The sequence below is a fragment of the Lemur catta genome, chromosome 1, assembly GCF_020740605.2.
Source record: "Lemur catta isolate mLemCat1 chromosome 1, mLemCat1.pri, whole genome shotgun sequence".
In the NCBI taxonomy this organism is placed as follows: domain Eukaryota; kingdom Metazoa; phylum Chordata; class Mammalia; order Primates; family Lemuridae; genus Lemur; species Lemur catta.
In genome coordinates this window covers 247,937,912-248,082,090 of record NC_059128.1, presented here as the reverse complement: position 1 = coordinate 248,082,090, position 144,179 = coordinate 247,937,912, and positions in this window count along the sequence as shown.

Genomic DNA, 144,179 nt, shown 5'->3' with positions numbered 1-144,179 from the left:
TGTACATATTTTTAGAAATCTAATCCTAATATGCATTCTTTCTCCTTTTCTTCCATGTGTTCCAGTCTTCATAATTGATACTCAGCCCACCTGAAAAACAGACTGCTTCTCAGCCTTGTCCTATTTTAGACATTCTTTTGTCTGTGATCAGGAACTTTCAGAAGGCATGGCTGTCAGGCTTGCTGTTCAGAATAATTTTGCAGCATTGTCACTGGACCAATTCAATAGACAAGTTTAGATGTCCCTCTCAGGCCCACAAACAGTAGACTCAGTAAGCAACAAACTAGGCTTAAGGGGAAAGCGCCAGCACACGTTATGGAGAGAATTAGGTTACTGAAAGTATTATGCCTGCATTCTAGGCCAGTGCTATCCAATCAATAGACGATGGAAATATTATCTGTTCTGTTCAATATGATAGCCATGCCTATTAAGCATTTGGCTATAACATATGGCTATTAAGTGCTTGAAATAAGCTAGCATAACTAGAAACTAAATTCTAAATTTAATTTAATTTATTAATGTTTAAATTTAGATAGCCGTATGTGGGTAGTTCTACCATATTGGACATTATAGTTTCAAACAATATATTTTTACAATAGCAATATGTATTTTTAAAGCTTTAAAAGACTTCTGTTAATTAAGATATTGAGCTGTATTCCAGAGATAAGGATTGAAACAAAATTCAATATTAGATCTAATATAAATATTATTTTATATTTTTATAATTCATCTTTTTTTCTGAACTTTTCTTTGTCTGAAACTAAAATCATCTATTCTCTCTTGTTTTTTTTTTTTTCTTCTTTCCTTCCTGTCTAGGATGCTATTCTCTACAGTAGTAAAGGAATTGAGAACCTCTAATTTAGGCATTTCAAGTGGCATCTGTCAGAATAAAAGTACTATACATAATAACCAGGGCCACATGAATTATGTGCCAAATTAAACTGGAAAATTGTCTAAGAGTAAAGGGTCAGCTCTAATAAACTCAACATAATCTCCTGTATTCTATCCCCAAAGAAAATTAAATTTTAATGATCCTGAGAGCTCACTATTCAGGAATGTCACTCTAAGTAATCATGTAAATGACAGTTAAACTCCGGAATTGAGTTAAAAGTTGAACATTCTCTACAATTGCTGTTTAAGTCCAGACAGTGATACTTGCTTCAGGCAAGCCCTTAGGAATATCAGAATATTGACAGGTTAAACCAAGATGCAAGAAGAAGCCTCAAGATCTGCAAAATTAGTCACTGTTAAATGCCTTATCAAGTCATATCCTTGCAGAATATTACACTAAGAAGTATTTTTAGACACCTCAGAATTCATATTGTCTCTAGTTGTATAAGTTTCAGGCAACACCCTTCCTATGGGAAAAATTTGTATCAAAGGCTTAAAACACTTGTTCAGAGATAAACTTATGAAGCTTTTATTTTCTCTCTGTGGGTACCTGGGAGAACGTCTGAGAGAAGAACAAGAGCCAGTAAGAGAGGGAGGGCAAAAATGAGGGAAAGAGAGCATGCACCAGCAAAGTGATGAGATGATTATCTCTGGGACTGAACTCTCAAAACTAGAGCTGCCAAGCTTCCCTAGCCTGGACACTGTGGTGGGCTTAATATGCTCTCTATACATTAGCACGTACTAGAAACTTGGACTTTTCAGATTGCGGGTGGGTGAAGGTGAGTAAAAAACATGCTCTGAAATTGATTATTGCAATTTTTCACCAACTCTTTTGACTAACTTGGAAAGTTTTTTTTCTGGCACTACGGTTTTATGTGTTTAAAAGAAGGAGAACAGATATGAGATGATATTTTATCACTGAGCTTTATAATAAGGGGAATTAATTGAAAAGTAATTGGTAGATCAAAAATAAAGGAAAGGTGTTTGTGGCAAGAATACATAAGAGAGAGACTGATAAGGAATGATGAAAATTAAATGAATTTAGAATGATTTAGTGACCTAAATGGAAAGTTTCATAAAGTTATAAATTAAAAATAAGTAATGATTGAAAATGAGAGAAAACATCTGAAAATGTAATTAGTGAAATAAATATTGGTTTGCCTTGGTATTGGTGACTATGTTTCAAAGGTGAATACAAATGATGGAGAATATTTGATAACATAAAAAATAAAAGGCACTGTACATATGTACTGCATTGCTATCAGCAGAGCATTGGAGACACGAACCTGGGAGAAGACAAACTCTGCAGAGGGAAACAAGTGAAGGGCTCTATCGGTAGCCCTCTGATCAGCTGCCCGCAGCAGCAGGAGGTATCTGCTTAGCATGAAGTCCTCGCATTAGATGTAATTTCAGATTGCCAGTTGTCTGACAAAAAACTTCAAGAAAAAAGAACTAAGTAACAAAATAAAAGTTGGACTATCTCAAATAATTAGGACATCTTTAAAAGTGTATGAAATGAAGGAAATAGGAGCATCACATGCTCTTCAGCTAAACGTGTATGTCATTTGACTAAGATTCTATTGTTCTACAATGAAACATACATCTGGTGGAAAAGACTTTTTAAAAGTTAACTATAGTTGTCATAAAGAAAATATTTTGTATGTCTAAATAGTCCATTATTTCTGGGTACTGAATTTTACCTTTCCTTTCAATTGAATTTGTAGGAACCATTTTACTATCTACGTCAAGAACTCTGTAATATTTGATTAAAATACATGTTATAGAAATTATTTTACTATTTATATTCAAGGTATGTGAAAGAAGACTTTTAAAAAGTTTTTTAGCTTCAAATTGAGAAAAGCCACTACAGAGAGGACAGTCGTCAGTGTAATTTTGTATGAATTATTTGGTAAATTAGAATATAACTCTATTCTTTCCAGTAATTTCTACTTCGGGTTGGAAGTTGAAATAGGAATGGGCAAGTAATATTCACATTTTGATTCAAGTGAACAAAACTTGCTTTTCAAAAGCATAGCAGTGAGCAACTGAAACTCTGTGTTGGGGTCAACACAGATGGCATTGGGTCCAAACTCTGGCTCTTCCTATTAGCTTTCAGGGGGTCATAGGCAGAATATTTACCATCCTGTGCCACAGATATCTCATTTTAATTTGGGGATAATAATTGCACTTTTCCCATAGAATTGTTCTGAGCTTTAAATGAGTTGACATTTCTAAAGCTCTGAACTCAGTTTCTTACACACAGTATTTGCTATGTAACTGTGATTTACTTAATCTTTTTGCTTTTTCTCTTCTCTTCTTTCTTTTTTAAACCAGATATTTACCTAGCTACATTATCTGACCAGAAAACCAAACCTGAACTTCACTTTTATAATATGACCTCCCCAACTGCATCCCAAATGTCACAGTTAGGAAAGTAATCTAAATCGATTGACCAAAGTTCAAAATTAGGTATACTACTTAGTTACAAGCTTGATAGCACTTCAAGTCTGAGCCTACTAAAATAGCCCAATCCATACACCACTCTTTAATATATCTAGCTGTTTTCTTCTCTTTAAAGCCACTGACATTTTTATATGTCAAAGCAAGGGCCACCACTGATCAACAGCCTAAGTGTAAACAATTCCTATAATGATACTTTCTGACAATAATGTACTTCTTTATCTGGGTCCCATATTTTGTCATTATTTTGTTTTAATGGCTTGCTGAAATGGATAATATCAATTGGATCAAAAAAATTAGACTGGAATGTTACTTCTGCAGTCAGAATTTGACTTAACATAATGGTTTTGACAAACGTCACTAAATAGTATTTACAATTGAAATTTACTTCCTTACATTGATTTCTAAAATGAGGCCATGTTTTTGCTTAATTGTGGTTTTTCAAAGCCATAATAGATGAAATATTATATTTGCTCATGTCACTTTCTTGTTTCAGATACTTATAACCAATTAAAATAACTAAGCTAAGATCTAAATTTATTTTACTGGCACACTGAAGACCTGGTTCTAAACATCAAGTTCGCATCTTTCTGAGATGCATTAGAGCAACAGTTTTTTTTTCTTTTTTTAAAGTAACACTCAAATACCCAAATAATTTAAGAGTTTTCCTTCAGAACTGAAGTAGCAGCATTGTTTAGTACACAAACAGGGAAATTTTGCCGTTAGGTTCAAATCAATGGCTTATAAATTCATCCAATTTTCAGGAAGTATACTGTCCATCCTTATGCCCCTTATTAAGAGTAACAGATCTAACAAAGCTCATCTGTGACAGACAGGCTTAAATTTTGCAAACTTGCTCTAATTTTTAACCATAATAATTTACTAGTATTTTTCAGAAGATTGCAGAAGAAAAGTTTTCTAAATAGTCCTCTTTTTCAACTTGATTTTTTTTCAGCATCTTCCTCTTGTATAATGAATTATATAGTATGTGCATGTAAGAAAATGAAGAAGACAAGCCCTTGGAAAGAGTGAATAATATAAAAGAATAATGTATTAATTGGTGACAGAAAAACTTATTGAAAAGAAACCACAACTGAAAAAGTAGGTGGGAGATTTTTTAATTGATAATGTGAAAAATCCGGGAGGTAGTAACTCGGGAATGGCTTGATTGATAGGTCCAAATTTTGTGTCTGGCATTCACTTTTTAATCTCTCAGATGTACATTTGTGATGTTTTGATTGCTAGGCAAGCTTAAAAATCTGCTGCATTGGTTTATCCTTTAAGGCTTGATACATTCATTTTCCCTTTGATCATGGTAGTTGAGTCCCTTTTTAGGAATTGTGCTCAAGTGAGGACATCCATCTTCCCAAAGACAATGACTTTCACTGGGGGAAACCTGCTCAAAGGGGAGTAGAAGGGTCCTGCTTCTTTGCCTCCAGTGGAGATCTCTATAGAGTCACCAAGTTCCAGAGCACTGAAGAAGCAACTGAGGGCTCTGTGACTAGAGTGGTACATCTGTACAGTCTATGAACTTGTATTGATATATCATCACCCAGAGTTCATAGTTTACGTTAGGGTTCACTCTTGGTGTTATACATTTTATGGATTTAGACAAATGTATAATCCATATATCCACCATTATATTACTATACAGAGCATTTTCACTATCCTAAAAATCCTCTGTGTTCTACCTATTCATCCCTCTTCCCTAACCCCTGATAATCATTAATTTTTTCCTTTTCCATAGTTTTTACTTTTTCAGAATGTCCTATAGTTGGAATCATATATTAATAGTATGTAGCCTTTTCAGATTGGCTACTTTCACTTAGTAATATGCATTTAAATTTCCTCCATGTCTCTTCGTAACTTGTTAGCTCATTTACTTTTGGCAAGAAACTGCCAAACTGTCATCCAAAATCACTATATCATTTTGCATTTCTACCAGCAATGAATAGGAGTTCCTGTTGCTCCACATCCTAGCCAGCATTTAGTGTTATCAGTGTTCTGAAATATGGTTGTTCTAACATCTGTATAGTGGTATCTCATTGTTTTAATTTGCATTTCCCTAGTGACAGGACATGGAGCATCTGTTTTTTGCCCTTAAATTTTATTTATTTTCTTGTTTAAATAGATTTAGGGGATACATGGCTGAATTGAATAGTGGAGAAGTCAAGGCTTTTAATATACTCATCACCCAAATAGTGTACATTGTACCGAACAGGTAATTTTTCATTATACATCCCTCCCCCATCCTCCCCCTTCTGAGTCTCCAATGTCCATTATGTCACTCTATATGACCATGCATACTCATTGCTTAGCTCCTACTTACAAGTGAGAGCATGTGGTATTTGTTTTTTGTTTTTTTTTTTTGCTCCTGGGTTACTACAGTCAGAATAATGGCCTCCAGTTCTATCAAAGTTGATGCAAAAGACATTATTTCATTCTTTTTGATGGCAAACTAGTATTCCATGGGGTGTGTGTGTGTGTCACATTTTCATTATCCCCTAATCCTTTTCTGGGCACTTATGTTGATTCCATATCTTTGCAATTGTGAATTGTGTTGCAGTAAACATACTAGTGTGGGGGTCTTTTTTTTATAAAATGGCTTCTTTTCCTATGGGTAGATCCCCAGTAGTGAGGTTGCTAGATCCAATGTTAGATCTACTTTTAGTTCTTTTAAAAATCTCCATACTGTTTTTCTTGTTGATTGTTACCCATTTATTCTGTATACTTCCTTATGTTACTGTTTTTAATTGGTTTTACACGGGTGAGTATTGACTGCTCTTTTTAGTGTTTAGGGCACTATTGAGCACTTCTTGTAGGGCAGGTCTGTGGTGACAAATTATCTTAATGTTTGCTTGTTTAGGAAAGATTTCATTTCTCCTTCATTTATGAAACTTAGCTGACTAGGATACAAAATTCTTGGCTCACAGTTATTCCATTTAAGAAGACTACTGATGTGACCCCAATTCCTTCTGGCTTGTAAGGTTTCTATTAAGAAGTCTGCTGTTAGTTTGACGAACTTTCCTTGGTAAGTTACTTGATGTTTTCATTTGCAACTTGTAGGATTTTCTCCTTCCTTTTTACTTTGGCCAGATTGATGACTTGGTGATGTCCCATTTGGAATGAATCTTCCCAGGAGTTCATTGACCTTCCTGTAGCTGGATGTCTAAATCTATAGCAATACCGGGGAAATTTTCCTCCGTTATTTCCCCAAATAGGTTTCTTCCTTTCTTTTTCTTTTTTTTTATCTTTCAGAAAAATTTTATTCCTTTTCTAAAAGTATTCTTCATCAAATTCTCAGTAGAGTCCCAAATTTGAATCTATCAACAAAGAAATGATTATTAGTACTGCATGTACAATAGGGCTATGCTGCAGGGCATGATATTTTATTTATTTATTTTTTTATTTCAACTTATTATGGGGGTACAAAAGTTCAGGTTATGTATATTGCCCATGCCCCCCCATCCCCCCGAGTCAGAGCTTCAAGCGTGTCCATTCCCCAGACAGTGCACATCGCACTCATTATGTAGGTATACACCCATCCCCTCTCCCCAGCCACCACATCTGTCTGACACCCAATTGGTGTTATTCACAAATGTGCACTTAATTCAATCCAATAATCCCATTATTGGGCATCTACCCAAAAGAACAAAAGTCATTCTATAAAAAAGACACCTGGACCCAAATGTTTATAGCGGCACAATTTACAATTGCAAAGATGTGGAAGCAACGCAAATGCCCATCAATACATGAGTGGATTAGTAAATTGTGGTATATGTATACCATGGAGTATTACTCAGCTATAAGAAATAACGGTGATATAGAGTCTCTTTTGTTCTCCTGGAGAGAGTTGGAACCCATTCTATTAAGTGAAGTATCCCAAGAATGGAAAAATAAGCAACACATGTACTCACCAAATAGGTTTCTTATGCTTTTTGTTTTTTCTTCTTCTCCCTTGGGGATACCTATGATTCTTAGATTTAGGCATTTTAAATAATCCCATATTTCTTAGATAGTTTGTTCATTTCTCTTGATTCTTTTTTCTTTCTTTTCTTTTCCTTTTCTTTTTTCTTTTCTTTTCTTTTCTTTTTTTTTTTTTTTTTTTTACTGACTGGATTCATTTAAAAGCTTTATCTTCAAGCTCTGAAATTCTTTCTTCTTCTCAGTATAGTCTGTTGTTAAGACTTTCTGCTATATTTTGAAATTCCCTAAATCACCCTTTCATTTCCAGAAGTTCTGCTTTTTAAATTTTCTATCTCTTTAGTCAATTTTTCATTCATGTCCTGAATTATTGGTTTCTTTGTGTTTGTTTTCAGCTTTCTCATTGATCCTACTGAGCTTACTTGTGATCCATATTTTGAATTCCATATCTGCCATTTCAAAAATTTCCTTTTGGTTGGAGTCCACTGATGGAGAGCCAGTGTGATCCTTTGTGGATGTTGAGAGAGGCTTTTTTTCATATTGTGGGAGTTCTTATCCTGGTTCCTTCTCATCAGGAACCTCTTTCCTCAGCTTGAAACAGACAATTTTGCAGCTCACCTGTTCTATTCTGCTTGGAATTCTGCTGCTCAGTGTAGAGAGCAAACGGTACACTGCCTTTCAGCTCATATAAATAGGTACCCACTATAGTGTTGCTAGCAATTTTAGTCAGTTAGACCTCAGACCTCTGGGAGAGTGTATAGGTTCCAGTGGTGGTAGACTAGGTTAAGTAGCCTCTAGGTCCCAGGCCTTTAGATGGTGTGCTTAAGTCCTGGGGGGAACAGAATGAGACTGGGCTTATGAACTTGCTGTCAAGCCTCACTGGGTTCAGGTGCTGGATTTGATGGTGAGGGGCAGTGTGATCTTCTGCTCCAGAAGGGCAGAGATACTATGAACCTGGGACAAGAGAGGCCTGCCCTTCTTCATGAGATCAGAAGTGGTAGGCAGTTTTGGGACACATAAGCAGCTCACATCTCCCTGTCTTGGTGATGGCAGTGGTCTCTGTCCTTTAGGAGCACAAAAGCACTCAGATTCCCAGCTCCCACCCTGAACCAGCTGTTCCAGAGGTGGTAGGGGCTGCTTGACTCTCCTTGTGCACAGCTACCAGACTGGCTATGGGCTGTGGCTTAAATACTCAGGCAGGGGAGGTGTGGTTGTATCACAGACTTGCCTCCCGGAAGTGAGTATTCCCAAACTTTAGTCTTTGGGAATAAGAAAGCACTTGCTTTGGCTTTTTGGAGGCAAGGGAGTGCTCCATAAGCTCCATAGAATCCTGGATGTGGCTGGTGGCACATTTTTTTGCCATCTGTATATCTTCTTTAGTGAAGTGTTTGTTAAATTCTTTGACCTATTTTTTTTAAAAAATGTTTTTTTTTGTTTGTTTTCTTCTGTTGATTTTTAAGAGTTTTCTGTATATTTTGGATAACAGTCCTTTGTCAGATGTGCCTTTTACAAATATTTTCCCCCACTATGTGACTTGTCTTCTCATTTTGTTGATTTTGTTTTCCACAGAGCAAAAGTTTTTAATTTGAAAGAGGTCCAGCGTAGCACTTATTTCTTTTATGGATTGTGTCTTTGGTGTTATATTTAGTCACTGCCCTTTACAAGGCCATCTAGGTTTTTCCCTATGTTATCTTCTAGAAGTTTTTTAGGTTTGCATTTTACATTTAGGTCTATAATTCATTTTGAGTTAATTTTTGTGAAGGGTGTAAGGTCTGTGTCTAGACCTTACATGTGGATGTCCGGTTGTTACAGCATGTCTTGAAATGAGTGTTTTGCTTCATGCTCCACCAAATCAATTTGGGACATATTCTAGGAACCACACTATTTTTTCTGTTTGAGGACAATGACATAAATGGTGCCAATACAGGTGAGTTCCTGCATGCAAATTTATTAAACACACTGAAGATACATTTCCATGGCCAAATGGAGCCAAAATAAAACAACCATTGAGGATCTACCGCAGCTTTATTAATGACCTAGAAGTAAGGCCTTCTATGTCCCATTGTTTTATATCTGTGGGGAAAAAATATGATGATTGCTTTTTTCCATGCCTTATGACAGCGAATAACTGAGATGGCAGGATCTTATCCAAGGACATTCAATAACACACAATACTTTTTCCTATAATAAACTATGATAGATATAAAAACATGCTCATTAATCAATCCTAATATCAGTGGAACAGGGTGTCATGGGATTTTTCCCTGCCCCTGTTCTTTAGCAAGATATGCTCATAAAGAAAATGTAAAATTATACAACGTGAAAGAATTATGCCATTTCACTTAATGGGAAGCAATGCTTAGAACTTCTCATTAGAAAGCATGAATTTATACATCTCTGTTTTAGAATTTAAGAAGCAGCAAATGGTTTTTCATTTATTCTCATACTTTAGTTGGGGTTAAGTATTAGGACAGAAGCCTATTTATATGTCCTGAAAAGACAATTTAGGAGAAACCATATAAGATGCTCTACTTAAAAAAGGCAAGTAGACAATGTATCCAAGACTTGCTATCAATGAAATGAAATGGCTGAAAGTTATTTTTGCCCTCCCCTCACTTAGGTGAGCAAAAAATTTATTGAGCATATTGATTAAAATGTTTTCCATTTTCTTCTCTGGGTTTCTGAAAGTAACAAAGTGCCTACAGAATCTATATGTTGAAACTTCAAATGTTGAAGTTAATAGTTGAAGGAAGAGTTAGATTTTTCCAATAATGCAAAGCAATTCAGTTTTGAATTCACATTGTCAGAATCTGCTTACTGCCTCCCTATATTTATGCAATTAGTGTAAGCTTTTAAAAAATATTACTACATATAGATTCTAGTCATTTTTAATTTAGATTTGTCAACCATTTGATTTTAAGCAAAGTAAGGGCAGAGAAAACATTTTTTAATTCTTTTTATTACAGTAAAAATCTCTCATATTTTAATGACAAAATGTGAAAATCAAAGTAATGATTAAATCTTTCTTTTAGGTCAGAGATCACGTACACATATGCACACATAAAACATATTTTCTATATAGAAAAAAATATATTTTTAGGAATAGCAAGAATGATCTAATAAATCAAATCCTAAAATAAAAATCTGGTTTTTATTTTTCTCCTGAAAATCTATCTGGAAACTTCATTTAACTATAACCATTAATAATTTATTCCAGGCAAGTAAAGAAAAATGCAGGTATCAATTCAATTCCCATGAAATACATTTCTAGGGAAGAAAAACTATAAGGGAAAGTGTAAATGTAAAAGGAATGACAAAAAATATTCAAGAAAGAGCCCATCCTCTGAAGTGAGGTATCACAAGAATGGAAGAATAAGCACCACATGTACTCACCATCAAATTGGTACTAACTGATCAACACTAAGGTGCTCACTTGGTAATAACATTCACTGAGAGTTGGTGGGTGAGGGTGGGTAAACTCACAACTAATGGATATGGTGTGCATTGTATGGGGGAAGGGCATGCCTCTAATCTTGATTTGGGTGAGGCAGTCCTAATATGTAACCAAAATGTTTGTACCCCCATAATATCCTCAAATAAAAAAACAAAGGAAGATTTTCAAGACAAAGACTTATGCAGAAAGAAAATGTAGTTTATTTTGTCTTCATTTTAGGGAGTTAGCAATTAATATTCCTATTATATTCAATTTAATTCAACAAATACATATTGAATAACTTTCTTGTGTTAGATACTTTCTTAGGTAGATACTGGAAATAGAAGAACAAATACAACACAGGACTGCCTTCTAGTTGCTCACAGTCTACCTCAAAAAGTAATTTGAGTGTTATGGTAATATACCTTTGACATCAAGTTACCAATTTTTAGTCTTTTGTATTTATTTTTATCTCACCGTGCAGTTAAATAAAACCTAGCCTGCTGTGTATAGTAGATTTCAGAAATCTATATTCAAAAATAAAAATTACATGTGGATTATTCATTTTTTTAATCTCAGTGATGTTTGGGGTTTGGAATCTTTTTTGACACAGTATGTCAGGAAACAATGAAGCTGCACCCTCAATTTTGTCCCTTCTGGCGTTCATGATTGGGTAAGGCTATTAATTAAAAGAAGTGAAAAAAGAAAAAAAAACAGTCAATGAACCAGATAAACTGAAGAAACATAGTATGTGCCATGGCCACTCATTTGCCACAGACAGCTGCATTTGGCCATGATGGATTAATTAGCTCAAGTTACTCTTTTTAGTATTATTTCAAAGGCTTTGCTTGAAGGATATGAGGACTATTAAGGCCAACAAAAATAATCTTTTTTATGATCTATAGATTTACAGTCATCATAGTAAGTAATGAGGTCTCTATTCTTTTCTGAGAGGGCATGCTTCAAATAGTATCTTCAAAATAACCAAAAATGAAAAGAAATCTGTCAGATGAATAAATAAAAGTTTTATATCTATCCCATTGACTTGTATTAAAAGTAGAATCAAGAAAGTTTATGATTAAAAAATCCTTAAAATCGCAACAGAGATTTTAACGTAAAGAAACATTAAACTTTCACTACTTTGCCAACATGAGAATTCTTCACTTAATAAACATTACATTTATTTCCCAGGGATTTTACCTACAAATTTTTCAGGAGTCCCCAAATTATCATGTTAATGGAATGCAAAGGGAAACATTTCTTTTTCTCACCATCTTTTATGGATGGAATTCCTAAGTAATTAATTGCAGAAACATGCATTTAATGTATTAAGTTTTAGGGCCAAATAGTCCCTCATGCATGGCAATACACGTGGAGTCAAAACCATGTGTAGAACAGCATATACTAAGTGCGTACGGCTCTATTCAGAGTCAAGCAGTTGAGACATTACTTTCAAGACAAGTCCCATGTTTGACTTTAATAATAACAGTTACAAGTAGCTGTAGAATGTACATTCTGTTCTATCATTAATTCATGTGGTCAAAATGCTGCTGAGTTGGCAGATAAGTGCAGCCCAAAGCCTAACTTTCATAACTCTGGTAATGATCAGTGGGGTACGCAAGCATCTTCAAGTCACATAATTGCGGTGATCTCAGTATGCTCAGTTCTGGTGGACCGTTGCCCATACCACTAAATCAGCATTCACAGCACTATGCACATATGGCACAGTTGGAGTTCAGTGGGGGCCTAGGACTTTGTTAGCTTGGGGGCCAAGTCACTCTTAACCTCCATAAAAGGCATCCCTTTAAAGAACAGGGTAAAGGTCACTGCAGCTCATGCCAAGTGTAGAAATGAGAACTACAGACAGGAAACACTATTCAGATGTTGTAGGTCTGTAGGCCTGTTTTATGTCTGCTCTGAGCCCTCTGCAGCTACAGGAGACCAAAGACACACTCGCCATCCCCATTTATACTAGGTCAGCAGCCAAATGGGCCCAGACATTAAAAGCAGGGGAAATCCAGGGCTAATCAGGAATTGCCTGTCTCAAAGGTATGGCATGAAATACTGCAATAGGACATTGTGTGATTGGGATTGTGAATGTGATGTGTTGTGGTGGGTTGTAGATTGAGTGTTCAACATTATGAATGTGTGACACTGAAGCGGGCTGGAGCATGACTGCATAACCACTTACCCCCAAGTCACTCATAAAACTGAGATGTGTCTCTCCTGAGAATACCAGGGAGCAAAAATTGTAAATAAAATAAATGTTCAGTGTGTCTGAATTAATGAGCATATATTAAGATCACATATAACTTGAGGAAATAAGAAAACAGCACAATTGAGATTTCCCTGAGTAATAATGGAGAAATAGGGGAAGTTATCTTTACTATCTAATTGGTAAAAAGTCCCCAATTTTTCTGTCAAAGTTTATAAAAGAAAAATACACACAGGTTCTAGGGGATGGGGGGAGTTCTGTGGCAAATGTGGAAAATCACTCAGTAGGGAAATACATTTCACACACAAAATGATGCTTATAGCAAATTTGAAATAAAAACCATGTATACATGCCATGATTTTTTCAGATAATTTTTCTTCATTAAACTAAAAATTATAACCTATTTGGTGAGTATGCCAATATCATGTTTTCTGTGGTTCGAAGAACCAGTCTTGTCCTGGAATATTTGTGCCAGTAATATTCATCATCTCTGTACAATACGTTATTTCTAGTACCTGACCTAACTCCCTAGCTTCTTCCTTCCTCCCTTCCTTCCTCGTTGCCCTCCTTCCTTCCTGCCTTCTCTCTTTGTTTCGTTTGCTTTATTTTTTCTCTCTTTCTCTCTAATACTCTATCTGTTATTTTTAAAACTGGCAAACGGATTTAAGAGATTTTGTAAAAAATACAAAAACTATTTTTTCTGCCACTCAAAGATATGAGCTTAGAAATTGGGGGGATGAGGGAGCTCCAGGGCTAAAATTGTAAATTATATATATTTAAAAAAAACCAAAAAACGAAACTTGTGGCCATTGCCAGGAAGATTAACATAAAAAAAGACAATTCAATTTTAGCCATTCATTCAACAGATGCCAAAGCAGAGAAGCACATGTGTGATATATATGCCATTTTAGCAAGCAATGTGCCTGAAAATGCTGCAGCCACACCCTGAATATTTGAGGGACAGATATATATTTATTAAAAATTATCTTCCAGTTCACAGACTTGTGAAACATATATTTTTGTGAAGAAGAGGTAGCTGTGCAGTCTTATAACAAGAGATAGTTATGTCAGGGTAAAAATAAAGGATAATTAATCTAGGTTATATGATAAGCAATCATTTTTGCAAAATTTGTTTATGGTAATATATTTTCCTCCTCAAGCCCATATCTCTAAAAGTCTATCTCAACAGGTCCATTCTAGTGTGTCTGAAGATTTATTTAATTTCTTAATTTAGATTTATGCCATTGACTAATCATATAAATTCTTGATTCTTGATTTCTAGTTAAGTACAATGTATTGAGCTTCTTTTTTGAGTGTGTTCTCTCATTTCTGTTAGGCAAGAAATGCATTTCTGTTTGATAAGAAATATATTTCAGGCCAGGCGCGGTGGCTCACACCTGTAATCCTAGCACTCTGGGAGGCCGAGGCGGGTGGATCGCTCAAGGTCAGGAGTTCAAGACCAGCCTGAGCGAGACCCCGTCTCTACTAAAAAAGAAAATAGAAATAAATTATCTGGACAACTAAAAGTATATACATAGAAAAAAATTAGCCGGGCATGGTGGCTCATGCTTGTAGTCCCAGCTACTCGGGAGGCTGAGGCAGAAGGATTGCTTGAGCCCAGGAGTTTGAGGTTGCTGTGAGCTAGGCTGATGCCACGGCACTCACTCTAGCCCGGGCAACACAGCGAGACTCTATCTAAAAAAATATATATATATATATATTTCATATCAATCACCTAAAATATATATTTCTTTCTTACTATTTATCCTTGTATTTTATTTATAGAGGAGAAAGCAAGATACTGTGCCTTGTAGTATATACCTATAAAACATATATACATTTAAATATTTATAGATGTATGTATATCTCTGTGTGTACGTATATAGATGCATACAATTTAGTGGTCTACTTTCAACCTTTTGCAGTTTAAGATTTTTGTACTAAAAAAAATTTAAAAATTATTTCCTCCTGCCACTTTATTTTATAAATAAGGCAATTAAGATAGAGATAAGTAAAACATTTTGGTGCAAGATCACCTGGCTTATTAATGACAAAAAGAAATAGCAAAATTCAAAGCTTTTGGTTTTTGTGTAGTAGGAGGAACCCACATTTTGTATCAATTAGGGCAGAAGGAAGCGGCAGAGGAGCTACATCGACAGCAAAGTGAGACTGGAACAAATGCGATGGACCGGCCTCTGTGCTTCTCAGGAGGATCTGGGCAGTTTTCACCATTTTATACCCAACCATGTTCAGTAATCATATACTCAGATGGGTTTTAATTTGTACAACTATCATTCTACAATAAAAAATAAAGTAATTTGAATCATCAAAAAAATTCAAGTCGACTGTCTCCTTTATGAAGGCTCTTTTCACTATGCCATATTACTTAAATTTTCATTTAAATCAGAATATATTTAAAACTGTTCCATTCAATGAGGTCCTGCATTTCTCTTAGTGTGTATTTTAGTCTATGACAAAATCATAAAGTTCTATGCAAACTGGAGAAATCAGAAATATTATTTTGGACCAATCAAGATAGATTTCACTTATCTAATTTATCATTTGGGTCTGCCATGTTTCTTTAGTTACCTTAAAGACTATTGAAATGTATTTTCAAGTATAATTGAAAAATGTTGAATTTGTGTAGATAATCATTTTGTCTATTATTAGTTATATTTGGGCAATTATAGAACGAGTGGCTTGAGAAATATTGGTACCTTTGACCTCCTTCTGGAAACAGTTGCAGTGACCTAAGGTATGATCACATTTGTTATGTGATAAATAGATGCACCTGTCTTCACCTAGTAAAGTCAATTAAGTGTCTTCTGAGAGTCACAATGAGGAGCCCCGATTGACAGAAATACTACCTTGCAGAATCGATTCTATAATGCTTCCAGCATCAACAATACAACAAGCTATTTAGCATTTTCATCAGTGACCTCCTATCTGAAACGTCCTCTCCAGCTTCTGTCAACAGCAAATGTAATAAGGTTGCTTCTAAGACATCACTTAGATCACTGATGAAAATGCTAAAGGCAATTACAGTGAGAAGAAACATACATTTAAATGCAGAAGAATATACATAAGAAAACTTAGGGAGCAATGCATATCAAGGAGCTAGATAGAAAAGCACAACAGGCTCTACTAGAACTTAGTAAGATGAGACTATATAGAGGAATGACATGCTGTCATAACTCATGCTATAGGAAATATCAGGATATTTCAGGATATTTCTAATGTATTGTACATTAGAGCTGCAAAATTTGAAAAAGGCATCCATTTTTCTATCTGCTTCTCAAGCTTCTTTTTGGTGTATTTTCAGCTCTTACTTTTACTAAATTTAAGAAAAAGTAAATATTAGTCTGAAGCCATTGTTTGCCTCCAAAAAACTGACTTTCATGAAAAACAAACCAGAAATAGAAGGAAAAAAATTTCTAATTATGGGTAATACATTGAATTTCTTTTATGTTTCTTTTATGGGTATGGTCTCTCATTTCTATTAGCCATATTCTGATTATCTTTAAGTAATAGACATGTATTTATTTTCATGGCTAGGTTAGAAAAGTGATAGTAATTGCATCAGCATTTTGTTCTGTAGCTATACAAAAAAAAAAAAAAAAGAATAGCAGAGCAATATATCATTCACAATCCCACTACTGGGTATTTGTCCAAAAGAAATGAAATCTGTACATAAAAGAGATACCTGCACCCCCATGTTTATTGCAGCATTATTCACAATAAAAAAGATATGAACTCAACCTAAGTGTCCATCACTGTATGAATGGATAAAGAAAATGTGGTATATTTATATAACGGAATACTATTCAGTCATAAAAAGAATGAAGTCATGTCATTTGCAGCAACATAGATAGAACTGGAGGTTACCATGTTAGGTAAAATCAGTCAGGCACAGAAAGATAAATAGCTCATGTTCTCACCTATATGTGGGATTTATAAAAGTGGATCTCAAGAAAATAGAGAGAATGATAGATACCAAAGACTGGGAAAGGTGTATATTTTCTTGGGAGATGAAAAGAGGTTGGTTAACGGGCACAAACATACAGTTAGATAGAAGAAATAAGTTCTAATATTCCATAGAAGAGTAGGATGACTATAGTTAACAAGGAGATAGTGTATATTTCAAAAGAGGAGCTGACTTGAAATGTCACCAAAACATAAAATTGATGAATACTCGAGGTGATAGACACCCTAAATACCCTGACTTAATCATTGCACATTCTATGCATGTAACAAGATATTACATGTACCCCATAAATATGTACAAATATTATTTATCAGTAAATAAAAGAGTCAGTTATCATTTAAACAGTTTTGAGTTATCAGAGTCATTCCATTCTTACCATCACTTTGACTTTTGTTTCATAATAAATTGCACAATGATATGCAGCTACTTTGTCCATTAGTTTTCCAATAGCATGCAGCTGATCTGCCCCTTTAAAAATCCTCATTTTGGGTAGATAACAGGTAGCTTGCCCTGTTTTTAGAACCTTCTACTGTTGACTAGAAAAATTTCCCATGCTCTATGTTCCTAGTGCCTTGGACCCCTTCCGGTAACTTTCTACGTTGCCTACTACCTGTTATACAGTTCATATCTACAAATTCTATAATAAAAGATGATTATACTGATGCATTTAACAATATTTATTGACTATTTATTCTGTACCAGACTCCTCATGTATGAAACTATAGGGTTTAGGAAAACTTATCAGACTTGATGTCAGAATAACCAGATTTACTTTTTTTTTCTTTCCTCGGAGCATCTTGCTAGTGCAAGAATAACCAGATTTAAATCCTGTCCCTGTCTCTGCTGCAGCCCTGGGTATTTTCAATTACATCATCTGAGTTTTATTATTCCTATGTATAAAATGGAAATAGTATCATTTTCCCTGAACATTTGAGAAGGCTAAATAGGATGAAATATATGAAAGTACTTTATACAGTGCTTGGCACATGCTTCATGTTCAATGAAGCTTAGATTTTACTTAATCTGGGGTTAGGTTCCAGAGTTATTGAGATGTGTGAGACATGCTGCCTGTCTTTAAGGAGTTTGCAGTCTAGTAAAGAAGCTCTAATTTCAATTCAATAAATAGTATTTTATCATGGATCTGTATGCACTGTGGTAGTGCAGAAGAGGAATCAGTAAAACGTGCACTAGAGAAAACCTTTGAAGTAATATTCAAATTACATCTTTCTTATACTATTGGTCCATATGGGATTGAATCAAGATCCTCCTCTCCATTACAAAAAAACAAAGTTCTAGGAAGTACTTCCTTCCTTTCAAAAAATTCAACAGACTGCAGCAGTTCATTTTAGAATGCTCAATGTTTAAGAATTAAATAACTTCTATATAACCCATTATTACCCAAACTGAGACTTCTAGACTATATAAAAAGAAAATACAATAAAATTATTATACTACTTGGCTACACAGTAAATAGTATTTAAAATAGTTAAAACAATATAAACACTCTTGAATTTGAGACATAATAGTTAAACAAAATAGTATGGAAGATTTATTTCTAATAAAGCCAAAATATGAATATTTTCATTTTTCAAAGGAAAAAAATAAAATTATGGAAAACAAGTTCCAATGTGGAATAGATGAGGGAGGAAAACTGAAAAAAGGAATGATCAGTGCATGAAAACTGCATCCTATAATAACAAAAATCAAGAGATTGACTGCTTTTTAATGTAACAAAAAATTAAAATGTAAGAAAGGGTACCAAAAATTGAGCTCTAATACCTGTTATATAGTTTATATCTACAAATTCTATAATAAAGATGACTATGCTGATGTTTTGGGAAAGCTTGAGTGAGAGATGAAGAGTGACATGAGTTAGCAATTCTTCATCTAACAAAGGAAGACTCCAATAGGTCATGTCTTAAATTGGCAGATCTACAATGGCCATAAAACAATACTTCCAAGATTTGTTTGCAAAGACTATATGAACAAACTGTTTCTTTTCTGGGAAAGACTGGGAATAATTTTTGTTAATTGTTGGCATATAGTACATATAATATGTATAAAATTAATCACATATTAACTATTATTTAAAATTATAATAAATTTTCCTAAACCTAGTTATGGCACCATCAAGTGAAAAAAGAATCTCATAAAATTTTGGGATAAAAAGTAATTTTTAACATTTAGGATAATAAAATGTTATATTTTTGAATTATAATACTAATTAAAATTAAATTTTGAATAAATAAACATTAAGGGATATCTAATTTTATGGTATTTCAGTTATTTCAATTAGAAAAAAATCTTTCACTTTTTAATTTCAAGAATCTTTCTAAGATGAGTCAGCCAACTTTGTTTCTTAACTAGCCTGCTGTACTAAATATTATTTAAATTTGTTCTGAGTGTATGTGGCTGTGGATATCATTAACAGTGTCTCCCATTTATTGCTCATTCACTTCCTGGGCACTTGATAGATGAGCTTTCTCACTCTTTTGACTTCATGTGTAGTTAGATGACTTGCTTTGGTCACTAATATGTAAGCAGCAGTTATGTGTTAACTTCTATAAATGTTTGAGAATGAGTTAATGAGTTGCCATGTACCTGCCACTGATATCATAATTGTGAAAAAAACCTTCAGATGAAGTATCCATCACTTTGATCCCTGATGATATGTTACACACCCCCTAGGCAACCCACAAGGACATGCAACGTGAACAAGAAATAACCTATGATTGTTTTCAGCCACCAAGATAAGGAGATTGTTTCTTACTACAGCATAGCACAACCTAATATGACTAATAAAATAATCTCAATGTTTTCAGTGTCTTAGGATCATCGTTATTATATTATTCTCATATAAAGACCATTGATGTCATAGCTGTAGACAATTATATGTAAACACCATAATACAATCTGGAAACCACGTTAATAACAATGTACATTTCACTCTGTGCCATGTCTTTTGCATCTTATTCATAAAAGTAATTCACTGGGAAAAATAAAGGAAGATATTTTTCTGGAACTTTAGTTAGTTTATTTTGACCAATATATATTTTTCTATAATTTTATTTAAGTCAATTAAGATCATTAGTTGAGGTAAAACTGATTTTTTTGCAAACTTTTTTTCAAATATTTATTTGAAATATCTACTATTGATAAAAGATATAATGAATTCAAAAATTAGACTTTTAAGAATTGCTTCTGGAGAAACCATTTTATCCACCCCCTTCTTTTATAGATAAATATAAAGCAATGTGATTTTTCTAAAATCACCTAGAAAGTATGTGGCAAAATTGAGGTTAGAAAACAGATCCTTTGATTTTTGGTTCAATTTTTTCCCATTACTGCTTCTAACATATGTTAGACATTTTGCAGTCAAAGATTGTACAGTTCAGTGTAATGTAAATTCACAAATTATTTTTCTAATTTGGGGCATTTGATTAAGTCACTTCTAGTATATCAGTTGCTTTCTTTTACTGCTTTTATAAGAAGGCAAAGGACATAGTTTGCTTTAAAATGAGCTCAGCCACAGTAAAAACAAAATTAAAAAAAAAAATACCAGAAGTGTTTCCAGTTTTGTATGCCATCTAGTGCAGGGAAACTAGACTTCCTTGTACAAAGGGAAATGTCTTGCAAAGAAAAAGGCTTTCTAGAAATCAAATAACTATTGCACAATAAGTTTGATGAGCTAAGTGTACATTAATCAGAAACATCTGAATTAAATTTCCCTTGATATATATAAAATGAAGAGGAACCATGGTTTGCAGATTATGTTTCAGGTTCTACTCAATGCAAACATTTTTCCAGCCTCACATACCTCCAGTTTTTTCATTCCTACTTGGGAGTTTATAAAAATGCTTAGTACACCACAGAATAAAACTGGATCCCTCAGAAATCCAGTATAAATATAAGATAGATAATAACAAAAACTGATCTAATTCTTCGTATTCATGTAAAGTATTAGAGATGAGATTTTTAAAAGAGGGTTATAATGTGAAGTAGGCTAACTCAGAACTATTTGAGGGATAGAAAACAACTATCTTGAGGGTAACTGTTAGCAGTTATTTTCATAATATGATTTGCTAATTTTCATTATGTGGAACTCAGCGTCGGATGTTATGTACCATTTCTCAGATTTAAAATATGTTTAATGATTATAATATTTTTGTGATATAGCTCTGATATCTAGCATAAGTTCTCTTCTGTCACTAGTGATATACAATAAACCCTAATTCCAGTTTTATATAAAAAATCATTTGAAAATAATGTTGTAATTTTTTGAATTAGCAGTAGTTTCCCAGCAGTGAGAATCTGATATTTTTCTATTAAAATAGCATGAGGTTTTAAAGATATAATAAAACAAAATTTTGGTCTTAGTAAAAATACATTTCAATTGAAAAGAGTACCTATCATTCATGATGACTTTCGGTTTATGAGAAATGTTTCTTTGCATATTTCTCTTATTCTGTCATTACTTTAATACACCACCATACACATTCCCTGTGCAATTTTACAGAAATCTGAAATTAAGCCTTAGTTGAAAAAGACTATCAGTATAAAAGAATTTAACATAATCTGATAAGCATATGCCCTAGTTCATTTCTAGTAAGTATAGTGGCAGTTGAATTATATTGCCAAAGGATTTAGACATGTAAATGTACCTGTCCAAAGCTTTACTAAATTTCATAGGAGCATAAGTTTGTCTTCATATAACTAAACATAATTGTTACTGGGCTTTGTGGTCCATTTTTTTTATTATGGTGATTTTTTAAAAATTTCTATTTTATTTTTTTTATCCCATGTTTATTTCTAGTAATGTGGTCCAAAGCTTATATATATATACACATACACACACATACATATGTATATTATATATATGTATAATATATATATATGCCAGAAGATTGCTAAACCAATCTTGGCCTTTAAAATATTCAAATGAAAAAGAAATTAGAGCAGAGAATACATGCCTAATTATTGCTATAAAAGGAAAAAGATCTATAGCTTTCATGAATAAATGAATGAAGGCTTCTTAGCAGAGCATTAGGAAACAAACTAGAGGTGAATTTGACTGGCTTTCCTGGAAAACTCTCATAAGCAAAATCAGACCAGATCAGAGAATCTCCCTAGCTGGTTATTAAAGGCACTAAGAATACAGAGTTCCTTGTTATAAGAAATTAAAATTTATTTGATCCTGTGCCTTTCTTCATTTGGTTGAATTAAATCTGCCAGTTTTCACAATTTTTCTACTTAAAAATATTGTTTGCTCTCAGAATATATACATCACAACTCTAAGTGACATTTGTTAAAGAAGATATTTTTAGCAAGAGAAATAAATGAACCCATTAGCTTAATATGGAGATTTGATCTTTTCGTAACTTCCTTAAAACTCAAAATATGTTCTTGAGAAAGACTCAGTCAAGTCTGTCAAATAATGTTTGTCAATCTCACTCTGTTTCTTTTTTCTATGCTACTTAGTTCCAGATAAATAGGTTCCTATGTGGAGCTAAAAAGGAATGTTCTTGCATAGGCCTTGGTAAGAAGGAAATTCTTTATCCCAGAAGATTCAGCGATTTTCAATTCTTCTGAAACACAGTGCCTGAAATTTCATCTACATTTTATCCACTTAGATTATATGTTTTAACCTTGTTAAAACAGAAATCAACAGAGCCCTAGGAGTGGTTAGGATAACATTATTTTTCTGCCCTAATGAATCTGAAAGCAGAGTCAGAAGAAAACTGAATATAGCTTTTCCTGCTAAATAAGGTATTCTAAACTTGTTAATATTTAGCACCTTTGAAACAAGGTAGGAAAATAAAAAAGAAATATTCCCATAAAGAGAATGAAAAAAATTTGGGAAAAAGTTCTAATATTTTTAACATAGGCATTTTCCTTCTGTAGGAATGGTTTTACTTATAGTTACAGCAGGGTGCCAGCTTAAAATGGAATTGCCGGGCACCTAGAAAGAACCGTGAGATAGTCTCTGTGCATATTCTTCCCTGTATTTTATATGTACTCACTACAGCTTGGTTTCCACAATTTAAATTGTGATTATTGGCAGAACACAAATTCCCCTGGATAAGTTATTTTAAGACTTTATCAATCATATACTTTTTAATTTGATCTCATCTGGTTCTAAACACTTTCTCATTCTCTTAACACCTTTGCAACTCTCTTTCTCATTTCTTCCTTCCACTGTCAAAGTCACCATACTGTCTTACTATCTACAGTCAGTTCTTCTATAATACTCGTTTTGAAAATGGGAATATTTTCCAACAAGATTGACATATTAAGGAATGGTTTGAGCAAAATGCGGATATTGTGTTTGTGCATGATTTTTGTTCATGTGAATCACTAGGTTAATGCAGAAAACTACACTTAGCTGAACCTAGCCAGAGAACGATGCACACGTAACACACATGCATATACATCAAGATCTACAGGTACTGCAGTTCATCCAGTTCATCGTGTTTTATGAGCACACTCATCTTCCTGTGGTGCTACAACTTTCCATCCCATTTCAGATAACCTTCCTTCCACCACTTCCCCATAATTTGCAAACCTTCTGAAGCGCGCGTCCACAAGCAAACCTCAGTTTTTTTTCAAGGTTAAGTGTCATATTTGTTGTAGTATATGTTATATATCATGTATTGCTTATTTGCATATTATATATTTATTTATATATTCATACATTACATTTTGTATATTTCTGAACTATTTAATCGATTTAAAAGTTTTCTATAGTGTTTCTAAATTTTCTATATTTTTTATTTCTTTTGTTTCATTTATGTGTCATTCACTGTTTGTGAGTGTTATGTCCCTAACTCCATTTCTCTATAAGTGGTGTGGAATTTATTGTGATGCTTTGTGTTGTGTAGTAATTTTTAGGGATGTATGGATCAGATTATGGCAGAATGGATTTCACTTTGTCTTAGGCTCTTTTGATCAGGTACAGGTGCTGGCCACTTTATTGAAATTGATATTCTAAGGTTAGCAGTGGCCACGCTGATTAATTCTAATTGTCTATGTTCTTAGTCTCTATATTTTTCAACATTATTTGACACTGCTGAGTGCTTCCTTCAGTTTTTTTTAACCATTATATTACTGGAAATTTTTAAATTTACAGGGGATAGGAAGACAAATAAGCATATCCTTTGCCTGATAGACAAGGATAGGGCAGAGGCTTGAGAAGTTCTGCTGTTGGCATAATCTATGATATAAAGGGATATGAATGCTATGGGCATCACACCTGCATGTGGGTATGTGGAAGATGCCACAGAAGATGCAGTATTTTGATATAATAACAACATTAGCTTGCATAGATTTCATGCATTTGCTTACTTTGTTTCAAATGAGACAAGTTCCTTGAGAACAGAACTCTCTCATCATTGTCCATCTAATATCTTTTAGAACATATATATTAAATTCCAAGGACATTTCATAGCACTTAGCTTTCTGTAACTTATTATGTCCTTGCCCAGTACAGTGGCTGCCACAACAATCAGTGTTTACTTAAAGCTAAAGGATTCTTTGGATTGTAGTATATGTCTGTATACATATGTACATGTGTGTGTGTGTGTCTACATATATATATATATATGTGTAGTATTGAAGGACATAGAAGGGAGAAAGTATTTCAGTGGAAGAAATGAAACTGACAAAGGTTTAGAGTTAGTAATTCTTCTGGTATGTTCATGCAATATCTAGAAGATTCAAAGATAGGAAGCAGTCCTGATTTAAAGTTTTCTCAGTAGCAAGTTAGAGTCTGTACTTACCAAAGCTCTCTTTTCTCTTTCCTCTGACACTATCTTTTTAAACTCTTCACCACCTTTTGTGGCCTCTCCTTCTACTCTTTCAATGGATTGTTTTAGCTCTCTTTTCACATTCCTAAAAATACAAAATGCCCTTTTATGCATACTTATTCGCCCAATTCTCACTTAAATTCCAAAGTTCAGCTCAAATGTTGCATGTTTAGTGAAATTTTTCTGACCATCCCAGCTGGAACTGATCTTTCTCTAAATACTAGATTGCAGCTTGATAAAATATTAAATCTACTTATTTGCCATTAAAATATACTCTCACAAATATTTATTGCCTGACTACTGAAGCGAATATTTGTTCTAAGCAAAAGATAGAACTTTATATACTGGTTACAAATATACTTAATAAACATGGACTCAAAAATATTTTTACATCTGTACTTATCTTACACATTTAATATGTTTAACTATCAGACCAGCTTTTACCTTTCTTATAGAAAAAAACAATGAGCCATAATCTGAAGTTATTGTTCTCAAAAAAAGTTTATTTGAATATCCATTAAAAGTGATAGTCAATGTATATTCTGGGCTTTGTTCTTGCCACAAAATTTTTTTTCAGAAATCCATATTGAAAATTCATAAACTTGAAATACTTGGTTGACCAACTTTAAATCCTAACATGACTGAGTTTACCTGAATTTACATACTCATTAGGCTAAGATGCCAAGTGATAATACTCATAGTAAGAAATAAATTTATTATAGAAAATTTTAAAAGTTACATATTTGAATTTCTAATTCAGAGTACAGAACACTCAGAACCACTTTACATAAGAAATCTAGAGCAAAGTCTACAGACAAGAAAAAAAAAATACTTAAAGGTCAATGATCAGATTTGTGTTTTAAAAATACCATTCTGACCACAATATAGAAATAGAAACCATTGTCAAGGAATTAAATATGAAGTTATTTCTCTACTTCACTCAGTGATAGTGGTAACAGGAATGGAGAAGAGTAATTTTTTTTAAACTTTTCCAATGTAGGATTAAAAGACATTGAACAATTGATGGTATGTGGACAAAGAAGGACACAAAGTAGTAAAGAATAAAATAGCCTCATTACTTGGACAACTGAGTGTTAAGTGGTTCTGTTTTCTGATTTAGATAATAAAAGAAATAGCAGATCTAGAAGGGGAAGGGACACAGGCAGATGATGAAGATTTTTGAGTTTCAAGTGCTTGTAGCATCTAACTGAACAAATTCTAAAGGTTATTAGAAATAAAAACAGGAACTCAAGTTTGAGTTCCTGGAGATAAAGAACTGGAAATCATCTGGTCATTTGCATAGTTGAACAAATGTACCTGAGTGTGATCATGTCATTCATTTTCAGACATAACCAGAAGAAGGGAAGGACTGAGTCTTTGCTTCTAAAAGGCAGACCATGAACTAATTATATAATAATGAAATTGCACACTTACAGATGAAAAGTTATATAATTTTGATTATCCTTAATGTATATGAAGGAAGAAAAAGGAAAAACTTCAGTCAAGCCACAGCACTCCAGCACCCAGGAGATGTCACACAAAGGACAGTGCTTAAGAAGGTAGCAAACATGGGATATGTTGAAATTTGTTATTTGAATAAGATGAAATTAGATTAAAAGGAAATATAGCACAACAGATTAAAAGGAAAAATCGCACAACAACAACAAAAAAGACTGATGATTAAATGGAGGAATGTAGACATTCATTTTGATCTACACTGGTACAGATGAGAAAGGTATGTGCTTGTGTGTGTGTTAGTGTACACGCACACATATACATACATATGTACACATTCATATATATGCATCTGTGTATCTATCTATCTATGATATGCATACGTATTTTCATTCAGTTATACCAACAGTAGGCAGAAAAATCTCTACCTTTCCATTGGCTGCCTGTCTACATCATTGTTCAGCAAAAACTTACATCTCCCAAGGCAATTACTCTGATTTACTTCTCAATGAATATATTCCTGCTAACATTAAATAAGTATGATAGTTACAATAAAGTAGCTTATGTATAATTATTTAGCCCCAAAATAATATTTGAAGACTATAAACATGATTACTATGCTAAACATTTGACTCTTTATGGTTCAATTTAATAAATACTTGGCTGATTTTTAAACTTCATACTTTTGCCACTTTCCAGTGGTTGTATGAGTTCTATGCATATTAGAAATGAGTATCAGCGTGTTCTGTATGTATGAAAAAATTTATTGCCCCAGATATAAACTATTATGGTGTAGCATTTCTAGTTTAAAATGTGTAAAATCAAGTAGATTTTAGTTCTTTCACAAGTGTTTCAAAATGTTCACAATGTCAGATGATCTAGGTGTTGAGGATTTCATTATTTTACTAAATAAACCTCTTATAAACCGAAATCTTTATTTTCCAATTTTGTTAAGTGAAGCAGTTTCCCACTTATCACATTTGCTTACTTGTACTTCTTAAGATCTATGTAGAAATAATTCTAATGAACCTAGAAACCTTCAATTATAGAATGACTGACGGACTTGTATTTCTGAAGCAAACCAATGTGTTATGTGTGATTGTTATTTTTGCATTGACCTACTTAGATTATTTAGTTACAACTCTGGTAGTTTAAAGTTTAACACAACATCTAATGTAAAAAATGAAAGCAGTTATCAAAACATTGATGGTTACAATTTATGAGTCACTGGCAAAACTACAAAACCTCAACAGTCATACTATTTCTGCCAGTGTCTTATTAACTGTAAACATGGATGAAATCAAGAGATTTAACAGAAAAAAATAGTGTGGCGAAACACACCCAGTTATTCTACACAATTCACAGAAAACTATCAGATATATTTTATTGTCTTTATGCTTACCACTACCTATTGAATTTCAAAGTGTTTTTATTCTGATAATAAAATTCAACCTTAACACCAATACAAGAAACTTTACTGAGCATTGTATAGCTTAAAAAAGACATTGTAATATGCAAGTGTGTATACCTTTAATTATTAATATTTATATTCACTTTTTAATAAGTTGACCTTGAAACAAAAGCAAACAGGAGAGAGAAAGAGAGCAAGAAGAAGAAAACCTGCTTCCTTATTTATAAGTATGCTCAATTGAATACTTACATAACCCTTTAGTAATAATAAAACCTGTTTCTCATTATTAAGAATTTCATCCATTGCTCCCATAGGTTTGGACAATATGCTTAGTGTGGTAATAAAAAGCGTTCTCCCTTTCTCCTACCAGTGATCTTCAAGTGATTAACTAATAATAGTCTCATAATGATTTCCAGATGTTGCTCACAATGCAAGGAGTGTCCACTTATCTTCCACACAGGATGGTGTGGGAATTGAGATTCTCTTGTAGCTGTAAAATAGAGATCACAGTGGAAAATATTTCCCATCCAGAATCTGAAATTCTAAATGAGAGGAAAGATTGCTCCTAATACAAACCTGTTGACTGATTCAAGAGATTTTTGAATTAGCTGCTTTAAGCCTAAACTCTTGATATGCTAAAAAAGGAATTGGGTTGCTTAACAAATACATCAGAGGAGTTACAAAGAAATATTTGAAAACTATTTTGATGTACTCTTTAAAGACCAGCCTTTGTAATTCAAAGGTAGTGACAGCAAAAAGAACTACTAGAGAAGCGTAGAAGGCAGAAGTTCAGATTTCTGGAATTGAATCTAATCTCTACAATCCCTTCCAGCTATAAATTATGTCTGCTCCCTTTCTTTAGCTTTATTTGTTTATTTACTCATTTATTTGAATTCATATGAGATCATCCCAAAGGGACTTTAAAAATTATATGGTTTAATTTAATTAGGTTTAATTAGTAATGATACTCAAATCTAATAGTTAAAGCCATTCAGAATTCTTAACCATATTATTTGAGGAATTGTCAAGGCAAATGTCCTCTTCTTTCAGTATCTTGCAACTCCAGCTTTCAAGCACCATTGATGTAGTGTAGTCATTTCATCAAAGACCTGCTGAAAAAAGAGACACAAGCAGATAAGCAGGCATTTTTAATTTCCTCTCCTTAGGAAATTTAGCAGAAAAAAAAAAAAGCTGCTGAAATCAAAGTCACTTGGTCTCTTTTAAAAATGTCTAAAGCTGACTGAAGACTTTGTTCTGGACAACTTGATAGGGAGGAGCAACAACAATGTTGCTTCCCCAGGAAAGGGATGAGAAGGACCAGACTTAAAGCTCTGGTCAGTCAAGGAATCCTAGAAGGGATTTTTCCACTACGGAGTCCCGGAGAAGTTCAAAGAACTGAAAGGAGACAGCAAGACCTAGAGAAGCTAGACCCTAAATCCAGTTTATCTCAATCTCACCCAAGATTCTCATGACCCAAAGGCCCAGAAGATCAGAGCCAGAGACCCACATCATCTCAGCAGTATGTCCTAAGGCTAGAGTCATCTCTCCATTGCTTGTCATTGGGCAAAATCTTAGGACATCTCCACAACACTATAGGATTACTCTGATTATGTTTAAGATTAAATACTTTCCTTCCAACACAACAAAATTCTTATTCAGAATCAGATTTATGCTGATATGAGGAAAATAATAAATTTAATAATTCTTCCGCATCTGAGTGTACAGTTGCAATGATTTACTATTACACAAGTATTTCTACATAGATACTTTAAATACATATTTGTGGTTGATTTTCTGTGCATATTATTTATATGTCTCTAAAGTGGACACCAAGTTTACTAATGAATATTAAAGGTGTGCTAAGAATTGTGTTTGACTGGAAATAGAAACCATGGAATCATCCTCGTGAAGCTTACAGTTAAATAAATTGGTTCAATCTTAAGGACTAACTTTTATCTATTGATGGTTCCTGAACTCTGTGTTGAAGTGTATTCTGGGTGTAAGCCTAGTAATCTTACCAGTACTTAAATTTGTAATAGATTATTGATTCATGATTTCTGTATCAATGAGAAAGGCGACACAGTAGAATATGTTTAACTATAAATTCTTTTCAATATAGCAGGTTCATGTTTTAAGGAGGAGGCTGGACTATATTTTATTCCCAGTGTTCCATCAAAATTCAAGATATGGTATGAAGCTCAGTAAATGAGTTGCTATATTGAAAACAGCATTTAATAACATGTAATTTTGAGCTTGATTTGTGCATATCCCAATTTCTTTTTGTATAATTGGAAGATAATAATAGTGCTAACTGGATAGGATGAGGATTAAAGATGGAAATAAATCACCTGTGGAATGCATGGAACGTAGAAAATGCTCAATACATTATTATGAATCTATGAATCATTTAAAGATCTATTAATTTGACTTAATTTTCACTCTTTTTCTAAATCATATTCAAATGATATTAGAAAACATTACAAATGTCTTTTCAATATGGTGAGATCCTTTATTTAAAAAGCCCAAACTGCAACATATTCAGGCATTCAGAACAATACTTATCATCAACACAGAATAATAAGCTAATAAGTTAACCATATGATTAATTTCTTTTTAAATTTGTATTAATGTTGTAAATATTTCTCTTTCTCCTATATATAGATATGGCTCAATAGTAGTGCATATAGTATAATTTTTTATTTTTAAAACATACAGAAAATTTCTAGTCTTACAGTTCACCTTCACTTTTCCTTTTTTACAGAAGTTCACTCTTCAGCTACCATAATTTGCTTTTTTTGGTGAGTTTGTCAAGTTCTTTTAATGACTGTTTTAACTAGCTTTTGAGTGTGCCTATGTGTGTGTATTTCTCTCTATAAACCTAATTGAATTGCTTACAGGTTAATCCCTGCTTTATAACTTCAATTCTTGACATCTCATTTCTGAATTAGTTACTGTCATTTTTCCTGACCTTTTCAATCTTCGCAATGTCCTTCCTATAAATACAGCAACAAGAATTAAACACAGTAGTCAGAATATGGTCTGACTTTAAAGTTAAGTACTGATAGAAAGACAACAGTCATGTTTGCACCTTGAAATAAGTATACCAAGGACATTTTACTTTATCCTTGACTTATTTGTTGCCATTTGCTTCTAGATGCCTGAAACTAACAGAGCTCTGTTTAAAATAAAAACATTGAAAATTAATTAAAATATTATGAATAGAGATGAGGAATCCTAATATTCTAGTATAAAAATTAATTTTAGTTTAGCATCGATTTAATATTAAAACTTCCTGTTCCATTGAGCTCACAACACGATGCTACATCACTGTCTCTTCTTCTCATATACCAACTTCTTGTTCATCCCACTGCAATCAGTGAAAGCTTTGACTCCTTGATAGGACTCCCTGTCCACACCTACTGCTGATCATTTCAACCACCAACAAGAAAATCCATCCATCATATTCACCTCTTCACTTAGCTTCCTTTATTCCAATGATGGCCCACTTCACTACATCTAATCCACCCACCTCTACAACCATAATTTATTATTACCAGTAATGCTACCATCTCTAAAATAATTTATTAAAACTTTCCACTCTCTTGTGGAAACACTCTAAGGTTTGTTTGCTCTAGCCCTTCAGTAAAATGATACTTTAAACTTATGAAGACTTTATCTATTGACCTTTCACATTCTTTCAATCAATTTGTCACTTTCTCTCAACACTTCTCTCCTTATCCAAGTCAGATTCTATAATTCATCAATGTAATTATTTCCATACAACATTTTAAAGTTGCCTGACCCCTTTCCTTCTCTTCATCCAACCTGGGAAACATCAACCTTTTTGGGATAAAGTTGACTTCTGATGAAAATCATATATCCAGATGAATTGGTACCACCATGAATTCATGATCATATAGTCAAAACAATAATCTTTCTATCATGTCATTTCCCTACTAAATTTACCATCCCACATTCTGCAATGATGAATGTGTATGTTTCCGTTTTCTTTTAACCTCCCCTATTCAGTCTCATTTATGACTTTACCTTTTAATTCATTGAGAAAATAGAACACGTATTCAACCAATCAATTCATAAACTTACCTGCATCTACATAGATCCTGCCTGTCTCTCTGCCTTTGAAACAGAAGAAATGTCCCTTCCCCCTGAAAAGCATAATCTCTCCATATGCCTTCTTGCCGTCTTAGAGCCCTGTCAAAAAACAATTCTCCATGTTCTCTTATGTTTCTGCATGTAGCAAATAAAGACACTGACAAAATTTATCCTGGACTATCTTTTCAAGATTATTTGTCTAGTGAACATCCTTGGAAGATAGAATGGTGCCTGCTTTTGGGGAAGAGGGAAGATATTTTTGCCAGCAAGTGTAATGAAGATAATGCTTTCTACCATGACAAAGACTGAGCAGGTTTTCTTACAGCCTATTATAAAAGATTCAGGTTTCCTAAACTGAGCTTTTATCAGCTGTGAGGTAAACTCATTGTATTATCATCTGTCTGAGCCAGTTTTTTTCACTCTCATAGTATTTCATAGGCGAGAGGAATTTACAAGAGTCTGAAGCTCAATCCTGCTGTACCATGAGTTGTAAAGTCCTGTTTTTCTGATCTAATAGTCTGGTGTCTTCTCCAGCATCCATGAAACTGTGTCAGGCTAGCATGTTGGTAAAGGTAAGGCAATGGCAAGGTTGGTGATGGCAAGGTAAAAACCTCAGCCATTCACTATTCTTGCTATCCTTTTCATTATCCTCTTGTGAATCTTTGTCTTCTTCTCCATGAGATAATTCTCACAGGTATTTGACATAATCTAGAATTATATTTAAAACAGCTAAAAGAAGACTAACATCTTCCTTGACACCAAATTATCTTCCAGCTCTTTCCCTGACTTTCAAGTTTTCTGTCAAAGATAAATTTTCTCTGTATCCATTTCTCAATTTTCATGCATTTTTTTAATTCACAACACTAGTTTCAAAACATGTTGTCTTTCAGGAAGCATCCTGTGAAATTCACCAAAGACATCCATATTGTCTAAATACAATGAGAGGCTCTCATTCCTATATTCCTACATCTCCTTATAGCAATAAACATAGTTTTTAGTAGTTCTTCCTTAAAATATTATATTTTTTGGCTCTCATAATATCATGCTTTTTTATTGGGATTTATTTTCAGACTTCATTACTAAGCTGTCTCCTGAATAAGAACTCTATATGGCACATTTTCTTCAGGTATACCCCTAAGTCCTTTCTTTTCTCACCCAAAAATCTCTACCTAGATTATCTTTTTTTGGTCACATCATATAATGGTTAATTTTAGGTGTCAACTTGACTGGATTAAGGGATACCTATATAGCTGGAAAAGCATACTTTGGGTGTGTCTGTGAGGGTGCTTCTGCAGGAGATTGGCTTGTGAGTCACTGGACTGAGTAGGGAAGATCTGCCCTCAATGTGGGTGAGCACCATCCAGGGAGCTGAGGGCCCAGATAGAACACAAAGGCAGAGAAAGGTGAATTCACTCTTTCTCTCCTGGAGCTTGCTCACCATTCTACTCCTCCCCTTGGACATTAGGACTCAGGTTCTCCCCAGGCTTTGGAGTGCAAGACTTGCACCAGCAGTGCCCCACACCCCTCAGTTTCTCCAGCCCTGGCCTCAGTATGAGAGTTACACCATTAGCTTCTCTGGTTCTGAGGCCTTTGGACTTGGACTGAGCCACACTACTGACTTCCCTCACTCTCCAGATTACAGACAGCATATTCTAGGACTCCATAGTTTTGTGAGTCAATCCCAATAAATCTCCTATCATATATGTATATACATATATATCTTGTTGGTTCTATCTTTCTGGAGAATCCCAACTAATATACCTAGCTTTAATTAATACAGTAATTCTTCACTTAACATAATCAATAGGTTCTTGGAAACTATGACTTTAAGGGGAATGACATACAGCAGGTCCTTGAATAATATCATTTCCTTCAACGTTGTTTCATTATAAAATTGATGAAGAAAAAAAATTTTTTTACGTCATTTCTCTTAAAGTACAGTTTCTAAGAACCTATTAAAGATCATAAGTGAAGATTTACTGTATTTCTATGTTAAGAAATCTCAATGTCTTTCTTGAATTCCAGAGTAATATTTTAAAATTCTCCTCACATAGATGTCTTATATGCATCACAAAGTTGACATGATCTGGGCAACCACTGCTTCATAACTGCCCACCATAGTTTTTTTGCATTTCAGTAAATGACATTGACTGAAGCTCAATTCAGATGCCTGGGAGTTTCCTTTATGCTTCCACGTGCCTACCCTTATGCAATGCATTACTGAGCTTTTACCTGAAAAACACATCACAATCTGTCCACTGTGCATCTCCTTATCCACCTTTGTCTATATCACCATATCTTTATCTCTTGGACTCAATGCTAATTTCTTGCTTCTTAATTGGCCTTTTCCCTTCTGGTCCACCTATCATCCTTTCAATCCTTCAAATGTCACAATGTACACTGTGTGGATGACAGGTATACTAAACACCCTGACTTTGCCACTCTACAGTTCATCCATATAACCAAAAACCATTTGTATCCCCTCAATCTATTGAAATAAATTAATTGAAAAATACTTTTAAAATGTCACAATGGTCTTTAAATATAGAAATAAAATTAAATAACTTGTCTTCTTAAAAGGAAATGAAGAGGCCAGGAACAATGACTTGCACCTGTAATCCCAGCACTTTGGGAAGTCAAGGCCAGCCTGAGCAACATAGTGAGACCCCATCTGTACAAAAAAAATGGAAAAATTAGCTGGATGTGGTGGCATGTGCTTGTAGTCCCATCTACTCAGAGACTGAGTCAGGAGGACCACTTGAGACTGGGAGTTTGAGGTTACAGTGAGCTAAGATGATACCATTGTACTCTAGCCTGAGCAACAGAGTGAGAGGCTGAAAAGAAAAAGAAAGAAACAAAAGAGAAAGAAAGAAAGAAAGAAAGAGAGAGAGAGAGAGAGAGAGAGAGAGAGAGAGAGAAAGGGAGGGAGGAAGGGAGGAAAGGAGGAAGGAGGAAGGAAGGAAAAAAAGGGAAAGAGAGAGAGAGAAAGCAAGGAAGGAAGGAAAAAGAAATGAAGAAAAAAACTTTAATGAACACACGTTTGGGTACCAGCATCATTGCAAATTATTACCATGATCTACACCTGCATATCTTTACACCTTCATTTCACACTGTGTCCTCTTTCTCTTTAGCTGTTGGTGTCAGTTTATTTAAGTTCCTTGAGTTCACCAAATTTTTCTCTGCCATAAAGCATTTTAGCCTTTCTTATTTCCTCTACCTGAAATGAGGTTAACCTGATTCTTCACTGAGATAACTTCTTCTTATCCTTCAGATCTCAGTTAAATTTCAACACGTTCATTTTAATTTTTTTAATAGTTCTTAGCCCAATTTGCAATTATACTGTATTTCTGCTTGTTTATTACCTGTGTCACCTACTTAACTTCAGAATAGAGCCATCATTTTTGTTTACCATTAAAATTCTAATTCCTAGAAGAATGCTTGGAACACAGTACTTAGTAGGTTTTGAAAATAAATGAATAAATCAATAGAAAACTCAAATTGGAAACTAGATTTTTTATTCTTAGTTTACCATATTTTATTAAAATTAAGGTTCCCATTTTATTGATAAGATTTTGATTAAGTTACTAAGAACCTTGTCATCTATGTCAGCATTGACTGTGTACTGAATAGTATCATCAAATGTAGCTTAAATTTGCTGGAGTTATTCAATTTGGTTATCTAAAATGGTAGAATGATACCAGAATTGATTTTATTGTGTAGACATGTCTCAAGTTGATTCCTAAGCTAGTTATGTAATACTGTGAATTCCATCTGTTCAGAGTTCAATCTAATCAAACCACTTTCAACTTTTATTACTTGGTATATGAAGATGAAATAATGTTGTAAACATGGTTGACCAGAGAATCGGAGGGATTATCAATGAAATAAATCATAAGAGATACAGAGTAAATAAGACCAGTTAGGATATAGTTCTAGATTGAGGCTCCACGTTTCTTTCTTTTTAAGCAAAAACTAAAAGTAAACATTTATGTTTGAAATTTAGTAACTGTAACATATTATAAATATGAATCTCAAAACATTTTTTAACTAATTTCCATTAGGACATGGAAGTTCAAATTAAAGTAAAATATAGATGTTATGGACTACATACTTATTAGAGCACCATTATTGTCTAAATAGAGGAATATTGATTTTTATTTTTAAGGGAAGAAGCTGACACTTTTCATCACTTAAATGAATTTGCCTTTGATTACATGTTTTATTTTTAAATTTTGTACAAATTATGTGAAAAACCGCCAGCATTATTTGTTATAAGGATTCAAAATACTATTTCTGAAATATTTTAGAATGTATCTATAAAACAAAGAACCAGATATGAGATAGTCAGTTAACACTAAGAAGCTTTATTGTAGCTGTCATCTACCAATTTGAGTTGTATTAGAAATAAGAACACTATTTTGGCTCATGTTTTGGTATAATTTTAAGATTCTTTTTTCTGAAAATTAGTTGGATGTGAGAACATACTTTTTGGCAGCCAGTAAAAACACTATCAGAGATATTTATAATCTTGCCATTGCAGAAATTTCGGAAAATAAGTAGGTGAATTTAAAGGGTAGGTAGAAATGAGCTATTTAGTGAGTTTTTATTCTGTGTTAAAATTCTGTCTTTTGCGGATTAACATATGATAAAAAGTAGTTTTACCTTAAAAAATTAAACCATCATTCATCAACTACCAATTCGATTTTCTTGATCAAACTAAGGTTGTTGTTGCTTATAACATGTCCTGGCATCATGGTCTATATCAAGACCTGTGACCAGTTTCCATGGCTAGAATCAGACCAACTTTTGGGATCACATTCATGCATAGAACGTTAAATAATGTTAGATGAGGTGCTGTAGGGAGAATACTAGTTAAGGTCTCGTGGTGTGCGTACAAGCCACACATGTAGACATGCACATGAGCACACACATATGTGCACATACGATAGCATACATATAACTCATCATTGCTATTGACCAGTGACTACTGTGTTTCACCCTTCTTCCCTTTCCTGAATGGAAGTTTTTATTGCCCTTATTCCATCAACGTCTATTGGATATGTGTTGGGGGGTGGGAAGAGAGCTTGTCTTTAAGCCCATGAGAAAGCACATTTGGACCCCATTTAGAGGACTCAGCAGAGATCCTATACACAGGGTTGGAAACATTGTCTGGATGGAGCTGTAGGTTATCTCCCATGGGAAGCGGTGAGGATGCATTATTTGTATGGGAAGAATGATACACCACAAATTCAGACTATGGAATAAAATATTAGTTATTTCACATTATTTTTGGTGCCATAGAGAGATCATATAGCTCATTATCCGTTTTAGTTAGATATGTTCACTGATTCTTGCTATGGAATTTGAATGAAGTTAATGTGCACCTTTTCTAGCCTGTGATATAATATAAAGTCTCCCCAAGCATTTTTCCTTTATAGATGGTTAGAACATCCTGACATCCAGAGATATCTAGAAGTCACCTGCTGAAGATAATAGAGTTTCCATCAGCCTTGAGTCCTGTATAAATGCATAGAGAAATATCATCTAACTGAATTTCAAATCCACCCAGTACTTTTATACAAGAAATAAAATTTTACTGTGTTTGAGCCTTTATATATCTTAGATCTATTTGTAATAGCAGCTAGCATGATCCTCACTTTCTAGTTGCAAAAAATGAGAAAGAAAATCCAAATAATTAATTAAATGAGTAGCATATATTAAATACATCTTAAATTCCTAATAATTGTCTCAATATAATTAATACATAACAAGTTCATATTAAGCACTATGAGGAAACATGACCAAATATTACATACACCATCCCTTTACATTAAAGAGTAATATAGATACAAATTCTTACACTCATGCACAACCAGAATTATCTAATAGGATGATGAAAAACAAAAATGCATATAATTGTCAATTATATGATGAATTGCTTTTTAATATCAGTAGTTCTTAACCTTGTCTTTATATTAGAACCATTTAAGGAGCTTTTTAAACACACTGATTCCTAATAACCAATCATCATAATGCTACAAAAGCTCCTGAAGAGTTTCTACTGTACAGCCAGAATTTAGAACTACTGGGCTTCACAGCAATAATTTAGCAAGTTACAAGTTATATGTCTTATATTTATTTCCAACATACGTTAATTATATAGGTATTATTCAGTTCACGCATCACTCACTCAGTGTTTCTTAGTCAGAAGCATGAACTCAGGTCTGTAAGTCTCTATAAAAACATATATGCCTGATTTCATCTGTGACAATTCTGATTCACTAGGTCTATAATAGGGAGATCTATAGCTTGGGGTTTCCCATCTTTTAACTCAGACCAAGCCATGCCAAACCAGTGCCATGCTCTTTGATTCTATTTATACTGATCAAGGTTTGGAATGATATAGAAACAAATAAAAAAAATTGAAATGAGTCTGCACTTAAAGCATTTGTCAACATGTTTTATTTTCTTCTTCAGTTTTCTTATTCACATTCTCATATCATCCTGTGTGGTATGTCTGGAATTCCTGGAATACAGAAACATCAGCAACAGCAACAAAAACAATTAGTCTAAAATTAAAATGTTAATGAAGCTGCACATGAACTGAAAAATCATCAGATCTGCCATTTTACAAATTAAACAACTAATCTGAACAACTGATGCCAGAACCTTCCCTTCCTTGAAGAATGAAGAAGTTAAAAGTATACATGAAAGTAATTATAGGAAAAACTCTTGCCCAAAGAGAGAGAGCTTATCTCAGAGGAAAAGACTTTAAGCAAGCCACTATTTTTAACACGGTTACCCTTATCAATATCAGTTTTTTGGGGACAAAGATCTATTTTACATACAATATTTCTGTTTCTAATTGCTAATTCAAGAAATTCAAAAATTTCTTGATTTTCTTAATACAATTCATCATTCTAAATGATCTATTACTCTGTATTATTGTTACTTACACATAAAGAGTAAAAAGCATGTTTTCAAGACACAAAATATTAACACTCAAGATGAATATTTAAAACCATTTTTAGAATCATAACCAGTCTTAGTCAATTTCTACTCACTGTAGCAAAACATTTCTTTCAACTCCTGTGTAGGTACAGTTTCCATTTGATTTAAACTCACTGAAGATGACTTGATCTTTAAAAGTTATTTCTTTATTTCCAGGTTTCCTTTTCTATAAATGACTCAACTTCACTGAGTTACTAAGCATCTCCATTTATGGACACCCCCAATTGTGATAAAACTATTCTAAATTATCTATTTATCCTGAAACCAGAAATAAAATATTGCACCTAAAAATAAAATCTTTTGGAATTTATAACTGCAAATAAAATCAGATTTTTTAAAAGTAGCAATGATTAAGTTATATAATCGAGTTATAAAGCCTAAATATGTATTATACTAAGTGATATCATATTGGCTCCAGTAATTTGGGAATAGAGCTGTAAATTCCTTCTAGTTAACCTTATGACTGGACTTGAATTACAAAACAGAGCAGAGTCTTTTGTTGGAGCAAAATGACTCCAGAAGTAGCGAGTAAGTTACACTGAAGCTGAGGCTAAGTTAAGGTCTTATGGTATAGGTCTACAATTACGCATGTGTGTATCTTTGTATATTCAATGTCCAGACTGCTAAGGAAGTTCAGAATGGAATCATATAATTTTCAATATACAACCTCTTCTTTCTGTTTAGAAAATCATTGATTAAAACTACAGAAGGTTCTTAAAAATGGGTTTACTCTTAAAGAAAGCTAGTTTAAAGAAAGAATATAAGGCCACGAGACAAATTTTCTCAGGTGGAGACCCATTCTTCCTCAGTTTGTGTCCCCTACTCTTTTTATCCATTGACAAGAAATTTGCGGGTTACCTTACAAGCATCACCAGGTAGAGATCCCATTCACCTCAGAAGTAGTACAACTCATACCATCAAAACATACTTACTTCATACCTCAAAAATCAATTGATCCACCATCAACACCAAAGAGCAAGGGTCAGAAATCAATCTACACTTATTTTAATTTAGCAATCACTGTGCAATGTAATGTTCTAGACATGGGGAAATCTTTAAAGAGAAATGAATATAGTCTTAGTCCTTAAAGCAAAATAGATTTCCAATATTATTGGTATAATCATTTTAAAACAGTTGTCAATGTCTGGTTTGACTTTTTATCTCAATTAGCTTTCCATCCTGTAATGGTTGCAACATGCATGCATGATCACCCAATTAATAAATTTGTCATAAAATAGTAGAGATAGTACAAGGGGCTTTTTTTGGTTTGTTTTAAAGGTAGACTTATTTTCTATTAATTTTTTAATCTCTCAGACTTTAGAGTCCTATGTTTTTCATATAGTAGAAACTTAATATGTGTTTCATGTATAAATAAAAAATTATGAGTAATATTTAGAATAAATTCAAAGGAGAGAGATATTACCATAAGCCAGAGCATGAAAGAGAAATTTAAAGAGTTGGAAATGTATTCATTTTCATAATGGCTTTAAACTAATTTTAGTGAGTTTTAAATTTTAGAGGATCAGAGCCATTATTGAGATTCTGATGGAAGCTATTAGTATTTTTACCTGAAAAATACACATGTATAAATTCACATGTGTGAATATACTTCTGCTGATAATTTCAAGGAGTCTTCAGAGAGCCTTATTTCCTTCCATGGATACATCTTTGGATCTATGGGTCCTAGATGAAAAGGGTCTCGATCTTTTTTCTGATGTTTTTTAACCCCACAAGACAAGAACATATATTCTTGTGCTCATACCTAAATAAATTTCCCCGTTAAAACTAATTGTGAAACAATCATCTATGCCTTAATTATGTTGCTTGTTAAATGTGTGTGTGTGTGTGTGTGTGTGTATATTTGTCAAAATTCTTAAGAGTGTAAACTCAGAGTTTGTGACTTTATTGTAAAAATTACATGAAAAATTCATTAAAAAATAGCTCTTTCAAACTATACACATATGTAGCAGAAAATACCACTCTCATAAAAACATTATTTTGATTGCATTTGTGTGTGACATTATGGACAAATTTTAATTTATATTGATTAAAAACAGTACTGGTTAAGATGAAAACATCTAGAGAACCCTGGCACTGAACTGAGAGATGAACAGAATTTCATAGTTAAACAATCATTTTTATTACTCAGAGGAAAAAATGTATAGTATAGCTGCAGAATGGCTTGCATTATGTAATCTATAACCAGTGTTACATTAAAAAAAAAAAACCTTGATGTCTAAGGTCTAAAATCTTCTCTGTTATATTTTTGTGGAGAATTCCCCCAAATTCCAAAAAGCTTACTTTTTCATGTGTATACACATTTTATCAAAAATCCAGTAACAATTCTGTTGAGTATATGTACGACATTATCTTTTTACATTCATCCATTGATAGACACTTAGGTTGCCTCCATATCTTGGCAACTGCAAATAATTCCAAAATGAACATGACAGTGTAGATATCTTTGTGATATACTAATATCGATTTCTTTGGATATATACCCAGAAGTGGGATTGCTAGATCATATAATTCTATTTTTAGTTTTTTGAGGACATTTTAAGAATAGATTTTAACATCCTTACCACAAAAAATAAGTTGATGAGGTGATGAATATGTTAATTAGCTTGATTCATTGACTCTTTCTACTATGTATACATGGATCAAAACACCATGTTGCATCCCCAAAATATACAAAATTGTTATTTGTCAATTAAAAATAAATTAATAAAAAAATCCAGTAAATGATCATGATTTTTCCTTGTCAAGTGACCGATGTGATCAATACAGTTGTCCAAGCCTCATTTTAAAATGATATCAGTTTTTATCATGCACAGTTAAATGATGTTTCTTAAAAAAAAATAGAAGCCGGGGAGATTCAGCTACCTTAGGGAAACTGAGGTGAATACCTACCCATCTTTACATAAAATGAACCCATGCCATCTATCAGCTAACACCTTCTTCTCCAAATCTATTTTGACATATTGTAGTTCAAATATCAGGCATGTGGGAATATACAGTGCTGTTCATGGTATGTGTGTGTGCTAGGACAATGTTAGGAATGGAGTGAGTAATGATATTGCAAATTGAAGTCATCTGTTTACTTTCCACACGCCTGCTCAGAGCAAGCAGCTGCAAAGGAATTTCTCTCATGTTGCTTTGCCCGTGACCTTGACCCCAAGAGTACCATCCTTCAAAGAGAAATGCAGAATCTCCTGAGAGAAGAACTATATTACTGATTTATCTATGCTCTAATCCCCTATAAATAATAGTATTTTTTGTAGTACAATATCAATATCTTAGTTCACATGCTTTTCTTAATGCATGTTCTACATTGATCAAGAGAAGGTAAGAAAAAAAAAAAAACATTAGCTCACTATTGTACCCAATTAGTACCAAATAAGTCAAAGGAAATTTTGCACATATATCTTAGAATAAAAATGAGAAATATTATGGGTATTTCATAAATAGTTGAGAAATCAAAGACCTTGCTACTGTCTAGTGTAGTGTAATTATCATAGGCAGAAATTAATATAGCCTGTATTACCTAAATTTGACCTTTAAATAGTCTTTTTCCTATAAAGATTCTAAATAATAACTAGTTTCTAAATGCCAAATTGCTGACCAGTGCATGTGCGTAACCAAATTTCTACCCCTGTACTTATCCATACATTATTTAAACAAACAGGAAGGGTAATTCTATTGCAAATCACTAGAGAAGGATAGGGCATATGCAACAAGCACTTGGTTATATATTTTCTTTGAATATGTTCCCAAATTTACACATTTTGTTTGTTTTTGCAATTGCAAACTATTTAATGACTAAATAGTTTTATTTTGGGCTCAAAAAGTCTACATTTGTAAATGACCCAAATAGCTTTCCCATTTGGAAAATTAAGTTTGGCATGTTGTAGCATAAAATAAAACACTGAACTTTAAGTAAAACAAATGAACAAAACAAACAAATAAAAAGTTCTTTTTTCTACTCCTACCTCTAAAAATTTGTGTGATGACCTTGAACAAGTCTCTTGGTCTCTCTGACTTTCATTTTTTTTGCCCCAGCTGACAAATAAAGATCTGGTCATTCCTAAGGTCATTTATAATGAAAAACTTCTATTATCCATGATACATCACCATAGAGCTATACATATTTATATGCCAGTCATAGAGAATGAAAGCAGAGGTTATGCTGTCCAATTTTCATGACAATATTTGAAGTAATTTTTCTACTTGCTTATACAAGCACCTAAAGGGTACTGACAACCTATTTGGTTCTTTCTGGATGAATACCATCCCTAGTATTATATACCATCAGTTTTTGACATTTTGTCTTTGGAAGATTTCTTTTCAGAATGATTTGACAGTTCAATAGGAAGTGTGAAGTTTCTTGGTATTTGAATATATACTTGATATAAGTGCACACGCACAGTATCCATACTACCTTGTAGTGTTTTTACTTGACACATCTATTGCAATTTTTTATATTGTGTTCCCTTAACCTTTAGTAGATGGGGTTATACGGCCTCTACAAAAGACAAAATGTTCCCTTCTTGCTAATACTCTGGCCAGTTTTTCATACAAGACAGATATGCTGTCTGCCTCCTAAAGTTTAAACGTGACACAATTTCAGGTAACCACTATAAATACTCTATGGAATTGTCCATCCCTGCAGATTCCAAGTGTACAGACATTTCTAAAGGCTCAGGAGACTTTTATCTTACTGGCATTTAAAACATTCATACACTTTCAAGAAAAAAAAAAACTAAACATAATGATAACTACAAGATATGTGCAAATACTACTCTAGCATTTCTACTTCATCAGCTTGGCCTCTCCAATAACCAAATAAACTCACCACTTACTGTTTCTTCATCGCTATTAATTTTCCTGGAAATGCATCATCCTGGAAATACACTAAAAACATGTAAAATAGCCCAATTCAGCATCATTCAGCCTAGTGATATGATTCCTATAAGTATCTCTGTCAGGGTTTGGCACCCTGTCTTTTACATAGGAGTGGTTATGTGTATGCCGTTACTATATGACATGACATGCCAGTCTACTATGTCATTTGTTCCCACTTACTCTGACTGAATTGTATTATAATCCTCTTTGATACAAGTCCTATCAGAGTGAATTTTTATTGCTGTTTTATATTTCAGCAACCCGGACCATTTCTCTGTCTTTAGTCTGCCAGTGATCAATGGATGCTAGTTTTCAGAAAGATATACATAAATATACTTCCAATTAGATATATCACAAAACAGTGATTTATTTAAATTGTAAGATGAGCTTCTTATTTAAGTTTCATTTACTTGGCAATCATTGGAGATTGTTCAACAGAAAGAAAAAAGTAATAGAAAATTTATGAGCAAAAGTGTATCTCTTACTGAAATTTTTCATTTTAGAATCAGCTCACTAATAAATGAAGCAGACAGGAAATATCTCAACGCTTTACATCCCATGAATTGTCTTTTGTAAATGACATCAATGAGAAATTCTTCCTGCAATAAACTATTGATCTCACCAGTCATAACGATATAAAGAACATGATATGTTAGCATAAGAACATCTAAGTGTCTGTTTTTTCTGCTAATATGGTTACATCAATTACATTTGTTTCTAGGAGGGGAAATAGTACATCACACTAAGTCTTTTACCCATAGTCTTCATATCCACATAATGTTTAACTTACTATAAGATTTAATAAATGAAATAAAAATCAGAAACATGCTAAGAGTGTTGATAACAGCAACACATTATAAGAAGCCGTAAATTTAAAGCAATTCCTAATCTTAAAAAAATGGTCTTAAAGTGAAAAAAATACATATCAGTATTTCCCTAGGTTTTTGATTCATGAAGAGGAAATCTTACCAGAAAAAATATGTTTTCTCCTCAGGTAATTGGGCTAATAATTTTAAATACCCAAATGTTTTTCTGATCAATTAACCTCTATTTTAAAAAGTCATATTAGTATATTTTATCTTTAAAATTAGTTTTCTTCTGTTAATTTTCTTTTTATATTGAGAATTCTTTGCTACAAGTTTTCCAGATTCATTCCCTTGGTAGGAAATTACAAGTCTACCTGAGAAAGAAAAAAGTCTCTCTCTCTCTCTCTCTCACACACACACACACACACACACACACACACACACACACACACACACACGTATCACTCACAGGAGAGGGGGAGGAGGGTGAAACAGAGAAAGAGAGATAGTGGGAGAGAGAGAGAGAAAAAAAATAACAGACTACCATGTGCTGAGTCCAGGGACATGTGGTTATTTTTGAAAATCCAAAGATACACTCTGCTTTAATAAGTGAGGGAGAGAATAAATTCTAAAATTGAACAAGCTTCAAATCAAACCTTGCCCTTAGCTACTTACTAGCTATCTTATTTTAAGCTTATAAATTGTAAATATGATAGTACCTACCTCATTGATAGTGCTGTAAGTAGAATTATTGAGTTTATTAAAGCATTTAACATGATATTTGGCCTAATAAAAGCCTTAATAAATATTTGCTCTCATGAAGACACTGTCACTCCCCTCAGGGAATTTATAGTTCAAGGAAGGACAAACAAATGAACAGAAAATATGAATAAAATGTGTCCAAAGCTAAATTAGACTAATGCTCAGGATGCTGTGCAGAGAAGTTCAGGGGTCTCAGCTATGCAGAGGGTTCAGGTGACTTGCAGAAGGAATAGGAGCCATTCTGGGTTTTACAGAACAGTAATGTGAAATATTTGTGGTATATATCACAATTCACCAATAAGTTAAAATATATTTTGGTTTTCAAAGTTTTCCTCAAAGCAGAGATATATTTTATATTCCTCAAAGTCTTCGACCATAATTGGAACATATGAAATTCCTCTACAAAGGGCCATAGTAAATTACTGAGGAGAATGTGCTTTGATGTCTAACCTACCTATACTGAACCCTGTCTCTGTCGTGTAGTGACCACTGGTAAATGACTTACTTCTCTCAGCCTCCAGGTCTTCATAAGAAACAAGGAAATCACATCCCCTGGATTGCTGTGAGAATTAAATGAGTTCATGCTTAGAGTTCTCAGTAGTGCCTACAACATAGTCAGTGCTCCATACATATGAAACCTGTTTTATGTCTTTGCAGTTTTACATACAGTCTTACAATTTATATCAATTTTATACTATTGTATTCCCATGATGTAGATTCTTGTTTTAATATGGAAGCAATGTTTGTAATTACTTAGAATTGAGAAAAATAGAACTTCAAGGTGATATACTGCCTAATCATACTTCCTAGGATGAACGATTGTTTATTTATCCTTTCATTTAATACATACTTATTGCATGCCTACTTTAGGACAGACACTGAGCTTCTAAATGCTAGGGGTACAATAAGAATAAAAAGGTGAACTTATAGCCCAGTAGGGGAAATAGGCATTAATCAAATAATCATACTAATAAATGCATAATTTCAAACTGAGACAAATTATCTGAAAGCAATCATGCTAATGAATGTGTAAATGCCTTTTAGGGAGGTTGAAAGGGTAAAATTAAGGGATCTGGTTTAGATGAGCCAGACTGGCATTCAGAGCAGGTTTGAACAGGAGAATCATGGAATAAATAAGTGACCTTCCCAAAATCAATGGGAGAAGTGAGTGGTCTGGCAAATGAAACAAAGTACCGAGGTCTTTGTCAGCCAAGTAAAAGCAAGATGTCTTCAAAGAACAAAAGAAGTGCAGGCTAGTTGGAACAGGGTTGAGAAGAGGAATATGAAATGGAGTTGTGGGGTGGACAGCACAGCCATGCTGACCTTTGGGTACCGTTTTATGGACTTGAGTCTCTATCTGAAGAAAAACAGAATGAAATTACAGGGCTATAAATAGTAGTGGTGACATCTAATTTTCATTGTGGGACATACAGAATGGAGATAGAGTTGCAGAGCCAGAGAGACTGTGGCGGTAACTCAAGTATGATGTGTTAGTCCAGGCCCTCAGGGCAACAGAGATGAAATATACGAGAAAATTGGGAGAAAGCCAGGATAGGCATGGGGATCATCACACAGGGGTCTGACCTACACAAGGGACAGAGGGAAGGAAGAAATTGGAGTAGAAAAATCTTAACCAGCAATTCAACATTACTGATGGGAAGTTCTGGATCTCTTGAGCTAAAGTCTCCTTAGGAATGGGCCTTCCAAAGCTTCCCTGTAGTACTCAGTTACTGGCTGGGAGCCATCCATGGGGAGTCTAGCCTAAGCATAGATGAGGTGATAGATTTCAGGCTGCAGCAACTACGGCTGTTGTCAGTTATGCTTTTGGTCAAATGTACTTAGCAATAATAGGAGAGCTGAGAGGTTTATTTTCACTGAGGCCACACACTGTGTTGACTCTGAAAATAGAAAGAAGTAGACCAATATGATCAAGATTTAAAAATAAAGGCCAACATCAGTTTAGAATTTTATTAAAAATGTTTTAAATGCCAATTTATCAGAGAAGTCTTCCCTGAACACCCAATCTATAAAAGCACTTTCTTTTCACACATAATCCTTCATTTTGGGAGCTGGCATTTACAGACTCCTCACATTAAATTTTTATTTATTTTAATTCTTTATGTCTCTCTGTCTGCACTCCCCCAACCCCTACTATGATCTAAACTTAAAGATCACAAGGAATTTCCTTCTATTTTATTGCCATTTTGCTAGAAACCAAAACATTATAGCCATCAAAGATATATTTATTGAATAAATGAATGGGAGAGGGTTAAAGAAGAAAGAAGAAATTGTCAAAGAAGACCCCTAGTTTTATGTTATGGGCAACGGGATGGATGATTATTTAGTCACTGATGAAATGCACCCTGGAAACATTGGACAGGAGGGTCAAAAAATTACAAGTTTTTTCTTGCACTTGTTGAGTTTGAGTTTAAAATTCCTTTGAGACATCCAAATGGCGCTTGTGCCCTTTCTTAATAAACAAAATATTACAGTATAGAATTTAATGCAGGTAATGGAAAGCTGCAAGTCTATATACAGTTTAAATCAGTTTGTGAATGCCATTCTATAACATCCTAATGAGTTGAAACCTGAGAGTTATACTGTAAAATCAACATATATTCATCAAGAATCTGTTAATAGATGATTGAAGAGATTAATATATCAGAAAGATAATGCTTAACAGAAGATTGATCAGTTATGAAAACAGAGAAAAGGGAAAAATTACAGAAATAAAAGGATCCAGCATCCATTTGACCATGTACAGGAAAGGCATTGGTTCTTTAGAATTGTATTTCCTTGGCAAGATCTTTTATCTGTGAAATAGATATATATATTTATGTTAGAAAGTACCATTAAATATTGAATTTATCAAACTCCTTTATTTCTGATTCCATATGTACAAAATTAATTGCCTTATGACATTTTTTCACATTGGTCTATTAAGAAAGGAAGATTATATAAAAGCAATACCTCATTATAAGTTAATGATTTGGGATCCTGGCTTCATATAAAAATCTCTTGGACTTAGTTAATGTGAGTGTACTCCACTCACCCATTCCTAATAGAGGTATTAACCCAAGTCCCATTATATTAACAAAATCCAACTGCATAACATCCAAGGCTCAAGGCCAGATCAGGAACCTGATTTCACCAAAGTATTAAATGTCACCCTAAGAGCTCTTTGGAGTCAGCCTACTAACCATTGCTTTGAGTGACAAAATCTGGACATTGCTGGTGCCTTAGGTGTGAAAGTAACTTCAAGTATGTTGCCAAATTAAATGACAGTTCACTTAGTCTCCATAGATCAGTTTTTCCTCTCAGCAGTGAAATAATACTTTCCCTCTAGAAACCACAAGGGATTCAAGGCAATTGATGTTTAATTGTGGGATGAAATGAGTATAAATGTGAATTCAATCATGGCCCATCCATTTTATAGCTGTGTGACATTAGGTAACTCACTTCACCTCTATGTAACCAAACATTCATGTTTGTAAGATAGTGATAACAATACTTCCTGTACAAGATTGCTCTGAAAAACACATGACTTAATGTGTAGCATGTAGTAAACACCCAATAAATAGTATTAGGACATTTTGAATGTATACAAATCCTAGAATGGAAAAAAATATATATATAAGCTTACCCTTACTTATTTCCCCCTCGATTTTGTTAGGGAAATTCATACTTCCTGTCCACTAGGTAATGGAAAGGCACTACATATTTGGTCAAAAAAAGCAAATAAATGTCCTTTATTACTATAATGCATCTTTATGTAAGCAGAACTCACTTTGCACAGTGCTGTGTTAAGTGAGAGCCATGCATATCAGAGTCATGCAAAGCAAAGACACTGTTCCTCTAGTTAAAGTTCAGTTATCAAAGTTAACTGGATGTGAGAACTACCTATATTAACCCATGAGTCATTAATAGTTTTGAACATAATTACTCTTTTGTTCTTCCACCTATTTTTAAGAGAATGACAATAAATATAATATTCATTTTTCTATTTATATATGGTGATTTCTGTTTGGCAGAGTAAATGAATATAGATAACATTCTTTAAAAATAATCTGTCATTTTTCTACCAAACAAGTTCTTCTTTCTTTATTCACTATTAAAGAGATTTGTATCCTTCTCATTTTAATATGTAAAATCTCAAACAACCCTATCAAAAAGTGGACAAAGGGCATGAACAGAAACTTCAAAACAAGATAGACTAATGGCTAAAAACATATGAAAAAATGCTTAACATCTGTAATCATCAGGGAAATGCAAATCAAAACCACAATGAGATATCACTTCTTTCCAGAGAGAATGGCCTGTATTCAAAAAGTCCCAAAACAATAAATGTTGGCGTGGATGTGGAGAGATAGGAACACTCCTACACTGCTGGTGGGACTGCAAACTAGTGCAACCCCTGTGGAAAGCAATATGGAGACACCTCAAAGAGCTCCAAGTAGAACTATGATTTGTGATTATCTTTACCTTTTTTCTTTATTAACCCTCATATCCAGTGAGTGGTTAAGTATCATCATTTCTGGGATTGCACTGTCTGTCACAGTTGTGGTTCCCTATAATTTTATTGCTCTACAAGAAAATACACTATCATTATCTTTGCCCTGGATGACCGCATAGTTTTCTATCTATTATACTCTGCCTTTTTATCCTCAAGTAACATAAGCGTTATGTTTACCACTTAATTTTCTTAATACACAACTGTAATAATGCTAATTTTCTGTGCACAAGACCCAGGACAGCCAATATTTCCTCAGCCCAGGCCCCAAATTACCTTTTCTTATCCCACAGTTCAATTCATTACTCAAACTCTATACTCACCATAAATTCAAGCAACAAGGAACTATGAACTTTTGCAGTTTTATTTCATCTGGGATAACCAACTACCTTCATTTTTCCCACTTTCATTCCTCACATTCATGTATCATATCCTCGACAATCTCTAGATGTCCACATTTCCTTCATTTTTCAGGGACAAACACTAATGTCTCTTACTCCACAAGCTGTCCTACTCTGCAAGCTTGATGTTCTCTCTCCTCCCTCTTTATCCCACTTCTTTTAATTCTTAAATTTCTTATGACAGGCATGTTTTCCATTTCATATGGTTAGTTAAGGATGTCATTGGTCTCTGACTATCCTAGAATATCCACAAACAGGGAATCTGTATCTTTCATTTATGTTCTCTCACTGTTCTGTACACTTAGTTACTTACATAGGATAATTACACATCAAACACTTTTATTTTTAATAGATAAAGAAACAATAGAAGTGTTCATCCTTTAATCATTTTAAGGATCTGTATAAATGCTGCTGCATAAACTCAATACTGTTTGTTATGAATGTTCATAGGTATAATTAGGCCCTCTACTTAAGAAAAATAAATAAAATCATAATAGCATTTTCATGAAAAGGGAAACAATTACAAGAAATGTGATCCTCAAAGAGTGGTCTAATTATGCTTGTTTCTATTTCTTTTACTATTCATGCTTAGAAAGAGTTTTTTAAATTTCAATTCGAAGTCATTCTTTAGAGGAAAGATACAAGAATAAAATCTACTTAAATTCTCAGTTGCTATCTACTTTGAAATCAATTCATTTAAATACATTTAGAATTCCACATAGCAAACATCATAAGAGGATTATACCTTCCATCAAAGTACACTCAATCTTCTTCAGGGCAGAACCAATAATCAACTACCATAGTATTTGAGCTTACTAAATTTAGAGCCTTTTAAGAAGATCCATTTAATTTTTTTGAAAACTATTTTCTGTGAGGAAATCACATATTTCATTTTGTGTCATTTGGGAATTATAGCATCAAGAATATCATTGTAGACTAATAGGGAAAACTTTTATTTTTTAAACTATGTGGCACATAGATCAAGTTGTATCACATACCTTTGATGTAAAACTTAAATATCAGCCCTTTGGCACTCTAGTGATGTGTCAGCAAACTTCCTTAACCTCAGTATTCCAGCATTTGCTGAGAATAATAAGGGTATTATTTGGAAATTATTCTATTCTCCTTTCTGGCCTAGGGAGACATAGATACAAGAGAATATAGGACAGAGTTTGCAGAATATTTTATTAAACGAGCACAATATTCTGAAATGGCAATTGTTTTGAGATAAAATAATTATCTTTATCAATTTAAATGAGGTATAACATATACCCATCCAAAGAACATTTTCTGTTAGCAAAGTTGGAAATTATGATCGAATCAACAGAATCTATTAATATCGGATGGCAAACTACCTGAAAAGACCTTTGCACATTTGAATAGTAACCTCCAGGATAGATTAAATATTTTGGCAAAAACATAGCATTTAATTTTAAACCAAAGTAATATTCCATAAAAGCATGTAAGATTATTTTATTTTATTTTACTTCATTTTGTGCATTAGTTGTTGTTGACCCATTTTACGGGTGTGAAAAGTAGATATTACAATGTGTACCTTGGATTTAGAATACCTGAGGTATGTATTTGTCCACTAGTAAGGAGTGACTTTGGGGAAGCCTCGATGGCTCTATGAGCCTCCATTTTCACTGCTAAGCCTTCTAAAATATTTCTTTTTCCTTATTAGATAATTTGTAAGTCTACATTTGTATGCTTGCCAAACCTACCATATGATCCAGCAATTCCATTATTGGGCATATACCCAGAAGAACAAAAGTCATTCTTTAACAAAGACACCTGTACCCGAATGTTTATAGCAGCACAATTCACAATTGCAAAGATGTGGAAACAACCCAAGTGCCCATCAATCCACGAATGGATTAGTAAACTGTGGTATATGTATACCATGGAGTACTACTCAGCTATAAGAAATAACGATGATACGACATCTCTTTGGTTCTCCTGGAGAGAGCTGGAACCCATTATACTAAGTGAAGTATCCAAAGAATGGAAAAACAAGCATCACATGTACTCACCAGAAAACTGGTTTCCCTGATCATCACCTAAATGTACATCGGGGAAGGATACCAATTGGATATCAGACTGGGATGGGGGGTGGGGGGAGGGATGGGTGTATGCCTACATGACGAGTGCGTTGCGCACCCTCTGGGGAATGGTTATGGTTGAAGGTGCAGACCTGGGGAGGTGGTGGGGGGAGGGGATGGAGGTATGACTACATGATGAGTGCCAGGCGCACTGTCTGGAGAATGAGAACGGACGCGCTTGGGACTCTGACTCGGGGGGATGGGCAGGACATGGACAATGTATATGACCTGAACTTATGTACCCCCATGATGAGCTGAAATAAAAAAAAAAAAAAAGAAAGAAAATAAAGTAAACCTAAATTTCTGAAATTTTAAAAAATAGTATATGGATGTATTAGTTTAATTTTGCTCATTATAAGAATGCTAGGGACTAAATTATGTCCCCTTAAAATTCATGTTAAAGTCCTAACCCCCAATTTTACTATACAAATTTTATTATACCTTGTTTTATTGTACTGTACTTCATTGTATTTCACTGATATAGGGTTTTTTTTTTCAAATGGAAGGTTTGTGGTGACCCTGCATCCGGCAAGTTTTTCCAATAGCTTGTGCTCACTTCATGTCTCTGTGTCACATTTTGGTAAATCTTGCAACATTTCAAAACTTTTCATTGTTATATCTGTTATAGTGATCTGTAATCAGTGATCTTTGATGTTACTATGGTACTCATTTAGAGGTGCCACAAAATTTTCCCATAAAAGATGGCAAATTTGTGTGTTCTGACCACTCCACCAACCTGCCATTCCCCCATCTCTCTCCCTCTCCTCAGGCCTCTATATTCACTATGACACAGCAGTATTAAAATTAGGCCAATTAATAAACCTACAATGGCCTCCAAAGTGTTCAAGTGAAAGTCACATGTATCTCACTTTAAATCAAATCTAAAATGATTAAATTTAGTGAAGAAGGCATATCAAAAGCCAAGATAAGCAGAAAACTAGGCCTCTTATGCCAGTTAGCCAAGTTGTGAATGCAAAGAAAAAGTTCTTGAAGGAAATTAAACATCCTACTCCAGTAAACATACAAATGATAACAAAATGAAACAGCCTCACTGTTAATATGGATAAAAATTTAGTACTTTTCATGGAAGTTCAAAAAAGCCACAACGTTCCCTTAATCTGAAGCTAATCCAAAGGAGAGCGCTAGCTCTCTTTAATTCTCTGAAGGCTGAAAGAAATGCGGAAGCTACAGAAGAAAAATTTGAAACTAGCAGAGGTTGGTTCCTGAGGTTTAAGGAAGACACTGTCTCTGTAACATAAAAGTGAAAGGTGAAGCAACAGGTACTGATGTAGAAGCTGCAGCAAGTTATCCAAAAGATCTGGCTAACATAATTGGTGAAGGTGGCTACATTAAACAGATTTTCACTGTAGATAAAACAGCCTTCTGTTAGAACAAGATGCCATCTAGGACTTTGATAGCTAGAGAGAAGTCAGTGCCTGGCTTCAAAGCCTGAAAGGACAGGCTGACTCTCTTGTTATAGGCTAATTAAGCTGGTGACTTGAAGTTCAAACCAAGGTTCATTTACCTTCCTGAATATCTTAGAACCTTTAACAATTACCCAAAATCTACTCTGCCTGTGTTTTATAAATTCAACAACAAAGTCAAGATGACAGCACCTCTGTTTATAGCATGGTTTGCTGTATATTTTAAGCCCACTATTGAGACCTACTGCTCAGAAAAAAAAAAAAATCTCTCTCAAAACATTACTGCTCATTGACAATGCACTTAGTCACCCAGGAGCTCTGATGGAGATTTACAAGGAGATTAATGTGCTTTCAGGCCTACTAACACAACATCCATTCTGCAGCCCGGGGATGAAGGACTAATTTAGGCTTTTAACTCTTATTATTTAAGAAATACATTTTGTAAGGTGATAGCTGCTATGGAGAGTGATTCCCCTGATAGATAAAGACAAACTAAATTGATAACCATCTGGAAAGTATTTACCATTCTAGATTCCACTAAGAACATTCCTGATTCATGGTAGGAGGTCAAAATACCAACATTAACAGAAGTTTGGAAGAAGTCGATTCCAACTTTTTTAAATGATTTTGGGGGGTTTAAGAAATCATACCTAATGGGTACAATGTATAGTATCTGGGTGATGGGCACACATGTAACTTTGATTCAAACAGTACAAAAGCAATCCATGTAACCAAAACATTGTACCCCAAAATATACTGAAATTTAAAAAAATAGGACAATAGTGGAGGAAATAACTACAGAAGTAGTAGAAATACTAAGAGAACCTGAATTAGAAGTGGGGCCTGAAGATATGACTCGATTGTTGCAATCTCATGATAAAACTTAACTGATGAGGAATTTTTCTTAGGCATGGATAAATAAAGTGGCTTCTTGAAATGAAATCTCAGTAAAGATGCTGTGAATATTGCTGACATGACAATGAAAAATTTAGAATATTATATCAGCTTAGTTCCTAAAGCAGGAGCATGTTCAAGAAGATTGCATCCAATTTTGAAAGTTTTACCTTGGGGAAAGTTCTATCAAATAGCACTGCACGCTACAGGGAAATTTTTCACAAAAGTGAGAGTCAATCAAAGTGGCAAACTTCATTGTCATCTTATTTTAAGAAATTATCACAGCCACCTCAACTTTTTAGCAAACATCCCACTGATCTGTCAGCAGCCATCCACACTGAGGCAAGACCCTCCACCAACAAAAAGATTATTAGCTGAAGGCTCAAATAATCATTAGCAATTTAGCAATAAATTATTTTTAATTAAAATATAGATTTTTTTATAAACTGCTATTGCACATTTAATAAACTGTAGTACAGTATAAACATAACTTTTATATGCACTGGGAAATCAAAAAGTTTGGGACTTGTATTATTGCAATATTTGCTTTTTTGGGGTGATCTGGAACCAAACTTCCAATATTTTTGAGGTATGCTTGTATTTGGAGATCAGGGCTTTTGGGGAGTAATTAAAAGTAAACTTACTATTATAATTATGAGAAAGCAATTTAGGCAGTCCCATCATATAGCTGACCTTCATTCTATTCTTACTCTCCAACCCATCCCTTTCTTAACTCAGTCATGATCACAGAGAACACTGAACATTTTACCCTGGATGTGATAGTAGTTTTAGTAGCGTAAGTATCAATATTTTACACCATTTGTGATAACATTTTCTGACCAGGGCCATATTGGGGTGAGATAAAGTTCAGGAAGTGCCATGATCTTCCTCTTTAAGATAAACTCAGGAAAATTATTAAGGTGAGTGTCAAGCATAGAGTGGAAGTCAAAAGTGAGGTAAAGTGTGAATTCATATTTATTGACTGACAGACACTGACCTAGGCACTGGGGCCATGACAAGAGAAAAGACTAATTAGGTCCATAATCATCTGGAGCTTGTGTTCTAGAAAGACGATAAAACATTAAGTAATTAATCAATAAACAAGTAAGATAAATTCAAATGGTTATATGTTAACATGTGCACTGAGCAAAATGACACAGTGATGTGGTAAAGAACAACACGAAAGGGGCAACTTGAACTTGTGTGGTCGGGAATAGCCTCTGTAAGAGATAATAATGGAAGGGGACCTAAATGACCAGAAAATAGCTTCCATGAAGAGATCAGAGGAAGGATATTCAAGCCACATGGAATTGCAAATACAAAGGCAGAAATAAGCTTGACATTTACAAAGAACAGGACATTTTAAAAACCTGTAGATTGAGCACGCAAGAACAAGAAAGAGTGGTGGGAGAGAAGGTTAAAGAGACCTGACATATGGGGTTTGTTGGCAAGAGCAAGGCATTTAAATTTTGTTTTGTGTGAAATGAGAATCCATTGGAGTGGCTTATGCAGAAGAGTAATATATGATTTACATTTGAAAACTACACCCCTAGTTGAACGACTGAATTTAAATCACCTGGAAGTGGAGGCTGGAAAAGCAGAATTTTTTTTTTTTTTACAAGTGACTGAAGTGAGTCTTAGGATCAGATACATAGAGAATGTTCGTCTTAAATGAAGAGTGTCAACATTAGCCACCAGAAAGGCAATGCCTAAGTTAGGTGTAAATATATCCAGAACCCTAAACCTCAGATAAATGTGTTCATTCTGACTCTCTCCCAGGAATGTTTATAAAAATCATGATTTTCCATCTCAGTTAACTTGGTCTGTGATTTTCTAGAGCTTATATTCTAGGAAGAAAAGTCAGATATTAAATAATTAAACCAAAGGGACATCAGTCCCTGTTCCTAAGGTAGGGTGACATTAACCAGAGAATAAGAAACAGCATGACAGGTCAAGAAAGAAATTGCAGGAGAAAGGAAAAACTTGTTCCTCTTTTTTTGAACAAAGGGCTTAGCATGTTAGTTTTGCACTGAACTCCACAAATTATGTAGCTAACCCTGTTTATACATTTTTCTCATCTGTAAAATCAGCATCAAAGCCCTGCTTCTTAGAGTTGTAAAGATTACCTAAGATAAAACTCATATAGTCCTTGGCACAATGCCTAACATACGTAGGTGTTCAATAAAAGATAGTTTCTCCCCTGGCCCCCTTCCTCTACTCTTCACTATTAACTAAGAGTATGTTCACTAAGACACTTAACCTCCAGGATCTTTGGCTTCTTCACCCATAAAATAAGAAGTTTGGAGAGATATTGCCTGAGTTCTGTCATGTGCAGACAGCATGGTGTGTCTCTCTGCAGCCCAGGTGGGCCTTATACCAACACATCACAGTCATGTGCCCTGTGCCGCGGCGTGAGTGAGGAGCCCCTCTCAGCACAGAGAATTGCTTGCCTTAGTTATTCAGTCAACTTCACTGCACCTTATAAAAAGAAATACCTGTTACAAGGATCTCTGTTTAAGCTGTCACATTTGTTTCTAACAAAAGCCTTTGATGTTTTAATTATTGACAAAATATTAACATATGTATGATGGTATTAAAATGGTCTTATCTCATTACAAGATAGCTGTGCCTATATTTTATTTTTAAGTCTGGTGATTAAAATCATTGCTATTATACTTTATACTTTGCATAAAACTATAAAATATACATATTATACTGGGCATAAAAAACAATATAAAATAACATAATTTTCCAGAGCTGCTTTTAAAATATTATGTCTGACTTTATAAAGTGTGCAGATTATCTGTTTTTGCAAGATTAAATTTAAAATTATAAGTAACTTTTAAGATATACTAACATGTGTTTAAAGAAAAGAGAAATGATTTCCCTTACCCTTCCATTTCACTCTTTCATGCCTTCCAATATGAAATACTTCTCACCTAAAACTAATTGCAAAAATCACAAAATACATAGGAAAGAATTTGTTGACAAATATGGGAAAATGTCAGTACCCTGGGACAAGGAGCTGAAAAGATAGGAAAACATTCCCATTAAATGGCGAGGAATTAAATAGGAAATTATAGAGTAGGTTTTCAGAAAGAAAAATTAGCTTTACACAGTTAGAGCTTAAAAACTGGGGCCATTGTCTAAGTATAGTATAAGAAGCAGTTTAATCAAGTGATTATTTCACACGCACTTTAGTAATGTACATAGGTGAAATAATAGATTAAACATATTTAGTCATGTGTAGATAAACTAAAATCAAATATTAAATGGATAGAGAATTCATATAAATATTAGTAATTATAGGTATATAACATTTTAATTTTTCACATCAGTTACCTAATGTAATACATAAAAGAAAAGGATTTTACTTGTTAGAGCCTCAAACCCATTAGTACTAATTATGTGATACCAAAGGCTGGGTTCTCCTCAAATCATTTCTAAGGGAGATCTTGGTTCTCCCAGGATCTTTTTGTTTTTTGTTTACAGCTCAGGAAAAATATTTATCAATTATTTCCTCATAGCTATACAATATTTAGCAGGACATAAAATTATTTTAATTTGGGAATTTTGAGGTTAGAATCCGTGGGCATAAACTGATGGGGCCAACTCTGTGACAGCCTTCTCTGCAAAGAATGAGTCTCCAGTGATCGTGTACTATATGTACATACATCAAATTCATAACAAGATGATGATATAGCTACAAAATGACAAGGCAATTCATCATTAAGGGTTGAAGCGGTCTTTTCATGAGAGGCTTATTTATGTATTCCAAGAAGGAAAATGTCTTTTACTGGTTAACCTATCTGGTAGCTTTTTGTGAACTGATGAATAAATATATTCATGCCTGTAATTGAAAGTGACCCTTATTGAGGAAAGCCAGTATAGTGCAGGAATATATTCACAAAGAATTGAAGTGGATTTAAATGTCTTGCATTTAAAAGATTGGTTCCTTCTTATTTGATCCTTTGTATAATTACAATATGATGAAGATGGTGCTAATTATTATAATAGTGTCCTTATTCAGCCCCATTTATCTGAAGAGATCAAAGACATTTAGAAATCTCAACTAAATAATCCATTGCAGTTAGCATCACAGAAAATACGTTTGTCCAAGGAATAGCAAACCAGTTAGAAAATGTGCTTATTTCAAAAGGAAAGCAAATTTTATTTGCCTTAAAATTTTGCTTTTAAGTTTTCTGCCACAGAGCTGAGAAGGTGTCCAACATCTCCGAATAGGTCAATGATGCATTTAACTGTGGGCTCAAAGGCTAAAAATTAAATTTTCTCAGGTCTTTCCCTCTTTTTATAACCTTACATTAAAATATGAAAGGTTAAATCCCCTGTCAATGTACGGGACACTGAATTTGTTTTTATAGGAGACCAGTAATTCAACTGAGGAGGCATATTCATACTAATCCACTACCTGTGAGGGCTTCTAGGAAAAGTTGAGGCCATTACAGACAGGGAAACTATTTAGGGTAAATGGAATGATACCAGGATTTATGTCTCTGTTAAGAATGTTATATACTTTCAGTCTGAATATAGTTGATCAGAAGAGAAATAAAGAAATATCCAGAGGTGATAAAGATATTTTATATAATCCTATGCAATTTGTGGTGTATTTGTTCCTGAAGCAGGAACAACATTAAAATTCACACTTTTATTAGAGATGCAACATTTTGCTTTCTGTCAGTTCCAAGATTTTATTCTGACTCAAAAAGAGTCTTGGTTTCTTTAGAATAATATATATAAAGATTCAAATGTGACTATGAGGAAAACTAATGTCATTTTTAAAAGTTTAAAATTGTATTCCATTTTTATGTGAATACTAAAAGATGATTAGGAGCTCTCCTCTAGGGGTCTCTGCAAGAAACCAGGTGTCTGGATTCTCAGAAATTGATCCTTGAGGGGAGATCTGTCTCAGGAATGAGAACAAGGTTAGAGAATTGTATAAATTTTATGTCTTCCTCTTCTGATTAGGTGCCAAGTCAGCCATATAAAATACTGCTAAAAAGGCAGCATTAGGAAATGCTAACAATGAGAAGAATGAACTCAAAAGACAAAGAGTGAGGAGATTTCCATTAAAACATCAAGTAATGCAAATATTAGCAATGTCTGTAGTAAGTTTTACACGTTCTCAAATCCTTTAAAACTATCTAAAGCAAAAGATAATCAGTAACTTCCTTCTCAATATAAGAACTATTCCAAACACCCACAATTTATCTAGCTTCATGTAGTCAAAATAAGCATTTATATATTCGGAATTTGAGAAAATTTAACCAATATATTATATGTGCTGTGGTTAGTAACTGTGAGGTGGGGTACAGGTTGGAGGAGTACACAAAGATTTAAGAAGTAGCTCCATTGTAATGAACTTTACAGATTTTTTAAAAAGCTAACATGAATAATAAGCAATAAGAGAGTAATCATAATGCCACATATTTTTATTTTGCCTTTATTATCTATAACATAATTATCTATGATATATTTACAATATATTTTTGAGTTACAATTGAAGTAGTGCAAATTCTATTGTAAGCATGTAAGAAAATGGTTTTGAAATGAATCATTTTTCTAACTTTCTTCCATGAACTTTCATATTCAAGAATATATAGAACTTCTTTCTGGGGATTCTTCAATGGACTAGATCTCACCTTGAGACCGTTAGTTACAAGTACTTTGAAATTGGTGATCTGATTACCAAGAAATATTTAACCCAAGAGATATTACAGGAAACTAGGCATGAGAACATAGTTCCATTACCTAGATATTCTTTTTCTAGGAGACAAAATATATGGGAATTTAATAATTGGAGCTATGTAAATTTAAAATTAAAATGAAAAATAAGGCATTCATGATCAGTGTGTTGTGGATCAAGACCACATAGTCAAAAATTTTGAAGCATGCCTTGTTTACTTAAAATCTCGGAGAAATGAAGAGGGTTTACCACAGCCAGAAGAGCAGGGGACCCGCACATATCTGTTAACACATCAGTTTTGTTTTGTTTTGTTTTTTTAATAGATGGGGTTTCACTCTGTTGCCCAGGCTAGAGTGCAGTGGTGCTATCATAGTTCACTGTAACCTAAACTTCTGGGCTCAAGTGATCCTCTCACTTCAGCCTCCTGAGTTACTGGAATTATAGGCTACAGTTTCATTTTTATACATTAAGTGCAACTTCACAATTCCCCTAACTTCACCTTTGCACAGAATGTTTGGGATATGCTAGGAAGGAGGCCCATGAACCCAGAAGTAAACAAACTTCACAAAGTCAATACTACACATTTGCAAAATCTTTTCTAATATACATTTTGAAAAGCAAGTAGAATACATTTATGAAAATAGATACAAACACACACATACACATACATATTTGTAAAGAAAAGGAATCACAGTATTTCCTTAGAACAGCAAAGAGGGTTATAGTACTGAAGAAGTCATCATGAAGTTTGTTCAAGAGAGGAAAACATTGTGAACATTTTTTGTTAATTGAGTTTTAAACTTTATGATAACTTGACATAAAGTTCTGATTAATAGGAAGTGGCTAATTTGCTATCCAGTAGAGGTTTCCATTAATCCACTCATGTTTGTTCATATTTATTTCACCAATATGAAATGTGAAAAGTGGCACTAAGCACCACTTCTGTCATATTCAGTGTCAGCTATTGGGGAACTAAAATCATTAATAAAATACATTAATAAAAATACATTACTATAACAGTGAATTTTACCTTCCAGCAAGGATGGCAATTTTGTTTGTAATTACAATAAAGTTTAGTGAGAATTTTGATAGAGGAAGGAAAAGTTTGGTGCCACGGGAGGGAGGACAGGGAGCTGCATTACCAGAGACGGGGATGTTTACACTGAGTAGGAGTGAGGCAAAATGTGATTAGACCAGTGAAGGGTTTCACTGTTAACAGCTTCTGCAAAAGCCTGCAGAAAGATGGAGACCAACAGATTGGAGAGAGGATGACCTTGCCTGAATTCCTCAGTTAGTCACCTCACTTCTCTGTCCCATGACATCTATGCTTACTTCAACGATAGTGCCTGTAAAAGCTACTTGCATTTCAAAGGTACATGTCTTTCACCTTAGGACCATGCCTTATTTCCTTATTCAACTAGATATTCCCAAGTACTTAACAAGATTGAAACAATAAATAATTTTGTCCTCCCCTTAGGCATAGCCATTCATTCCTCCCTACTTATGAAAATGCATGATAGATGGATGGATGGATGGATGGATAGATAGATAGATAGATAGTATGTGCTGAATTCTGTCCCTCCAAAATTCATATTGTACAGTACTTACCCCCAGTGCCTCAGAATGTGGCTGTATTTAAAGACAGGGTCTTAAAAGCAGTAATACAGTTAAAATGTGGTCCGTAGGGTGGGCTCTAATCCAATATGATTGGTGCCCTAGAAGAAGAGGAGATTAGGACAAAGACACAGAGGAAGACCATGTGAAGACACAGTGTTAAGATAGCTGTCTATCCTGAAATGCCTAAAAATCCAGATTTCTGGGTGGTGACCCCAGACTAGTATATAAAAATAGCTTGTGCGGGACCCTAAATTCTGCTTTTTATATCAACAGGTTCTCTGGAGATTTTTTTGAAATTGGTCCATAGGAAATGCAAGGAAAAAGAATAAAACCAGGGAGTTCATTATAGAACTGTATCTAAGAGGGAAAAAATGTAGTGGGAGAATATTACAATTGTCATAGTTCAAAACCGAGCAAAATGGTTATTTTAAGAGGGGTCAGAGGAAATGAGACAGGAACGTTTATATTTTACCTTCATATTAACTTTTAAAAGATTTTGTACATTGGCCTGGATGAACACTTAGGAAGAATTTCTTTGTGTCATTAAAATAAACTTTTAAGTTTAGAATAGTTTTAGATTTACAGAAAAGAAGGTATTAGAGAATCTCTATGTATCGCACACTAAGTTCTTATATTGAAACATAATAAATCATTGTGGTTTGTCACAATTAATGAGCCAATATTGCTAAGTTATTATCAACACAAGACCATCACTTATTAAGATTTCCATAGTTTATAGCTAATTTTCTTTTTCTATTTCCAGATCTCATCCACAGCACCACATCACATTAAGTCCTGATGTCTCTGAAGCCTTTTATTTGCTGTGACAATGTTTAGAGTTTGCTTGTTGTGTATGACCATGACAGTTTTGAGGAGTACTGATTAGGCATTCTACAGAATGCAATTCCATTGGGTTTTCATGATAGTTTTTGCATGGTCAAACTTCAGTTACAGGTTTTTAAAAGGAAGACCACAGAGGGAAAGTGCCATTTAAATCACATTATATAAAGAGTACATACTAATTAGTATGATTTGCTCATTCCACAATGTATGCATGTATTGAAACATTACATTCTACCCCCATAAATATATACAATTATTATTTGTTGATCAAAAATAAAATGAAACTTAGAGTACATACAATATACACACGACTAACTACTTTTGACATTGACCTTGCTCACCTTGATGAGGTAGCATCTGTCAGGTTTCTCTGCTGCAATGTTATATTTTCCTGTCTCTTTTCATAATGTACTTGGAAAGAGTCACTGTGCACAGATCATAGGTAAGGAGTGGGGAGTAATACTACCCCTCTTTGAGGCAGAGATTCTATATGACTTATTTGGAATTCTTCTTACCAGATATTTATCTTTTCTTCTCAACTCATTTGATTATTTGCTCATTTATTTATGTCAGTATGAGATGATACATATTTATTTTACAGTTTGGATTATAATTCAATATTATATTATTTATGTCACTGCTCAACTTGTTTCAGCTTTTACCACGGGAAGCTCTTTCAGTTGGCATCTGTGTCTATTTGATGTACCCCCATTATTACATTTTTATGGGGTTTTCCTATTTGTGGGTTTTTTTTTTTGGTTTTTTGTTTTGTTGTTTTTTTTTTGCAGTTTCTGACACTACCAGATGATCTAGGTTTGTCTTATATGCTCTGAGAATCAGCTATTTCTCAAAAATGTCTTGGTTCTTATTCATAGGGACTGGTATTAGAAACCAAGATCTGTAACCCAGGTGTATCCATTGATACTGAAGTTGCCTCTTGGCCCTCTCAGCTGATAGAGCAAGGAAATATATGTGTGTAGACTAACCCATGCCACATATATCCTAAATATTTTGTATGTACCTATATTAAGCTAAACATGAGTTCATATTGTGGGACACCAGAATATGCCACCACCAAAATATGAAAGATTGTTGAGCTGAAGGCAATTAAGAAGAAGCAGATGCAGGAAAGCTCTCTGCTCTCCCTGTATTTGCCTAAAAGCGGGACAGATTTACAAAGATGGAAGATATCCTGCTCCCAATCTCTGCCAGGAGGAACAAAGGTTAACCATGAAGACACCTGTAGACCCTAATGGGACTGGAGATGGCCCCAGAGGAATCTACATTAACAGGCTTTACCAGCTAGCCTTTATCTGCCATTTATTTTTCTTCCCACAAATTGCTTCCCCTATAAGCTTAAAGTCCTTTTCCTTTGTTTTGTCACTTCTTTAAAAATTTACTGGTCTTTCCTGAAGATGCTATATAAGCTGGAATTCAAAGCCACTTTTTTGAGAACTGCTCATTCCCTGGGTGTCTTCCACGTATATGAGAAATATACACATTAATAAATTTCTGTTTTTCTCATATTAATCTATCTTTTGTTGCAGACGTCCATTTGAACTAAGAACTTATGAGAGCTGAAGAAAAAGTTATTTTTCTTCCCCCACAATACTAATGTCTCCAACTCTAATTTAGTACTTCCTGAATCATTCTGGCCTCTTTCCTTGCTTGTCTGTAACCTCTTACTCCAACAGTGACAAACCTGGCTCTCATCATTTCATTCATTTACATAATTATTCAGTATACATGTATAGCAGTGTTAACCTGTACTCCATGGGAAACAGCTTCATCAACTAGAGTACAGTACTTGTGTACATTTACTTTTGCCTTTCACCTTACAGTCTCCACTCATTTCCAAAATTACTTAGGTTAGCAATTTTATACTCCAACCTAATCAGTGAGGTTATTTAATAGATTTTAGTACAATTGCATTTTTTCTATCTCAGTCTTCATCTCATCTTGAGAATCCCTCAAAATTCTACATGATTTTTTAAAAAATTGTATACGTTAAAAAAAATTTGCATTATGTGTTTGTGTTGTAAATTTTTAAGGTTTCAACAAATGCATTTTGTTCGAAGTATGTGTGTGTGTGCATGTGTATGTATAGCTGTAATTTTTCAAATCAGATGGTAGATATTTTCCAATATAATTGCTACTTTGCATGGTAAGATTTTGTTTAGGGTTGTAAGAAACTACCACACTGTCCTTCAAAGTGACTGTACCATTTTGTATTTCCACTAGCAATGAATGAGAATTGCTGTTGCTTTGCATCCTCCCCAGCAATTTGTGTTGTCATATTTTTTGGATTTTAAATACTTGAATAGGTCTATAGTATTATATTTTTCTTTTAATTTGCCTTTTCCTAATGAAAACTGGTGTTGCATATCTTTTTGTATGCTTAAATGTCACAATAATAAGTTGTTTCTTCAAAATTTTTGTCCATTTTTAACCTATTTGTTTTCTTATTGTTGAGTTTTAAGGGTGTTTTATCTACTTTAGATGCAAGTCCATTTTCACATTTTTTTCAAATATATTATTCTAATCTGTGGCTTGCCTTTTCATTCTTTTACCAGTATTTTTGTCAAGCAGAAGTTTTACATTTTAATAAAGTATAACATCTATTTTTTTTCATGGATCATTGTTTTGATATTTTATCTAAAAACATATCCACAGGCCCAGGTTCAAGCAGATTTTCTTATATATTTTCTTCTAGATGACTTATAGCTTTTCATTTTACATTTACAGTTATTGAGCTAATTTTTGTGTAATGTATGAGGCCTGTGCCAAGATTCCTTTAAAGGACTAGTTGTAAATGGCCTATGATATAATGGTAAAGTGATCAACATGTTGATTCTCAATGGAATTTTTAAAAGGCAACAGGAAAGATAATCAATTACTCATCACTGAAATTATTAAACTCTAATTATAAAATCTGTGTAGAGATTTTTCTTCAATCCCTGACCGTGGAAAGGACCTGATACAAAATAAAATGTGTGAATCTTGTCCTATATGATTTGATATGCTTTAAAGAAATCTTAAAACAAGCCAAAAATGACAAAAATATGATTGGATATTATATTTTTTAAACTATGGAAGGTATACAAAAGTATGTAAACATTGAATTCCAAAAGAGCTCATATCTTGATTCTCAATCAATGACATGGTTAAAGACACAAATTGAAAAAAATTAGGAAAACTGCTTTTACAGGCTCTGAGTGCAGTTAATACACCCTGTCATAAAAAAATTCAAATTGAGAAAATTAGAAACACAGATGATAAAAATAGGTGGGCTGTCTCTGTTATAATTTATTCAGATGAATATCACTTTAACAATGAATTGGTGGGAATGTTTAAAATACTGAAATTGCAAAGATAAAATAAACCAAGAATCAATACAAAAAGCGTTAAGTCACAGATGTAAGAGAAAGAGGCCAATACTTTATGATTCAATTTATTTCAGTTCTGCCACTATTTGTTAAGACATGTTGCTACGCCTTGGTGATAGAAAGCTCAATAGCACATTTGACTTCACTTTCAGGAGCTCACCAACTAATAGGGGAGAACACATGTGTTCAAATAATGTAAAATGTATATCAAAATAGACTTCTATATAAGAAAGGTGACAGCTCACTAAAGAATTTATAAGTGTGAGAGAAGGGCACTCAATACAGAGAACAACAGATGCAATGGTATGCAACTGTGAAACTGCACTGTATATTCAGAGAATTATAGGCATTTCAATGATTTTTGGTATATAAAACATAGCAGATTTTTAAAAACCATTTTTCTTAATCTCATACTCTTTACAAATAGACATTCATGAGGGTTCTCATCATCTTAATGTGCACATGAAGAGAAGTTATGACACATTATTCCCTAAGTATATTTACTAGAACTCATCAAATAATTCTTCTTTTTTAATCAAGAAATAGCAGATTTTTAAAAACCATAGCAGATTTTTTTAAAATCATTTTTTAAAATGTCATATTCTTTTACAAGTAGATATTCATGAGGGGTCTTGTCATCTTAATGTGCACATGAATAGAAGTTATGACACATTATTCTTTAAGCATATTTACTAGAACTCATCAAACCAATGATTCTCCTTTTTAACCAAGAAATGAAAAAAAAAAAAATCCTTCAGTCTCAACTGTCCACTTCTTGGAAACTTGAAGCATATAGAATGAGTCTATTCAGGTTCATTCTCACCCATTCATTTTGATTCCGATCACATACCATATAGAGCCAGAGACACTGGTTAAAAAAATAAAGGGGGAAAAAAAATCCCATAGTTTACACATAAATTATGTCAACCATAAAAATGACATTTCTTAGCTGTAACCCACTATAATTATTTGAAGCACCACTATCTGTCCATCTATGCATTTCTATAGTATTGTTCACCAAAGTTTGTAAGATCATTGAGAAGGCTGCTGTTTTACAACAAAATATTATAAAATTCAATCAGATATGCCCCAGTTTTATGCTGGAGCTGGCTAGTTAGATTTGCAGAAGCCAACTGGGTGTGTTCCATTCCCAACTCCACATTCAGTGGCCTCAGGCTGAAATTGGCCATGGTAGAAGTATGTACAAAATGGAAATCAGCAAATGCAACATATCAGTTTTGTTTTCTCCCAGGGCAACAAGTTATTAAACATTTATTACCACAATACAGAATATCTTTGTGATAATCTTTCAATATTGGAAGGAAAATTATTTCATAGTTTATAGATCACTTCAATATGTCTTTAAAAATACATACATAGAAAACTCTCAATACTAAGTAAGGAACTCTTGATTTTATAAATAAGGTGATGATGTGTTTGGAAAATGATTACGACTGTTAACATTGAAAAATTTACTTCCAAGATGAAGCCCCCAATTAGTGCAAGGTTTTTTCAGCTGAAAATAAAGGTATCTAAAATACCAATATTCCTCATTCTACCTCCTAAATTCTGAAACAGTAAAATTAAGTTATCACATCATGTTCTTTCATGTGAACCACACTAAGATTCCAAATCAACTATTCTATGTATAGGAAAATGATAAGACGCCTGTGAATTTCAACAATTTGTCTGTATTTTGTGTATTAAGCTGTCAGGGACTATCTAAATCACTTCCTATTCTGTCACTCTGTCTTCGGACAACATCCTTTGAGACACAACGGCATTCAGCAACGACTCCCATCCCCAAAGTCTCAAAATGATATGTAAATCCTGCAATTCATCATGCTCTGTGTAGTACAGGTTTAATTCTTCCTCCTAGGCCTCAATCTGCTGAAACATTACTCTGATATACAGTACAAAAGCAGTAACAAAGATGTTCATATCAGTCCATTGTGAGTTGGTGGCAGGCAGAGAAATCAATGAAGCCAAGGGGACAATAGCAGGAGTTTAAACAGGCTGCTGAAATTTGCTAAGACACAGACAAAGGGCCCACGCTGAAAGGAGAGCTGCTCTGGAATTCCTTGGCCCCCATTATGTGGCTGAAACAATCCTTACTCAGAGAGTGGATTTGCATCTCTAATAGAGTTCAGGCTCTGTTTGTGAAAGCCTTTCGCTAGGCCTGACCCCATGTCTCAGGAGCACATTGATACCCAGCGCCTTGCCTTTGCCTTGTCCCACACCACAGAGAGCAGTATCATGGGAAAATGCACTAACTTAAAAGAAAGCAAAGGAAGGCAAGAGGAAGGGAAAAAATTAAAGGCTTGAGGCAGTTTTGGTGGTACTTAGCAGTGAAAATTACTTTGGCAAATAATAGAACCTACTGCTGGTAATTACTGCTAACAAGCTTCCCCCAGCCCAAATGTGACACTTGGGCTGATGTGAGAAAAGCTGATATAGGCCAAGCTTATTAAGCTTGAATGAAAGGAACCTTTTCCTTATGAAAATACAGCAACTTGGGGGCTTGCAAATCTTGTAATCTAGTGTTACCAATTATTCAGTAAAACAGAAAAAATGGTGCTGCAATATTTAAAATCCTTCTTGGATTTAATTCAGGCTGGTGCCCTAATCCTAAGCAACTGTAATCATGAACATCCTTGGTTTCCTAAACATGTACTCTTGGTTCCAAACAAAATATTGTGGGTACTTAATCTTCTACTTCATGCTAAGGACCACTGGGGAAACTTTTCATGCTTGATGCCCAGCAGATAACCTGGCAAAACATTTTTCTCTGGAAGATAAAAAAAAAAGATAGGTAAGCAAAGACTTACAATATAAAACAAAGCAATAAAATCTTGCTCAAAGTATGTCCCCAGAACATTTTCATGACTTATTCATGATCTTGATTTCAAATTAAATTTGGCGTGGCTTGACATAGCAATGTTAACTTCTTCATCAACTTTAAAATTGCTTTAATTACCATGGGAAAGTGATCACATAAAATTTTAGCACCTGTTAATTATCATATTAATATATTGTGCTTTATTTTGAGAGTAAACTCATATTTTCATGAGTAAAAATAAGTATGAAAATAAAAGAAGTCTCAGAAATGTATTTCATTTGTTACTATATTTACTGCATACAGGAAAAGATCTTTTCTTCTCTATTTAGGACATAGCATTCGTCAAAAGATAAGTATTTCTTGTGTGCAGCAATAATTGCCCAAAAGGTAAATGCTTAATTCAGCATTTTGATGTGAATTCCACTTGAACTATCTGGCATATTGATAATCTTCAAACATTAACATCATCACAGAATTTTTCAGTATTACAATTGACTCCATGATATAAATGGCACCTCTATTATGTAGCAACCTACAGAAATTATAAGTATAAACTCATTTAAGTCGGTGATATAATACCTTGTACTACTATGAACCTAAAAGGGTACAATTCACTTAATTTTAAACTTTTCAGCGTAGCTTCCATTTCTTAATACCCCATTAGTTCATGGCTTTAATGTTCTATTTGAATATTTTCAGTAATTTGTTTTTCTGTAGCCTAATTACATTGGGAATGTGACAATATTGAGATGTTGTGCAACTTTATTATTTTAAGAGTTAGTATAAATACTTAGTCTATATTTTTATAATATGATTTTGTTTGTAAAAAACTTAAAACACATGTTTAAAATGTTGAGCAACATAATAAAGCCAAGAAGTTACACAATTATCTAATTATTCATTTTAAAATACATGTATTTAGTTCTATAACTATTATGTTTTATAGTTACTAGACTTTTAAACCTACAATGTCCTTCATGCAGCAAAATGTTGATTGTTCATATCTGAAGGATTAGTGACACGTGTTAGAGTCAAGCCATTCACTCAGCAACCAGAAGGGTGACGTTTGAAAACTTTATATTAATCAACAGAGTACAACTTAATTTTTCCTTCGATAAAAACTGAATAATACAAAAGGTTAAAGATCAAGGAAAGTAAAATTTTGTATCTCAAATTTATGACATTAACTCGAGACAGTTTTAAAGAACTTTAACACATACTTTATTAACTAAACTTGTGCTATCCCTATACTCAATTAATTCCTACCTAGAATTAGCTATTTTTCTATTCTTGTGACTTTGCAAAATTTTAAACATTCTTTTTCTTTTATTAAGATGCTCGCTTAAACTATGTCATAATATAATTTTTAAAAAGTGTCTTTTTATGTGGCTTACTGCTGACCCATCTCCACTATGATGATGAATAAATTTAATCAAATAATTCCTGTATTTACTAAATATAGTAAACACATAATAGCCTACTACTTGTAAAGGGCTGTGCCCCCCGGAGCTAGACCAAAGGTGGGTTTAAAGTCTTTCAAGAAAAATAGGATTGTTCAGGCAAAGCTGTTTACAATTAGTGAAGTAAATTTTTTGAAAGTTGATGAATCTGTGGTAAAAAATTTGATTTTTAATCTTTATAAAATGATAAAGATCATAATGTGATATAGTATAGTCAGGAATTCTTTTTTCTGAGTGATCACAGAAAAAAAAACACCTCAGGAAATAGTAAAGAAGTTAAGTAAATGAATAAAGAATATAGCTTTCCTCAGTTATTTTTTTAAGCAATGTAAACTTTTTTCAGATAAAAGGTCCGTTTGTGTGTGTGTGTGTGTGTGTGTGTGTGTGTGTGTGAGTGTGAGATGACATTATCTTCACCTTGGAGTAAAATATGTATATTTAGAATAAAAATTCACTTAGACTTTCTGGGAGAAAATGATTACAATAATTAATCCAAATAATTGTTGTCCTAATGTGAACCACATAGGGCATTGATGCTGTAATAAGAGTAAGTATATGTCTCAGTTACACTTCATGGGCAAAAGTAAAAATAAACATGTAAAGAAAAGGAAAGAAGAAATGAGAGAAGTCAGAGGCTTAGGGGGTATGAGAGAACTGGGTAAAGATTGATGGGGTGGGAGAAGGAGATGAGGTTGCAGGGTGGATAAAAGAGGAGGCTGACAGAAATATAGAGAGGAAAGAGAAAAGGAAAGGTGCCTCACTAATATGAACATTTTAATTCATGACACTTTGGTAATTTTAAATTTACTAGTATACTTACAGAAAAATTCCGTTTTGCCAATGATATATTTTTCCAGCTATATTGAGGCATAATTAACAATAAAAATGTATATATATTTTAGGTGTACAATTGGACGTTTTGACATATGTATACACTGCCAAATGTTTATCACAATCAGTCTAATGAACATAACCATCACCTCACATAGTTAGCTTTTTGTTGTGGTGAGAAAATCCATTCCATCCCAGACTTTGTCTAAAAATTATTCTAAGGTATTTTGTTTCATCACAGGGAAAACCAGTAGTTAAAAATAGATTTTAAGAAAAAATGACCTTTTCAAAACTGTGTTAATACCTTTCTATGGAGAAAAAATACAAACTTAAAACCATGCAAACAAATTTGATAGCCTGATATTCCTTAAACCATGCATTATTATTTTAAAGTATATGACAGGTATGGAGAAGAATGTGGAAATTGATATCAAATACTTTATCCTGCAAAAGCATGTGTCCAAGGTTTTATATATACGTGTGTATGTGTGTGTGTGAGTGTGTATATGTTATATATAAATTTTTTTACATATAATTTGGAAGCTGTGAAATGATCACCAGATGAGACCAGCCGCTGGAAATGGGAGCATGCTGAGACCTTCATACTGATGCTCAAATGGAGTTCTCAATCATTTAATTCTGTTTATCGTGTGCTACTATTTTGTCTGGTTTTGAAAGTGATGTTCCCTTTAAGACCTTTGTTTTCCTTCCTCCCTCTACTACAAGATATTAATTCCTGTAGATTCTCCCTCTTATATATCTTGTGTATGTTATTTCAGTTTCATTGAAATACCTTTAATCTGACCACTGCTGCAGCCTCTGGATCTCCCCTCCCTTTCACTTTTCCACTCAGTATGGACCTGTCACATTAATTATCCTAATGTTCAGATCCAATTATGTCATACGCATGCTCAAAACTTTCCAGTCTCCCTATTGTCTTCTGAGAAGACAATTCCCTTCTTTTCCCTCCTCAAGCAAGTATTTAAAGCTCTCTAAAATCTAAAGCAAACTTTCTTTCCAGACTTATTCCCACTCGTTTTTTCTACACATACCCAGCATTCTTACAAAAGAAGACTGCTATTCCATGATTATCTGGGCACCAAGAATATGTTCCAGATCTGACCATTTTGATCTACCTGAAGTTTCCTCTTTCTCTCTGCAACTCTACATATCAGCTTTCAAATGTGACTACTTTTATGACGTCCGCCCAGATCTCACCTGCAAGCAGTGCCTACGAAATGTCATTGTTCCCCACACTTACAAGCCTGTAGTTTATAAATACCTTTTTTGTTGTTTTTCTGTTAATTTAAAAATGCTTGATATCCCTCTCTCAATGTCTACATATTCAATTCATTCAATGTTGATGAATGGTAAGTGTAGGATGGAAATTTATTAAGTACTCTTGAGGCTTAAAAGACAAAAATTAAATATGCAAGTATTTTAATAATATCCATAAAGTTAGGTTATCAAGTGAAAATGTTTTTTCCACTTTTTAAAAAAATACTAAAAATGGTTATGTTGCTTTTAGTGGCAAAAAAAACAGTGTATCTTTAAAAGATTGGTCATTTTCAATAATGGATACAATTTATCATGTTCTGCGATTTATTTCCAAATAAATATTTTTTAAATTATAAAATGAAATATATTCTGCAGATTTTAATTATGTCTGCAACTAGAAATATACATGCAGATAAAGGTTGTACTATTAAGCACTTGAGATATGTCTTTACAAATGAGTTTTCTACGTGTAGTTTTTCCATGACAAAATACTTCTATTTTCATATATTACAGGGTATGACATATCTTACAATAATATATCAGATCAATACAACATATAACATCATAATAAAATTTATAAAAACTAAAATTTATAACACTATGGGAAATAGCATACTGTGAGATCAGAGAGATTGATTAGCCTAAAACATTCTATGGAGAAAGTATTATGGACATCCTGGAATAGAAAGGTTAGTTTTTTTAATGAACACTTTGATAGACCTTTTGATTTTTTCTTAATTCTGACTGAAAGACTGCCATTTTAAGTTCCTTTATTCAGGATATTAGCATATAAATAAAGATTCTCAATATTCTCATCACACTGATATTTTAAAATGTCTTTCATTAATTCTGTCTATGTTGAAATTAAGTAATTGTTGAGATATTTTAGAATGAAGCTATAGGATGTTTTTAACATTTCCCCTTCTTTCCCAAATTCAGAGAATATGGATCTTATTATGTTTGTTATGCTTTGCAAACTGGAGTATACATTAAATATCTCTTTAAATGACTGTAAGATAGTAAACATAACTCTAAAATGCAGTGTCAATTTGCTTATTTTATTTTCTCTTTTTTAAAATTTTCTTTCACTCTAGTGAATACGCTATGAATTTTAAAGCAAATCTCAAAACTTGATCCCATCTAAACTTACCTTAGAATGGCATATTTCTTAATTTTCCTTGGTAATTTGTGCACTATATCAAATGATTAAAATAAAAATAGAAACAATGGACTATATAATTTCTGTTATTCTTTGAAATTTTAGAGTATATCACTGGTGTCAATTTATCAATGTCTTAGAGAAAATGACTGAAATCTTATACAGTATGACTCAATTTTCCTATCTACAACATTAACAAATACAGGAGAATGACTAGTAACTGGCTATTTTAAATCATTTCAAGTTTTTCTGAGTGTTATCAGGAATGTAAAATAACAGGCCTACAGTGTATTTAACTTCAACACCTGTGATATCTTTTGTCTTTAAAAGTTCCTGTATCATGACGTGAAAATATTTTAGCGCCAAGTTACATGATTCTATACAAAACTAACTTGATTTTTGACATGACTTTCACACATTTGAAATAGTCAACTAATTTTCAGTATTCAACAGACTGCTATGAAAACTTAAGAGAAAAACACAGAGAGCTTTTCTCATTTCATTTTAACAGTTTACATTAAAATTATACCACTTAATGAAATGCTTAAAATGTTTTATTTTCCAAAATTAGTCTTAGGTTTCTGAGAACTAAGTAATACATTCTCTTGTATTTTGAGAATGTATTACTTATATTCCAAATAGAATGGCATGGTGATCAAATGTATTTTAGTGAGAATTCAAGACTGAATGTGAGGTAATGTCCTGTGACCCAATTAACATTGTAAGTTCCATTACTAGGGCTGTCTCCACTATTCCCACATAACCATAACAAAAATTGTGCATTTAGTTTTTGTTGTAGCAAAGAACAAAGGCAAAATATATTTCTGAACTTGAATTTTCAGATCATAATAGCATCGTCTCCTTGGTGTTTCTTTCATTTTACCAACTGGGTGACTTGTTGAAGGGAATAAAGAGAGAAGGCTTCATAGAGGGGAGGCCACCGATATCATTGGCAAGAGAAGCTCACGACAAATGAGATATTGTACAGGCAAACACAAAATGAGCTTTCACGCAGGGCTCTGTCAGTGTCATTCAGCTTTGCCTGAATGGGTAACCCTCTCATGATTTATCTCCCATTCACCAAGTCAATGCCTGGTATCTTTTCCGTTGTGATGGATAAGACCTTACTAAATTGACTACTGCCTGCTGAGCATTGTGGAGCCTGAGAACTGAACAGGAAGGGGGATCCAACCATATTTCATTCATATAGTAAGTCAGCCATGCTCAGTAGATCTAAGGCCTGAGAATTATAAAGAGCCTTGTTTGAACTGGCCTATGGGTCTGGATCAGAGAGTGGTCAAGAATCCATCTAGTTTCCCGGATTTGAAAAAGTAGAAATAGAGGTTGTTAGGAGGTGACATAATAGGCCATCTGGATAACTGAAAAGAAATTTATTAGAAAGGAATTACTTTTCCTTCAGTCCTTGTTCTAGATGATAGATATTTAGCTCAATCATTTTGAACATTATGTTTAGTTTATCATGTAAAAGAACTATAACAGATGTATGTTATTGCCCATATTTGACCCAAAGAGGCTAAAAGTTGTTAAGTTCCATTACAGCAGTAAGCCAACTTGACTCTTTCAGGTATATATTCCTCAGCTTATAGAATAGACAACTATCAAGGTCAATAAATGTCTGTGGATAGACAGAAATGTGAGACTAATGGAGTGATGGAGAGAGGAAGAGAGGAAGGAAGGAAGAAAAGAAACCTAAATTCACATATTGGATTTGGGAATTGAAGAGTGGATATATATTTTTAAGTACTGTGAGCTTTTTTTTTTTTTTCTATTTTAATAAAAATCAACCTGGAAACTTTTTGAAATATGAGTTTAGATGTGAGAAGGGTAAGCACAAAGTGTCTACTTAAACCTCTTTCATAGACATTGCATTCTTTGGTCACCTAGAAAATTGTTTTTCCCTTTCCCCCCATATTTAAAAACATAGATCAATTATTTTATTCCAAAAATGAGTTATAAATAACTGGGGTTTATATAACTGCTTTCTTCTCTGAATAATTTTTCAGGCACAGTTCCTCTTTTTAGAATTCTGAACTTCAGGTACTCTTTTAAAAAAATTATAAAGTGTCCCCTGTCCATCAAGTCATGACTAAAATGCCAGGGTACACATTTAAAATCACTGTCACAGTATAAACACAGTATAAACAAAATCAAATCAAAAATATGAGTACTGAAAATGGAAAATATCTGCATGAAATAGGGACTCATAATCATACAATACCAAAAGCAAAGGAAATATTAACAAATAAACACAAAATATAAAATGAATAATAGAACATCTTATATCCTAATGCTGTGGAGATTGTTATTTTTGTTATATTATCTATCTTGTACATTCACAAAGAATTACTTGAAAAGTGCTACAGTAAAAAATATTATCTTTTTTATATTTTTGTTTCTGTTTTTAAAATCTAATTAACAGATTCCTAAAGTTATGGTGTTAATAACATATGAAAAAAAGATACTAGAGGACCATTAGTTCTTATGAAAGATGTTATCAAGGGCTATTTATAGGTATAAAAATGGATTTATTTGAACATATATAAAATAGGGATGAAATATGTGTCTCTTTTACATTTCCCAAGAAAAAGTAATCTTGAAATCTTGTTAAAAATTTATATACCCTTTGTTGGAAGGGTTATTTAGGTTTCTAAGCATGATGTATTGATATGTCTAAGCCTTTGCATTTTAGTTGAGCCTAGAAGTTGAGGCTCAGGGGAGCATCAAGAATATATCCTATTTTATTATGAGAAACATTATGTATAATAAACTAATGGCCACAAAAAGGTGGGGGAAGGAAGTAAAAAGTAAATGATAATCTTGTCTTGTTGGTATGTTTTTAGATTTTCTGGCTAAGCTGTCCTCTTAGTTATCTTTGCTTTGAATTTCCACTTTTTGTTTGCCAAATACAATGTACTTTCTGTAGCAAGAAAAGTAGGCAAAAATACCCGCCTCTGTCAGCTTGAAGCATAGAGAAAATTCCAAAATAGATAGGTCAAATGTATAAGGAATGTCTATCAAGAAAGGTGCACACACGGGCATGCGCACACACACACAATGCCAAGGTAAACAAAAATGATTCATCTTCACAACCTCCCTTTCTAGAGTTTCGTATAAAACTTATTCAACAGCCAACGATAAACCTGTAGATTTTAAAAAATTCTTTGATTCTTCTCCTCTGACTTGATCTGTAATTATTTCTCTATCTTAATCATCTGTCCAAAAGAATGAGCAATGGGTTACGTAAAGTGATAAACTACAGCCAGTTTGAGTTATTTGTGTAAATAGTAAAATAATTGACTAGGGAGACTTTAATAACATAGCTTATAATAAGCTTTTGGAATTACCTTGGTATATGGATTGTGTTTCCTTTTTCTGTTCTATTATTTAAGGAGATATTAATAGTTAACGATGAACTAGTTTGATTTTATTACATTGGCATTGTTATGATGATATTTTTACAATCAGCCTCACTTGGTGTAGAGAAAAGAATTAGTTCTTATTTGTGCTCTGGTGAGAGAATAAATTACCTACTATATGCATTACCTACCATATAAACCAAACCTTACAGATGAGTTTTATTCAACTTTTATACCACAAATATTTATTGAGTGCTTTCCATGTGCCAGCTATTGTTCTAGCCAATTGGGATACATCATTGAACAATATACAAATAGCCCTGATGTCCTAGAGCTTACTTATATTGTGGGTGTAGGAAAGGACATAAATTACAATGCATACAAAAATTACTATTAATATCAACCAAGATTTGGAAAGGCAGGGTACTTCAATATGTTTTGATCATTTATTGATGTGTCTTCTCTTTAACAAATTTTCAGAACTTTTAACCTTTTTTTAAAACAAAATAATTTTCTTGATGACCTTGAATGCATATAATCAGAAAGGCCAAATTCATAATTTCTCAAGGTTACCAAATAAACAAAACTGACACTGAACCTAGATAGAGCAAGATCTAGTTTCTAACTTGAACATAACTGTCATCTTTCTGAGCCTTTTGTAGTCATGCACCTCACTAAACAGCATTGAAAAAGTAAATAGTAATTAGTATCATCTTCCCTGACTACGCGGAAGTGTTATTAGTATGAAATGATAGAATGTTGAAGGCAGTTCTTTTAAAAAATGAAGAACTGTGTCCCTTGCCCAGAACTTTAGCACAACGCCTGCATTTAGTGGGTACTCTACGCATCTCTCTTGAATGAATGAATGAAGAAATGAATGAAGAAAAACAAACGTTCAGCACTGATTTACAACAGCACTCTTTATTCCATTCTTTGATGGCCTGTTTGTTGAATGCCTGGTCTTTCAGTACAAGCTTTGTTTTAAAAATAAAAAAGTTAATTCCTCTCTCCAGGGCTCTATACAGAACATTTTTTACAGATTCTAAATTCACCTAAGTGCTTTAGTGAAGGAGTTTTGTTGAAGTAAACAAATGAAAGTTCCGCACATTAATAATAATTAGCATATTGGTTATTAAAATTATAAGTATGGTTATCATAATTATGTTATTAAATTATGATAATCAAGGTGTTCCTTGAGTGTTGCTAGTTCTGCAAAGAGGCTTAACTTGTATATTTTAGAATTAGCATAAGTACCCTGTCATGTGACACATTCAGAGTAAATGAGTACTTAACTCAGCAGTTGCTGAAGGATTAAGAAGTAACATAAAATGTCCATGAGGTTTCGAACAAATTGAATTTTTCTTCAGGTATTGTAGCTTTATTTTATATCCACAATTAGTTATCCTCCCTAGTTTAATGCTTTATCTTTGGTCTGATAGAGTGAAGAATAAACTAAATACTGAAAAACAATTCGTTTCTCTGACCAAGTGTCTAAATATCAAAGACCTGGCAACAGGGGGTGGAAAATGGAAGAAGGAAAATCTGGACTCAGTTGCTCTGTCACTTGGCTTCAGCCTAAATCTCAGTTATGTGATCAACCACGCATGTGAACAAAAGAGACATTCTCAGGAGAGAGGAGGGGTTTCTGATGGAAATCACAGAGAAAAAAAGAATATAGTTTGAAAAAAAAAAAAAAAAAGCAAGAAGATGGGTGTCAAGGCCTTGTGGGTTTTGCTAAACGGGTAGACGCCCTCATGCTCTTTGCAGCAATTCTTTTCGTCTTAATCTCCACCCTTCTTTTTCAGAATGCATTAGGCCCAATCCCAGAATCTCTTGTAAAGGAAAGTTTTGTATATTTTTGATGTCTGTGGGAAAGAAGTGCCCCTGGGGAGGCTGTATTTAGGAACACATTTTGGAAGCACTTTCTGGGGGGAAAAAGGTTTACTTTGTCATTAGCTACTTAGCCTGAAATTCTGGGGCTACATATTGGATGCTTTTCTCATCTCACACAGTATAATGTGACTCTACATAAATCAGCTATCCAACTCTCTATCCAGCCAAAGGACATGACATCTTCAAATGAAACATCATGGGTATGAATGGCAGCAGGTTGATCCTTTGCCTTTAGCTACTCTGAGAAGAAATAAAGGAGATATATTTACTGGTAAAAATATTTAAAAAATTAAAAGATGAGATAATATTAAATTAAATCAACAACATTATGCCAACATGTTCACTTTACATTTACTATGGAAAAAAAAGTAAGACAAAAATGTGGAAAAATGAAATACTACAGCCTACTCGGAAGGGGAAAATTTGTTTAGTAGACAACACAGTCAATGTTTATCCCACTTGTAGCTGGAAAAACAAAATTAACTTTCTGAAATGTTGTGAATCACAGTGATATGTAATGCATCTTAATAGATTCTCATTTAACAAATACGCTTGGGACTGAAAGGCTGACTTATTTGCTTCATGAACTAAATGGAATTACAGGTCTTGATAACCTTAATATTTAAAATGTAATTATCAGACCAGTTAGCCCTTATTTCCTGTTTCTCTTATATTCACATTAAATACATTCCCTGCCAAAATGGTCATTAAAAAGTATTGAGAGTCTATCCATTTCCTGCCTCAAATTAGAACACAACTATCCAAACACAACAAAAGAATTCATTGTATCTGAACTGACCTAATAGTTGATTTCCCAGTAGTTTCTATTTTAACTTAACTTTAACTTTAACTTCTATTTTAACTAAATTTTAACAAAACTTTTTCTGATATACATCCTAACATCAATATAATGATAATTATCAATGCTAGCAACCAACACAAAATCTTTTGAAATAGTCTCCCAATAGGAAACTTAATATGAATACTTTCTATTATTTTTATAATGAGATCACCTTCAATTTTCAAAATATTTTCGTTAAGTTGGCATGTGGCTCATTATAAATAAAAGCATAGCAAATGTCTGTGTCCTGAGAAAAAGGTAACTTAATGAATGCCTTTGATAAATTATATTTTTTTGAAAATCTTTCTTAGGGATTATTATGTGTCAAGCACTGTTCTGATAGTCTTTTATAAATGATCTCAATTTATCAATACAGTAATTTCAAAAGTAAACACTACTACCCTATATTACTGAGGGGCAACTCGGTGTTCACCTAGATATTTCTCTCTAAATCTACCAAGAGTGGATAACCATTTCTTTATTGCCACTGAGCATCCTATGAGATTTCCCATCAATTTCATTGGTACTTATGTTGGAAATTCTGCCACATATTCCTGTTAATTCTTTGGTGATGATGATAAAATAGTAAGGACTAACAAACTGCACGTATAGTTTGTGCCAGTTACTGTTACAAGCACTTTATATATGTAAATCTTCTCCTTAGAAACTGAAGAGACAACCAGGAATCTTATTGGTCCTTTTATTTATTTATTTATTTATTTTTGATACAGAGTCTCACTTTGTTTCCCGGGCTAGAGTGAGTGCCGTGGCATCAGCCTAGCTCACAGCAACCTCAAACTCCCAGGCTGAAGCGATCCTACTGCCTCAGCCTCCCGAGTAGCTGGGACTACAGGCATGCGCCACCATGCCCGGCTAATTTTTTCTATATATATATTTTTAGTTGTCCAGATAATTTATTTCTATTTTTAGTAGAGACAGGGTATCGCTCAGGCTGGTCTTGAACTCCTGACCTCGAGCGATCCACCCGCCTCGGCCTCCCAGAGGGCTAGGATTACAGGCATGAGCCACCACGCTTGGCCTCTTATTGGTCCTTTTATGATGTATGAATAAATCAAACTGTCATTTTTGTAGTGAAAAAAATTGGAATTAGTCAATTTCATATGTTTCATCCTAATGTATGTGTTGGTTTTATTTGACTTTTAAAGGTGATAACATTTAAGTACATAATTAGGCAAATATATATATATGTGTATCTGTAAAATTTTATAACCATGAAAATTTATTTAGCCAAGAATTTTACTGACCAATAAAGGTTATTTGTATCTTATAACTTAATTGCATGAGATATTTTAAAATGCAGCCATTTTAATGGCTTTTAGTCAGTTTGCATACATTGCCTATTAATGACTTTTATTCAACCAACTAATCATCCTTTCAAATGTGATCAACATATTTTCACATTTTTATTGATCTCATGTTTACAAAATCTCCCCACTACTTAGCAGCAAGATAATTATAAATTATGTTGGCTAAAAGCTGGCAGTAGTTTATTATGTCAGTAAACAGATGCCTAGAGTCAAAGAAGAAACCTAAATGCAGTAACAATGAAAATTACCTTGTTGTTCTGATACAGTACTGGAAAGCAGCTCATACACCATGGGCACTAACATCATTGACAATAAGGATGGTGAAGAAATAGATGCTGATTAGGTTTTTTTCTCAATCATATTTTTCTTATCTTGATCATTAGGGATAAAAATAGAACCTTTCTTGTTTGCTAGCATGTGTGGTTTTTGTTTTCTTCAGTCATTTAAAGATATATAAGCTACTATTTTACTCTACGGCTAACACTAAAAGGACTGCTAATTCTATCAAAGAATGATTCCAATTTTATGATTAAAAAGCAAGTGATAAATGATTGAGTCAACAAAACTTAATGGTATTTAAGTAATTAGACGTGATCACTAGAGCAAAAACATTTTAACAGCACAAGCTTGCTTCCTAAGAAAACTTAATACTGTCTTATCTAGGGCCGACAAACGTTTTAAAATATTTTTAGCACATGCCCTGTAAGGTTCAAAGACAGCATTTTCTATCATCAATCATTCTCTTTGCTAATAATGAGCCAATCCTAACCATAAAATATAGATCAGATTTGCTGCCCTCACATTTAAAGTTTCAGGTTCTCCTCCTGCACTGATTACAGTATTGCCATGCCTAAAAGAAGAGGTCTTCGAAGAAAAGAACAAGGACCCATTAATCATGAATCATTACATTTTGTCAGTTGGCAAAGGAATACTTTGCTCATTTATCCTTTGAATGAAATTAGTTCTGGCTTAGGCCCTTGTAGAAGAAAATTCTAAATTGTCTTGGCATCTTCCTATAGCAGTTTGTATATGTGCCATAAAATGGCAGATGGGGTTTATTAATGGCAGATGAGTTTAGCTTCCAAGGTTTTTCCTTTTTTCTATTTGATCATTTTAATACTGAAGCTCAAATATGACTCATATATTGTTGATGTATATTTATCTATAGATATATATTTTATATTATTAATGAAGGGAAAAAAGAAAAATCTGGCAATGTTTATGTTGCCAAATATAAGCAAGCTCTTTCATCTCTGTATCGTGGAGGAAATGGACACACATTTTTGTAACTTTCAGTATCCTAGCGGAACCAGATAATCAAAATTGTTGAAAATATTTACAAGAACTATGTGAAGATGATAGTTTACTTGTAAACAGCAGTAGGCACTGATAGAGTGATGTGAAGATTATAGTCACATCAATTAATGTTTAACAGATGCATGAGTAAGTTTTGAAAAACAATGTTCCCTTATGAGTAATTTTTACATAAGTTTTACTGCCTTTACTCAGTCATCCTAAATAGGAAAAAAAATTGTAACCTTGTAAGTTTTTAATATCAAATACTGAAAACTAAACTATGTGATTGAAATAATAGAATATTAATGTCTTACAGGTGTATTTATGAATGGTTGAGTCCCAACTTAAATCACTGTTTTATGATAATGTGGTAGATGTTTAAACTGATGCATGGATTCTTTTAACCATGAGTACATGGCTGGCAGCAATCTGTAATGTAGAATATGAGGCCAGTCATATACCCCCTCAAATACTTACCTAATTTCACAGAAATGGCACAAGTTCTGGAAGGAACACACATATTAAAGTGTTTTATAATCTATAAAGAACTATAGAGATGAAAGCTGTTATTCGGACTAAAATGAGTAGATATGAGAGCTTTACAAATTGTTAGTAAAAATGTTTATGCTGAGTGTTCATATGTCAGACTTGGCAGAAGTTGATGATGAAAATTTTATTTCAACAATTTAAAACATGATATTGATTTGCTTTGGAGAAAATTAAAATGTTAATAATCATAAATTGTGTACTTGAAAATATTTTAGAACAAAGAAAAAAGGAAATGGTATTTTAAATAAACTAACTTTTAATCAAAGAGCATCTATGGCAGATTACATTTTTCTAATATGCAAGTGTATCCTCAGCAGAATAGTGCTTACAAGAAAGAATAAAATGATAAATAATTTGTTGCCCCAATGCTACTTGAAATAGGAATTAGTGTCTATGACAAGATGCTATTTTGATTTCTTTTAAAATGAGGGAATTTTGATTTTTACAACTTATATCTTTAATATCAACCAGTCACTTGTATTGACCATCTTTTTATTCCATTAAACATATTTTTATTGTGTACAGTTAGTACATATTTTATTGTAATATCATGGTAATAGCTACTCTTAAACTGGATAGCAACTTTGAACAAAAAAAGTGACATATAAAGATAAAAGTTAAAATGTTAAAATAAATTTAAGTAAAACTGCTGGTATTATTTAAGATCCATTAAAAGCCAATCATTTCCCATGATGACATATAGAAAGCCACTTAACAGTTTAAACCAAGATCCAAATTGATCCAATTTTCTCTCACTTTTTCTTCTGACCATACTAATTCAGAATCAATCTGTCCATACTTCTACCAATTATTAAATACTTACTTTATGGAAAAATAGTAACTTTTTTCCAGTTTCTGGAGAAGAATAAGACACAGTTTATGCCAATGAAGGATATGGTTCCACCATCAGGAAAACTTCTGCTTCTGTTTCATAAATCATTATTAAATCATAGCATAACTCTGCACCCAAAAAGACCTACAAAGTATGTGTTCTGATTCTTGCTACCATTAGATATATTCCCCAAAATACTAATCCATGTGTGTAAAGGATGTTGCTTATCTCCATATAAGCATAAAAGGTCAGGATCCAGCCATTAGTTTCCTCCAGATTTAAGATGGAAAAGAAATGTGTATCTCATTTTGGCTGCCAAAAGATAATGGAATCCCCTGAAATCTCATTACTTGCAAATGTAATGATAGTCTTCTTAAAATGAAATAACAGAAAAGGAAGTACAATGTTGCAAGAAAAGCTAGTGCTCTAAATAGATGTCTATACACATTAATATTTATGTCAGTATTTCACATTGGTAATAAGTTTCTCTTGTAATGGAATCTAATTTTTAGAATTGCACAAAATTATTTGAATTTTTTTCCCTCCATGTTGGAGGCTATATGTATATTTTCTCCCTGAATAATTTCCTTTTCTCCTCTTTTTTAATAATACAACCCTGACTTCCAATCCTCCCTTGCTCCTATTTTGCAAAGTCTTGGATTCCACTCCTCAACAACTGGGGAGAGAACTGATCATTAGAAATGTTGATTCAGGGATATATATGTATGGTCCCAGACAGATCAGTGCAAGTTAGGCCCAGACCTTTTGCTAGAATGATAATAATAACAAGTACATACTTATTATATGCCAGGCTCTGCTTTAAGTTTTATCCATACATTCAACTTTTTAATCCTCATAATTATTCTATGAGTTATTAGGAAAATGACATGTTCCTCCCATTAGAGGTTGAAATCTAAAATATTATAAGCCTTTTGCTTCCTGAGTGTCTGCCTGAGCATGGTACCTACAGAGAGGAAAGTTGAATCGAAAGATAAAAGAGATCATGTTTTGATGACATTATTTGATCTGTATCTAAACATGACAGAAGTCAGATGATTAAAAAGTAAAATGAAGCAATAACAATATTCCAGGTATTAGCAAGAAATTATGTATCAAATGCAACAATGAATGCAAAACTCAATACTTATTGATAGTATTACTGCACAAATTATTGAAAACTAAGTACTATTTTTCCTACCTATATTCAAAATGTAATGGGAATCAAAACATTAAATTAAAAGAAAGAGTCAATAGTTAGCAGAATTCCCTTTTGGCTGCTTGTGCAGGATTTCATGGTACAGAAAAGTCCCCCTGTGGCCCTTCAAATCGTATCAGATTCATATTGAGCACATATGTATTATATTTGGTCCCTACTATGGGAAAATTACTACCAAAAAGAGAGATTGCAAAGTCACAAATCTACAGAAGCCAGGCTGGTGTGCAAATGAATAAATCGGATCATATTTTGAAAGCTCAGTTAAGAGATCAAGAGAGACAACATTTTCATGTTACTTTTTGAGCTCCTGAAAGCAAGTGTGATTGAAGTTTGCAAATGTAAAATGGACGATGGGAACGACAGTGAGACAGAGCATGCTTCTTTCTTCCTGTCTGAAATGTCCCTAAGCATTATGCTTTTTTAAAAAAGAAACTAGAATAGGAATTTTTATGGAAAATATTCCAATTCTTAAATGTTAGCACAACTTATTTATTTATTTATTTTTTAGTGTGGGCACCCAAAATAAAATAAAGCCAAAAATACAACAAAAGCACGTCCGTGCCACCATTATGGCCTCTGCAGTAAAGGACACAGACATGATTAACATTGTAAGTTATAAATTACAATTTGAAATGTGTCTTTTCATTTTTATTTGTTTTGTTTAATTATTAAAATAATCCACTGGAAAATTATCTCCAGTTATAGATGAGAAAACAGAAATCCAAAGACGTTAGGTAAATTGTTCTGGTAATGTAGCTGAAAGATTGCAAAGTTTAAACTTGTGTTCAAATATTCCAACCCTAAATGAATTTGAAATAAATTTTAAAATTCAATACACAGTTTAAAGCAGTCCCCAATATGGCTTTATTACTTATCATTTATTCATACATCTCATTATTCAACAAATATTTACTGGACAGCTACTATGTGTCAGGTACTCTAAACACTGAGAAATATTCGGGTTAAAGATAGCAAGGCTACAATGAGACAGAGGAGTGTTCTTTTAGGATCTCACTTTTTAAATAATATCATGAAAACTTATGCAACTGCAGATAAGATTGGGCAGAAAAACATCAGAATAAAAAGTAAAGGATGCTGAATGCAGAAATAAGAGATTTAGACTTAAGTAGTTTGGAAAATGGCATATATACTAAATTATCATAAAAATTAGATGCTTGAGCCATTAAGAATTTTTTATCAAAGGAATAAAATAAAAGAGTCTCTTAATCTGCAATTTATGGGTATGTGAATTGCCTTAATTTCTATTTAAAAGTTTATATGTGTGCCTGCATGAGGGTGAATGTTTTTCTGGAGATAGAGTTTAGGACTTCTATATATTCACAAACGTGTTTGTGAAACGAGAAGATTAGTAACCATTAGAGTCTAGTTTTTATTTAAAGAAATTCATCTAGCAACAATAGGGAAAGAGGAAACTATCAAAGGCCTCTTGAGAGACAACTGAGTGTAGTAGTCCTGGTAAGAGGTAACTGAAACTTTGACTAGGAAAGAAGAACCATTCACAAATAAAGAAGTACCACTAAAACTTTTTTCTTCTTGCACTCCTTTCCTCCCTCTCTGCTCTAACCTTCCTTTCTCTTTCCCTTCCTTCCTTTCTTCTTGCCTTTGTTCCCAGGCTTATGTTGAATCCTTCACACAACTTCTTCCAAGAGCCAAGTGTGGACGTCTCTTCAAACTGTGCTCATTACAAATCAAAAGCCTCCCCCCTCAAAAAAATGGTTGTAAAATATTTACAGGTACACAACTTCTTTCTCACTTTTATTCTCCCTTCCGCTCCCTCCCTCCCTCCTTCCCTTCCTTTTTCCATACTTCCGTCCTCCTTTCTTTAATGCCCAGTTTCTCAGCCACATTTTGACTTGATTCAGACAAGATCAGGAATAAAGTGGATATATAGCACATATGTTGAAAAAATAAAATTGGATAATTTGAATAACATTTGGCATTTTGTACTAAGTTCTGCATGTAATTGTCTACATTATATATTAGCCACCAATAAGGCATTCTACTTCAAATTTATTCCAGGCATCTTCTGAAAATGTTTAGTTGCTTATAAACATTATTTTTACCTTGACGTATTTTGTTGATGAATAGAATACAATAGCACAGTATTTTTTAAATTTTCTTTCAGAATATTATGGGGTCACAAAAGTTTTGGTTACAAAAATTGTTTTTATACTGTTTAAGTCAAAGCTTTAACTGTGCCCATCACCCAGATAGTGTGCATTGTACCCCTTAGGTGTGAATTTAACTATCCCCTTCTCCCACCTCCCACCTGCTTGCTTTCCAATGAGTGTAATTTCCATATGTGCACATAAGTGTTGAACAATTAGTTCCAATTTAATGGTGAGTACATGTGGTGCTCATTTTTCCATTCTTGTGATACTTGACTTAGAAGAATGGTTTTCAGTTCCATCCAGGTTAATATAAGAGGTATTAGTTCACTCTTTTATGACAGAGTAGTACTCTATGATATACATATACCACATTTTATTAATTCACTTAAGTATTGATGGGCACTTGGGTTGTTTCCATATCTTTGCAATTGTGAATTGTGCTGCTATAAACATTTGAGTGCAGGTGTATTTTTTATGGAATGTCTTTTTTTCCTTTTGGTAAATTCACAGTACTAGGATTGCTATTAGTAGATCAAATGGTAGGCCTATTTTTAGTTCTTTGAGGAATCTTCATACTACTTTCCATAGAGGTTGTACTAATTTGCAATCCCACCAACAGTGTATGAGTATTTTGGTACTTGATATTGGAATATTCAGGAATTCTATTTCATCTTGATTGAGCCTAGGGAGGGTGTGTGTTTCTCAGAATCTGTCCATTTCCTTCATGTTTTCAAGGTTATGTACATAGGAGTTTTGACAGTATTCAGAGACAAAATTTTGTATTTCCATGGCATTGAAATACCACGGAAATTGTTATTTCTCCTTTTTTTTTTCCCAGCTGAGCTTTTTAGAGTCCTTTCTTTTCTGCTTCTGGTTAATCTAGTAAGAGGCCTGTCAATTTTGTTTATCTTTTCAAATAGCCAACTTTTGTTTCATGAATCTTTTGTATAATTCTTTTATTCTTGATTTCATTTAGTTCTGCTCTGATCTTGGCTATTTCTTTTTGTCTGCTAGGTTTCCGATTGATTTGGTCTTCCTTTTCCAGTTCCTTGAGATGATTCATTAGATTGTTGATTTGTGATCTTTCTGTTGTTTGGATGTAGGCATTTGTGGTATTTTCCTCTTAGGACTGCTTTAGCTATGTCCCACAGATTTTGATAACTTGTGTCCCCTTTATCATTTAGTTCAAAGAATCATTTGCTTCTTTAATTTCCTCCTTGACCTGACTATCCATTTAGCAGAGGTTATTTAATTTCCATGACTTTGTGTAGAGATGAATGTTTCTGTTGGAGTTTATTTCTAATTCTATTCCCCTGTGGTCTGAGAAGATTCATGCTATAATTTCTATTTTTTTAAATTTGTTGAGACACATTTTGTGGCCTAGGATATGATCAGTCTTAGAGAATGTTTCATGAGCTGTTGAGAAGAACATATATTCAGTGGTTTTTAGGTAGAATGCGCTATGACTGTCTCTTAGGCCCATTTGTTCTAGAGTTCTGTTTAAGTCCATTGTTTCTTTGTTTATTTTCTGTTTGGAGGATCTATCCTCTTCTGTCAGAAGGGTATTGAAGTCCCCAGCTATTATGGTGCTGCTATTTATGGTTTTGTTTAGATCAAGTAGGATTTACTTTATGAAGCTGGGTGCATTTGTGTTAAGGGCATAAATGTTAATAATTGTTATGCCTTCTGGTTGAATTGTTCCCTTCACCATTATACAATGACCATCTTTATCTTTCTTTACTTTTGCTGATTTGAAGTCTATGTTATTTGTTATGAGAACTGCTACACCAGTTTTCTTTTGATTTCCATTTGTGTGGAATATTGTTTTCCATCCCTTCAGCTTGAGTCTGAATGAGTCCTTGTGAGTTAGTTGTGGTTCTTGGAGATAGCAGATGTTTGGCTTGTATTTTTTATCCATTCAGCCACCCTATGACTCTTGAGTGGGAAATTCAAGCTATTCACATTTATTGAAAGAATTGATAAGTGGGGTGGATTTCTGTTCTTTCCACTGAGCAGCACTCTATTGCTTGGTTTTACCTCTTGAGCCATTGTGGTGACTGGGCTGTGACCTTTTACCTTTGGGAGGTTCTTACACTGGTGGGCATCTATTGTGCTGATCCATGTATACTGCAGGTCTGAGTACTTCCACTAGGGCAGGTCTGGACTTGGCGATTCCCTCAGCGCGGTGCACCTGAGAGTTCAGGATGGTTTAGCTGTTGCCTGATCCCCATAGTGCCCATTGTCTAGTGCAAGGGCTCTATACAGACTCCAGGAAGGTCCCTATCTACGCAGGTAGGAGGTGTGTGGGGGTGGGGGGAGCTGTCTTGCAGTTCAATCAGCACCGTGTCAGCAGAGCGAGCATGGGGTTCCCATGCTCTATTCTCCTATTGTTCCACTCACATTCTCTGATCCTGTTATATGTATCACTCTGTCACCTTTTTTCCACACTGAGTGTCTCGTGTTGCTTCTCTGTGAATTCACAATGCTGTTTCAGGGACAAGCGATTTGTATGTAGGTAGCTGCCTGCATCTTTCACTTCTTTCCCTGGGAGCAGCCAGCTGGCAGGCTGCCTCTAGTCCACCAGTGTTTTAAATAGCATAGTATTTAAACATGTTTAAATAGATAGCTCTAGGTCATTGAAAGAACAGTTAAGTCAAACCATAAAATTTAAAGTCCTAGCTATGCCACTTAATCAATTTGTAACTTTGATCAAGTCACTACATCTTTCTGTACATTATTTTCTTAACTTACATGATTGCTCATTTCTTTCCAGCTTTAAAATTTAAAGATTATGTGAATCTAGAATGCTCAATATATTGACAGTGGTTTTTATCTTACATAATATATCTGTGCTGAAATAAAATATAATCAAACATTCAGTACTTAATTTACATTATCATTCAAATTATTGTCAGTAAGAAATAGAAGAGTAAGGATACTATGTACATATCACAGATGCTATTGAATTATATGTATATGTGATTTTCTAAATGGTTGCACCTGCTTTGCATTGTAATATTTTGTAACTTTTAATGCCTGTGAATTCATTGTCCAATATCTTCAGTTTCATTTATAAAATTTCTATGACTTTTTTCAGGTTATGTGTAATTGTAAAGCTCTCTTAATGTCCACTATATATCCCTCTTATTCATCTCTTCTAATTTTCCATTTGTGAGGAAAAATATTAGGAATAAACTTCAAGAATCACTAAAATGAAAATACGAGTGCTATAAGATAAAGTAACCAAAAAATATATAACACTAAGAGAAAAAACACAATGGAAGTTTTACCCATATACAGATTATACCTATGTCCAAAAAAGGGGCAGATAGACAATTTCTAAAAATAAAATAGAAAATTAAAAAATTCCTTTTGATATCCTTCCCTCTTTTTTCTGAATATTGTTATATTTAAATATGACTGTTTTACTATAAAAATGTGGTAAAAGAAAAAGATGTGCAAATTAACTATATTTACTTAAATGTACATTTATATTTTCTTTGTAAATATATACATTATATTTCCTTTCCTAAAATTGGAAAGTAACCTTACCTTTAATTGGATGAAACATGCAATCATCCTGTATTGCATTGTTGCTATTACCTCCAATTTAATTATGTTAGTGTAGTGAAAAGTTTTATAGATTTACTGGGTATTAGTATAAATGTCATTTGCCTCTGATGTTGTACATTAAAATGTCAGTTATTTGCTTTTAGGTTAATAAAAATGGTTTTACAAGAACAAGAATGCTGATATGAAATGCAATGTATAAACCCATTTTGATATGCACATCTTGTAATCACAGAAGCTACGCCATAAGCAATTTATTTAATTCTTCTCTTGACAAAGTTGTACTAGCAGCTCTTCCTTGAAGCATCATTATAGTGAGCAAGATAGCCTTACCACCTAGTTTTTTCTATATCAGACAATTTCAGAATATTCGAGGAATACAAAATCATTTCCTTCATTGCTGCTTTGCCAATGAGATAGAATCTTTTGTCTGATAGGGTGGCTATTAGAGAAGATAGCAAAGTGGCTAGGGTATCTTTTGAGACTGATAAAACATAGAGTGGCATCAGATAGTGGCTGAGCATCATTATACAAAATTGGAATCCTACACCCCAGAGACCTCTCACTTGATCAGGTACATATTTATGCCTCCTTGAAATACTTACTTTCAAGATAGGACAGAAAGCTTTAGTCTGCCAGATAATTACAGATTACCAGATTACTCGTGTTTTTGTTAAGTGCATGAGTGTGAGTGTAAAAATTCATGTGTAAACATGAAAAAGCCAAAGATCCCCTGATTTGGGGGAGGCAGTGTTAGTCATTTATAAGCAAAGTCAAGATGTCCTTCAGCCTCAAGTACTCAATTAGAAAGCCAGTGGTTGTCATGGATGACTTAGCTTATAGCCACAGGAAAACAGAAAAAAAAATATACCAGGGAGGATGAACTGGAGAGGGGAAAAATGCAGCTGCTATAGAGAAAGAATAGGGAAAGTATAATAATCAATATTTACTATTTAATAATTAATTTTATGGTGACAGTATGCAATAGTCTCATTCCATTTTTCCATACTTGACTGCTAAAATCTTTTAACCCTCAGCCCGCTCTCCTCCTCTTCTGCCCAACATCAGGGAAGTCTGATGAGAGAGCCTCGTGCTCCCTTTGTTGGTGATGGCAGGAGGTTGGAACAACATAAGCTCCTGCCTCACATGGGAATCCTGACCAAGGGCCGAACTCCTAATCACCATAAAAACCCTAAAGCCAGTATCCTTTCTTTGACCTCTCAATACACTTTTGGACCAGGTTAGTAGGTCTGCCTAGTTCTCCCTGAAACCATCATTAGTTAAGTAAAAAACCCTTTTCATGTACTCTTGGTGTATGAGCAGCATCATTCTTGACTTCCAACCACATTTTGGATGAAATTCCATCCCAATTCTACATAGTGGCTACAACAGAGACAAGAACTTGTAAGAAAAATCCAATGACCAGAAGTAGGTAGGCATTTTCAATAATTTCAAATGATAGATGATGTCTAGATGTTAGACTATTATCCATTGCAGACAGAAAAGTCCTTCATTTCTCTTTCAAATTTATGTAATATTCTTGCCCAGGAGACATCCTGATCAATATTAATGCTATGTCACAAACATATTCATACACCATTTAGCAAAATGAAATATTTTCTTGTTCCCCAAAGCTTCCAATTTAAGAGTGAAAAAAATTACCATTTCTCTTATATATTAGTTTTCTAAGGCTACTGTAAGAATTTACCACAAGTTTGGTGGCTTAAAACAACAGAAATTTATTCTCTTGCAGTTCTGGATGCCAGAAGTCAGAAATCAAAGTGTCAGCAGGGCTGCTGAATTCCCTCTGGAGGCTCTAGGAGAGATTGTTTTTCTTGCCTCTTTGTTTCTTGTGGCTGTCAGCATTTCTTGGCTTATGGCTGCATCTCCTTCTGCATTCTCATACCACCTTTGTCTTGGTGAAACTATGTCCTTCTCTGTGTGTTCTTCTTGTTTCCCACTGCCTGCCTCTAATAAGGACACTTACAATCATTTTTACAGCTCCACAGATAATCTGAGATAAAGTCTGCTCTCAAAATCCTTAATCCCGTATTTTGCCATATAAGGTACTATATACTATTTTACCATATAAGGTGATATTCATAGGTTTTGGTGATTAGGATATGGATATATTTTTTGAAGGGGGCCACTGTTCATCCACAATGTCTAAGTTAACAGACTCAAAAAACTAAGAACGCTTTCCCCAGCACCACTGCCATGTTGCTGAGACAAGAGAACATCTGGATCTCCCATCTTGTCAAGTTTACAGACAGAATTTAGTAAATGTGAAGATAAATATGTCAATTAACACAAATTTACCTTCATAATTTCAAGTTTTATCTAACCTATGTATTCTCTTTTGTACACCCTTTGATCATTGCAATGAACCACCTGGCATTCCCTGTACAGGCCCTGCATTTATGCACCATGAATTCTTTTTAAACTATTCATTTAGCTCTCAGTGTCCTTTCCATCATTTAATGTTCACATTCTGTTAACATGCATGAATTGTTAAAAAGCCAATTTTTCAGTCAAGTCTAACTAGACTTTAAATTAACTAAGGAAATAAGTTGTAGTGACACATTTTTTCTAGCACCAACATAATTCCTTTTACATAATGTTACATAAATAAGTGATTAAAGGATGAATTGAATGTGTCAATTTTCTTCTTGAAGCCATACATCCATTTTTGGACCCTTTATCCAAAGCACTCCCTATCCGTGATTTTTATTCATGACTACTGGATTCCCTATATGATTGAGTTCTCTTCATACTTGCTGCTTGGGCTGATTCCTGGGATCATCGTTATGTTGAGTTAGAGTCGTCTGAGTCCTCAACTTTAAATGCAACTTGTCTATGTCTGTCAGGACCCTAAGCATTCTTCTTTAGGACTCTGATCTGGTTCTTCATCCTGAGATGTTGTGAATTATCCTGAATTACAAAGGAATTAAATATTTAATGTTATCTTGATGCCTTGCACATATTCCTGGAATCAGATAAATAAGGTAGATTGGGTATATTCTCTAGCAAAGTCAAACAGAATTGTGCTGTATCCATGTCTTTGACTTAGATCCTAACTGCTTGTCATAAAAATGAATACGCCAACACTTTTGAAAAACAGAAACACACAAAATCCTTATTTCCACTTGTTGGGGAAAATTGGCTAGTTATGTTGAGGGAGGAGGCAATGGAACAATACCTTGTCCTCATTGTGGGTAATCCTATTTGACCTTCACTTGTGTAGTCGGTTCCCTAAAGAACGAGCTGTGTAGTGCCCTTCCTGGTGTGCAGGATATAGAGGGAAGCAGCCCCCTTGCCACTACTGGCCTTGGAGTCAGATGATCTGGAATGAACTTTTTCCTATGCTGCTGACTCACTTTGTGAGCAGGGCAAGTCATTGACTATCTCTGGTTTTCAGTTTCCAGAGGGGGTTGAGTGCAAGGGTAGAACTAATACTATCCATGACTATTGCATTATTAACATAAGATACATAATTTACTATTATTTCATTTATCCTAAAAACACTCATTAATTATATAATATACCAAGCATTATGCTACATGTTGTGATAACATGAAGGAGATGATTGCTGCATTCAAGGAAGTCAGTCGCTCAGAGCCTGGTGGAGAAGATAGACAAATAAGCAAATTATTAATAACACAGATGTTGTGGTATTATTGATGTTTTGCCATTAGTGCATAGAAACACATAATAGAATAGTACATGCCATGAAAAGACTTATGAAAAAATATGAAACGCATTTGGGATGAAAAAATCCTTGGAGAGAGACTGGCTCATGATCTGAGATTTAAAAGTCACTATGGAGATAAAGAAATCAAAACAAAGAATCCCAGGCAAAGGGAACAGAGTATGCTAAACCATGAAAGCAAGAGAATGTTATGCATAAGAAGAGTAGAAAATTCATTCCTTATTTTCCAACAAATATTTATTGATCACTCTATATGCTAGTTATGCAATAATTTATAAGGCAAACTTTGTCTGCCATTACAGAAAGTACAGCTCAATGCTCAGGAAGTACCATTGCAGCTCACAGCAATTGCTGCTGGGGATCAGTGTGAAGACTGGAGCCTGGGAGGAGACGAAGCTGTGGAGGTGCCAGAGACAGGAGTGCAAAAGCTTGATCTGCCATATAAGGGACTTACACTCTACCCAGTGGGCAGCAATAGCAAGCTATTGTTGATTTTTAAGTAGAGCAACAATGTAATGAAATTTTATTTTTAAAACATCAGTCTGTAGCCATGAGAAGAATGAATTGAAAGACGATACTACTGAAGGACTAGAAATGTATGAGGAGACAATTACAAGAATCCAAGAAGTGAATTTTGTGTGTTAAGGTATTAAGGATTAAGTTATTCCAAAAAAAGAAAACCTAAAGGAGTTGATTATGTATAGTCAGTAAGGTGTGATAGAGGAGTCTGAGGGAGCAGATTTCATTCATTTGATTATTTATTCAACACCTATTTATTGAGTCACTACTGATAATTTAAAACTGTAGAACTAATGTAGATTCAAGCAACGTATGAATAAACAAAATAGACAAAAGTTTCAGCCTACATGGAGCTTATATCAGGTTTAGTGAAACCTAAACAAGCAAATTACATAATCAGAAGGTTACAAGTATTATAGAACATAGAGAAGGGAAAGGAAGGTTGCTGCTGGTTGCGGGGGTTAAATTTTAATAGGGTGTCAGTGTAGGTTTTATTAAAAAGGTAGAAATGAGCAAATACTTGAAGCAGATGAGGAAGTGATCTACAGCACATCCTAAAGAATATTAGGCAGAAGGAAGAAACTATATAGAGACTTTGAAGTGCAGCATGTTTGGCATGTTCAAGTACAGCTTGGGGAAAATTATGGACAGGAATTGGGGACAGAGGAACAGATTGGGATAAGGTGAGCCAGAGAGGCAGGCAGGAGTAAGACAAATTAGGGTCTTTTAGGACATAGTGAGAAGTTTGGATTGTTTCCAGAAGTGACCTGAGTATACCTCAGTTTTAAAAGGAACATAATGTTCTGGCATAAACAAACTAAAGAAGATAAACATTCCTCTACCCACCTCCCCCCCAAAAAAATCCCAGTTAAGATCTAATTGCCCTATTCCAGGAAGGCAAGAGAAAATTTCTAGGCAAGAATTGACTGTGCCTTGCACATGGTGGTTGCAGTGGAGATGGTGAGAATTAGTTCTATTCTGGGTATATTTTGAAAGTAAAGCCAACAGGATTTATAGTTACATTGGATATCCAATAATAACTTTGTATTCTAGTGTGACAATGCAGTAAAGGGTAGCTAAAAACATGTTCCTGAGTAAGAGAATTTAATACACAAGAAGAAAGTTTTTTCTTTGATAGAGGCAGATAAGTGTCATCTGCAGAAATGGATTAAAAGGCAAGGATGTGGATATTGGTGAGGGTAGATGGATAGGTGGAATGGTGTGAGTTTGAGAAAATTTTCTTCTGATGTGGTCATTTCCCTTAGAGAAATAGAAATAATTATTATTTGACAGTGAGGATGGGAAATAATATGTTGTACCCTGAGAAAAGAAAAAAAAGGTGAAATATTCTTCTAAAAATGTAACAAAGTAAGTTAAGGAAATATAGTTTTATTGCCATGCAGAAGTGTAAGTGAACTTGATCTTTCTAGTGATAAATGCAAAGTTAAGCCAATAAAAATGGTCATTTCCTTTATACCTGGAAAAAAATATGAAGAGTATAAAGAGCCATATTTCAGTAGAGTTGAGAACATAGTCAAATAATTATAGAGAGGGGAAGAATTGACAAAAGAGATTAGGGTTTATTATGGGAAGTAGTAATAATTTACCATGAAATTTAAGCTGAGTTTTGGTGGAGAAGAAGATGTATCTTGAAGGTGACAGAGACAGTTAAAATGTCATGAATTTTAGTAACAGTGGATTTGAAGGAATAATGGGATTGGAGTCTTAGAGCGAGTAAGCTTTCAAAACTGGGGGCTGGGGGCATTTATAGAGATGGAGACATGGCATTGTGATTCTGGTTGGGTGACACTATCCAGAAGAGAGCATTTAATTTCCAATATTTCCAGTGTGAGCGTCAGTCTCCCTGTGATGTAGAAAACATGGTAGCACAAGTCAATGGAAATACAACAGGGAGCCAGTACATGTAGTTGCATGAAGACACAACAGAATTGGTTTGAGCAATAAATGAACATTTGTTGTTTAATAGCATGAGAATTAGGAATTCCTTGTTGTTCCCTTGAACCTGCCCAATCATGACGAGTACACCCAGTTACAAGTTATTACAAATGACAAGGATATGTCCAGTCTGTCTGTGAGGAAATAGACTGGAGTACACCAGTATTAGAAAAAATAGAATTAAAGGAATTGCAAATGTTAATGCATTGCAAGTATTATTGATCTGTTTGTGGAAATCACCAGTAATTAAGAGCAGTGAAGGGTTAAGAAGTTAATATCATTAAGAAATAATGAGGAGTAAGGTGAGATTTGGTATGTGACTGCAATGATGAGAGATTGGGGGAGATGTAATCTTATGAGATGAGGTGCCAGGTGTGATGATTTTAAGGAGCAGAGGAGTGGAGCCAACCTGACTCTAGGACCAGAGTTACAAGGACATGGAAGAAAACAAAGCCACAGTTTTTCAGAGAAATGTAGGGGAATCTACATTTCAGTTAGAGAATGAAGGTTAAAGGAACTTTCAGAGAAGATATTGATGATATAAGGGTTTCTGCTGAGATTATAAGTTTCAGAGGATATTGAAATTTAGAGGTTTGGGTAGAGTGGGCGGTAGAGATAATAAAACAGATATTTATAATATGGGAGATAAAGGGTGATTTGAAAGTTTAAAGTCTCTTTTATTGATTGATACAGAGATAAAAGGCATCAATGACATGACTCCTGATGAATATAAGACAAAAAATTTGAGTGTCAAAGGGGTTGGAGAATAAATGTTTAAAAATCTCTTTATGCTGCAAATAGAAACTTGGTGGCTAGGGAGGAAGTGTTTTACTCTAAGCATCTGGGCTACCCTCTTGGTGCCTGCTGATGAACAATGGAAGGTTTGAGGAAGAATAGTTCTAGATATAGTGCCTGTGGCTCCTACTTGTTCCTATTGACCTAGGCAAGGAGATCTGCTTCTAGCCAGGTCTGCTTCTGAGTGTTCAGGCACCCTCTCAAACAGATCCCCTTTTGATGGAGTATATAGAGAATTGCCATAATATTTTGTAATAGGTATAATGCGGTACAATTTAGAGACAAAAAAAAATTTGGGCATATTAAGCACCCTGAGAGGGTTACATATCTAAATAGAGAATTCACAATTCAAACTGTAAGTTTTAGTTCCAACATCTACTCTTTCTCCATGAATCCTGCAAAATTAGTTTTACCGTGACTTCTGGACATACATTTATTTTTTATTTAAATACAACAGAGTATGGAAATTTATGCCACAGCCATTATAGAAACTATTAATATAGTAAATTGCTGTTGTCTAAAAAATGTGTCCTCCCACGGACACATGCTATAAGGCATGGCCATACAGATGATTTACAGAAGATGCTCTAACTAAACTTGCTGGTTGACATTAAAGGTTTGCCTAATAAATAAATTGAAAATGCCAATAATGATTTTCGATAGATGCGAAAATATAAAGAACTAAACAAGCTTAACGCTGGGCCAGATTTCCCCTGGGTGTTATTAACCCGCAGATCAGCAGCTGAAGATAGAGACAGGCCAGGCACCAGGCAGCAAATCAGTGTCATCCTGAGCATTGAAATGAACTCTAAAAGAAAAGCAAGGCAGTAAATCGTGATATTATCCCCTGAGTATTTAGTATTTATGCAACTACATGTTTCCGAATTGTATCACATCCGTATAAGGAACAGCCCTATGCTTGTGAAATCATCTATGGTAAATTGGTTTTAGGAGTGATATGGAATATTTTTCAAGGAACACTTCCCCAACTATTATTTAATTGTACATTCTTAATAGTTAACATTTTATCTAAGCTTATAAAAGAGAGATATTTATTAAAATTTGTTATTAAAATGAATCACAAAAACACTTTTTTAAAAATAAAGATGTCAAGGTACTATTTATGAAAATACTACTTAAAATTGATGTTTTCTTCTCACTCTACACATCACTAAGGTAATCATTATGAACATCAGCATTATCTTGCAAGGTTTATTAACCACTTTAGTAGGTCAAGTTAGGTTTACTGGAACTATATTAACTACATCATTCAATTTATATGAAAATCCATAGCAAGATATTTGATAAAACTGTGTCTTACCCTTCCCATATGTATATAATTTCTTTCCTTGAAACTCTTGAAGGAAGATTAATCTTAGAAACTTTCAAATTACTTTTAGTTTTAGAATTTCCTGTTTTTACAACCAATTAACAAATTGGAGAAGAACGGAGGTAACATAAAGTAGTTCCGTGTTAACACATATGTGTTAACACATATGTTGTTAACACATATTTAGCGATCATTTGAAATTTAAGTGCCTGCTCATGGTCATGAAAATTATCTCCGAACACCTGTGTTTCACACACTCAGAGGCAGAGAACATGGCAGCTTCACCTGGCTGAGGTTTAGAACTTTCTTGTGAACTCTCACCCAATCTCATGGCCTTAGGTAACAGTAATGGCTTTCTAACCTGTAAAGCCCCTTGCAGACATCAGGGTTATAAATGAAATGAATTCTTGTACTGCTTGCTGGTGAATGAATGAATGAAAGAAAGATTGAAATGCAAGGAAATAAGAAAAATACTAGTGAGATACAGAACATATTGTGAACCTTGTAGTTCCATATTCATATTTTCTTTTGTGCACTTTTTCTATTTCATAAGATAGCCACACATAGCTTCACATGAGGAGTCAAGGTGGTGACTATATTAATTCTTCTCCTTCCTCAGTGAGGACCAGCATTAAAGCAGAACACATGAACTAACTGTGCTAGAATCACCAGGGATATTTGTTAATTTTAAATCACTATATAATGCATCTTCCAATCCAGGAAGTTTTTGAGAGAAAAACAGGGGACTTTGCCAATTATACCAAGAGAGGAAGCTTAAGCCAGGAACACTTTATTTTCACCTTAATTAAAATGAAGATTCCTGGTTCCCACTCTGGATATAATAAATCAAAACAAATGCTTTGCTTAAATAAGTAGAAAGAATTTGATATTTTCAGGATGCTTTCATAAAAGGAAGAGTCTGGAGAGGAGAAAAAATTTTATGAAGCGGATTTCAAAATCATAGCAAGAGGCTCAAGGCTCTGGGGAGATGCTCACATCATAGAAAATGCCTGACAATTTTTTGTACTAAGATATCTAATATTATAATTAAAGTTATTGTTAGTACTAACTGTAGTGTGTATCCCTCTTCATTACATCCAAATATCAGTTAAAATGTTTTCCCCAACAGTGGTACTGTAATATTAAGTGATACCTTTTAGAGAAGCAGAACTTTACAATGAAGAGAAAATACGGATGGGGTTGAGAAGGCAGGAAAATGGCACAGAAAAAAGAAACTGTTTATGAAACAAAATGCAGAGTAGAAATTGAGAATGCAAACAGACCATTAAAACAATATGTGCTCAAGAGAGGTAAAAGACTCCTTAGTATCATCGACAATACTGAGGGACAGATGAGTTTCTCATGGTATATGGAGTGAGTGCCTTCATATTAAAGATCCACTCAAGTGGTAGGAACCTTCATTAAGCTGTCACTTGAGTCACATTGATAACACAGTGAACATGGTCATGCATAAAGCTTTACAGGAAAATTGTGTTATGATAGATTCCCAGAAGTTGAGTTTCTCCTTACAAACACATTTAAACCTTTGCTGTATTATTTCCTAAATGAGACTCCAAAAGGCTATGTCCATTGGATTTGCAATTTTGCGAGCAAGCTGTACAAGTTCTACTCACCTTTGTTGGTCTTAGGAGGTCAACTAAAAGTAGTGATTTCAGAAAGACAAATCCATTAATGGTGAGAGAAATAGATTAGAGCAACAGGGGGTAGAAAAACTAGTTAGCCAGTACGATACTGTGAAACATATATTTGGCCCCATCTCCAGGCATATAACTCCTAAAATTTCTGGAATCTGCTAAGTGATAACTGTATTCTTGTACGTGAATGAAATGTCTGGTGGCTGAAGCCCCTAGATAGCTTCCAGATGTGAGTTGATCATTGGAAAAAGCAACGCAGGATTAGAGGGTTGGCACTTCCAGGTCCACCTCCTGGGAGGAGAGAAGAGGGGCTGATGGTTACATTGATCTCCAGTAGCCAATGATTTAAGCAATCATGGCTATGTAATCAAGTTTTCATAAAAACCCTAAAGAACTGGGTTTGGGGAGCTTCAACATAGCTGACCATGTGGAGGTTCCTGAAGGCAGGCACACCGCAGAGGCATGAAAGCTGAGTTCCCTCCCCCAGACCTTGCCTGTACATTCCTTCATCTATATCTTTTGTAATAGCCTTTATAATAAACTAGTGAAAGTAAGTGTGTGTTTCCCTGAGTTCTGTGAACCACTTTAGCAAATTCATCATACCCCTATTTACAGCCAGTTTGTCAGAAGCACAGGTAAAACAATCTGTGGCTTGCAACTGGCATCAGAAGTGAGGGGCAGTCTTGTGAGGCTGAGCTCATGCCCTGTGGGATATGATGCCATCTTCAGGTACACAGTGTCAGAATTGAGTTGAATTAGAGGTCACCTAGTTTGTGTCCACTGCAAAATTGATTGCTTGCTTGATATGTGGGGGGAACCCCCCTATATCTGGGTGTTAGAAGTGTGTTGTGAGAGTATGATAGGAAAATCTGAGTTTGTTTTTTTCTATTCAGTCAGCCTTTGTAGAAATATAAGCGCATGGCAATAATTTTCTGTAAGAGTGTGGGCAGAATTCATAGTAGAAATGAAAAAACTTTCAGGTAGAGATTGATATGAGCAGCTCTACAAAACTGAAATAAAATTATAGTACATGAAAACTAATTAATTATAGATTAAAGAATACGGGAGTAAAATAATTCTAATTCTTTGAGGTTTAAATAACTGTACTCATAATTTATTAGGTTTTAGGCAAAAATATCTAATCTTTTGGTGCCTCAGTTTTCTTATCAGTGATATATTTAGTCAGTATCTATAAACTCTTTATAATAGCACTTGCCTTATAGATCATTGTGTTAGTTATATACCTATATCATATAAGTATATACACACCTATATGTTTATTATAATACCAAGCTAAATAAATATTAGCTGTGAATTTTATGGTTGTTATTATTATTATAGAATGATACTTTTTCTGGAACACAATAGGGCATCAGAAAGATGGATAATACTAATTGCAAACATTTGTCAAGTCCTTATTATATGCCAAATCCTGTCTCAATACTGTAACTGTTACCTCTGTGACATCTATTCAGTGTACCTGTGATCCCAGCTGATCGTTTTGGAAATCAGTAAATGAAAAAGGCCTGGGTAAATGAGAATAGATGAAAATACATCTATCAGCATTCCTTGAAAAGCAGCTATAACACAGAGGGCTCCTGATGGTGCAGCAGCAGCGTTGCCTCAAAGAAGAGCATATATGTGCTTGGTAGGCTGACCTGCTCTCCAGAGAGCAATGTTTCCAATAGGGGAGCCCAAAATGTGTCTCTATTCATTCCTCATTTCTCCACCTCTTTTTGTTACTTTTTCTCTCTACGTATTTCTGAATTCCTATCTCTCTCTCTTTCTCTCTCTCTCTCTCTCTCTCTCTCTCTCTTACACACCCCCATACCTATAGCAAACATTTTCCTTACGTAGGAACCCTAGATTTGATCCCGAGGCACCATCAAGCCATGTGAGTTTAGGTGATCCGTAAACAACTGTTCCTGCTCATTAGTGTCTCTTACAGTTCTAAAATGCAGTCATGTCAAGCAGTAGCTGGTCTGCATCACTCCTGTGATACAAGGTGTAACATTAGAAGACAATTGTAATCATAAAATCCTATACCATTTAAAATGATAGCTTGCCATATGCCATTGGAAATAATAAACAGGGTAGGATGTTTATTATTTCCAAAATGACTCATTGGGTCAATGTTTTTAGACCACAAAAAAGACTGATATAAAAACTATTTAACGGTGTTGCCAAATGTAAATGACTTAAGACAGCAGCCACTGGTAACAAATGATACTGTCAATGCAACCCATGATAATTACCTTTGTATCCATGAATGTATATAATTTGATATTGACCTGACTTGAATACAAAAAAGCTTTCCACATTCTTCAGCTATAATGGGAAGCAAGGCACATGCGCTACAGAAAGCTGTTGATTCAAACTATATTTTGAAATAATTACTTCAGATTTTATTGACCCCAGGCATTATGCAGTTTTCACTGTATGACTCCAACTGGAGCTTTCCCTTAGAATTCTCAATGAGGCTGCATTATTAAAACATGGCTTTAAGTTTCTTATCTTACAGGGTGATGCAGTGAAAGGTATTAGTAGAACAGATTAAGCAAGATATGTCTTATAAAAGCAAATAACTAACCTTTCATGTGTACTTCTGCACTCTGTGTGCTACAATGATCCCTAGATATTAAAAAAAAAAAACAGTGAATCAAAAGGAGTTGTGCATTGCAAGAGTAAAGATCAATGGTTTTTGTAGCAGGTTCCCAGAGACATCCGAAGAAACTCGCTCAATACATTTTTATATGAAGCTCTTAAATATCAATGAGAATTGTACAGATCCAAAAGAGCAGATAGATCAATCAACAAAAACTTTAAGCAATGCTGACATTAAGGAGTTTCTCTCATATCTATCATGAGTAGACTTACTATGTTATGGTATCAATCACAAAGAAAACTTAAATTACTCTGGATTGCTTCATCCTATTTGAATATTTTGAACATTTCCATTTCATTATATCATACTCTTCTCAGAACAGATAACCTTAAATTCTCTAACTTAGAGAGGGACTAGAATCATATCCTTAATCTTCATTATGAAAAGGAAAGCTTCAATAAGTTTGTTGGACCTAGGGCCTTAAAAATTAAATATTTTACTTTATATTTCAGATGACAATTATTACTTTCATAGAATTAATTTAATGTTTGTCTTAACAGCTTGAAATTATATGATTATTTCAAAGGCTATTACATCATATTAAAATTTTTATACATCTATAAAATCTTTTAGTAGTTAATTCAACAACCATTATGATGAAACATAATGTACCTGCTACATTAAATCAACCTCAAAAAGACTTAGGGGGTCATTTTCCCCTCTTGAATGCTTCTTCCTAGTACAGGCATACCTCGTTTTATTGCACTTCACTGTATTGTGCTTCACAGATACTGTGTTTTCTCCAAATTGAAGGTTTGTGTTAACCCTGTGTCAAACAATCCCATAGGCACCATTTTTCTAACAGCTCGTGTTCGCTTCACATCTCTGTGTCATATTTTGGTAATTTGTGCAATATTTCAAACTTTTTCATTATCACTATATATGTTATGGTGACCTGTGATCAGTTATCTTTGATGTTACCATTGCAAGTGCTCTGGGGTGCCATGGACCATGCCCATAGAACACAGAGAACTTTATCCATAAATGATGTATGTGTTCCAACTATTCCACTGACCACTGTTCCCCCCGTTTCCCTCCCTCTCCCTATTCCCTGAGACAGAGCAATATTGAAATGTTAGGCCAATTAATAACACTATAATGACCTTTAAGTGTTCAAGTCAAAGAAATAGTTGCACATCTCTCACTTTAAATCAAAGGCTAGAAATGATTAAGCTTAATGAAGACAGCATCTCAAAAGCTGGGATAGGCAGAAAACTAGGCCTCTTGTGCCAATCAGTTAGCCAAGTTATGAATAGGAAGAAAAAGTTCTTGAAGGAAATTAAAAGTGCTACTCCAGGAAACATACTAGTGATAAGAAAGCAAAACAGCTTTATTGGTGATATGGACAATGTTTTAGTGTACTGATAGATGATCAAACCAGCCATAACATTCCTTTCAGCCAAAGCCTAATCCAATGCAAGGCCCTAACTCTCTTCAATTCTGTGAAGGCTCAGAGAGGTAAGAAAGCTGCAAGAAAAAAATATGAAGCTAGCAGAGGTTGGTTCAAGAGGTTTAAGGAAATAAACCATCTCTGTAACACAAAAGTGTAAGGTGAAGTAGCAAGTGCTGATAGAGAAGCTGTAGCACTCTATCCAGATCTTCCTAAGATAATCGATGAAGGTGAACAAATTAAGTAACAGATTTTCTTTGTTTCTTTTTCTTTTTACAAATATTAAACATACTGCTTTATGGCTTTGTACAAACCGATCATCCAGGTCTTCAACCCCCAGAATACCCCATGCCCCACCCAACACACATTCCTTCTTCTGGTCAAAATCTTCCACCACCCACCCTCACATCTCAAGCCATAGATTCTTTTTACCTGTTATTTTTACATATAAATAAAATCATGCCATAGGTTTTCTTTTTTGTTTGTCTTTTTTGGCCCAACATTCTGTTTATAAGATTGTTGCATGTAATTCAAGTTCTTTTATTTTCAATTCTCTTTGTAGAATTTCATTTTTAGAATATAGAACAAATTTCTCTTTTCTCTCCTAATCTCAGTGAACATTTTGGTAATGTCCTATTTTGGGCTATTACAAATAATGCTTCCAAGGACGTTCCCACGTGTCTTTTGTTGCACAAGAGAGTGCATTTCTCTTGGTTTATACCTAAGACTGGACTTACTGAGCCATAGAATGTGTGTATATTCAACTTTAGTAGATACCAGAAAAGACAGATTTTTGATGACTTTCTAGCTTTACCATGGTTATGGGTTTTTTGTTTGTTTCTATTGTGGTCTTTTTTTTTCCTGAATATTATGGGGTACAAACACTTTGGTCACATAAATTGCCTTTGCACCGCCCAAGTCAAAGCTATAAGCATGCCCATCCCCCAGATAGCATGCACTGCACCCATTAGGTGTGAATTTACCCTTCCCCTCCACCCCCCTTCCACCTGCCTGATCCCCGATGAATCTTACTTCCGTCTGTGTACATAACTGTTGATCGATTAGTACCATTTTAATGGTGAGTACCTGTGGTATATGTTTTTCATTCTTATGTTACTTCACTTAGGAGAAAGGGCTCCACCTCCATCCAGGTTAATACGATAGGTATTAATTCATCATTTTTCATGGCTGAGTAGTACTCCATGGTATACATATACAACATTTTATTAATCCACTCATGCATTGATGGACACGTGGGCTCTTTCCAAATTTTTTCAACTGTGAATTATACTGCTATAAACATTCGAGCAAAGATTTTTTACAGAATGTCTTTTTTTCTTTTGGGTAAATACCAAGTAGTGGGATTATTGGATCAAATGGTAGTTCTACTTTTAGTTCTTTGAGGTATCCCTGTACTACTTTCCATAAACGTTGTACTAGTTTGCAGTCCCACCAGCTGTGTATGAGTGTTCGTATCTCTCCACATCCACACCAGCATTTGTTGTTGTGGGACTTTTTGATAAAAGCCATTCTCACTGGAGTTAAGTGATATCTCATTGTGGTTTTGATTTCAATTTCCCTGCTGATTAGAGATGTTGAGTATTTTTTCATATGTTTGTTGGTCATTAGTCTTATCTTCTTTGGAAAAGTTTCTGTTCGTGTCCTTTGCCAACTTTTTTTTTATTTTTAGTTTCCAAGTTTTATTCAAGAACTCATACAAAATATTCCAAATAAATGAATTTTAATCCTCATCTTCCTCCTCTTCTTCATCCTGGTTAATTTGAAAGTATTGTAATTTGTAACTCTCTTTGCTGTTAGCAACTATGTGCAACCAATCACGTAGATTATTCTTCTTCAAATAACTTTTGGTGAGATGTTTCAAATACCTTTTAGAAAAAGACACCTCAGAAGTGACAGTGATCTTGCTCTTGCTTCTCTTGATGGTCGCAACCCCTCCCCTAAGATTCCCACCTTTTCCATTTACTTTTTTTTTTATTTCAGGATATTATGAGGGTACAAACATTTTGGTTACATTTTATGTCTTTGCCTCACCCAAGCGAGGATTAGAGGCATGCCCTTCCCCTCTACAATGCTCACCACGTCCATTAGTTGTGAGTTTACCCCCTCCGACCCCCAATTCCCTGGAGAATATTACTACTGTGTGAGCACCATAGTGTTGATCAGTTAGTGCCAATTTGACGGCGAGTACATGTGCAGCCTAGTCTTCTGATCTTGTGTACTTCACTTCGGATAATGGGCTCAAGCTCTATCCAGGAAAATATAAGAGGTGCTAGATCACTGTTGTGTCTTATAACTGAGAAATATCCCATTGTATACATATACCAAATTTTAATAATCCACTCATGAATTGACGGGCACTTGGGTTGTTTCCACAAAGTCTGGAGAGTGCGAGATATACAATAGGGAATAGCCACTTTGCCGACTTTTTAATGGGGTTGTTTGATTTTTTTCTTGCTGATTTTCCTGAGTTTTTAAACCTAAGGCATGAAACCATAAGAATTCTAGAAGAAAATGTTGGAACAACTCTTATAGACATTGATCTAGGCAAAGTATTTATGAAAAAGATCCCCAAAGTAATTACAGCAACAATAAAAATAAATAGATGGGACCTGATAAAATTAAAAAGCTTCTGCATGGCCAAGGAAACAATCACTAGACTGAATAGACAACCTACAGAATGGAAGAAAATATTTGCATGCTATACATCTGAGAAAGGGATGATAACTAGAATCTATGAAGAACAGATTTTTAATGTAAAATAGTCTTATATAAATAGCCATCTAGTACTTTCATAGTCAGAGAGGAAAATACACTGCCTAGATTCAAAACTTAAAAGGAAACTCCGATTCTCTTGCTAGGAGGCTAATGTAGCTGATGACTTACCAATGCTTATTTTCCATTGTGAAAATCTTAGGGCCCTTAACAATTACGCTAAATCTACTCTGCCTCTGTTCTATAAGTGGGACAACAAAGCCTGGATAATAGCACATGTGTTTACACCATGGTTTACTGAATATTTTAAGCCCACTGTTGAGACCTATTGCTCAGAAAAAAAAGATACCTTTCACAATATTACTGCTCATTGACAATATGCCTGGTCAGTCATGAGCTTTTATGGAGATATATAAGGAAATTAATGTTGTTTTCATGTCTACTAATACAATAACCATTGTGTAGTCCATGGATCAAGGAGTAATTTTGACTTGACTTTCAAGTCTTATTGTTTAAGAAATACATTTCATAAGGGCATAGATGCTACAGATATTGATTCCCCTAGTAGATCCTGGTGAAGTAAGTTGAAAACCTTTGGGAAAGGATTCACCATTCTAGATGAGATTAAGAACATTCGTGATTCATGAGAGAAGGTCAAAATATCAACATTATCAGGAGTTTGAAAGAAGTTGATTTCAACTCTCCTGGTTGACTTTGAGGGGTTCAAAAGTTAAGTGGGGAAAATAACTGCAAATATGTTGGAGAGAGCAAGAGAACTAGAATTATAAGTGGAGTCTCAAGATGTGACTGAATTGATTCAATCTCATGATAAAACTTGAATGGATGAGGGGTTGCTTCTTATAGATGAGCATAGAAAGTTGAACTAACAGAAAAGGATTTAGAATATTATATAACTTAGTTGATAAAACAGCATCAGGCTCTGAGAAAATTGCCTTCAATTTTGAAAGAGCTTCTACTGTGGGTAAAATGCTGTCAAACAGCATTGCGTTCTACAGAGAAATCTTTCATGAAAGGAAGAGTCAATCAATGTCATAAAATTCACTGTCGTCTTATTTTAACAAGTTATCACAGCCACCCCATCCTTCAGCAACCACCACCTTGGTCATTCAGTCGCTATCAACATCCAGACAAGATCCTCCAACAGCAAAAAGCTTATGACTTGATGAAGGCTCAGATGACTGTTAGCACTTTTTAGCAATACAGTATTTTTTAATTAAGGTATGTAAATTGTTTTCTTAAAGACAATGCTATTACACACATAACAGACTTCAGTACAAAGGTAAACATAACTTTTATATACACTAGGAAACCAAAAAATTCATGTGACTTGCTTTCTTGCAATATTTACATTTTTGCAGAGGTCTGGGACAAAGCCTACAATATCTTCAAGGCATGCCTGTATTCATTGCTATTACCATTGCATGGGAAAGAAGATCTCAATCCCTTAGGGCTTAATCCCTCGAGAGTAAAAGGAAAAACTTGACTATGGACACATTATTATCACTAAGTAATATCTTTCTAAGTAGGTGTAGAAAAGTTCTAGACAGAAACCCTAGGTATATCTGGGAAAATCAGTCCAGGGTTTGTCTAGGGCACACAAGAATACCTCAGACTGGTAAAAGTTTGACAGTGAGCTAGATCAAAAAGTGGAAAACTAGATTATAGGACAAGATTTGACAGAAGCAGCTGTGTAATCTTGGAAAAGTTATTTAATTTCCCCAGGCTTCTTTTTCTTATCTAAAAAGTAATCAGTGTTGGATGGCAAGGTAAGTAAAGTTTTATTTGATTTATTATAGCACCTTGTTTGTAGGTGTATTACAAGAAACATGCCTTAAAAGATAAAAGAACAATTTAAATATTTCTTCTCTCCCTTTTTCTATGTTTGTGGTAGTAACACAATGTTGTAGAATAACAATCAGCATGCTTTTCACTCTATGCTGTTACTTCCCTCCCATTTTTACTGAAAGACTTCCATGCCCTAGAGTGGCTAATCAGGTTACTATAGTCCAAAGGAGTATATCTTCAAGACAGTTGAGTAATCTGACAGACTGGTAAAGGTACATTTGAAAGAATACTTGCAGAGCAATTTTAAAATTTATTTATGTATTTACATTTGTTTATGCATGTATGTATTTTGTATTACAGAAAGAGCATCAACATCCTGGATTTCCAGAGAAAGAAAAAGCCGGACAGTTAGATGTTGAGGATCTCTTATCTATCAGAATCCCCCACTTATTGGCTATAGACCCTTACATATATTTTGTGGGATCCAAGCATTAAGAGAACTTGTGTACAACTTCCTTTTTGATGCCAGAAGAGCAGAGAAGACTGTAAAAAGTTTCCACCATCTCTTAGAAAAGGAAGTAGTAAAGGTTAGCTACATTTGTAGCCAAGAGAAAGGAGGTGCTGGAGTAGCCCATGGTTCTTGAGTATGCTGGGAGAGCACCTGAATTGTCACTACATCCTGTGGATGCCTACAAAATTTTCGGCAGCCCTTCTTAAGAAGGCAGATAATGAGTTTTCTGTTGGTATCAATCTTGCAATTGGGACCTAGGTATTTGGTAGGAAGATGTGCATTAGGTTAGCTACCAGATGAGAACATAGAAATACCATTAGATGCCAGCAAGAAGGGCTGGCCTTCCAGGATGTCAGCATGAATCTATGCATTCCAAGGACACAGGTATTTAAAGACATTGATCTGATCCTTTCAGCTCCATTCTTCCAATGACAGGATGCTACTGTGGAAGTCCTTGGAATTGAAAGAGCATCACAGGGAGAAGAAAGTATGGAGAAGAAATCCTGTTTTGTCAGAGTTTAAAACCGAAACAATAGAAATTGCCTGGAATTGAGATACAGCAGATGTAACTATAATAGACACGACAAAAAATTGAGCAAAATAATGGCTTGAATATAGTTTAAGTTTATAAAAAATTGTTACATTTTTACGTAATTAGGGAAGTGGATTGAAAATATTATAATCACCACAATTTTTCTCTTTTCATAACTCCATTCTCTGAGCATTCTTTTTTTGACACTCTCTTTCCCTACTTTCTTGCGATTCCCACCAGTCCAGCTTTCAGTACAGTAGAAAAGCAACAGCCAAATACATCTGCTAGTAGACAATACAGACATTGTAAATACTAAGAAAAGGAGATTTACATGAGACACTGGGAATACCCCATAATCAGAAGCTTTGATTCATTTTCTTTAACATGAAATTGTTAATATCCTAAAGTGTTTCTGATATTATTTTATTATAGCCATCTCAAGTTGTCAACAGCAACCTGCAGTGTTTCCACATCTAAGAAGTTCCTAGCTATCATTCACGTCCTTTTATTTTTCACCAGAAGTTTTTTGGTTTTACGTTAACTACACAGAAAGACTGAAAAGAGAAACTTCAGCTAGAATTAATGTTTTTCCATGCTTGTATTCATATCATAGAGGCTAAAGCCCTGTGAGACAATTTCAGGTAAGCAGTCATCCTGATTTCGTTGCTCATGGCAGATAGGGAAGGCATCAGTCCCTGAGACGTGTTTAAGTTTCAGGTTACGCAGAAAGTTTAAGTGTAAAACTATCCAGAATTCCTGGTTCTTAAATAAACAAGAAAACTTTAAAATTGTAACACTGAGTAGTTAATACATTTCACATATTCCCCTTAAAATGACATACTAATAAGGTAAACTTGTCTTTATCTTTATTAGATAATAGAGGTGAAGATTAATAGATCAAAAGAGATATAAGGCTACTTCTCAATTCAAGTATATCTTTCCAAAAGTCATCTTAAATATGTAACCATTAATTTAAATTTTGCATGACTAAGCCCATGTCTGGCACATAGTAGGTTCTCAATAAGTAGTTAGGTTTTTTGTTTGTTTATTTGGTTAGCAATTATTACTATTAATATCAGTCAGTAACTTAATGTAGTTATAATGCTGAATGTACATTCAACTATTCAGCATATTTCAGTTGATTTATTTTGACAAAATAAAGTTCACTGGGGGAAATATTAACTTCACATGCAAACATAGATTTTACTAATTTTACAGGTACTTAACATTGGAAACAAAGGAGTGGCTTGAAAACATATTGCTTTTATGTATTATCTCCTTGAAAACACTAAAATAATTATTGCTGAGCCTGAAAAGCTGAAGTACACAGCAATAATGGTGAAAATGACATCATAAATTAGTTTTATGAAGTGATATCACCTACTCTTTGGAAAAAATTCCTCTTAGAGATTGTAATGATCACCAAGTTAAAACACAATGAATGTTCAAATAAATTGAATATACTTCACAATTCCTTCCCTTCCGTTAGCACAGAGCAATCACTTCCCTAGATATTGATATATGAGATCCCTGACTACAAAATGAAAATATGGGCCAGAAAATAGATTTGGGAAACATCAGTCTTTTGCCCTTTCTCGAAATACAGACATAACTGACATGTCAAGAGTGGAGCTGACAGTGACGGCCGAGCATCTGACAGCTCAAACACAGCTTGCTTGTCAGTCTGATGCCGCCAAGCAGGAGATGGCACGATTCCACCATATAAATATGTCTGTTATCTTGAGGTTAGGAAGACTGGTTTTTGCCTTCATGTGATCAGAGCTCATTATTATTATAATGAAACATTGCTTACCACTTAATCTACAACTTCAAGGCCAATATTCACAACCTCATTTCCCCAGTTGCACAAGATGTGTTTGCAATATTATCTCCCTTTGAATATATTCAATCAGAATACAAAAAAAGAATGGGTAAGAGGAACTATACTCAGAAGCACTTTTGAGATCTGTCATATTTCCTCATTTGCATGGCAGTGCACTACGAAATCAAGTTTGGATTCTAATTTTCTGGCTCACTCAGATGATTTGAACTGATGATGTCAGCACTTCATGATGCCGATGCCAAGTGTTGTTTATGCCTTCCTGTCCTCCAGGGACTCGTAAATCCATCCTGCATCCAGAAGCTGTCAGAGGAGAAGAAAAGCACTGGTCACTAATCTTGTCATGATCAACATTGCTCTCAGCACCCTGGTTTATGTCTCGGCCTGTACTGGAATGAGCCAGTAATACAAATGTGTACCTTGTATATCCTTTCTGTCTTTGCCATCAGTTGATCTTCTTTTCTCCTGACATTCTTTTAAACCATGTTAGACAGGAGTTACACAAAGTTGAAAACATATCTCTACTAAAGAGTTTCATGTGTATGTGTTAAACAGCTATTGAACAATTTATTAAGCTTTCACAGGAGCAAGCAGTCCCTCCAAGTGCCTTTTATTTTCCCCTCTGAATTCTATTTTAGTTAACAGGCTGAATGAATACAAAGGAGAAGCCAATGCATGATGTGATATGAACAGCAATAAGACTGAAAGTTCCCTGCTTAAATGGCCCCATTAAATCCACCACTGCCCCCTTGATGGCCCATGATGGCTCATTTCTTTCAGCGAAGAATACTAGCAGTGTTAATGTCATGTTCGATAATTTTGGACTTCTGTTCTGGGAAAAAATATGTATATTTCCCAAACAGTGAATATTGAGCTTCAACTTATTTTGTCTTTAAAGTCTCAGAATGAATAGACACAGAATTTCATTTCCTCTTTCTTAATGTGTTTTATAAATATACGTGGCTGTTCTTTTTACCTTCAGAAAAAATAATTTGTTCTGATGGCTATGGAGATAAGAGTTATTTGTTTACTAACAGCCCAGGTGCATAAACAAATATCCTTACTTACTAGGGGGGTACCTCTATTTTCTACAACCCAAGAATCAAATTTTTTAAAAAGCAAATATTTTATAGTTATCAATTTAGCCCAAGCCTGTGGCTCATTTTACAACCTGTACAATTCTTGGTACTTGTAAATTCATTGTTGTGAAACTTGCTATTTCCAATTGTACTTTGTCCTGATATCAAAAAGCTTTATATTTTCTCTTTCTGACAAAAAACCAAAAAACAAAAAAAACCCTGCTATTTTGGGATTCCCCAACCTCTTGTTTATATACAACCATATGAGGAAAAGTGGCTTAATAGAATGCACTTCAAATGACTGTAAAGGCAAATGCACCCGAGCTCCAGTCCTACTGTAACACTTCACAGTTCTGTCATTTTTAGTGAGATATTTAAACTCTATGTCCCTCTATTCACTCATCTCAATAATAATCATGACAATTGTAACAGCCCTAACCTTGCTAACCTTGCAAAGATTTTGTAAGAAGGAAAAACATTTGCAAAGTACCTAGAACACTCCCTTATATGTGAACAAGGCTCAATATATAGCTCTATATTTTATTTATGTACATTATCCAGAACTTTCACTGACATGGGAGCCCTGCTCATTAGTAACAGAAACGGATAAAAGTAAAAATGAACATTTATAGCATTCCTCAATTAACGAAAAGGCACTCAAAGATTTGTGGGGAAGGGTGATGTATAAGAAAGCTGTATAAACATACTAGTTATTATTATCTTGGTCTTCTTCAGAGACTTTATTGTGGATTGATTAAAATGCGTGTATACATCAGGTCTCTTCTGGGCTGGCTGACAGTGCTGCCCCCTTCATTAGTTTTAACCATAGTCCATTGAAGAGCCTATCACTGACCTCAACCCCCAAACAAGCCAGAGCTTCTATTCCTATTTCTCTTGCCTAGAAATAACTGTCAGATCGTTTTCTTAATTTATTGATCCAATTTCATTATTTGATATCAACTATGATCAATTCTGACATATATTCACTGGTTGGTGACAGAGCTCATAAATATTTTTCTTTCCATGAAGTATGAACAATAATTTCCGTGGTATCTAGTTCAAAAATATAACTTCCTGAAATTTCTTCCTGTTTCTTCAGATGATATATTTTGGGCATCAGAGCTACTTTGCCAGTGTCCATTTGTACTTGCCAACAAAGCAACAGTTGCTTTGTATATGAAAAGTTAAAAGTTAGTTTGCGTGTATATATCCTTTTCTACTTTTCCTCACTAGCTGCACTAACTCCAATCCGAGAGATCAAATATGAGATCATTTCAAGAGTAACATACACTTCCCATTCTTCTTGGATTCATAGTCTTCAAGAAGCATTGCTCCAGATTCTCACTCAGATTGACTTTAGGGTAAAAGGAATAATTTTGGAGATAGTGTGTCTCTAGGAAATATTCGGCAGGGTGAAACAGTTTGGACCTTGTGGAAGTGCAAACAGAGGCTCTGAACTGGTTGTTTCTAGCTATCTGATTTCTTGGAGCCACTCTTTTACTCTCGGTTCTCTCCCTGGTGGGAAGCTAGCCTAACCTTGCCCTGATTACAGTTTCAGGAGGGGAATTCTCTCTGAAGTTGAATGAAAAGCTGTCTGAATGCAGAGATTTCTGAAGGGAGAGTTTCCCTGGCTTTTCTCACATACTGAAAAGAATCTGTGAATCAAGAGGCTAAGGACTCCCTCACAACAGTAACCCTATTGGCTCCCAAATATTTATATTTGTGGTTCCAAGCTCTGGGATATGACATTTGGAATCAGAAAAAAAAAAAAATCAATCCACAGTGTAGCCCTCCAAATGAAGTACTCAGTGTCTGGCATATTTTTCCCACATTCCTCATTGATGCTTTCCTATTGACCTTTCTTTTTTGCTCCAATTTAGAATCAGTTAATCTGTTACTCCTGGGAGGTATGAATTTCCATATTCTGGTTGATTTATATGGATTTCCTGTAAACTGAAGACTGCAGGATAAAATCAATCACAATGATGCCTACAGCAGTGGCCCAGGATAAGACTTTAAAAACACCTAATATTTTCTATTCTTATTAAGACTGAAAGGAGGGAACACTATTTTTATGATACTTCCTGTGCTGGGGAGATTTTCAAGAATCTCCCATTGATAAAAGAATGGAGACACACCATTGTATACCTTTAGCTGATGTTTTATGGCAGTGATAAAAGAATATCTAAAGGTTTTATCTGACCCTTTCAAGAACTGTTGAGTTTTACAGGACTTTTGTGAGTAGGGACATGATTAGTATCTCAGAATGCAAGGAATTACTGTATTAACTCAGTTTAGATATCATGCCAGCATTCACTAAAAAAATACAATAGTTCTGAAATTCTGAATTACATTCACATGTTTGGAGGAGGGTTGTTAGTATTTTTAATTTCATTTGCTTTCATATGTGATTTTATTTCATAGTGTTCTTGTACATGTAGAAAATACTCCATCTATATTCAGTTACCAAAAATTATGTAAACACCCATTACCAAAATAACTGTCCTTTTAGAAAGCATAAAACAGCATACTGACAGCAACACCTAATGTTAACAGTTCATGAACAATTTACTACCTGACAAAGAAAGAAAAGAGAAAGAAACTCTGGAAGAGTCACAGCTTGAGTTTTTTCTTTGTAGTTGAACTTTATTTCAGGGTTTTTTTTTTTTTTTAAGTGTCCAGATTTCCATTTGTCATGGAAATTTAAAATTAAGCCTCTCCAATGTGCATATTTTAATTTAATATGAGGGAATGTAATTTATTATTTGGCACAGATTTATTGTTGTAAAAAAGCTCCCTCTGATGTCATGGTGAATTCTGTGCATGAAATGAGGGCAAACAAATGATTCATTTTTCATGAATATTAACAATCGAAGCTACATTCTCCTCAAACTGCAGTATGAGGTTCTTTACCAAAATGCTCAACTGTATTTGGCTATATTTCTTTCACTGAAGCCATGAGGCAGAAATAAATTGTATAAGAAATAATAGTGTGGTTGGTATAACCACAAAAACTGGAGCATAGAAATTTGCCAAGTCAATTTGATTGTAAGAGATCCATGAACTCAAATGGCCAGGTGGTTATAATCTCATAGGCAGTGTCACTTTGTAGCCTCTAATATATTTCCATAGATACATTGCTCTACTGTCTCTGTTGCTGGGATATTATGAAATAACTCTTGTTTTCACATGGAACTACATCATAGCAATAAAGCTCTCTATAAATCAACCCTTCTTTCATTCAACAAATATTAATTGAGCAATTATTATACATCTATGCCAGGTATTTGAGGTTCAGCAACAACCAAGATTTGACAGTGCCACTGACATGTCAAGGAGCTTATATTGGAGTGGGGAACACTATCAATAAACCAAGATAAATGGGATAATTGCAGATTATAAGGACTAACAATGTGGTAAAGTTATTCCTGTTTTTTTTATTTATTTATTTTGAGACAGAGTCTCACTTTGTTGCCCGGGCTAGAGTGCCATGCTGTCAACCTTGCTCACAGCAACCTCAAACTCCTGGGCTCAAGCAATCCTACTGCCTCAGTCTCCCGAGTAGCTGGGACTACAGGTGTGTGCCACCATGCCCAGCTAAATTTTTCTCTATATATATTTTTAGTTGTCCATATAATTTCTTTCTATGTTTTAGTAAAGACAGGGTCTCACTCTTGCTCAGGCTGGTCTTGAACTCCTGAGCTCAAAGGATCCTCCCGCCTCAGCCTCCTAGAGTGCTAGGATTACAGGCGTGAGCCACTGCGCCAGCCAGTTTTTCTAATTGAAATCTAATTGCTTTCTGAAGCCCAATATAGTATAATGTGATTTGAGGAGAACAATTCTTTAAAAATCAGTATATAATATTCTTGATTATTTGAAACACATACACACGTTTTAGTTTGTTTTAGTTTTCTTGGTCTTTTTCAGGTCAGTGTTTCAATAAGGAAATGCTGTATGGATTTATTAATATTTCACCACAGCACTGACATACACAGTTTTTAAAATCTTTACATACTTGTTTTAGTCCCCTAGGGCTGCCTTAACAAAATACCACAAGTTGTCTCAAAACAACTGACATTTATTCTCTCAGCGTTCTGGGGGCCTGAAATCCTAAAACAAGTTTGGCAGGGTTGGTTCTGTGGGATTTAAGGGAGAATCTGTTCTGTGCTTCTCTCCTAGCTCCCGGTGGCTGCAGGCAATCCTTCATGTTCCTTGGCTTGTAGATGCATCATTCCAACGTCTGCTCCATCTTTACATTTCCTACCCCTCTGTGTCTCAAATTTCCCTGTACTTTTTCTTATAATGACAATAGTCATTGGCTTAGGGCTTACCCTAATTCAAGGTGAGCTCATGTTGAGATCCTTACTTCAGTACATATGCAAAGACTCTTATCCCAACTGAGATCAATTTCTGAGGTTCCAGATAGAGATATGTTTTGAGGTATATCACTACATTTGTACATCACTATTTTATTCATTCCTGAGCATATAAACAAGTATCACTTATTAGGTTAACAAATTAGTTCCTCCACGATCATTTTAAAGCATATACTTATAGCCATGGGAACGAGGCCAAGTTATTTATCCTCTACATGTTGCATGTTCTTCATTTACAATATGATAGAACTGCAAGAGAAATAGTAGACTCCACTATTATAGTCAGAGATGCCAACGCCCTTCTATCTATGATATACAGATCCAGCAACCAAAATATTTGTAAGGACATAGTTGAATTGTATAGCACCATCAATCAACTCTTTTTAATTGACATTTATAAAATACTTCATCTAACAAGAGCAGCATACACATTTTTCTCAAGCTCATACAGAAGATTCAACAAAATAGACCATTCATCCTGAAGCATATAACACACATAAACAAATATAAAAGAACAAAAATCATATAAACTATGTTCTGAGACCACAATGGAATTAAATTAGAAATCAAAAACCTAAATATACCTGGAAAATTCCAAAATATTTGTATGCCAAAAAACATATTTTTAAATAATACATGGATCAAAGATATCTCAAGATAAATTTAAAAATATTTTAAGCTAAATTGAAATAAAAATAGAATTTATCAAAATTTTGGGATGTAGTACTTCCAAGGAAATTTATAGAACTGAATGTATATATTAGAAAAGGAAAAAAAATCTAAAATCAATAATCTAAGCTTATACTTTATAAAACCAGTAAAACAAGAGAAAATCAAATTCAAAGTAAGATGATTAAAGACATAATACAAAATTAGGTGATAAATCCACAAATTAGAAAACAGAAAATGAATTGAAAAAGATAATTATATGCAAAGTGACTTTGGTAAGCTGGATTTCAATAGTTTCATGAAATAAAGAAAATAGAAAAGATGAAAAATATTTTCAAAAAAAAGACAGGCACCTAATGTTGAAAATCCCAGGAAATGTATCTAATGTTGATAATATCATATGCTGTCAAAGGTAAACTAGGACAGCATTTCCAGGACTATGAAAATGTTCAAAATACATTATCTGGTTACTTATTAAACCATTTTATCAGTTTTAACTGTATGATTTGCTATGTGTTAAAGAGCTTTGTAAATAGCAAAGTGGATATACCCATCATGACATTCAGGTTAAACCTAACTGCTGCCTTAGACATATGGTCTTAAGAAAACCTACCTATATATTTTCACGAAACAAATGTGCTAAATTTTAAAAGCTAGGCAAGAAGACTGTTTCCCTGAGAGCAGCCATTTTAGCTATAACAACTCCTTAACAGGTATAGCTGCTCAAATTTTTAGTTTTGCAATACTTGTGTAAAATATGTGGTAGTACTAACAAAACTATTGCACTTATGCATAATATACTGAAATTAGCACATTAAAATTGAGTTCTTAACAACCAGAACATCAGAAGCAGGGATGGGGGGGGAGATTTTATCTTAGAATATGAAATAAAAATTTGTTAACAAATAATCTGCAGTGGAGTAAGGCAAACTTAGAAAGAAATATTTAATACTTGGTTAAGTCTCCACTAAGTTATCTCCAAACATGCTCCTTTCTTTCAACTTGTTTCATTCTTATTTCTTGTAATATTTCTGCTCAACTTTGGCTCCTGCATTTGAAATCAGTTAGGATATCAGTTGTAATATCAGTTATGATATCTGTTGTGGTATTAGTCTGATATCAGTTAGGAGATCAATTATGATGTTTTTGAAGAAAACAATTGAAAACTGATCCTCTTCAATTTAGGAATAGTTCAAAGAGTGAGGAAGGCCGATAGAGATAAATTATTGGCTATGTTCACTTCTTTAATTTTTTCACTATTTACCAGTATAAACAAAATTTGCATGCATACAATATGAAAACTATAAGTTTAAAATATATCCCATTAAGTAAACTAACAGAATTATAAAATAAAATAGAGCTAAGTATTCACTGTAAAAAATGGAAAGCAAGAATAGTATAGAAGATTAAGGTAATGCAGAGTAGCAATTATCTATAGAATATCTTTGTAAAAACTGCCCAACTGATGTTTTAAATGCTATTTTGCAATTATCTCTGATATTTCTACCTAATGACATAAATGTACATCTCACTAGCTGATGCAGATTGGGTTCCCTTGCAAAAAGATTCTGAGGTGAAGATCAGAATTCAGGAGTTGTATTAGAGAGCCCTTAGATTCAACTACTTTGATGATAAATGAATTCAGCTAGGCAGAAGAAGTTGAACCCAATACAGTTTCAGTGAAAGCATCAGCCAAACCAACTGAAGCTGGGATAGCCATTTATATTTATGTTGAATTAGGATGAGGTAGGCATATCTTTATAGTCTTGCAGTGGTTATTAGATGTGGGTTACCCCTGAAAGCAGGGGTGGCCTTGAACAAGGCACCTGCCTGCAGCCAAAGTGATGTCAAATTGGGGTAGGTAGATGAGTACTAGCTATGTACTGAAAGTCCTCCTAGCAGCTTCATTCTTGAAGGGAGATCTGGGAGAAGCCTATTTGAAACCATTATTTTATAAGTGCAGGGAACAATTAGCCCAGGGCTGTAGTGAGCATCTCTTCTTGGGGAAATCTTGGGTATAGAGGATTAGTGAGGAAACACTACAAACACTACTGCTGTAACAGGTCTTGGAGCCACAAACGACTATTTACCTTACTCTCCATTTTGTATTTCCCTCAACATCAACTAGCAGTTTTGCTGATCTCAGTGGCATCATGCATGCCCTAACCCCTGAGAAATTTGAGGCCATAGTCCTCATGTTCTTATTAAGCTAGAGTGGTTGCACATGTCCAAAAATTTGGCAAAATAGTGTCAGGAAACCCCAGATATACCACCTGAATGCTAAATATGTTCTTTCTTGCCCCCACTATGTAACAACAGACGTGCTATGTATTTCTGATAAACAGATTCAATTAGTCCTGCCAAAATGGTCACTCACCTTCTTGCCTCTTTTCTTCCCCCAGCCCTGCCCTTGCTCAAGCACCCTCAGATTCACATTCCATGCATATTCATGATGGCTAGGTTCTGAAGATCCTTTGAAGTAGCCTTCTGTTTCCTCCTTTATCAGTTCCTGCATGTCTCCAGCTGGGTTAGATCATGACTTAACCCTAGAGACCAAGAGGGGAATTGGGGGCAGATCCTGAGGATGGGATGCATGTTAATGTGCATGAGAGAAGCCTCTCCACCACCTTCAAACTATGGAGGCCTGTTTTCCCTAAATAGACAGGAGTAAGTCACTTCTCTAGCTCTCAGGGTTTAGGAAAATTTGGGGTTCCAATAAATTTGGTCTAATACATTCAAATCTCCCTATCCCATGTCTCAAGGTCACTTTCTTTCCTAATTAGAGCTTAGCATAGCAGACCTGCTTAGATTGAGGGTCAGACCATCTTTGGAGCTCTGTAACTCCTTTGATTATGTCCTGGACCCTCTCCCCAGCTTTATCTAACTTTAAGTATAGGAAGTGAAAACCTCTTTATGTGTTAAAAGTCCCCTAGCTTTCACATTTAGCTTTCAATTATCAATCAAGTACTCTGAATCGTTTCCTTTCTTTTCCTAAGGCAATAACACTTAGTACACCCACCCAGTTATATAAGACTTTATAGATACTCTTCACCTGGTAGTGCAATCACTTCTGCCAGTGCACCACCCCAGGTGAAAGCTTAATTGTAATGGTACTTCATGCCAGGAGCTATCTGTGCTCCCCCAGCTACTGCTGATGAAATTGTTGCCAGCCAAGAAGCAGGTGATCCAGTTCCAAAATCCCATCTCTAGTCTGCTTTTTTTAAATGACTATTAGCACCTGTTGTTTCTAGTTGGGCTCCCCAGGAAGCAGACTTCTGAAATGGAAATTCCCATGATGGAGATTTACTAGGGAGTGAACTTGAGTTTAACTCCCAGGGAAGGGAGGGAAAGGGAAGGAAGTAGGGTTGACCAGAAAGAGAAGTTGAGCTTTGATTCAGTCTCAGTGAGGCCTTCTCAGCCCTACATCAAAGACTATACTGGAATGGCTCTTTTGAGTTATCCCAAGTTAGAGAAAAGTGGGTGAGAACTTTATAGCTCCACACTGATTAATCATTAGATATGGCACATGCCACATAGGGGGCACACGTTGGGCAAGTTGGTTATCTTCAGCCAGAGTAATGGCTGATGGAAGCTGAAAGCTGGAATCTATACACATGTGGTGCAAAATCAATTCTTCATTCCTATAAGAGAATCTGAATGGTGTATCATAGTGTCCACCAAACCTGTATATAATATTGCTACCTAGTTTTAATGCAAGAAATCCCAGATAATCCTACAAGATGCATTGAAAATATAACATTTCTGTCAAGTATTCTTTTTCTTCTTCTCTCACTCTACTCAATTTATGATTGTAATTAGTCAAAGGAGAACAAAGGTAGTAGTTGAAGAGAGAGCAGATAGTAAATTTGGCATAGTAATTCCCCCAAAATTTAAAGAGTAAGTCACTGTCATTTTAAGGCAGAAAATTCTAACGATTCTTTCTCTTTCTGGGTTGAGCTACCTTCTCTCTTCCTATTACCTTCAGACCAAGGTTGGTGCCTTTCCCTAGACTGCTGTTTCTTTTACTACACTTGTGTTTTCTTACACACTGCCCCCACCTTGGTAATAAGTCCATCTACAGATAAACCCTTTCCAAGTTATCCTAACTTGTGTGTACCTTTTGCTTATTATTGGGATCCTATCTTATACAAATATCTTTCTAAATATTACCAATTGTCTGTAAATTCCCTTAGGACAATGTCTGTGCCTGATTTGTCCTTGTTATTCTAAGGTGCTCTAAGGGTTCACAGGCATACAGAATTATATTAAATGAACCATTCTTTTCAAACATGTACATAGGATTTCTACTTATGTCTATATTAATATCATCTGAGGTCCTAATTACTTCCTGCTTGTCCCAATATTTGATAAAGTATCCTAAATGTGGCAACATTTTGTACATGGCATATTTTAGTTGTAAATAAAATATTTGCTAACTCAGATTCTCAGTTATTTAGGTCTTATTAGAGAATGCAGAGATAATTTAACTGGATCATAAGAAGTGAGAATTACACAAGATAGTCCACTATTTGTAAACCTGGTAGAAGTTGCTGGATTTCTCAGGACCTTGTTTCTTCATCTATTGGATAAGAAAGTGGGAAAAAGTATCACTGAATACTTTGCAGGTGTAAACTTTTGTAGTTCTCTGATGCCAAAAGTTGTAAAATGTGCATATTCCTTGCAATTTTTATTTCATGTGCCCTTTAACTTCTGAGTCATTGTATTTTTTACAGGTAATGTTCTAGACAATTGATTATCATTTCCTGCCTTTTAACAGATGGGAAGAAATCAAGAAATAGACAATGTCATTGAGATTTTGGCAAAGGCAACAATGTAAATTTATAAATATTGCACTTGTGTTTTGGTGAAGTGGCCATTGCTCAAAGTTAATGGTTCTGGCAGCCCTGGATGGTTCAATGTTGACTGACTGACATAAAGGTCAACTGCTTAATTTATAAGCTGTCCTCCTAGAATAAAGATACCGATGCTGGCCTTTGGCAGGAGGAGCTGCCATTGGAACTGTTGTATATGAAAAGTGGTGATGACTTTTAAAAATCCATTCACCTTCTTTTGATCCCAGCTTCTGTGATCAATGGCACTTAAGCCAGGTCAGGGTCAGGAGTGGACATTTCTGTGGCTATAGAACAAACTAAGGCCAAGTTGCTAAAAAGCAGTACTAACTTCATATGCATTCTGTTCTGACAAACTGAACTAGCCAGACACAGACTATAGGCAAGTTCAGGATGGCATTTTCTACTAGTTCTAAACTTCTTAAATATGAATTCTATCACTCCATAAATTGAAAATTATTTTAAAATTCCAATTGAGAAAGTAATAATTTTTAATATCACAATACCTATTCTATACTGTTTCCAATATTGTCATTGAGCTGATTAGGTAATTTATGAAAGTTGGTTAACTATAGATGAAAAAAAAATTCTTGAATTTCTTGAGAATACAAACACAAATTTAATTCACAGTTTCTCCATCTAGGCACATTTTGGGTTAGATAATTCTTTGTTGTGGGAGACTGTCCTGTGCACTGTAGGATATTTAGGACCATCACTGGCTTCTACCCAGCCGATGCCAGTAGTAACCCTCCTCAGTCGTGACAACAAAAATGTTTCTAGACATTGCCAAGTATCCCTTTAAGGGCAAAATCACCCCAGATTAGAAACCACTGATTTAATTAACAAATATTTTGAATTTTATCTTTTTGGCAAGTAATGAATATTGGGGGCTCAAAGACAAATAGAATGTATACTGTACTCCCAGGGATCTTACATTTTTTTCAAAAAGGAAAGACCAGTAAATGCTACCAGTGAGGTTTATATGGAAGGTTTTGGGATGTTTTTTTAACCGTCCAACTTTCAAAGTGTTTCATTTAGTAGTAATATATTTGAGGATAAATTTTCCATTAATTGATTAGGCCACTCCTTGTAGTTTTTCCTGAAGGAAAATGGAGAGTCTAAAATGTCAGGAAGAAGTCCTGAGAATATTAGCCATGATGAAAATAGGATGCAGGTGGCTAAAAAATGTTACCTGAACTTTGACACCTTGGTGAGGAAAAACATAAGAAGTAACTCTGGAGATGAAAACTGATGTTACTGGTAGAGCATCATACTTTGAAAAAGAAACTATTAGGCAAATCCAGATCTTTAAAGTCAGATGTTATATAACATTTGTATCTATATTAGCATGAAGCAACAGTTCGCACTAAGTTTGTATAGCACAATCTTCTCGCTTTGGGTCATTCACCTGAGGACACAGGGGTGAGCTTTGTTATTTTATCCTTCCTGCTGCATTTTTAAACTGCTAACTAAAAGTCAAAATGTAGCCACACTTTCTTAAAAGTATATAGTGAGAAGTGTTACTTAGTTCTGTCATTTTGGGATATGTCTATGAAAACCACAAACATATGCAATTCTACCATAGCAGGTCCCCTGTGTGAGGAATCATCGGAGTACTTCAATGGCCATCCTGGGGTTAGAATGGCACTGTGAGAAGTCCAGGAGAATGGCACATATTTTTAGTTTAGAAATTTACATTTCCAGTAGTAACTAAATACTTGATCAAATACTGAGCATAAATGTTCCAAGGAATGTGGAAATATGTACCTTTTGTAAAATTTAATTTTTTAACCTGAATGAAAAACTACCTAGGTGGTTGGGGGGAAAAAAGTATTTCCAAAAACAATGCAATCTTATATTTTGCTGAGTAGAAGAAAACATTTAAAATCCCAAGCAAAGGTTTAGAATATATTACTAAGATTTATAGTAACTTTCAGGTGCTAAAATGTGAATCAAAGCCAATAAAAACAGAATCACTTATTATGCCAACCAACATTAACATCTTGTCTTGGTATCAACTAAGACTCAAGAGAGCAAATGCTCAGGGACTTTAAGTAAGGAATCTTTTTTCTCCTATTTTCCAGGTTGAAAGCAAAGGACAACCGTGCAAGCTCAATCCAGTAATAAGCTGATGTCTACTAGCTCAATCAGTCTTACAAATGGAGGCACATTCTGCCCAAGACTGTACATAACCCACTAAAAAGTAAAGAGAACATGGCATAAAAAGGCAAAATAACAAGTGACCCAGAAAAAATGTCTTATATTTACCTCAATTCATTCCTCACTTAATTTGAACACATAGTACTTGCAAAGCTCTGTGCGAGATGATTCAAACATGAATTAGACAGATTCCCTATTCTCAAATTATTCACAACTTAGTGGAGGAGATTAATGCAGAAGCAATTAACTAAAATAGACTTCATTAAAATCCTGTTAACTAAAACACAAAAGAAATAATTAAAATAAACCTAGAACACCGTGGAAAAGTGAACAGGGATAAAAATATGGAGTTGTTTTTTTCTTAGCTCTGGCAAGCTTGAGAAAATGTTGAGTATGTCCATATTCATAAGGTGAATTACAATAATCTTTATCTTTTGTTGCTTATTCTATGTTCTTGGTGACAAATTGTAGACAGCACCTTGAAAAGATATAAGTGATTATATGAAGGCCATCATGGGAAGGGGTAAATTTCTCTTTTCTCTTCCAACAATTTGGACTGAGCTTAAGGTTTCCTTTGAAGTTGGTGGTGTTCCAATCAGCATCTTAGAGGTATAAGACAAAATCCCAAATGTGTCCCAGATGCTCCTTTTACTTTTTGAAACTGTCATTCTATTAGAAAGGCTACAACTCTTAAGGATTTTCAAAATATGTTACACCCCAAAGCTTAAAACTTAATATTTTTTCAATGGAACGATGACATTAAGCAATAAAAATTAAGATACATATGTACTATTATTTTTCTTAAATGTATTCCTCATATTTATAATTACATCTAAATGTTTATATGTGTGAGTGAGTTTTGATTGGGCATGTGTTTAATAATATACAGGTTGCAGGCTTTGGGAGATGGAAACAAATTATCCTGTCTATAATTTCCATTATGCTTAATTTAAATCTATTTAAATAATAGAATATTTTTACATTATAATTTATAATATATTTATGCTAATATAGTGAATTATTTTATACTATTTTTATAACTTTTGGCTTCGAAACATTACATAGTTTTTAAAATATGTTCTTAGAGAATCTAAGCTGACCATTTAGTTTAACTAAATAAGCATAAAAATAATTCATCTGAGATTTCTTTAAGAGAAAAGTTTTAATTATTCTTAAACCAGTATTATTTTTGCTAAAACACACTTTAAATGTAAGTCCTAAGTAGAAAATATAAAACAAGAGCTTTTCCAGTTTGAGAATTAAAGTTTGAGAAAATCACTTCATATATTTCATATACATACAGTTCAAAATAAAATAGTTGCATATCATTTAAAACAGTTTCAAGTCAAATGTAGCAAGATGATATTAGAGAATCAAATAAAAAAATTCTTAGAAGTTCTTCCAGTTTTTTTGCTTGTTTTTGTTTTTTGGGTTTTTTTTTTTTCAGAATATTACTGGGGTACAAATGTTTTGGTTACATGAATTACTTTTGTACAGTCTTGAGTCAAAGTTATAAGTGTGTCCATCACCCAGATAGTGTGCATTGTACCCTTTAGGTGTGAATTTACCCATCCCTTCCTCCCCCACCACCTGTTGGATTTCTGTTGAATTTTACCACCATATGTACACATAAGTATTGATCATTTAATTCCAATTTAATAATAAGTACATGTGGTGTTTGTTTTTCCATTCTTGTGATATTTCACTTAGAAGGATGGTCTCCAGTTCCATCCAGGTTGTTACAAAAGGTATTAGTTCATCATTTCTTATGGCTGAGTAATACTCCATAGTGTATATGTTCCACATTTTATTAATACACTCATGTATTGATGGGCACTTGCACTTGAGTTGTTTCCTCATTGCAATTGTGAATTGTGCTACTATAAACACTCAAGGGCAAGTGTCTTTTTTTATAAAATGTCTTTTTTTTCTTTGGGTAATCCCAGCAATGGGATTGATGAATCAAATGGTAGGTCTATTTTTAGTTCTTTGACGTATTGACATACTCAACAGTGTATAAGTGTGCCTTTCTTTCCTCATCCACGTCAGCATCTGTTGTTTAGTACTTTTTGATAAAAGCCAATCTCACTGGAGTTAACTGATATCTCATTTGTAGTTTTGATTTTCATTTCCCTGATGATTAGAGACATTGAGCATTTTTTCATGTGTTTGTTGGCCATTAGTCTATCCTCTTTTGAAAAACTTCTGTTCATGTCTTTTTGCCCAATTTTTAATGGGGCTGTTTGATGTTTTCTTACTGATTTGCTAGAGTTCTTTGTAAATTCTGGTTATTAGCCTGTTATCAGATCTGTAGCATGCAAATATTTTCCCCCATTCTGTAGGTTGTCTATTTGCTCTATTGATTGTTTCCTTGGCTGTGTGGAAGCTTTTTAATTTATTAAGGTCCCATTTATTTATTTTTGTTGCTGCTGCTATTGCCTTTGGGCTTCATAAATTCTGTGCCTAGGCTGATATCTAGAAGAGGTTTTCCAATCTCCTCTTCTTGAAATATTACACTTTCATGCCTTAGGTCTAAGTCTGTTGTCCATCGTGAATTAATTTTTGTGAGTTGGGAGAGCTGCGGATCCTGTTACAGTCTTCTACATGTGGCTATCGAATTTCCGAGCACCATTTATTGAATAGGGAATCTTTTCCCCAGTGTATTTTTTTTCTGCTTTGTCAAAGATCAGATGGCAATATGAGGATGGTTTTATATCTGAGTTCTCTGTTCTGATCCATTGGACTATCTCTGTTCTTCTGCCAGTACCATGCTGTTTGGTTACTATAGGCTTATAGTATATTATAGCTTATAGTATAGCTGGTAAATTAATGCCTACTGATTTGTTCTTTTTGCTTAAGGTTACTTTGACTATTTGGGGTGTTTTCCAGTTCCATACAAAGCATAGATTCATTTTTTCTAGATCTGCCAAAAATGACATTGGTATTTTAATGGAGATTGCATTGAATCTGTAAATCACTTTGGGTAGCATAGACATTTTAACAATGTTGATTCTGCCAATCCATGAACATGATATGTTTTTCCATTTGTTTACATCCTCTGTGATTTCATTCCTCAGTATTTTGTACTTCTCTCTGTAAAGGTCTTTCATCTCCCTGGTTAAGTATATTCCTGGGTATTTTATTTTCTTTGTTGCTGTTGCAAAAGGTATCAAGTCTTTGATTTGATTCTCAGATTTACTATTTTTGGTATGTAGGAATGCTACTGATTTGTGTACACGGACTTTGTAATCTGAGATTTTGCTGAATTTCTTTATCAATTCCAGGAGTCTTTTGGCAAAATTTTTGGGGTTTTCCAGATATAAGATCATACTGTCAGCAAAGAGCCATAGTTGACCACTTCTGCCCCCATTTGGATACCCTTGATTTCCTTCTCTTGCCTAATTGCTCTGGCTAGGACTTCCAGCACTATGTTGAACTGAAGTGGTGATAGAGGGCAACCTTTTCTGCTTCCCGGTCTAAGCAGGAAAACTTTCAATTATTCCCTATTCAGTATGATGTTGGCTTTGAGTTTGTCTTATATGGTTTTTGTAATATTGAGTATATTCCATCTATGCCTATTTTGTTAAGATTTCTTATAAAAAGGTGCTGAATTTTGTCAAATGTTTTCTCTGCATCTATCGAGTATATCATATGGTCTTTGTTTTTGCTTCTGTTTATGTGGTGAATCATGTTTATAGATTTATGTATGTTGAACCGTCCTTTCATCTCTGGGGAGAAGCCTACTTGATCATGGTCATTTTTTTTTTAATGTGCAGATGAAGATGGTTTGCTAGGATTTTATTGAGAATTTTTACATTTATATTTATAGGGAACATTGGTCTGTAGTTTTCTTTTTTTCTTGTGTCCTTTCCTGGCTTTGGTATCAAGTTGATACTAGCTTTGTAGAACAAGCTGGGCAGGATTTTTTCCTTCTCTATACTATGAAATAATTTTTGCAGTGTAGATACCAGGTTTTCTTTGTAGGACTGATAAAATTGAGCTGTGAAACTATCTGAACTGGCATTTTTCTTTCTTGAGAGATTTTTTATTGCTGCTTCAATTTTTTTTACTTGATATTAGTCAGTTGAGGAGTTATATTTCTTCCTGGTTGAGCCTACAGAGGTTGTGTGTTTCCAAGAATTCATCCATTTCCTCAACATTTATGTGCATAGAGACTTTTATAGTATTTGGAGATGATATTCTGTATTTTGCGGTATCAATTGTAATATCTCCTTTTTCATTTCTGATTGAGCTTATTAGGATCCTTTCTTTTCAGTTTCTGGTTTGTCTAGCCTGCCTATTTTGTTCACCTTTTCAAAGAATCAACTTTTTGTTTCATTAATCTTCTGTATAATTCATTATCAATTTTGTATAGTTCTGTTCAACCTTAGTTATTTCTTTTCTTCTGTTAGGTTTGAGATTGGTTTCCTCTTCCTTTTCCAGTTCCTTGAGATGATTCATTAGATTGCTGATTTGTGACCTTTTTGCCTTTTGGATGTAGGCATTTATGACTATGAATTTTTCTTTTATGACTGGGCTTTTTCTGAATCCCACAGATTTTGATAACTTCAGTCTCCTTTGTCATTTAGTTCAAAGAAACTTTTGATTTCCATCCTAATTTCCTCTTTGATCTGGTAACTACTTAGCAGTAGAGTGTTTAATTTCCATGACTTTGTGTGGAGTTGAGTGTTTCTGTTGGAATTGATTTCTAATTTTATTCCACTGTGCTTTGAGAAGATGCATGGTATAATTTCTATGTTTTTTGTTGTTTTTAATTTGTTGAGACATGTTTTGTGGCCTAAGATGTGATCAATTTTAGGGAATATTCCATGAACTAATGAGAAGAACGTATATTCAGTGGTTTTGGAGTGTAAAGTTCTGTAAGTGTCTGTTAGGCTCATTTGTTCTAGAGTTCCATATAAGTCCATTATTTCTTTGCTTATTTTCTGCTTGGAGGATCTGTCTCATTCTGTCAGTGGAGTGTTGAAGTCCCTGGATGTTACAGTGCTGCTGTTTATGATTCTTTTTAGATCAAGTAGGGTCTGCTTTATGAATCTAGGCACACCTGTGTTAGGTGCATAAATATTTAGAATTGTTATGTCTTCTTGTTGAATTGTTCCCTTCACCATGATATAATGACAATCTTTGTCTTTCTTTACCTTTGCTGATTTGAAGTCTGTGCTATCTGATATGAGAATGGCCATACCAGCTTACTTTTGATTTCCATTTGCATGGAATATTGTTTTCTATCTCTTCACCTTGAATATGAATGAGTCCTGTGGGTTAGATGTGTTTCCTGGAGACAGCAGATATTTGGCTTATATTTTTTTTTACCCATTCAGCCAGCCTATTTCTCTTGAATGGGGAGTTCAAGTCATTCACATTTATTGAAGAAATTGATAAGTGGGGTGGATTTCTGTTCATCGTGTTTAGTAGGACTTTATTGCTTTGTTTTGCCTCTTGAGCCATTCTGGTATCCAGTCTCTGATCTTTAGCTTTTGGGGGATTTTACTCTGGGGGGTGTTTATTGTACTGATCCATGTATAATGCAGTCCTGAGTACTTCCTGCAGGGCAGGCTGGTGTTGACAAATTCCCTCAGTGTTTGCTTGCCTGAGAAAGTCTTTATTTCTCTGTCATATAAGAAACTTAGTTTTGTAGGATAAAAAATTCTAGGGTGGCCATTATTCTGTTTGAAAAGCCTGAGAATGGGTCCCTAATCCTTTTTGGCTTCAAAGTCTCAGTTGAGAAGTCTGCAGTTAGTCTGATGGGTTTTCATTTGTAAATTCCCTGATCCTTTGCCTTAGGACTCATAGGAGGGCCTCTTTCATACTTACTTTGGCCAGTCTGGTGACTACGTGTTATGGCAATTGCCTCTTGATGATGAATCTCCCAGGGGTCTTTGAGCTTCTTATACCTGGATATCTAGATTTCTAGCAAGACCAGGGAAATTTTCCACAATTATTCTCTCAAATAGGTTTTCCATTCCTTGTGTATTTGATTCTTCACCCTCAGAGATGCCTATGATTCTTATGTTAGGCCTCTTTACGTAATCCCACATTTCTTGTAGGTTTTGTTTGTTACTCTTGTTTCTCAGATCTTTCTCTTTATCTGACTTGTTTAACTCAAAGCTGTTGTCTTCAGGCTCTAAAATTCTTTCTTCTGCCTGATCTAGGTTATTCTTAAGGCTTTCCACTGTGTTTTGTAATTCCTTGAGTGAATTTTTCATTTCGAGAAGTTCTGTTTGATTTTAATAATTTTATTTCATTAGTAAATTTTTTATTCATTTCCTTCATTGTATTTGGAGTTTCTTTGTGTTAGATTTATATTTTGTCTTGTTTTTCATTGAGCTTCCTTACAATCCATGTTCAGAATTCTTCATTTGTCATTTCAATCTTTTCATTTTGTTTGGTATCCATTGATAAGGGGTTATTGTTTTCTTTTCGGGGTGTCCTTTGCTCTGATTTTTCATGTCTCTGGAGTTCTTTCACTGATTCCTTCTTATCTGACCTCTCAGTGAAGAGCAGGGGATGCTAGGCCTGGCCTATAAGCCTGGCGCCAGGTCCCTGAAGGTCGATCCCTGAGCATTCCAAGGAGAGGTGTTCTGGTCCTGAGTCGCCTATGGGATGTTCTAGCAGGTTTGGTGTACTTCTCATGTCACCTCTGCCCTGCTGGCTTCACCTATTCCCAATGGTGTACAGTGAGTTAGCTCAGAAGATCTTGTAGTTTAAAATAAATAGCAGCCTCAAGCGAGAATTAAACAGTGAGGTGTGAAATGACAGGTTTTATATATGATTATTGATTTATAAAATCACACTGAAGTTCATGTTCTGACTCTCTACATGCGTGAGCACAGTACATTTTGAATAATCCTAAGTTATCTACAGCATGTTTAAAAAGTACAATAAGAATTTAAATATTTGGCCACATAATTAAGAAAATTCACTCCAATCATGATCACTAACAAACAAATGAGGCTGGTGATAAATATTTACCCCAGAAAGACCAAGTTTCCTAAGCGGGACTTGGTGCCCTTGTTAACAGAATGTAACATTTTTTTTCCATTTCATTTACTAAAGTGAAATCTTTATGTCATGCTTGATTATGGTAGTTTAGCTAAACAGATTTCCCATTGAACAGGTACAAAGTGAAATATTCACAAAGCTGATTGGTCTTAGATTAAATCCGTTTGTAAAAATCAATTCTGGCACAGGAAAATATCTATATTATATTTTATCTCCATGGAAAACTGATGCTAAATAATAGTAATCATGCATCCAAGGAACAATTTATAAAAACCGCATCTTAAACAATGGTGTCATTATAACAATCATCCATAAACAAAAGGAACATAAATGATACATAGTCATTTCAAATACACTGAAAGTGGAATTATATGGTAGAAATAGCACTGTATTCATGTTTTTTAAATTCATTTTATGCTATTCAGCAAAATAGATACACCTTAGCAGGTGCTGAATAATAGGCAGAAAAATGAACATTTCTATTAGATGCACCTGGGTATTCGCAGCTTAGATTAAAAATAACCCAAAGAAATTCAATCACTATGGATTGTATGCAGAAGATTCCACTACTCTTTTCTGGAAGGTCTCATTATTTCATGTCCTGTTATGCCTTTTCAAATTAAACTGAATATAACTTTTAGTTTTTATAATGTGATCTAACACACTGAATGTGCATGTATATACAAAGAGTATTTTAAAGGTGCCACCTGGGAAAGTAATTCTCTAGCTTTCTTAATATGCAGACATTACAAATAAAATTATTTTAATATTTTCATTTATTATTTCCAAGAGTTTTACAGATATTAGTTACTTACTTGACCTAAGAAAGTGAGGTTTACGAGGAATCTTGGCCTAACAAAAATCCTAAGAAGTAGGGTACAATGGTTACATAGAGTTTTATAAACAAAGGTAAGGTAAGTGGTTAAATAGCTTGCCCATTTTCAAACAGCATAAAGAGTGAACCTAGGATTTGAACTGAGTAATATGGAGTATAATGGACATTCTTAATCATGATGCTTTATGTGCTTCATATGCTTCCTAGCAGGCAATTGCAGATATCTCCTTCCCAAAACTAACATAGTTATGAAATATCTTGCTGATATTTTCCAAGCATTAGAGGATAAACCTAGATTTACTCTTTCCATTTTTATGATTAACGATTTCCTCTTCTGGCCAAAAGTTATAGGGAAGACCTCAGGCATAATTTTCTAGTGTTAAATTTTGGGGTCAGAAAACTCCAGTTGACTCAAAGAGAAAGAAGAAAAGGAGGAGGAAGAGGAGGGTGAAGAAAGGCAAAAATTCAAGTTCCTACTAAATTAAAAAAAACAAAAAAACAACAACAACAAAACTGAATCGAAAGTCCTTTTACCAAAGCCTAGTAAGGCTCTTCCTGCATTGGATGTATGAGCTGAAGTTCAAAGGCCCTTTTAAAGGCTAGGATAGAGCTAAATAGGGAGTTTATGCCCTCATAACAAAAAGACTGACTGAAAAGATATCAAAGAAAGTCTCTTAAAAACAGTTGGAGGTGGGGGGAAATAAAGTGGTGGTGGTTAATGGGTCCAAAATATAGTTAGATGATTAGATAGAATAAGCAATATCTGATAGCACAACGAAGTTACTACAGTCAAGAGTAAGTTATGGTATTCTTTGAAATAACTAAAAAGGGTAGAATTGGAATGTTTCTAACATATAGACATGATAAATGCTTGAGGTGATGGATACTCCAATTACCCTGATTTGATTAATATACATTGCATGCCTGTATCAAAATATTACATGTACCATATAAATATATACAACTATTATGTGCACATAATAAAAATTTAAAAATAAAAACAGCTAAATCTCTTACCCCACTCTATCTAGGTACCTGAAATATAGAAAAAAGTAATACCAACTGTCCACATCTACCCATCCAGATAAATAAAGAAGCACTCAGAGAATTTGCTCACTCTATTTCTGAAAACTACCTTTAAATAAAATTGTCTCCAGTCAGATAGGGAAGAGAAAAGAGAATTTACATGGGTTTCATATAGTTATTTTACAGAGAAAGAAATTAAAGAAAGGAGTGCAGCAATCAAGAGACACACAGAGAACACAATCTGAGTAAACGGAAACAGGAGAAAAATTTAGAAAACAGATTCACCAAGTACTTAAGGAAATTTAGGAGACAAACACATCCAGTGCTAAGGAAAACAAGTAGACCATGGGATCTATGAAAGAAATAGATCAGTGATGAAAACCGATGACGTTGCAGGAGAGCAGTAAGAAAACCAAGTGAAGAGAATTGTGCCATTGCAGCGATAATGGACACATGAGAAACAAGAAGAGGGAATTGAAAAACCATTTCTAATGATAAGATGTCTGGCCTGAGATTATAACACAGAAGGAAGAGAGAAAAGACAAAGCAGGTAAAGGGGGTTGTGAAATAAATACTAGATTTTTAGAACAGAAACATATGGAAAATTGCACCCTTTCTGATGCAGAAAACAGAAAAAACAGAATAGAAAAAAAAGCAGAGATAAATACTTTTCTGAAATGAGAAAATAGCTGAATTTACACATTGACAAGGTTCACTTTGATCCCAGAAAATGTAATAGAGAACATTCAAAACCAAAAAATATCCTGTTGAAACTATTGAATAATAGAGATTTTTAAAAATTAAAAAAACAATGACGCCAAAGACATTCAGGCAAAGGAAGCAACTTGCCTATAAAGAAAAAAAAGTCAGGAAAGCCTCAGACTTTTTTTTTTTTTTAATTTCGGCATATTATGGGTGCACAAAAGTTTAGGTTACGTATATTGCCCTTGTCCCCCTGCCCCCTCCCCCGCCCCCCACCGAATCAGAGCTTCAAGCTTGTCCATCCCTAGACGGTGCGCTTCGCACTCATTATGTATATATACACCCATCCCCTCCCCCCAACATCTGCCCGACACCCGATTAATGTTATTCCTAAATGTGCTCTTAGACACCTGCACTCGAATGTTTATATCCTCAGACTTCTGTAAGGCACTCATTCTGAATTGGAGTCAAGTCTATAATGTTTCCAAAGAAAAAGAGAGTGAATTGAAATTCCATTCCTTGCTAAATCACTGTTAATGTGTAAAAGAAACAAAACTATGTTCTCAGATTGCTTGGGATTTGAGAGACATATTACCTGTAAGCAAATATTTATACAATTTATCTAACTAAGATACTAATCAAAACAATGAAATTCTCATACTGCAACTATTGGAACTAAACAAAATAGAACTGTATAAATGAGACAAACTCACCAGTTATCAGGAAAAGTTTGTTTTATTAAAAAAATGTGGTATACAAGTGGCATTTTTGAAATAATTCAAAAATAAAATAATGGACAGACAAGAGTTTATCAGATAAATATAATGCAAACAAATATAAAACAGGAAATAATGTGAAGATCTCACAAAGTTTCATTCAAGATAATTTGTTTTATTAATCGAAGCAAACATGAGAACTTTGATGAGAGATAATGTTTGGAAAGAACACACTGCTGTCATTAATATGCACCAAATTTTATAGTATCAAAGTTTTTTAAATCTTGGAAATTCAAAGAAAAATTGTCAGATACAGTAGTCCTCCCTTATCTAAGATTTCACTTTCTGTTTGTTTCAGTAACCTACAGTCATCCACGGTCCAAAATAGGTGAGTACAGTGCTATTACATATTTTGAAAGAGAGACCATATCACATCACTTGTATTACAGTATATTGTTATAATTGTTTTGTTTTATTATTAGTTATTGTTTTTTAATTTATAAATTAAACTTTGTCATAAGTATGTATGTACAGGAAAAAACACAATATATATAAGGTTCAGTATAATCTGTGATTTCAGGAATCCACTCATGGTCTTGGAATGTATCCCCTGCAGACAGGGATGGACTACTGTATACAAAAGTAGATATATATTCTATATGCAGTCAGCCCCTCCGTATCCATGGGTTCTGTACCCTGGCACTTAACCAACCCTGGATCAAAAATATCTGGAGGTGAAAATTTCACAAAGTTCTAAAAAGAAAAACTTCAATTTGCCATGCACCTAGTACTATGTTGAATCCACACAAATGAAGTGATGTGCAAGCATTGTATTAGGTATTATGTATAATCTAGAGATGATTTAAAGAATATGGGAGGAGGTGCATAGGCTATGTGCAAATATTACAGCATTTTGGGCACCCCTGGATTTTGTGTTATCCGTGAGGGGTTCTGGAACAAATCCCCCATGGATACTTGGGGATGACTGTATATACAGGCATACATTTCTATCAGTTCTTGGAACAAACATACAAAAATAATGATCTGAATAATATAATTAATATGGTTGATTTAAAAGAAATGTAAAAAACTCTACATGCAAACAACAAGAATATATCTTTTCACAGATCCTTGAAACATTTGCTAAATAGGTTTAGCTTGAAATTTGCAGGGTAGATAAAGAATCTACTCAGAATTAGTTAATGAATATATAATTGAGATGTCTTCCTAACAGTGGTTGTTACCTAAACAACTACTCTAAAAGAATACCCTTATTTGTCTACTTCATAGTCATAAATATTTCACTCAATTATCATATTAATGCCTTAATTTTTAGGACATTCTTACCTGTTCATTTAGACCCCGTGTGTGTGATTGTATAAAACGCAGCATTTAAAAAGGATTCTTTCCACTAAGAAGATTCAAAATACTTTCATGTGTGCTTCGAATTCCGGGAAGCAGCATGGAATGTCAGTGATTGATGAGCTAGTTATTTCAGAATTCCATTTTATGATAGTATTTCAGAAATGTTAAGTCTTGTGGCAGTTTTGCCAGATCAAAAAGCCGTAATTCAGTGAGGACAATAATGCTGAGCAGTTAGTTCTGGCCCTGTAGTTTGATGCCATCTTTACATTCTCAGATCAATCCCCCATACACCTCTGTCACATAAAAAACACCCCATCGCACTGTACAATTTGGCATGATTGCCTAAGAGGCTTGGATTGAACTGGCATTAATTAGCTATGTCACGCTATTATTCATTCCCCATGAATTTGCGCTTACCATTCAGATCAGGAATGAATTCACTAGCACAGCAGTATGTAGAAACAATATATGATCTACTTGCTTGCATTTGGTCTCATATTCTTCTTACACCAAAAAGTCAGTGCTGTACAACTTAAAACCCTCTAAATTTTATTCCACTTTTCATACCTTCCACTCCTATTTCAGCACAAATAATTCATATGTTAAGAGACTCTCTCCAGTTTTAAAATTTCAAGGGAAGCTTAGTTTCCTTTTTTTTCCTCTATGACAGTTCTCATTTAGCTTCTTTGCCACATTCTCCCTGTATATATCATATCTTTTTCGTTAAAGGCCTACTTTCCTGGATTTAAATATTTGAGTAATATCACATCTTGGCTATTTTATCTTGAGTTGGGAACCCCTCAAAAGGAGAATATCTAGTTCATGACTCTTCATTTAATTAAATAATATGGAAATATAATTATTCACTAGGTTGCATAATAGCCTTAGGTGAACATCCTAGGAATATTCATTTTAAAGCTATTATTGAGTATCTTAAAGCATTTTATTTCTCTTTTTATCCAATATATATATATGGTTGCTGCTAGCAATGAAAACTTTTTTGTTTCTTAAAACTTATCTACATCCAGGCAAGAATATAGAAAAGAGACTAATTTTCTGCTCAGAATCAAACTAGTCCCATAAAATTGTAGACAGTCTTTCAGATCAAGTGCTTTGAAAATAGTTGAAGATCACTACATATACTTTTTTCTTCTAATGAGTCTGAAACGTAAATTAAAAAGCAAGAGTTCTCCAGAATGTCTCTGTTAAAATGCGTGTCATTAGAAGTTGTTTTACAAACTCTAGAATTACCTCATATTGTTGGTTATTTATTAAGAAATGTTAAACTACAAATGATAGAACATTTTGACTCAGCAACAAAAAATATATATATTATCTCTTAAAACAAAAAGTCCTGAAGTAAGGCAGCTTCATGGTTGCTTAACTGAGTAGTCTACAGACATGATGAAGTACCTCGCCATCTTCAATATGAGGCCTTAACTTCCAACATAATGGGGAGATGGTTGCTGCAGTTACATGCATTACATGCAGTCATTTCCCTACTCAGAAAAAAAAAAAGAAAAAAAACTTTTCCAGAATAATCCAGAAAACACTGGCAAGTATTATGTCACATAAGAGTAAACCAATCACTAATAAGGGAAATAGGGCCACCATGTCTGGCTTAGGCAAATCAACAATTACCCTTGGACCTAAGGATAGTGTTGTCCTTCCTGTAGTCACGATAGAGATTTTGCCATCACCTACATCAAGTCATCACTTGTACCCTATAAATGTATACAACTATTATGTACCCATAATAATTAAAGAGAAAAAATTTTCAAAAGAAAGGCTATTTAGAAGACCATCAATAGTACCTGGGGAATTTATTTGCTGATTTTACTAATCCATATTTTGTTTCCTATGAGAATGGAATTCAAGGCTGTGTAATGATCTTTAGCGAAATTTAGAACATTGATAGGACGAGGCCCATATGTCTGAGGCAAATAATGGGGGAAAAGCATTTCTAGAGTTAATATTTCATACTTCTCTGACAGATGTTAATAGGAGGTGGCAAAGGGGATTTGGTAGTTGAAGTAACAAAGAGAAGGGAGGGCACTGAAACCACAATGTTTAAGGAGACAAACTTATCTTCTAATTTTTTTGTTTTTCACTTAGACAAGGATAAAGAAGAAGAATTCAAAAAAAAATCTTTGTTCAGCTTTTACAGATTCCAGGCACTGTTGTTCCATCTACTATTTCCCTTTCTTCATTCTGCCCTACATTTAACAAATATTCCTCTGGGTGACTGGGATGTAGCTGTGAATGAAAGAAGCAGGACTATCTAGCAAAGATCTCTACCCTCAAGGCGTTTAAACAGTAAACAATAAATATAATAAAGAGACACGTACTATTAAGAGAACAAACAGTATAAAGAGAGACACAAAGTAAATAATCATAAAAAGAAGTAAATCATATAGACTCTTAGAAGTTGTTGAATCCTGTGGGGAGAATAAATGCGAGGAAGGGAATGGAGATCAGGAGGGCAGCTGGGGACACTTTTAAACGGGGCATGTAAAGTACACCTTGTTGAAATGATATTTGAGCAAAGACGTTCTGCTGTTCAGATCGCCTCTGTCTTAATCTTAAATTGTAACACAAGTGTGAAGTTTTGAGATATTAACATCCCTCACAAAATATTAATATGTGCATATTAACTATTCTATAAAATAGTGGTGTACTTTATTAACCAATATTAGAAAAAAATCTTCTGTTTTTCTCTTTAAATATCTCTAATGGTAGCTTTTATTTGCTGCTATGTATTAAAAAGTACCACGCAAATTGATTTCTTGCTTATATTATGACCAGTTCTAGATAAATGCAAGCTATTATGCATTCTTCTGTGTTCTGCTTTCTTGGTTCTATACCCTAAACACTTGGCTTTCTAACTGGCTAAAATAAGACATCCTTTTTTTTCTGGGAAGGCTATCTTTCACTAAATAGAAGTTAGATTTGAGAAGAAAAGGGACACAGCTTTATGAGGGATTGAGAAAGGAAGGCTTCACCCAGTTTATCAACCAAAATAGCCAATGATCAATCTTAGAGATCAAAAATGTAAAAAATTGCCTTCCTATCCAGCTGGCTTTCTAGAAAAGCTATTGATTTATTTGCTGTGAAATATAGAAAGTGCTACCCTTGGCCATAATTTAAATTAATCAATGTTTATTTTTGATGTCTTTTGATGACTTCCTCTTCTTCTACAATCTCCAGATACCTAATGCTTTTGTTACCTGGGTCTCTCATGATGGTCAGTTCCCCTTTCCAAATTGCCCTAGGTTTTGAAGGTTTTCAATATCTTCTTTACATCTTGCCCTTGCAGACATATCTCTTGGGCCCATGCTAAGTTCCAGTAATAATTTAATATTATTTTGTACAAAGTACATATAGAAAAGAATTTTATAATTCTGTTCTTATTAATATGCCACAACTTTGCAGGGGTCTTATGCATCTTAATTTAAATGGATATAGTGGATAATAATAGATATGTAGGAGATACTTTAGAAACCAGTTGTGCTTCAAATCACGGCTCTGGCTGGAACATAAAGGCAGCACTGCCTAGTTTTCACTCAATAGAAAATACTTTCCTCTTCAATTTTTTTCTCTTTCTCTCGCTCATAGAAATCTGAACTGCAATATAATTTAGTAGGGATAAAAATCTCCAGTAGTCTGGGTATACGAGTTTTAATGGATTGATAGTACAAAATTTACATTATGGGGGTATTATTCTCAATTAGGGTTATTAGCACTTTCTGCAGAAATGTTTGAGAATGTGGGGAGGTATTTTAGAAGTAACCTATACTGTGGGTGGGTGCTAGCACTAGCGGATGGAGATAAGTATCTTGAATATTCTTCAAGGGTGAGGGAAACCCTGCAAAATAAAAAAATTTCCTCCTAAAATGCTAATACTGCCCCTGTAGAGAAACACTGGAGAATGTAAATTGGTTGGAGCAGTGAAGGCAGTAGGAAAGGAGACCGTACAGTTAATGCTATTGAATACATAGTGCTGAAAACACGGAGATACATTGGGTATGTTAGGGGAGGTGGGAAGGAAGAGAAATAAGCATGGACAGAGCATCTGATTTGTTTCAAATACAAATGTAGGTAATTTTTTAATTTAAAACAACAAATCTCATTTTTGCCACTGAGAAAACTGAAGCTCAGAGAGATTAAATAATTCATGTAAATTCAACATATTAGTGAGGGATGCAGCCAGGATTAAACACAGATTCATTTAACTCCAAGGTTCATATTCTTTCCCCTAGAGTAGAAGACTCCAAAGCACTGCTCTGATATTAAATTTGATCAACTGATATACACGCCTTACAAATACTGTATAAAAATGTAATAGTTCCAGTCCAAACTTGTTTTGCCCAGGGTCTCATGCTTATGTAAAAAGATTGGGGGCCAATTACATTGTTATTCATAATAATAATATATACTTGCATTACATCACAGGCTATGGAAGACTAGTGCTCTGAAGAACAAAAGGCAAGGCTGATGTGATAATGTGGTATTTTAATTGACTGCATTCTTGGCCTCAATCGATAAATTAATGGCCTCCATGTCGCCCAACTATTGACCCTATAACATTATAGTTCCCTCCTGACCTGACTCTGAGCTGGACTTGTGACTTACTTTGACCAAGAGAATGCCACAGGATTCATGATGTGCTAACTGCAGCCCTAAATTTCAAAAGGTCTTTCCTGCCTTCCCTATCTTTCCTTTTCTTCTTTGGACACTGCTACTTCCAGGAAAACAAGCCTGGACAAGCTACTAGAAGACAAAACACCATGTGAAGATGTGAAGCAAGCAGAGCCCAGTTATCTCATTCAAGGCCATCCTGGACCACCCCATGACAAAATCACCCCAAGTTTATGTGATAGACCAGACTAGGAAATCCAACTCTTTTAGCTGGTATAGTCACAACATACAAGAAAGCGCAATTGAGACCAAAAAATTATTTCCCACCTGACCCATAGACTCATGAATATAAAAAATACTAATTATTTTAAGCCATTAAAATTTAGATTGGCTTTTTACATAGCAATAGCCAACTGATACAGAGGATTTTCTTGAGTGATTTTTAAAGCCTAGTGTCTCATGAGAACCAACACTGCTCTGGCTTCTCAGGAACTGGCGATTCTGAGTGCATCAGTAGACCATATTCTTAAAATAGATCTGGCAAACTCATCAAGGTCTTGAGAGCATTAACAAAAGTAAGGCTCCTTCAGTCAGTTTCAAGATGAGGAGACATCTGCTAAGGGGAGCTGTCTAGAAGGAAGAACATGGTACACCTTGCTTGAGACATTAACAGACATTGATTTTTTTAAAAAAATGAGTCATTCCTTTGGGGTATCCTTGACAAAAAGTTTCCTTTACAAAAAGTTTCTTTTTGTCAAACTTCTGGGATTTGAGTCATTATAATTAGGTTAAAAACAAATTTGTTCAAATTTTGGATGCTTATAATGATAAAGCATTGGCCTACCAGTTATAAAAGCAAAGCTGTCTTTCAATGCAATTAATCACATCTGTTTGGGTTGGTTCAAATGAAGCCAGGATGCTTGTACAAATAACTTTTTGGCATCCTCTCTCACCCATAAATCCATAATTTTAACCTCAAGGAATTTTTACCAGATGAATTTCCTGTCATATAGCACATCATTACTTATCATTGATAATAACAATGTTATACGTTAGATCCTGTATTTTAAAAATTTTGCTAAATTCCTAGAACTGATTATTGAGCAATTGGCATGCAATAAACCTTGAACCTATCTTCAAAGAAAGGGAAGGTTATGTATGAAGATCTAGAGCCTGGGAATTACAATAATCAAATCTTTGTGGTCAGGAGGCATTAGTTGCTGCTGTGAGGTCTCTGGAAGATAAACATAGCTGAAACCCACACTGAATGAATAGCTGACATCAACAAGTTTTGTACCATGTCCTACACAAACAGATTGAGTGGGAAGAGAAGTTTTCCAAAATTAAATCAGCTCATCATTTCCAGACAACATTCTTATAGCTCCATTGCCATCCAAATTAGGGAGGAGGTGAAGAAGGAAACATTGAAACATTGATAAATAATTGATAAATCATCTTATAACCACCAAAATGTCATCTTTCTTGGTTTGGAATTAAGTAGGGTTGGCTCATCCACCCCGGAATGTTCCAATGAGTGCTCTGGAACACAATAAAAATGACTTGAAAAATCTTTAAGAATAAGCAATGAATTAAGATTTTATTAGTATGTTCTGTGTCTATAGTGATACTGTGGAAAAAAATTTTTGAAAGCATGAATGATACATATATTAGTTGATGAAAATATTAGATGTGAAGTTTATATGTGTGTAATTGCTATTACAAGACAGATCCTGCCATAGCAGATGTACACTTGTATAGTTAGAGCATACCCAGGTCCAAGTTATTGAATCATTTGTTTTATATATAAATATTACATAAAATCAGCTTCCTGAAAAGGAAAGAGCACAAACATCTTTTTTCCTAATTTCATCTTAATATAATCTTATTATTATAAATAATAGAAATATGACCCAGACCCTTATTTAGCAACGTACTATGATTGTTCTATATTCTAGAAATTAATTCATCCACCTAACAGTCTTGGCTAATGGGAAGTTATTGGGTGAAACATGAAGTCAATACTACCTAAATGTGCGTATTTTACCATCTCCAAGGCAAAGATTTCTATTTAAATTCTATTATTTGATTTAAATATTTATCTAAGCAATGTTGTATATGTTAAAACATCATAAATTTCAGAAAAGTTTATAAGAGAATGCAATAGTCTCCACCTCACCTGTTCCTACCAACTAATTCACTTTTTTCAAAAATCATAAGAAAAAAATCCATGTATTTTATATCATCAAAGTAAGTATTTCTTTTTTTTATTACAAAATATTAAACACTTTGGTTAAATATATTGCCTTTGCACTGTCCAAGTCAGAGCTACAAGCATGCTCATCCCCCAGAAAGTATGGAATCAAAGTAAGTATTTCTGTTCAATGAAGGACACTATAGAAAAAATCACCAGCTAATTCACAAACCAGGAGACAATTTTTATAATATCTAAAACATATCAAAGATTAACAGCTACGTAAAAGGAAATCCTGAAAATCAACAAGCAAAATGTAGAAAACTCTTTGGATAAAGGACTACAAATTAAGACTAGGGCTGTCACATAAAGGAAAATTACAATGCCTAAGAAATAGACAAATATATAATCAAACTCACTTTTAATGAGATGTCTCACTTACATATTGTCACATAT